At 35.7% G+C, this 144,179-nt stretch overlaps 1 pseudogene; it reads left to right on the forward strand.

Moving 5' to 3' along the window:
* The first annotated feature begins 54,517 nt into the window (after positions 1–54,517).
* On the forward strand, positions 54,518–54,974 carry LOC129471197 (ras-related protein Rap-1b-like; annotated as a pseudogene).
* Positions 54,975–144,179: the final 89,205 nt, after the last annotated feature.

Here is a 144,179-nt window from a genome sequence, read left to right on the forward strand (position 1 = left end):
TGCTTAATTAAATCATCTCAACAGTTATATGAAACAATTATTCTTACCCTACTCTGTAGATTAATTCACTGAACTTCAAGAATATTAAGCCAATGTCTAAAGATCACAGAAATTTCTTTAAGGTAGAGTTTATAATATAAGATAAAGTTTTAAAACCTATGTTGACCATGCGGTAGACATACTACCAAATACAATTTGGGTCAAGTGTTTTGGCAACTGGAGATTACTGAGATGGAAGATATTTTTAACATTTAAGTTGCTTCTAACTATGTGTAACTAAAATAAAATATTTGTGCTTTATGATACAAAGTAGCAAAAATCCCATTTTTTAAACAAACTTACTTTTATAAAATCATTTTATATGGATTTTGGATTTTTTTTTTTTTTACATAGAAGCTTTAATTTTTTTTTTTTTTTTTTTGAGGCGGAGTGTCACTGTTGCCCACGCTGGAGTGCAGTGGCCTGATCTTGCTCACTGCAAGCTCCACCTCCCGGGCTCATGCCATTCTCCTGCCTCAGCCTCCTGAGTAGCTGGGACTACAGGCGCCCGCTACCACACCCAGCTGATTTTGTTTTTGTATTTTTAGTAGAGATGGGGTTTCACCTTGTTAGCCAGGATGGTCTCGATCTCCTGACCTTGTGATCTGCCCACCTCAGTCTCCCAAAGTGCTGGGATTACAGGCGTGAGCCACTGTGCCCAGCCTAAATTTTTTTAAATGACCAGAAAGATGCATTCTTCATCACCACATAATTTAATGCTATGAAAATTTGGGGTTTAACATAAAATGTTCAGCAAGGCATTAATTAGCAAGTTAACCTTGGATAATATTGATAATATTATTATATGTATGTTAGTTATTAATTATTAAGTACTTATTAAGCACTAGTTACTTTCTACAGTTCTTGCATTTAATTTTTAAAATTATACTATGAGATAGAAAATATATCGATTTTCCAATGAGGATACTAAGGCGAAAGCTCAACTAACTTGGTTAAAATCACAAAGTTATAGTTTGATGAACAGAGATATGATTCCCAACTATATTTACTTCTTATTCATAATAAATACATTTTAAGCACAAACTAATATTTCAGCATTAATCCATATCCTGTGGAAGGAGTTATAGTGGTTAGATTCATATTTGTTTTGAGTTGTCTAAAAATACATTTTTCCTTATATATGCTTAATTCATTTTATTCATGCAAATATACCCATACCCTATTTAATAATACTTGTGGAATTATGTCTAATAGTGCCTCTTGTTTGGGTAATATAGAAAACCTAAAACTTTTTACACGTATAGTCATAAAACAACAAAACTTAGTATCCAGAGCGATAAATGTTAAATTACTCATCAAAAGTATATTTTGAAAAATGCACAAATTCTAAGTGTACAACTCAACAAATTTTTCCCAAGTTAATACACTCCTGTGACTGCCACCCAGGTCAAAAAATGAAATACTGCTCTCAAACTGGAATCCTCGCCTCCCTGCCTCCCTTTCAACATCAGTATCTTCACTTAAAATATTTATGGTTAGTTTTGCTTATTCTGGGTCTCTACTTAAATATAACCATTTAGCACTCATTATTTTGTTATGGCTTATTTCACCCAACATTATGTTTGTGAGACCATTCAAGTAGTGCATATTCGTTTAGTTCATTCTCATATACGGTTTTTTAAATATGTGGCAATTCAAGCTCATATTCTACTTTACTTAACCTTTTAGGTTGTGTCCAATTTGGTCCTGCTACAGATAATTTTCTATATGGTAGTACAGTTGAAAAAACAACATTTATAAGACAGTTTATTCTCTACTGCTCTGCTGCATCATCTTTGCATGAATGAAATGTTCACATGAGGCATTTCAGGCTCCCCATTCCATCTGATGGTTCTATTTTTTTTTCATTCCATCTGATGGTTCTATTATTTTTTTAACCTTGTGTGAGTACTACACTGTCATAATAACTTTTCTTTTATATTGTCTTGATATTCAGTAGAATAACTTTATACCTTTTTTCCCTTTCCTTTAAAAGATATGCTATTCTTGGCCTTTGGGTTTCTAATAATTTAGATGTTTGCCAATTTTAATAAAAGTTATGCACACATTTGTTTGGGTGTTCCTTGATTCTATAGACCAATATTAAACAACTGTTATCTCTCCAATGCTAGGTCTTTCAATCTATAGATGTGGCATATTTCCCTATGGGTTTAATTCTTTAAAACAAATGTCCTTGATATTTTATATTTTCAGAAGTCTTTCACATCTTATCCTTATTTACATATTTCTAGGTATTTGATCTTTTAATGCTGTTCCAAATGGATGTGTGTGTGTGTGTGTGTGTGTGTGTGTGTGTGAAAGTGTGTATTCTTGTTTGGTTAGAACCTAGAAATGCAATCAAGATTTTATTCATCTTATATCTAGAAATATTGTAAAACTCATTTATTAGACCTAATGATTAGCTTATAGGATGTTTGGATCAGCTATATATAGAATCATCTAAACTACTCATTATGGCATTTTAATCTTTATTGATACCATTATTGTGTTTTTCTTATTATTCCACTGGCTAGCACCACCAATACAATATCAAGTAGAAATGATGACAGTAGGCTTTCATGTTCATTCCTAATCTTAAAGGAAATGATTTCAGAATTTCATCATGCAGAGTAATGTTTGTTGTAATATTATGCTATCTTTAGAATAGCATTTGCCTGGCATTTCTTGAATAAGGCAATTTTTGTGTGTTGTGCATTTTGTCAGTATATTTAATTTACATTTTGTTTGGATTTTGCAACTATGCTTGTGATAATAAAATAATTTTTAGATGATGTCCTCAGATTTTTACATCAAGGAAATACTGTCCTTAGAAAGACTGTATTGTGAGGAATACTGAGTCTCTTCTCTGAAATAGTTCATGTGGGTTGGCCATTGTTTATTTCTTCTATTTGAAATTGTTACCTACTCTAACACCTTAACCTTAATTTATCTTTGTGGCTTCATTTTCAGGTCAAGATTCTGTTACATTAATATGTAATAGTTCAAATCAGAATATCCCTTTTTTCTTCTGTTATTTTTATTGTTATTTATTCTTATATGAATTTTTACTTTTTAATTTAAAAATTTGTTGGCATTAGTTTTTTGCAAGATTCCTTTTTGATTTTTTAATATATCTCTAATATCCAGTCATATCCCTTATTCGTTATTGATATTATCTATTTCATCTCCAGTCTTTGTCTTTGTCTCTCTCTCCCTCTCTCTTCATTCCTAGAAATTCGTCAATTTTTCCCTGTCTATTCAAAAAAATAACTTTTCTTTTTTTTTTTTTTTTTTTTGAGATGGAGTCTCACTCTGTTGCCCAGGCTGGAGTGCAGTGGCGCGATCTTGGCTCACTGCAAGCTCTGCCTCCCGGGTTCATGCCATTCTCCTGCCTCAGCCTCCGGAGCAGCTGGGACTACAGGCGCCCGCCACCGCACCTGGCCAACTTTTTTGTATTTTTAGTAGAGACGGGGTTTCACCGTGGTCTCGATCTCCTGACCTCGTGATCCACGCACCTCGGCCTCCCAAAGTGCTGGGATTACAGGCGTGAGCCACTGCGCCCGGCCTTCAAAAAAATAACTTTTCTTAAGCATTTCTTTTTATAAATTTGTTGCATTTTTCCTTTTGTTTATTCTCAATTCTTTTGTTGAGTTAAATTTAGTCTCTTTTTTCTACTATTTTGAGATAGATTTCTACATAATCTATTTCCTAGCTTTCTTGTTTTTTAATATATTCATTTCAATCTAACGTAGCTTTAGTTGCACCCCATAATTTGAATATATTATATATTTTTGTACTATTTAGTAGAAAATATTCTCTAATTACCATTATGACTTTTTCCTTGAGCTATGGACTATTTAGAAGAAAGCATTTACATTCTTAAACATATGGTGGTTCTTAAGTTATATTTAGTTATGCCTTTCTATCTTACATTGTTCTGTAATTAGAATAATTATGAAAGATTTAAATCTTTGAACTATGTCAACATTTGCTTACTGGAATAACATATGGTAATATTTTATTAATGTTTCATGAGCACATAAAAAAGATGTGTTTTCTGCAATTGTTGAAGTAGGCTTCTATAGATAAAAATTGTATTGATTTTCATTCAATGTGTTCAAATATTTATATTCCCACACATTTTTGGTATAATTGCCATACCAGCTACTGAAAATGGTATGTTAAGTCTTCCACTATAATTGTAGGTTTTTATATTTATTTATTTTTTGTCAAACTTTGTCTGTTGTGATAGTATGATATTATATGAATACAGATTTAAAACTGTTTTTACTTTCTTGATTAAACAGTTTATTATAATGAAATTTCCCTCTATCTTTACTCTTTTATTTAAATTCAACTGTATCTGATATACCACTCTATCAATTTCCTTTGGTTAATGTCTTAGTTTGTTCAGGAAGCTATAATTAAATATCTTAAGACTGGGTAGTTTATAAACAACAGAAATTTATTTCTTACAGTTGGAGGGTGAAAAGTCCAAGATTAAAGTGCCAGCAGCTTTGGTGTCTGGTGAAGGCTTGTCCTCTGCTTCATAGATAGCATCTTTTGCTGTACTCTTATGTGATGGAAGAGGGGATAGAGCAAGTTTAAGTCTTTTTTATAAGGTCACTAATCAGATTCATGAGAGTGGAGCTCTTATGACTTCAATTCCCAAAGGCACCACCTCTTAACAATATCACATTGGGAATTAGGTCCCTGTATATGAATTTTGGAAGGACACCAACATTCAGACTATAGCAGGTAGTATTTGCAAGGTATTGGACTTTCTGTTTTTACTTTTAAAAGTTATTATTTTATATTATATATTTATCTTAATAAAATAAAATTGATTCTCTTAAGTCTGATAATTAGTCTCTTAATTGAACCATAAATTTCTATTTATTTAATGTAATTTCTGATATTTTAAGGTTTAAATAGACATTTTAATATATTTTATTTATTCTCCTACTTGTATATTTATCTTAAATTTAGGACTTGACCAATTGGATCTAACAGACCTCTACAGAAAATTCCACCCAGCAATTACAGAATACACATTCTTCTCAACTGCATGTAGAACATATTCTAAGATAAAATAGTCATAAATCAAGCCTCAATAAATTCAAAAAAATGAAATCATATCATACCAAGCACAATCTTGAACCACAGTGCAATAAGAATAGAAATCAATACCAGGCCAGGCATGGTGGCTCATGCCTGTAATCCCAGCGCTTTGGGAGGCTGAGATGGGTGGATCACGAGGTCAAGAGATCGAGACCATCCTGGCCAACATGGTGAAACCCCATCTCTACTAAAAATACAAAAACTAGCTGGGTGTGGTGGTGCATGCCTATAATCCCAGCTATTCGGGAGACTGAGGCCAGAGAATCACTTGAACCTGGGAGGCGGGGGTTGCAGTGAGCCGAGATCGTGCCACTGCACTCCAGCCTGGTGACAGAGCGAGACTCAGTCTCAAAAATAAATAAATAAATAAAATCAATACCAAGCTATCTAAAAACTACATGAATACATGGAAGTTAGACAACTTAGTCCTGAGTAACTCCTGGATGAACATCGAAATTAAGGCAGGAATTTAAAAATTCTTTGAAATTAATGAAGAAGAGAGGAAATTTACTAAAATTTCTCAGATACAGCCAAAGCAGTGTTAAGAAGAAAGTTTATAGGCCAGCTTAAATGCCATCATTAAGAATTTATGAAGGTCTTAAATTGATAGTGTAACTTTACACCTAAAGGAAGTAGAAAAAAGAGCAAACCAACCTCAAAGCTAGTAGAAGAAATAAATAAAATTAGATAAGAACTTAGTGATATCGCTATGTAAAATCTGTACAAAAGATCAATAAACCAACAGTTTGTTCTTTGACAAAACTAAATACGGTTGAATAGGCCCATAGCTAGATTAACAAAGAAAAAGAAAGATCCAAATATCTAAATAAGCACAATCAGAATCAACAAAGGTAATATTACAACTGATCCAACAGAAATACAAAAGAATCCCCGCGACTCCTATGAACAACGCTATGCACATAATCTAGGATATTTAGAAGAAAAGGATAAATTTCTGGAAGCACAAAATCTTCCAAAATTGAATCGGGAAGAGAATGAAATCCTGAATAGACTAATATCAACTTCTAAAATTGACTCAGTGATAAAGAACCCACCGACCAACCAAAAAAAAGCCCTGGACCAGATGGATTCACAGTGTTGCATTCTACTAGACTTACAAATAAGAACTGATACCAATTATATTAAACATTTCAAAAAAACAAGTTGAGGAAGAAGGGACTCTTCCTAATTCATTCTATGAAGTTAGCATCAGTCTGATACCAAAATCTGGCAAAGACACAATGAAAAAAGATAATTTCAGACCAATATCTCTCATGAACCTAGACACAAAAATCTGCAACAAAATATCAGCAAAATAAATCCAGTAGCACATCAAGAAGTTAATGCAACACAATCAAGTAAGCAAGTTGGCTGTATTCCTGGGATGCAAGGCTGGTTCAATATATGCAAATCAATAAATGTGATTCACTACATAAACAGGATCAAAAGCAAAAATCATACTATTATTTCAATAAATGCAGAAAACATTTTCGATAAAATTTAACATATCTTTTAGATAAAAACCCTCTAAAGAGTAGGCATTGAAGGAGTATACCTAAAAATAATAAGAGCATTCTATGACAGCCAATGTCATACTGAATTGGCAAAAGCTCAAACCATTTCTCTTGAAAACTGGAACAAGACAAGGATGTCCACTCAATTCACTTCTATTCAACATCGTACTGGAAGTCCTTGATAGAGCAATCAGGCAAGAGAAAAAATTAAAAGGCATCGAAATAGGAAAAGAAGAAGTCAAACTATCTCTTCTTGCTTCTAGGAAATACTAAAGACTTTGTGAAAAGGCTCCTAGAATAGATAAGTTACTTTAGTAAAGTTTAAGAATACAAAATAAATGTACAAAAATCAGTAGCATTTCTATACACCAACAATATTCACACTGAAAGTGCAATCAGTATCACAATTTAACTTACAATAGTCTCAAAGAAAATGAAATATCTAAGAATACAGATAACCAAGGAGGAAGAAAAAGATTTCTACAAGGAAAACTACAAAATGCTGCTGAAAGAAATCAGATATGATACAAATAAATGCAAAATCATTCTATGCTCATGGATAGGAAAAATCAATATTATAAAATGGCCATAATGCCCAAGGCAATTTATAGATTCAGTGTTATTCCCATCAAACTAGTGATGTCATTCTTTACAGAATTACAAAAAGTTATTCTAAAATTCATATGGAATAAAAAATGAGGCTGAATAGCCAAAGCAATCCTAAGCAAAAAGAACAAAGCTGAAGGCTTCACACTACTCAACGTCAAACTATACTATAAAGCCACAGTTATCAAATCAGCATGGTACCAGAACAGACAGATAGACCAATGGAACAAAATAGAAAACTCACTCATAAAGCCACACACCTACAACCTTCTCATCTTTGATGAGGCCAACGAAGACAAGCAATGGGGGAAGGGCTCTGTATTCAATAAACAGTGCTGGAGTAACTGGCTAGCCATATGCAGAAGACTGAAGCTTGACCCCTACCTTTCATGGTATACAAAAATTAACTCTAAATGGATTAAAGATTTAAATGTTAGACCTCAAAGTATACAAATCCTGGAATACAACCTAGAAAATACTCTTCAACATTGGCCTTGGTAAAGAATCTTTGCCTAAGTCCCCAAAAGCAATTGCAAAAAAAAAATAAATAAATAAATAAGAAATAAATAGAGACTTAAACCAAAGAGCTTCTGCACATCAAAAGAAACTGTCAACAGAACAAATGACCTACAGATATTTGAAAACTATGTATCCGAAAAAGGCTAAAAATCTAAAATCTGTAGGAAACTTCAACAAATCCACATGTGAAAAACAATCCCATTAAAAAATGGACAGAGGACATGAACAAACACTTCTTAAAATGGGACATATAAGTGTCCAATGAACATAAGAAAAAATGCTCAGCTTCACTAATCATAAGAGAAATGCAATTCAAAACCACAATAAGATACCATCTCAAACCGTCAGCATGTCTATTATTAAAAAGACAAAAAATAACAGATGTTGGAGAGGCTGCAAAGAAAAGGAAATGCTTATACATTTTTGGCGGGCATGTAAATTAGTTCAATCACTGTGGAAAGCAGTTTGGAGATTTATCAGAGTACTTAAAACAGAATTATCATTCAACCCAGCAATCCCATTACTGAATATATATCTGAAAGAGAATAAATAACTACCCAAAAGACACATGCATTTGCATGTTCACTGCAGCAAAGACATGGAATCAACCCAGTTGCCCATCAATGGTAGATTGGATAAGGAAAATATGGTACATATACACCATGGAATACTATGCAGCCATAAAAAGCCATCAAATCATGCCCTTTGCAAGAACTTGGATGGAGCTGGAGGCCATGATCTTAAGCAAATTAACACAGGAACAGTAAATCAAATACCACATGATGTCACTTATAAGTGGGAGCTAAACATTGAGCACATATTGACATAAATATGGGGACAACAGACACTGTGGACTACTAGAGTAGTGGGAGGTGGGCAAGTGGCTTAGAAAAACTACCTATCAGGTACTGTGGTCATTACCTGGGTGACAGGATCCATCCTCCAAACCTCAGCAACACACAATGTTCCCATGTAACAAATCTGCACATGTACTCCAAGTATCAAAAATAAAAGTTGAAATAAAAATATATATTTTTCATTTCCATTCTAGTCCTTATATAGTTACCTAATCTTTTAGCATTATTTTTGTAGTTACCAGAATAGATTGTATACTGCTGTCTTATCAAAGTCTAATAAAAATATTTATACTTAATCTGAAAATTGCAAGACCTTAGATCACTACCTTTCTCTTTCTCTGAACTTATATATCTTGCTCTCATGTGCTTTAAGTTCTATTACATGTCATTGTCACTGTTTTAAGCAGTTAATCCATTTAGATTTACCAAAATATTTATCTTTTATGTATTATTCATTTTTTCCTAAATGTATTGTCTGATTTTTTTCACGTATAGATCTTTCATATAAATATGTATGTTTATCATATACAGATATATATGTGTATATGTATGTCTTATTTTACATTTATTTTTTGAAACAATTTGCTAAAATTCTAACCTGCAAGTTTCTTCCCTGTTAACATTTTGAATATCATATTCAATCATGTTCATGTCTATCATTTCCTTTGAAAAGTTGTATGTTAATATTGTCATTGAATGCATGGGGCAAATCAAACGGGGTGTTAAAACTAAATCTTCCATTTAGATATAATTACTTATACCAACTCAATTTTAAGATAAGTGTAAAGTTTTTCATTCACCCGTGACAAGTAAAAACATACACATATAAACAAACACACACACACAGACTTTTATAATTCAGCAGCTCTGTGAAATTCAGATTTACAATTAAATAGAAATAAAAATAATTTTACATATATTGCACTTTAAAATATTCTTAAGTGATTCTGTTTCTTGTTAAGATGTAGAGTGATGGTAAGGCCTGTGTTCTCATGGTAGCAAAAAGAAATAAAAATGAATGAAATAAATATTATCCTTTTAAATCAGAAGAGTAGTGGCTTCAAGGTAGCCCAAAGTTCTGAATTCCAGAGAGGAACACATCTTCCATAGGTGAGCACAGAGTAGCAGCTGCTTTCATAGCTGAGGAAAAAAACTATTTTTCTTACAGGTAGTTCAGATAGGTAGTGGAGTATGCAGAAATTGTAGTAAAAATTTGAAATAGCCAGAGAGATTAGAGTACAAAATCTTCAAAAATAAAATAAAATTATTCAATCTAAATTTCCCCCTTCCCTGAATTTGGCTGAAAAAGTAGCAGTGGCTAGAAATCAGAGAGAATTTATGAAGTCTTGATGATTTTCAGAGAGATTCATCCATAGACCCTGATACAATGTTCTATGAGAGCTCTCTAATAACATTCCAGTTCAAATATTTACAAGATTAAAAAGATCAGTCCCAGCAACTATAATGTGAGAGAACAGGATTTGTGCTAGCAATGGGTAAAAGCAATCTAATGAAGGCAGCTCCTAAATGGTAAAATCTGAAGGTTTAGCTCTGCATTGTAGCTGCCACATAAAAGAGAAGGCTTAGGAGTTCAGGAATGCCTATTTTTAGAAGTCATATATTAGTTTCCTTTATACTTTTATTTTATACCCATTTCCAAGAAAAAAAGTAGAAAGTGAGAAATATGGAAAAATGGGAAATTTGATACATAATTAGAAGAAAAAATATTCCACAGAAGCAGACCCACAGATGACCCAGATAGAGGCATTAACTTTTAAACAATGACTATAAAATATCAATTATATTTTAATTCATATTAAATATATGTTATAGCCTCAAGGAGGAAAGCAAACTGGCTGTTTTCACAACTGGTCAATGTGGTACATTTAATGCTTCTTCCCTCAGCAGTAAATTTTCCCTCCTTATCCCATTTTCAATTATATTGCTACAGAAAAGAACAGGGTGAAGACCATTTTGGTAGGGAATAGAACATGAGATAGAAAGTTCCTTTGAAACCAGAAGAAGCAAAATTGCATCTTCCATCACTTTTCAAGTACTGAAGGAGGAAAAGAAGTTGTAGTAGGGCGAGAGAGTCCTAATCTCCAGGATTTGAAAAGGTTGTTCTACAAATGTATGTGTTTGTTTGGAGGAAATACAACTGGGTTAGTGCCCTTCATCACTGGCAGATTTACCACTACGTAGCTCCATGTAGCATGAAGTGGGTACTATTGTGCAGAAAGAGTAAGATAAGGTAGTTTTACTAATTCCCCTTATTTGCAAGTGGTTAAAGTTGATCAAGAAATTCCTAAATGCTGTGAGAAGGGCGCATGGAATTCTAAGGTTAAAGGGGCCATAATGTGAAGGTCCTTTGAATCCAGAAGCAAATTTCTACGCTGCCAGGCTTCAGTAATCAATGTCATCATCTCAAAAGGTTTGCTAAAACGAATCATAACTTGGCAAACATGAATTAAGGGATCAAAACTGATCAGCCATTTTGTATCAGAGAAGAGCAAGAAATTATGAAGTCCCTAACTGATTACAGTTCATCTTTCACTGGCTTCTGTGGAGTTACATAAATCATTCTAGGTAACTAGTGCCCATGCAGAGAAGACTATGGTAGCAATATGGAAAAATCCGAGACTGTTAACTTGAAGAGACCAAGATACCATTAATGGACAATTTTTTAGTTGTTTGTTTGTTTGCTTGTTTTTAACCCACCAATCCATACTTGAGAGTTATGAACAAGACCAATCCAGTTATTGGAAAACCAACAAACAAAACAAGTATACAGCAAAAATGTACCACATTATCACTGCCCATTTGTGAATAGAAAATTTGTGTCAGTAACTTTATAATGTGCTATTCAAACAACTGCAGCAGAATCTTATAAAATAATTTTATTTTTTAATACATGTAGGACTTCCTTTCAAGAAGTAATTGATAGTCTAAAGAGTACAGCTCTAAAATGGCAGTAAGTTGTTTTTGATGTTTAGCAAGTAAGACAAAAATGCAAAAAGAAAAACTATACCTTTAATAAAATCTCTAGTTTTGTCCCAATCTCCTAGTATAAAGTTGAGAATTGGATAAATAGACTTCCAGTGAGTTTGTTTCCATCACATCATCAGGAGAAGGACATTCGTGAAAAACCAAAGCAGACTCTCAGTAATGCAGGGCTCAGGGCAAGGACACATTTTACCCAGGTGTATGGATAGTATCGTCTCTCCAGCAATACAATGCTTCTGTGATAATATTAATGGGCACTGGAGGGTAGAAACATGAAGGTGTTTAAAAAGAAGAATCAGTAGAGTCTTAGCTAGGAATGTGAGACGTATTACACTTACATAACACAGAGTAAAGCCAAAGGCAGAAGAATATTAATTCTGTGAGTTTGCAGCTAGGATGATTCAAGCTTATAAATGCTCCTTATTAGGCCACTGGCAATCCAAAGTTATAAAATTATGTGGCTTTAACATCAAATAGTACACTACTACTAATAACATATTTTCATATGTTCTCACCAACTTACATGAGTCATCACATTTCTGATACTTCTTAGGTGAATTTATCAACATGTGAATTGTTTTTCTATCAAAAGAAAGTATAACCTATGATAAGATACTCTTCTAACAGAAAATATGATAAACTGAATTTTATGTAATCAGTCTTGAGAAAACTGAGACTTATCTCACCCTGCCTTGTTTTCTGCATATATTAAAAATATAATTCATTTTTTAACCTCTCAGATAACTGAGGTATAAAGAGATTCAGTCATTTACTCTAGTTAACAAAGCAAGCCAATAATGTGATTTTTAATCCAAAGTGAGCTTTTCTAATTTTCATAGTTATTTTACCACCAATAAAAATAATCACATTGCAGCCTGCAAGCTCTAGAGAGTCCAGCCGGTCTGAATGAGGAGATGTCCCCCATAATACAGCACAGCTGCTGTACCAAAAGGCAGCCAGGCTACTTCTTTAAGTGGGTCCCTGATCCTGTTCCTCATGACTGGAGGAGTCCTCCCAACAGGGGTCTCCATACACTTCGTACAGGAGTGTTTGGGCCAGCAACAGGTCAGTACCCTCCTGAAATGGAGCTCCTAGAGGAAGGAGCAGGATGCCATCTTTTCTGTTCCACAGACTTCACTGGTGATACCTCCATGTATGAGGAAAAACAAGGCAACCAGCAAACCACAGGAGACTTACGGAAGAATGGCCTGACTGTTAAAAGAGAAACAAACAAATGGAAAATAACAATAATATTAACAAACAAACAAAAAAACACAAAAACTCCATTTAAAGGTCAGCAATCTCGAAGATCAAAGGTATATAAGCCTACGAAGATGAGAAAGAATCAATGCAAAAATGCTGAAAACTAAAAATGCCAGAGTACCTCTTCTCTTCCAAATGACTGTAACACATCTCCAGTAAGGTCAAAGGACTAGACTGAAGCGGAGATGGCAGAACTGGCAGAAGTAGGCTTCAGAAGGTGGGTAATAACGAACTTCACTGAGCTAAAGGAGCATGTTGTAGTCCAAAGCAAAGAAGCTAAGCATCATGATAAAACAATACAGGAGATGATAACCAGAATAGGCAGATTAGAGAGGAGAATAACCAACCAGATGGAATTGAAAAACACAAAATAAGAACATCAAAGGTGATCACAAGTTTCAATAGCAGAACAGGCCAAGTGCAGGAATCTCAGAGCCTGAAGACTATCTTTCTGAAATAAAACAGGCAGACAATAATAGGGAATAAAGAATGAAAAGAAAAAACCTCAGAGAAATTTGGGATTGTGTTTAAAAAAAAAAAAAAAAGGAACTGTGACTGATTGGGGCACCTGAAAGGGACAGGAAGACCAGAACCAAGTTGAAAAACATGCTTAAGGATATCATCCAGGAGACCTTCCTCAACCTATCAAGACAGACCAACATAAATTCAGGAAATCCAGAGAATCCCAGTAAGATATTCTGCAAGAAGATGAACCCTAAGACACATAATCATCAGATTCTCCAAGGTGGAAATAAAAGAAAAAATGGTAGGATCAGCCAAAGGGAAAGGCCAGGTAACCTACAAAGGGAAACCTATTAGACTAACAGTGGACATCTTAGAAGAAACCCTACAAGCCAGAAGAGATTGGCAGCCAATATTCAGCATTCTTAAGAAAAGAATTTCCAACCAAGAAATTCATATCTGGTCAAACTAAGCTTCATAACAGAAGGAGAAATAAGATTATTTTAAGATAAGCAAATGCTGAGGGAATTCGTCATCACCATCCCTACCTTGCAAGAGCTACTGAAGGGATATGGAAACAAAAAGCCATTATGAGCAACTACAAGAACACACTGAAGTTCGCAGACCAGTCACATTACCCAGAAGCCACATAAACCAGCCTGCACAATAACCAGCTAGCATCATGATGGCAGGATCAAAATCACACATCACAACGTTAACCTTAAATGTAAATGGGCTAAATGCTCCAATTAAAAGATAAAATGGCAAGCCAGATAAAGAGCCAAGACTCATCAGTATGCTCTCTTCAAGAGACCCATCTCACATGTAAAGACCCACATAGGCTCAAAATAAAAAGATTGAGGAAAACTTACAAAGCAAATGGAAAACAGAAAAAAGCAGGCATCTTAATCCTAGTTTCTGACAGAATATGCTTTAGAGCAAAAAAAAAAAAAAAAAAAAAAAAAAGACAAAGCAGAGCATTACATAACAGTAAAGGGTTCAGTTTAACAGGAAGAGCTAACTATTCTAAATATATATGCACCCAATACAGAAGCACTCCTGTTTATAAAGCAAGTTCCTAGAGACCTACAAAGAGACTTAGACTTCTATACAATAATATTGGGAGACTTTAACATCCCACTGACAATATTAGACAGATCATAAAGACAGAAAATTAACAAAGATATTCAGGACCTGAACTGAGTTCTGGGTCAAGCGGACCTGATAGATATCTACAGAATTTTCCATTCAAAAACAACAGAATATATATTCTTCACATTGCCACATGGCACTTCCTCTAAAATTGATCTCACAATCAAAAGTAAAACACTCCTCAGCAAATGCAAAAGAACTGAAATCATAAAAAAACAGTCTCTCAGACCACAGCATAATCAAATTAGAACTCAAGATTTAAAAATTCACTCAAAACCACACAACTACATGGAATTTGAGCAACCTGCTCCTGAATGACTCCTGGGTAAATAATGAAAATCAGGCTGAAATTAAGAACTTCTCTGAAACTAATGCACACAAAGACAACATACCAGGATCTCTGTGATCCCGCTAAAGCAGTGTTAAGAGGGAAATTTATGGCACTAAATGCCCACATCCAAAAGCTAGAAAGATCTCAAATTAACAACATAACATCATAACTAAAAGAACTAGAGAACTAAGAGAAAACAAATCCTAAAGCTAGCAGAAAACAAGAAATAGCCAAGATCAGAGTGGAACTAAAGAAGGTAGAGACACACAAAAAAACCTTCAAAAATAAATGAATCCAGGAGATTTTTTTGAAAAAATTAATAAAATTGATCACTAGCTAGACTAATAAAGGAGAAAACAGAAAAAATCAAACAAAATCAGAATCAACAAGGGGGATATCACAACTAACCCACCAGAAATACAAACAACCATAAGAGAATACTATAAATGCCTCTATGCACATGAACTAGAAAATCTAGAAGAAATGGATAAATTCCTGGACACATACACCCTACCAAGACTGAATCAAGAAGACATTGAATCTCTGAATAGACCAATAATGAGTTCTGAAATTAATTAAGGCAGTAATAAATAGTCTAACAACCAGAAAAAGTCCAGGACCAGAAGGATTTACAGCTGAATTCTACCAGAGGTACAAATTAGAGCTGGTACTATTTCTACTGAAAGGATTCCAAACAATTGAAAAGGAAGGACTCCACCCTAATTTATTTTATGAGACCAGCATCATCGTGATACAAAAACCTGGCAGAGAAACAACAACAACAAAAAACTTCAGGCCAATATCCCTGATGAACAACAATGCAAAAATCCTCAATAAAATACTGGCAAACCAAATCCAGCAGCAAGTAAAAAGCTTTTCCACCATGATCATGTTTGGTTTCATCCCCAGCATGCAAGGTTGGTTCAACATACACAAACTGAAAAATTTAATTCAACATATAAACAGAACTAAAGATGAAAACCACATGATTAACTCAAAAGATGCAGAAAAGGCCTTCAATAAAATTCAACATCGCTTCATGTTAAAAACTCTCAATAAACTAGGTATTGAAGAAAAATATCTCAAAATAATAAGAGCCATATATGAAAAACCCACAACCAATATCATAGTGAATAGAAAAAAGCTGAAGCATTCCCCTTGAAAAACAGCACAAGGCAAGGATGCCCTCTCTCACCACTCCTATTTAACATAGTATTGAAAGTTCTAGGAAGTGAAATCAAGTATGAGAAAAAATAAAAGGTATTTAAATAGGAAGAGAGATAGTCAAATTATCTTTATTTGCAGATGGCATGATCCTATACTTAGAAAACCCCATTGTCTCAGCCCAAAAGCATCCTAGGCTGACGAGCAACTTAAGCAACATCTCAGGATACAAAATCAATGTGTAAAAATTGCTATCATTTCTATACATCAACAACAGGCAAACAGCCAAATCATGAATGAAGTTCCATTCACAATTGCTGCAAAGAGAATAAAATACCCAGGAATACAGTTAACAAGAGAAATGAAGGACCTCTTCCAGGAGAACTAAAAACCACTTCTCAAAGAAATCAGAGAGGACACAAACAAATGGAAAAACAGTCCATACTCATTGATAGGAAGAATCAATATCGTGAAAAAGGCTGTGCTGCCAAAAGAAACATATAGATTCAATGCTATTCCCATTAAATTACCATTGATATTCCTCACAGAATTAGAAAAAACTATTTTAAAATTCATATAGAACCAAAAAAGAGCCTGTATAGCCAAGACAATCTTAAGCAAATAGAACAAAGGTGGTGGCATCATGCTACCCAGCTTCAAACTATACTGCAAAGCTACAGTAACCAAAACAGCATGGTACTGGTACAAAAACAGACACATAGACCAGTGGAACAGAATAGAGAACTCAGAAATAAGACCGCACACCTACAACCATCTGCTCTTCAACAAACCTGACAAAAACAAGCAATGGGGAAAGGACTCCCTATTTGATAAATGGTGCTGGGAGCACTGGCTAGCCATATGCAGAAAATTGAAACCAGACCCCTTCTTTACATTTTATACAAAAATTAACTCAACATGGAGTAAAGACTTAAATGTAAAACACAAAACTATAAAAACTCTAGAAAAAGATCTAGGCAATAACTTTCAGGACATAGGCACGGACAAAAATTTCATAATGAAAACGTCAAAAGCAATTGCAACAAAAACAAAACTTGACAAATGGGATCTAATTAAACTAAAGAACTTCTGCACAGCAAAAGAAATTTGTCATCAGAGTGAACAGACAACCTACAGAATGGAAAAAAATTTGCAATGTATCCATCTGACAAAGGTCTAATATCCAGTCTACAAGGAACTTAAACAAATTTACAACAACAAAAAAAAACAAAAACAAACGACTCCATTAAAAAGTGGGCAAAGGACATGAACAGAAACTCCCCAAAAGAAGACACACATGTGGCCAACAAATATATGAAAAAATGCTCAACATCACTGATCATCAGAGAAATACAAATCAAAACCACAATCAGATACTATCTCTCACCAGTTAGAACACCAATTATTAACAAGTCCAAAAACAATAGATCCTGGTGAGATTGCAGAGAAAAGGGAAACTTTTACACTGTTGGGAGTGTAAATTAGTTCAACCATTGTGGAAGACAGTGTGCCAATTCCTCAAAGATCTAGAGGCAGAAATACCATTTGACTGAGCAATCCCATTACTGGGTATATGCCCAAAGGAATATAAATCATTCTATTACAAAGACAAATGCATGCATATGTTCACTGCAGCACCACTCACAACAGCAAAGACATAGAGTCAACCCAAATGCCCATCAATGATAGACAGAATAATAAAAATGTGGTCCATATATACCATGGAATACTGTGAAACCATAAAAGGAAACGAGATCATGTCCTTTGCAGGGACACAGATGGAACTGTGAGCCATTATCCTCGGCAAACTAATGCAGGAACAGAAAACCAAACACCACATGTCACTTGTAAGTGGGAGCTGAACGATGAGAACACATGGACACATGACGGGAAAGGGGGTGGGAGTGGGAGGGAGAGCATCTGGAAGAATAACTAAGGGATGCTGGCCTTAACACGTAGGTGATAAGATAATCTGTGCAGCAAACCACCATGGCACACATTTACGTATGTAACAAACCTGCACATCCTGCATAGGTATCCCAGAACTTAGAATAAAACTTAAGGGAAAAATAAATCTTAAAATAAAGAAAAATAACTTTTTGAGTACAACATATGCTATTTGAGTGACGGGTACACTAAAAGCCCAGACATCACCAGTATACAATTCATCCATGTAACCAAAACCACTTGTATTTCTAAAGCTATTCCAATAAAAACATTTTAAACAAAAAAATAGCAATTTTGGATTCATTTACTATGCATATCATCCCTCTTATGGGCATCAGTATGTACGAATCACATCGTGACTGATTAACCCAGAGGAAATGAACAAAAGACATTTTAATAGATGCTGTATAAAATCTGTTCACTAAAAATTCTATTCACCTTTATAATTTTAGGGTGCCCTACTTGTCCCTGGCTTCCACATTCACATTTAAACTAATTTTGGATTAATGTATTTATAAAAAAAAGGTAAATTAGTTTGTGACATACTTACTGTCACACATTCTTAAAGTCAAATCTATTTTATTCTTTATAGTACAGAAAATTTGATAGTGTCAGAAGTCTAATTGACTTTTATTTATAATTATCTTTTGTACTTGCTATTTTTTAAGATAAAGATAGAAAATATAATCAGGTTGTGAAGACTTAGTAACATGTAGTACGATCAGTAAAATCAGTTAGATACTAAAGCTTAATAAACGTTCAGAGAAAATTCCTATGGAAAATAGAAAGTAACAAATCTAGTAAATTAACTAATCTTTGGTTTCTTGAATATCTAGGGGATTTTCTAATGTCTTTGGTTAAAAGAGTATTCAAAGAAGAACACAGTCACACATCTCTTGCCTTGCTTTATTAGTCACACTGATGGAAAACAAAATATTTAAAGAAATGATTACACATTGTTGACTGGGTGCGGTGGCTCACCACTGTAATCCCAGCACTTCGGTAGGCCGATGCGGGCGAATCACGAGGTCAATAGATCGAGACCATCCTGGCTAACATGGTGAAACTCCGTCTTTACTAAAAATACAAAAAATTAGCCAGGCGTGGTGGCGGGTGCCTGTAGTCCCAGCTACTCGGGAGGCTGAGGCAGGAGAATGGCATGAACCCAGGAGGTGGAGGTTTGAGTGAGCCAAGATCGCGCCACTGCACTCCAGCATGGGCAACAGAGCGAGACTCTGGAGGGGGCAGGAAGAAGAAGAAGGAAGGAAGGAAGGCAGGGGGCAGGGAGGGTGGGAGGGAAGGAAAAAAGAAATTATTACACGTTGAGGCTGATTTTGTGGAGCCCAAAGCTGGAAGATTGATTGCAAATACAAAGATAATCATCAAAATATTCTTTGTCCACAGTAACTTATGGCACTGGGAAAACAAAGTCAAATTGAGTTTAAAAGGTGAATCTGTTATAACAGAATCTTTTCTGTATAGTTAGGTCATTTTATCTATCCAAAGATTGCAAAGTATCATATAAAATAATTTTATTTTTTAAATAATGCAAATTTTTTTTCATAATTATATATTTTTCTTTTTTTTTTTTGAGACGGAGTCTCGCTCTGTCACCCAGTCTGGAGTGCAGTGGCGCAGTCTCGGCTCACTGCAAGCTCCGCCTCCCGGGTTCATGCCATTCTCCTGCCTCAGCCTCTCCGAGTAGCTGGGACTACAGGCGCCCGCCACCACGCCTGGCTAATTTTTTTGTATTTTTAGTAGAGACGGGGTTTCACCATGGTCTCGATCTCCTGACCTCGTGATCCGCCCGCCTCGGCCTCCCAAAGTGCTGGGATTACAAGCGTGAGCCACCGCGCCCGGCCATAATTATATATTTTTCAATGAAAAATTTGTTAGAAATTAGTAATGTAATAAATTACAATATATTTTAGATTTACAGAAAAAATGTGAACATAATCATACACCCAGGTCCTCCTATTATTAACATCTTACTTTATTATAATTTGTTAGAATGAATGGATGCTAATGGTACATTTTGATTAACAAAAGTCAATATTTTATCAAGATAGTCTTAGTTTGTATCTAATTTCCTTCTATTTTCTGTTTCAAGATCCTATTGAAAACACAGTATTGCATTTATTCATCATGTCTCCTTAGTCATCTCTAGGGTGTGACAGTTTTACAGACTTATCTTTGACCACCATTACAGTTTTGAGGAGTACTGGTCATGTATTTGGTAGACTATCCCTTTAACCGTGATTTGTCTGATAGTTTTTTTCAAGATTACACTAAAATTAAGTGTGTGTGTGTATGTGTATGTGTGTGTATATATATATATGTGTGTGTGTATATATACATGTATATATATATGTTGACGAATCACATGGCTAAGGTGGTGCTTATCAGACTTCTTTACAGTAAGTACACGATTTTTTCTTACTCCCACATTTTACCCTTTGGAAGAAAGTCATTTTGCCTAGGTTACTTAAGGAGTGAGAAGTTATGCTGTACTTCCTTGAGGGTGGGACATCTACAGAAGTTATTTGGAATTATTTTGCATAGGAGATGTGTGTATTTTTATTCATTTATTTATTTATACAATCATTTTTATATCAGAATAGAATCATGAATACTTATTTTGCACTTTGGGCAATAAAACAATATTACTATATCTACCTCATTGTTGAAATTTTTGCCGATTTAATTACTGAGAGTCTTACAGTTGGCTCTTATGTGAGTGTTATGTTTATTTTAGAACTTTTTCACTTTCTGGCACCAGAAGGTACTCCAGGCTCATCTTACATATTTCTACCCCAGTCCCCTAATCATTCACTTCTCCTAGGAGCCTAGGTTTCTTTAATTAGAGAATACTGTTATAAATCAAGATCTGGGAACTAGTTGCGCACATCGTTACTGGGGTGCCATTGCTTCTAGTCCCTTTCAAATGAAGTCTATGTATATATACTAACCTATGTGTATGCACATATCTCTAAAGTTTCTATACCTAACCATCTACAGTTGACCCTTGAATAATGTGGGGGTTAGGAATTCTGACAAACCCATGCAGTTGAAAATCCACATTCAACTTTTGACTCCCCCAAATCTTAACTACTGATAACCTACAGTTTTGGAAGCCTTACGGATAGCAGTGGATTAACACATATTTTGTATGCTCTATCCATTATGTACTGTATTCTCACAATAAAGACTAAAGGAGAAGGGGTTGCTCTTGCTGTCTTAGGGGTGGCAGGGGCAGAAGTGGAAAAGGTGGAAGGGAGGCAGAAGAGTTACACTTGGTGTAACTTTTATTTAAAAAAATCTACATGTAAGAGGACCTTCACAGTTCAACCCTGTTGTTCAATGGTTAACCATACTTAATAGTTCAGTTCAATTGCATATGTATAAAGGTAGCAGAATTGTTACCCTGTATCCCCTATGGAAAATAACTTTATCAATACAGTTACTCTTACATATATACAGTTACTCTTACTCTAGTCTTATACACTCTGCTCATTTCTGAAGTTACTTAGGTCACAATCAATTTTCCCCATGCCCTTCAGTGAGGTTGTTTCATACATTACAGTGCTCGGTCACATATTTCATTATATCCTGAAATTCCATAACCTCCTTAACAATGTGTTTAAAACACTTACGTGCATTAAGGGTCAATTTTTATGCTATAAATTTATATAGGACTTAACAAATGCATTGAGTCATATGTTTTCTATTACCATACCATGCAAACAGTATTACTGTCCTAAAATTCACCTTTGTTACACCTATCCAACCCTTTCCCCCGTACCCCAGGAGCTCCCAGAAATCATGAGATTCTTGTCACTACTATAGTTTTACCATTTTTAGAATTTCATATAGTTGGAATCATACAGTATGTAGCGTTTTCAGACTAACACTTTTTCACTTAGAAAGGTACATTTAAGATTCATTCATCTCTTTTCACGGCTTCGCATCTCATTTCTTTTTATCACTGAGTAATATTCCATTGTATGTTTGTACCACAGTGTGTTGCTCCATTTACCTTGAAAGATACCTTGCTTGCTTCCAGTTTCGGTGATTGTAAATAAAGTTGCTACAAAGATTCCTTTGCAATTTTTGTGTAGACATAAAATTTTTAATCAGTTGGTTAAAAACCTAGGGGGGTAAATGTTGTACTGTAATATAAAACTACATTTACTTTGGAACAAAACTGCCATAATCTCAAATAGCTATCTCATTTTGCCTTCCCACCTACATAGAATAAACGTTTATGTTATCCTGCAATCTCATCAGTAACTGAATTGTCAGTATTTGGAATTTTTGCCATTCTAATAGGTATATAATGCTAGCCCATTGGTGTTTTAATTTGCAATTCTCTAATAACAAATTATGTACAGCATCTTTTCATATTTATATTTGCCATCCTATATTGTTTTGGTGAGATATCTGTGCAGGTATTTTCCCTGTTTTTAAAATTTGGCTGTTTTCTTTATATTTTGTGTACATATTTTAGATACAAGGATTTATCAAATATGTTTTTTGCAAGCATTTTCTTCCAGTTTGTGGCTTGTCTTTTGATTCTTTTGGGAGAATCTTTCACAAAGGAGAAATTTTTAATTTTAATAAAGTCCAACTTATCATTTTTTCTTTTATTGATCATTCTTTTGTAGCTTTATCTAAAAACTCCTCATCAAACTCAGCATCACCTAAAATTTTTCTGAGTTTTCTTGTAAAAGATTTATAATTTTCTGACTTGGACTTATGTTTCCTTATTAAACTTAATTTTTTTTCTTTTTTTTTTTGAGATGGAATCTCGCTCTGTCAACCAGGCTGGAGTTCAGTGGAACCATCTCAGCTCACTGCAACCTCTGCTTCCCAGGTTCAAGCGACTCTCCTGCCTCAGCCTCCCAAGTAGCTAGGACTACAGGTGAGTCCCACCATGCCCAGCTAATTTTTTGTATTTTTAGTAGAGATGGAGTTTCACCGTATTAGCTAGGATGGTCTCGATCTCCTGACCTCGTGATCCACCTCCCTCGGCATCCCAAAGTTCTGGGATTACAAGCATGAGCCACCAAGCCCGGCCCAGCTAATTTTTATAAAGGGTAAGTTCTGTGTCATGGTTTTATCCACATGGATGTCCAACTTTTTTAGCACCATATGTTTAAACACCATCATTCCCCATGTCCACATGGAATTGTCTTTTTCCCTTTATCAAAAATCATTTGATTTGATACATGTGGGTCTATTTTTAGACTCTCTGTTCTATCAATCTACATGCCTGTGTCATTTTTCAGGAATATCACACTGTCTTACTTACTACAGCTTTATAGTAAGTCTTGAAATTGGGTAATATTAGAGCTCCATCTTTGTTCTTCTTCAGTATTAAGTATTCTAGATCTGTTGTTTTTCCATATGAATTTTAGATTATATTTGTCAATATTAAGAAAATAGCTTGCTCAGATTTTGAATGAGATTGTACTGAATGTATTAAGTTGGAAGGAATTGACTTATTAACAACACTGAATTTTCTAACCCACATATTCCCCTCACCCCTTCTTCCACCTGACCAACCCTGGTGCTTCCCTTGTGGCTCTATGTGATGTGGCATGCCCTCTCCTCTTACAAATGTGAATAACAAACTTGCTATTCAATAGCAGTCTTTTCCTGAAGTGCAGGATTCACCTAACTGAATTATAAAACCTACATTTAAAACATGAGTAAAGAAATTATGAACCCGTCTAATAATATATCTAAAATTTTATTAGGTGATATTGCTCATAGTTTAAATGTTTTATAAACAAATGTATGTGTACGCACGATCACATATATGTTTTTAAAATGTGTAATAGAAATTGCCTCAAAACTCGGAAAATGTGAAATAATTTACACTGTTTCCTGCACTAACTGAGAGTATGTATTTCCTCACATCGTTGACACTTTAAACATGCTTTTTAAGCATAATTGTAAGCAGAAAATTGTGATTTTAAAAATACTGTTTAAAAATGAACAGTATTGGTTTTAAACATGATTTATTATAATATTTGTCAATATATTAAAGGAAAAGAAGTTTTGTTGTCAATGTACATATTTTGTCAGTTGTGGTACTAAATTTAATAGCATTTAAAATATATATTTCTCTGTAAATTGCATATTTATTTAGCAAACAAATTTAAATTTAAATTTATTTAGCAAATAAATATGCAATTAGTTCTTATGTACTATTCAAGAGTTCTGAGAGGAGTTTTGGCAAGATGGCTGACTAGAGACAGCTGAGAAATGCCTTTTCAATGAAGAGGAACCAAAATATTGAGTAAACTATCAGGCTTTGAACAGATCTTTTGAGGGAAAATACTGAATGTTGATAGAGAGGCAACACAGATACCATGGTTGAAAAGAGAGGAAGCTGAGAAAGGCTGCTTAAAGTCACTGGGCATCAGGACTGGCCCACAGACCCAAAACAGACTTAAAGAAAGGGTGAGTGAAGGAACCCCTGGGTACCACATTTCCACTGCAGATCTCTGGGATCCCATCTACAGGAGTTCCTATGACCTCCAAAGACCTTTGAAGTGGCAGAGGAAGCTGCCTGGGGAACAGTCAGGGACACAGCTTGAAACTGCACAGAGCCCAGAAGGTTTTGCTGTGCTGTAAAGCTTCAGGAAAATTCAGCCATAAGTGCCTATCACATAAGGCTCTCCATCTTGCACTGAGTGGTTGTAGCTCCTGCTGTCTGCAGGGCTGAGAGAAAGCAGAGCTATCACAGCCAGAAGACAAAGGTGCATTTGATCCAATTACCCCCTTGTCTGCTGGCTCCTCCCATGACTGCCTTCCTGGCCACTCCTGAAAGAGGATGCCCACAGCACAGCCTCCACCGCCCTGCCTGAGTATGTTGCTAGTAGCCTGGGAGAAGTTTATACCCCAGCACAGCCAGTGCTTGACGGCAAGGAGCCAGTGGACAAACCCATGGGCTTGGTCCCAATCCCAATTCCCCAGGACTTGAGAACACCACCCAGGAGAGTCAAGCTGAGACCTGTGGCCTAAGCTCAAGCTGGGGAATAGCCCCATACTCAGAGCACAGAGAAGAGGGTGGCATGGGTTCATGTGCTGGCACAGGAGCCGGGCATCCCTTCCTTTGCAAACTGGACTGGGAAGGGTATAGCCTAATAGCCAGCCACGGCTTCTTTACCAGGGAGCCCCCTGGGTTAGAAGATCTGGAATAGCTCAACAATCTGGGCACAGAAGGTATGGGACAAGCCTAGCAGATCAGGCCTTCTTCAGGGCAGATGGAGAAAGACCCACCAGGTTGGGGGACTATGAGCTGGATGGGTCTCAGAGCCATCTGCTGTGCTAAAAGTCCCAGACCTGTGGACAACACGCCAGTTGCATACCTGAAGAGCCACTGCCCTGTCCGGGGATCCTCTGCCCTTGACCTACCACATCACCAGAGCAGCCACAGACATACCCCATAACTTGCTCTGATTCCATCAAGCACAGGGGACTGGTAAGTTGCCAGGGAGTCATGGAACTCTTGACACAGACTGACCCTAAGGGGAGGGGAGCACAGGCTGCCAAATTACTCCTTGGGGCCAAGGAAACATGAGCATGCCACCAACAATTGAAGTGGAAACCACCAAGGCCCAGAAATGGACTTAGAGAGGGAGTCTTCTCTTGCCCCTGCTTTTCCTCTCTAGAGGGCTGCTGCAAGAGACACTGAAATACAAAAGGGTGAACTGGAGCTGAGTAGGAGCCTATCTGCTGGCTCTTACCCTTAAGCACCATTAATGGACCGCAACCTAAATTACACTACCCAATAAAAATACACTGTTTCAACACATGGTGTCTGTGAAACCCACTTCAGGAACTTATCAACAACCAAGGAACCCCTATAGGGCCTTGGTCCTCTGAAAGCACCTAGATATGAAGCCAATTGACAATACATAGCATAAGCCACAGTCAAATCCCCATGGGGAAAAATAATATACAATCAAAAAGCCCAATCCAAATGACAGCAAATTCAAAAGAAAAAGAAGCACCAGCTCCCTCAGATAGGAAGGAATCAGCGCAAGAACTACAGCAATTCAAAAAGCCAGAGCACTTCCTTATCATCAAAGAATCAACTAGCTCCCTAGCAGTGGACTCTAACCAGCTTGAAATGTCTGGAATGACAGGCATGCAATTCAGAATATGGATGACAAAGAAATTCAATGAGATCCAAGAAAAAATTAAAATCCAATCCAATGAAGCCAGAAAAACAATCTAAGATTTGAAAGATGACATAGCTATATTAAGAAAGAACCAAACTGAATTTCTGGAGTTGAAAAATTTGCTACAGGAATTTCAAAATGCATCTGGAAACCTTAACAACAGACCGGACCAAGAAAAGAAAAGAATTTCAAAATCTGAAGACTGTTCCTTTGAATCAACCAAATCAGATAAAAATAAAGAAAAAAAATTAAATGAAAAAATCCTTCGAGAAATATGGGATTATGTAAAGTAGCCAAATCTATAAATAACGCATTGCTCAGAGAGAAGAAAAGAGTAAACGAATTGGAAAATATATTTGAGTATATAATCCATGATAATTTCCACAGTCTTGCTGAGAGGTAAACACACTGATTCAAAAAATTGAAGGAACTCCTGTAAGATATTATACAAGATAATACCCAAGCCATATAGTCATCAGACTTTCCAAGGTCAATGCAGAAGAAAAAATCTTAAAGGAAGCTGAAAAAATAATGGTCATATCACCTATTAGAGGATCCCATCAGACTAACAATGGGCTTTTTAGCAGAAACCTTATAAACCAGAAGAGATAAGGGCTCTATTCTTAGCATCATCAAAGAAAAGAAATTCCAGCCAAAAATTTCATAACCTACCAACTAAGCTTCATAAGTGAAGGAGAAATTAAATCTTTCTCCGATAAGCAAGCACTAAGGAAATTCTCTGCTACTAATCCAGCCTTACAAGAGATGCTTAAGGGAGTTCTAAACATGGAACAAAAGAACAATACCTGCTACCACAAAAACACACATAAGTATATAGCCTACAGACCCTATAGAGAAACTATACAATCAAGAATACAAAGGGACCAGGTAACAACATCATGACAGTAACAAAACCATACATATCAATATTAACCTTGAATGTAAATGGTCAAAGCCCTACACATAAAAGACACAGAGTGGCAAATTGGATTAAAAAACAAGACCCATCCTTCTGCTTTCTTCAAAAAAACCATCTAACATGTAATGAAATCTTTTGGCTCAAAATAAAGGGATGGAGAAAGATTTATCATGCAAATGGTAAACAAAAAAGAGCAGGAGTCACTATTCTTGTGTGAGATAAGACAAACTCTAAGCCAACAACAGTAAAAATGGACAAAGAAGGGCATTACAAAGTGATAAAGGGTTTAATTCAACAAGATTTAGCTATCTTAAATTTATAGTATCCCTGTGACATTGGAGCAACCAGATTCACAAAACAATTACTTCTAGACCTAGGAAAAGACTTAGCCACACAATAACCGAGGGGGATTTCAACACCCCACTTATAGCATTAGACAGATTATGAATGAAAAAAAAAAAACTAACAAGTAATAAATTCTGGACTTCAATTTGACATTTGACCAACTAGACATAACAGACTTCTACAGAACATTCCACCCAAGAACCACAGAATATATGTCCTTTTCATCTGCACATGGAACATACTCTAAGATTAATCACATGGTTGGTCATACAGCAAGTCTCAATAAATTTTAAAAAATTGAAATCATAACAAGTATATTCTCAGACCACAGTGGAATAAAAATTGAAATTAACATCAAACCACACAATTACATGGAAAATAAACAACTTGCTCCTAAATGACCTTTGAGTAAACAACCACATTAAAGCAGAAATCATTTTAAACAAATGAAAATAAAGCCACTACATCCTAAAACCTCTGGAATGAGCTAAATCAGTGTTAAGAGAAAATTTTATACTGCTAAACACCTACATTAAGACAATAGAAAGGTCTCACATTAATCTAATATCACACTTAAAAGAACTATGAAAAACAGGAGCAAACTAATCTTAAACTAGCAGAAAAAAGAAGTAACTAAAATCAGAGCAGAAGTAAACAAAATTGAGACCCCATAAAACCATCCAAAGGATCAATGAAACTAAAAGTTGGTGCTCTGAAAGGGTAACAAGATTGATAAACCACTAGATAGATTAACAAAGAAAATAAGAGAGAAGGTCCAAATGAGCAAAATAAAAAATGACAAAGGAGTCATTACAAGGGATTCCACAGGAATACAAAAGATCCTTAGATCCTATTATGAGCATCTCCGTGCACATAAACTATAAAATCTAGAGCAAGTAGATAAATTCTTGGAAACATGCAACCTCTCGAGATTGAACCAGGACAAATTGAAACCCTGAATAGACCAATAACAAGTTCTGAAATTGAATCTGTAGTAGAAAAACTACCAACCAAAAAACCTTAGACTAGGTGGATCCACATCCAAATTCTACCAGATGTAGAAAGAAGAGCTGCTACCAATCCTATGGAAAGTATTATAAAAAGTCAAGGAAAAGGGACTTCTCTCTAACTCATTCTATGAAAAGAGTATCATCCTGATACCAAAACCTAGCAAAGACACACTTAAAAAAAAACAAACAAAAAAACCCACTATAGACCAATATCTCTAAAGACCAAAGACAGAAAAATTCTCAACAAAATACTAAAAAACTGTATCGGGCAGCACATCAAAAATTTAATTCACCATGATTAAGTAGGCTTTATTCTTGGGATGCAAGGTTGGTTCAACATACACAAATCAATAAATGTGATTCATCAAATAAACAAATTTTTTAAAAAATATCTCAATAGACACAGAAAAAGTATTTGATAAAATCTAACATCCTTTCATGACAAAAGCCCTCAAAAACTAGGTGTCAAATGAGCATACCTCAAAATAATAAGAGTAATCTATGACAAACCCACATCCAGCATTATACTGAATGTGCAAATGCTGGAAGCATTCCTGCTAAGAACTGAAACAAGGCAAGGATGTCCATTTACATTTCTCACCATTTATCACTCACCACTTACTGCTCTCATCCAATATAGTACTAGAGAAGTCCTTGCCAGAGAAATTAGCCAAGAGAAAGAAAGGCATTCAAATAGGAAAAGTGGAAGTCAAATTATCTCCCTGTGCAGACAGTATGATTCTATACCTAGAAATTACTGACAGTCTCATCAAAAGGCTCCATAAATAACTTCAGTAAAACTTCAGGATACAAAATTAATGGACAAAAATCAGCAACACTTCTATATAGGAATAACAGTCAACCCAAGAGCCAGATCAAGAATGGAATCCCATTTACAATAGCCACACACACGAACTAAAATACGTAGGAATGCATATAAACAAGGGGGTGGAAGGTATCTTCAGAGAGAACTTGAAAACACTGCTGAAAGAAATAATAGATGGCACAAACAAATGGAAAAATATTCCATGCTCATGGATTGGAAGAACAGATATCTTTAAAATGTCCATACTGCCCAATGCAATTTTCACAGAATTAAAACAAATATCCTAAAATTCATATGGAACAAAATGAAAAAAAAAAAAAAAAAAACTAAGTAGACAAAGCAATCCTAAGCAAAAAGAACAAAGCCAGAGGCATCACATTGCCCCTATTCAAAGTATATTAGATGGTTACCAAAATAGCATGACACTGGTAGAAAAATAGACACACAGACCTATGAAACAGAATAAAGATCTCAGAAATAAATCCGCACACCTACAACCAACTGTTCTTTGACAAAGTCAACAAAAGCAAGCAATGGAAAAGGGATCCCTATTCAATAAATTGTGCTGGGAAATCTGGCTAACCATATGCAGAAGAATGAAACTGGATACCTACTTCTCACTATATTCAAAATTATCTCAAGATAGATTAAATGCTTAAATGTAAGACCTCAGACTATTAAAAATCCTAGAACAAAACCTAAGAAATATTTTTCTGAACATTGGCCTCAACAAATATAATACAATGAAGTCCTCCAAAGCAATTGCAATGAAAAGAAAAATGTACACTTGGGATCGAATTAAACTAAAGAGCTTCTTAATAGCAAAAGAATCAATCAGCAGGGCATACCAACAACTTACAGAATGGGACAAACTATTTGAAAACTATGCATCCAACACAGGACTAATTATCTAGGATCTGTAAGAAATGTGAACAATCAAACAAGCAAAAACCAAATAACTCCATTATAAAAAGCAGGCAAAGGACATGAGCAGACTCTTCTCAAAAAAAAAAAAAAAAAAAAAAAAAAAAGACAAACAAGTGACTAAGAAACATGAAAAAGGGCCCAACATCACTACTCATCAGAGGAGTGTGACCCAAAATCACAATGAGATACCATCTCACACCAATCAGAATGGCTGTTATTAAACTCAAACACAACAGAAATTGGCGAGGCTGCAGAGAAAGTAAATGCTTAGTCACTGTTGGTGGGAAAGTTTATTAATTCAGCCCCTGTGGAAGGCAGTTTAGAAGTGTTTCAAAGGACTAAAAACAGAACTACCATTTGACTCAGGAATCCCATTACTAGGTAAGTACCAAAAGAAAATTAATCATTCTCCCAATAAGTTACCTACTCTCATATGTTTATTGCAGCACTATTCACAATAGCAAAGGCATGGGAGCAACCTAGGTGCTCATTAAGAGTTAATTGGACAAAGAAAATTTGATACATATACACTATGGAATACTATGTACCCATAAAAAATAATGAAATCATGTCCTTTTCAGTCACATGAATGGAGATGGAAACCATTACTCTAAATGAATTAATGAAGACACAGAAAATCAAATATCACTTGTTCTCTCTTATGAGAGGGAGCTAAACCCTGGATAGATATGGATATAAAAATGGCACCAATAGACACTGGGGACTTCAAAAGTAGGGAGGGAAGGGGGAGAGCAATGGCTGAAAAACTCTATTGGGTACTAGGTTCATCAATAAAAGCCAAAATCTCAGTATCACAAACTGTAGCAAACCTGCACATGTACCCTCAAATCTAAAATTAAAATTTCAAAAAATAGTTCTTATTGATAAAATGTTTAACTATAGTCTAATAAATATTTAGCATGTAAATATCCTCAGATAAAAACTTTTCTTTCAATAGTGTTTATGTGGTCTGTTACAGTAAATAAGTTTTAAAATCTTATCTTCACAAATATATTATTTTCTTTATAATTTTCTGTTTTAGTGTTATGATTACAGAGATCTTCAATATTGAAAACATATGAGTTTCTAACTAATTTTCTATAATTTCATTTTGTTTTGTATTAAAATTTTTTAATTCACTAAGAATTGGCATCCTTGGACATTGCATCTTTTGAATCAAATTTTCACTCAGGCATAGACAATTATGTAAAACAAACTAAGATAAAAATCAACAAACTAATAAACAAATCTCACATTCCACCAGGGCACATGGGTTATGACTTCATGTCCTGCTGATGTAGAAGATACCAAAGTATCTTGGAGGCGGCTGGTGCCTGGAATGATCTCTATGATTAAGCATAATTGTTTTTCTCTGAATTATAAACATTATTTTAATCACTCCTTTTCTTTCTTCACAGTTGATAATTATAATTTATCTGGGCTAGGTCTGTGCTTTATCCTTTTCATTAATTTTATCTGATACATGGTGACCTCTTTGTTATTTCAAACAAAAGCCTTTCCTTAGTTTTGTCCTTTTTTAAATTTTTGACAGAATCTTATGTTTGATTAATTGTATTATTTTGTTCAGATATAATAATTAGCCAAAAATGGTACTCTTCAGATTCTGTTCACCATGGGCTTTGGGGTCAAGCTGACCTGCTTTTAAATCAGACATTTAATAACTGAACTGCCTTTAACAAATCACTTAACATCTCACAACATTAGTATCTACATATACTTCAATTCACACTTCATAGGGAGTTGTGGTAAAAGTAATATGTATTTAAATTTAGTTTATAAATATATTTGAATGTTTACCATAGTACCTGGTATATTTTATTCAGTTGATAAATGGCAGTTAATATGTTTTTGGGCTTCCTTTATGCCCCAGTATATTTCTTTAGAATATTTCCCCACATTGTCTTCTTACCCATATTTTGCATGTATGTGGGTTTAAGTTCATATTTTAGGCTCTGCTAAATGTCTCCTTTGCAGAAAGAACGTTGCTGGCCATCCCACCAAATGAGGGCCCCCTCCTTTTTTCCACCTTACCCTTTTAATTTCTCATTTGGTAGCATATCATAATTTGTAGTCATTTTGTTTATTCTCAAATGCTTTTAAATGCATTGTCACCAAGAATGAAGGCATTATAATAGAAATTTTTTCAATTACTTTTTTCCTCCCTCCCTACCTTCCTTTTCCTCTTGTCTCTTTCTTTCCATTAGTTAATACAATGACAAGGACATAGCAGGTGTTTAATAACTATGCAAATTATTTCATCAGTAATTTTTCCATTTATTCTAAAACTTTCTTATTTTGCTGCACAGTAAATTTTGTTTTTGTCAATTCCTAACACCTTCACTCCTCTAAAGATCTAATTTTTTACCTTGTTTTCATAGCTTCTCTTATTTCAGTCTCTGACTTTTGCATGGCCTCTTTCATCACTTTCATCTCCTTAAAAGGTTAAGATGATGTCAAAAGTATACCCTTTGACCATGAGAATGTAGTATATTTTTATCATTTCTCTTCCTATAGGTTTTATATAGTATAATTATTATCTATTTTATTTATTTAACTTTTTCATAGGTTCTATGCTGCCTTTTGTGGTTATTTACTCACTTTTAAGTGAAATCAAATGTCTCCAGGTCTGAACAAATGGCATACTTGCAGAACTAAACTCTTTCCGTGTCCCCTCACTGCTTATCTGAATGATGTTGAAGCCTTCCTTTGACCTTAACCACAGAGGTATATAATATATCATCTATCTATCTATCTATCTATCTATCTATCTATCTATCTATCTATCATCTATCTATCTGTCTATCTAAACAGTTTAACCTTTCACAGACTAAAGGAGTCTAGGAATATAACTAGCATCAAACACATTCAGTAGAGGACACTCTTTGCCTAATTTTCTCTCTCATTATCCTAGATCTTTCCAAATCTAGGATAACAAATATTAAAATTTTATATTCTATATATTGTCATTTAAACAGAAGTATTTTTTCCTATAAGAATCTTGACAAGCTCATACCATTTGACTCAGCCATCCCATTACTGGGTATATACCCAAAGGATTATAAAACATGCTGCTATAAAGACACATGCACACGTATGTTTATTGCGGCACTATTCACAATAGCAAACACTTGGAACCAACCCAAATGTCCATCAATGATAGACTGGATTAAGAAAATGTGGCACATATACACCATAGAATACTATGCAGCCATAAAAAATGATGAGTTCATGTCCTTTGTAGGGACATGGATGAAGCTGGAAACCATCATTCTCAGCAAACTATCGCAAGGACAAAAAACCAAACACTGCATGTTCTCACTCATAGGTGAGAATTGAACAATGAGAACACCTGGACACAGGAAGGGGAACATCACACACCGGGGCCTGTTGTGGGGTGGGGGGAGGGTGGAAGGATAGCATTAGGAGATATACCTAACGTTAAATGACGAGTTAATGGGTGCAGCACACCAACATGGCACATGTATACATATGTAACAAACCTGCACGTTGTACACATGTACCCTAAAACTTAAAATATAATAAAAAAATAAAATAAAATTAAAAAAGAATCTTGACAAGCTCAGAGCTTGTATCTCTTTTCTGCTGATGATAGTATAAAACAAAGCCAAAAGTTAAGAACAAACATAAAGCCTTACAAAGTTGACAAATACATCTTAGTATTTTTTCAGGTTTGTGACAGTTTCAGGGGATCTGAGCTTCCTTTAGGTGCTATATTACACCATGTAACCCCCTCTGACCCAATCTCCCTTTTGCTTGCACAACCCTCGGTCTTGGAGACTTACCTGTATGAATTACATAAAAGGAATCACCAGCTCTCCAATTCCTATCTGGGTTTCCAGTGGAGAGCCAAAGAAAAGTTAAAACAGAGAAGAGTGAAACTGAAGAATTTTATTTTCCTGAGCCCTCCCTACTGTGCCACCTTGGCTCCTTCAATCTGTATCAGTGGGCCTCAACAATGGATTGTATTAGTCTGTTCTCATGCTGCTAATAAAGACATACCCAAGGCTGTGTAATTTATAAAAGAAAGAGGTTTAATGGACTCACAGTTCTACGTGGCTGGGGAGGCCTCAGAATCATAGTGGAGACCAAAGGGGTAGCAAAGGTACATCTTACATGGTGACAGGCAAGAGAGCTTGTGCACGGGAACTCCCATTTATAAAACCATCAGATCTCATGAGACGTATTAACTTCCAGGAGAACACAATGGGGAAGCCACCCCCATAATTCTATTATCTCCACCTGGCCCCATTCTTGACATGTGGGAATTACTACAATTCAAGGTGAGATTTGGGTGGAGACACAGCCAAATCATGTCAGGACCATCTTCTGAAATCTGGTTAGCCTCTTTCCTTTGCTTGTTCAGACTACAGCTCATCCTGCGACTTATGAATTTTCACTGTTTTAGTGGAGTGATTATTTTATGCATATGGTACTTGCTTAAGTTACTATAATATGCTACTGAACGCCAGCTGGTAAAAATTGGGATATGGTCTGTAACCAGGGTAGACAGGAGTACTTGCATTTCCAACTCCCCCACTCAGATACATCCTCCAATTTGGCACTTTTCGCCTGGCAAAGAGCTCTGAATCTCACCCATTCTCCATCCAATCTGCAGCTAAGGATGTTCATCAAACAACTTACTATATCTCATCCTTAGCCAGAGTGGCTCTTTGCAGGCCGGCTGTCTGTTGCCAAGAACTTTACTAATTCACCACGTTGTTGTACACACAATAGTGAGAAGCTGAAGAATTTACATTTGACGGAGGGACATAGTTAGCTTAGAGATACTTGACAAGGTATCTCCTTCTTATCTGTTTCTAAACTATCACTTGACAGGTGCAACCCTGCTCCAGATCTGTAATGAGGGCAAGGGATTTTCTAAGGAGATTTCAGTTTGGCTGTATCTATAGTTGGCAGAAGAATGTTCCAATGACCTTCACTCCAACCCATTTCCGAAGCTATCATGGTGAAATGTCCACATAAAATATCTATTTTATGGGATAGAAAATTTAAAACTTTACTTTTTAGATGTGATTTAAAATATTTGTTACATTGGTCTTCTGTTTAACATGGCCTCTACTTTAGGTAAGTGTCCACGTATAGTCAATTTTCTTAGTCATTTTGCTAGAAAATTTGGGAGAAATTCAAATTTTCTCATTTAGCTGAGGTTTAGTTCCTGATTTAGGATCTTTCCTACAGGGACTTGTTTGTGCTATGACAGGAAAAAAATATTCAGGGAGAATCCCTGTCACTTGCAGGTGCAATTGTTTTGGCTGAACATAATTTTTCTTCTATTTTTCTAAAAAAAAATTGCTTCTTAAGGATAAAGTATCTCCTAGAGTAGGATTGCTTGTATTTTCTGCGTTAAAAATTACACACTAGACCTCACTGTGCTAGGTTAGAATACGCCAACTTTGATTTAGATAGCACTTATGGATTCCTGAATTATTTCAAACCCCTATTGAGAAGCCAGAGTAAAGACCAGCTACTCACAGTTATGACTCATTTGTTGTAACTTCCATTTCCTGCAGTATCAGAATGATGATCTTTCATTGAAACAAAAGTGGCTTCTATTGGAGGATGCAGAGTTGCCCATAAAATACCTTCACCACTAGCCCACATACCATCAAAATGTTTGCCAACAAATTTTAGAGGTTTTCAAGGGATGTTCTATTAATATTTCACATAACACTGAAATGCTTTTACAAAGATGAGAAGTATGTGTTTGCAATTGAAAAATTATTTCAATATGACACCATTTGTATGTCTGGAAGAAATTCTTGTATGCAGCATTGAGTTTCACCATGTTGTAATTTTCATTCTAGAGAAGTTTCTTTGCTATTTTTTCCCCTTTGGAATATTCAGTGAGTCCCTGAGATGGTGATTTTGAGTGCTATTTTTCTTCTGTCATCTTTTCTGAACGTTCTTGAGCTTGATTGGAGAAATAAGAAGAGATTAGGAAGGAGAAGTCAGATAATCTTCTAGACAAACAGTAGTAACAAACACATGCAAAGACCCCAAAAGTAAATGTTCATGTTAGATAACATGTCCTTTGGTGTGTTCACAGAAACATAATGAAATATTTCAATAACAGCTGCATATTGAATTTAAGAAACTGATAGTAATTGACTAGTTTACTATTCATGTAAAAGCAATTTGCAATATTATAGAATGCTATATACATTTTTTCTAGATTATTTATAAAGTTATACAATTAAAACTTTACTAGCTTTAACATTTATACATGTAGGTAGAAAAACAATCCCTTCAATCTCAGTTGTATTTTTCTAAAATTGTAAATGTTTGTTTTTATAATAATAAGACTTTACAGAATATGCTAGCCAAAGTAATGAAAAAATGTTATTTCATAAATTTGTAGGTAAAAATGTGGTGTGGGCTAACATAACAGAGAGGCCAGATTAACATCTAATATTTGAAAGGCATCTATTGACACATTAGGCAAGCAATGTGTCCACAATTTCCCTCATTCAATCTAATACGAAAACTTAAATTTACCATGTAAAAGGATGTAGCTTTCCCAGTGTAACTGTATTTTTGAAATCTTGTTATTAAATGCTAAAGGGGATTATCTCTTTATAAAGCTCTGATCACTGGCTGAGAACAACTATTTTACCAAAAGAATTTCTAAAATATCATTTTTATTAAATGTTCTGTATGTAATAATCAGGTAATTTGTTTCAATTCCTCAACCTTCTCCATTTATTGACCTCCTCTCCACTGCTCTCTATCACTAGACTCGTAGCGAGATGAAATAATGAAAGATATATTATTTTTCCAAGTGTGCTGCTTGATAAACCACATCACTTGCTTTTGGAACTCATGCTGTTTCCCTCACGAGTTTCATTTAATATATTTTACATACATTCTTAACAGGTGTTGAAAAACCCCATTCTCTGCTTATAAAAAGACCATATTTCACAGCAAGAAATTGGTTGTAAATAGGTTATATTTCACTTGAAGAAATACATATTTAAACTAGTAATTACAATTTATAGTGCTGTCCTTATAAAGCCTAACAGCCCCTTAGCTTCTCTATACCATTCATGCTAATTCTCAGACAGAAGTTTCCAAATGGAAATAAACGCTATAAATCTTTCAAAGTGGTCATGAAGATACATTTTGTGAAACTATAAAAGCCACTAAATTGACAATGATAATATTGTGTGCATGGGCGTATCTTAAAACCATGGATCTATATCATTTAGCAACAGTAACTCAATATGCTACATAAGTGGTGAGTACTCTTCAATTATCCCCATTATCAAGAGGGAGAGACAAAGTGCCGGGAAATTTAAGCAGCTGCTGGGAGTCTAGATGAACAGAACTTGTGAATTTCCTAAATTGTCTGACTAAACTATGTTTGCTGTAAATAAAAATATAGTGTTGAAAGGAATTATTAATTATTGAGAGATGAAAGAAATTGCGAATTACTTGGTGTATGTAGAATCTCCAGACTGGATATCTATGGCATCTTAATTTTAGTCTCAGCCAGTCATATTTCATTATACTATAATGCTATCACCACATTTTATTGCCCCAAAACCTCCATTTTAATGCATATCTTATAATTAATCTTATAATTAAAAAGTTATATTCCACCAATCCTTGCTGTATATAATACATATCTTATCATTAAAAAGTTATATTCCACCAATCCTTGCTGTACCAAAAATTATGTCCAGTTCCTCCTTTCTCCTACATTATACTTCCCTGGTGAAATTCTCATAATAACTTGATTTGTCCAGTAGTATTTACAACATTGTTATATGACTAGGATGACTCTTACATAATTACCTAGCTCTTTGATCTAGAACATTACATATATACACACACACATACATGTATATATATGTGTATATATATATGTATGTACATATATGTAGTGTTCTAGTCAAATATCAAATACATATATATGTATGTGTATATACGTAGTGTTATATATATATGTATATATGTAGTGTTCTATAGTGTTCTATGCACAGTTAAGGAAACTAACTCAAACATACATGAGGCGCGCAGTTCAGGCTCACATACATTATTATATAATTTAGTTGTTTGATTTATTTTCTCCCTTCTGTGTGGAGGAGTATTAACCCTGTAGTTTCCCTGTCAAAAAAGGAAAAGCAACATTACTCTGTATTGCAAACTCAGATGCTTCTTTCATTGCTTTCACAAAGGGGCCAAGTTTTTACCCAACTGACAAGTTTATTTGTATTTGAAAATATAATATATCGAATTAAACAATTCCAGTGACATAGATTTACTTCTGAAATATAGTTAGTTCCATTCAAATGAATGGAACTAACAGTGGGAAAGAAAAAGATGGTTTCTTAAGGAGATGCTGGGCAAGATAAAAGCGTATATTCCTCACTGTGTTTTGGAAACTTAAAAAGAGAAAAGAAAGTCATATTTTGCTGTATGTCCACAATTATAGACTCGCACCATTATAATATTCTAGGAAATATGTGCTATAGAAAGATGAGCCAAATTCCCCACTGTAGAGAACATTTTATTTCTCTAAAAATAATCCAAATCCACTGTTATGGCAAGGTGCTTCCTAATGGGATTTTACTGTAATAATAATTTTAAGTTTTATTCCTAGAGCATAAAAGAAATATACTCATTTACAGGCACTAATAGATTTTTCTAGTGAATACATCAAAATTTTTATTGTTGTTAGTAAAACAGCACTTACTTTAAGAAAAAGGCATTCATTGCCTTATACGGTTTCACCAATCCCTATGCTCTACAATTTGAATTTCTTTCCGTAAAACTCAGATAATTTAAAAGAACATTTCAGAATAATAATAATTACCATACATTCATCCTTACAGCCTTCTACATTTTGTAAATATCATTTTATTCCAGGCTTTTCTTTCTCTTTTTGAAAATTGAAGCTTAGCTTATTGATGAGTAAGCAAAAATCCTGAGCAAATATTTGGCCAGAATAATTGGCTTCAGGGAATTGTTTTATATTTTACTGATACTCCAACAAGTTTACCTTGTGCTGTAGCTGCAAAATAGTTTAATATATAATCATTTGTGATAGAGTATATGCTGCCTGCTGGTTAACTAATCAATGACAAAATTACATAACATACCTCCCATGAGGCATGCATACTTTCTGAGTTTCAGTATAGGTCAATTCATCCAATAAACAGAAAGAGGAGGAGGGGCCCAGATAGCCTACTAGAAGCAGCAGCAATGGGAGGCTCCCACCAAAAAGATCCAAAACAGCGTATGAATGCTGCACTGGCAACCAAGGTATCCAGGTTCTGTCATTAGGACTGACTAGGAGCCAGCGTGACCCCAAGGAGTAGAGGAAAGAGCAATATGGTATGGGAGCCCACCTGAGAGCCATGTGGGGCAGGGGAGCCCTCACCCCCAGCCAAGGGTCATGGTGAGTGAGCGTGCTACCCAGCCTAGGAAACTGCTTTTTCCATGGAACTGTGCAACCCATGCATCGGAAGATCCCACTCAGGAGCCAATGCTCATCAGGGCCTTGGGTCCCAACCATGGAGCCCTGCAGCATGGTTAGAACTTGCCTCTAAGCCTGTTGAGTTCCTGGGGGGAGGGGTAGCCATCACCACTTCTGTGGATGCCTGCCGTGTAAGCCATCTGAGCTCCTTGGTAGAGGGGCAGCAGCCAACACTAGACTGGGGCTCATGCCCTAGAGGGACTGCAGCCCTCTAGTCAAGGGCTCATGAACAGAACTCTGATCTCCCTGGGGCTGAGCACCTAGGGGAATGGGTGACCATAGTCTCCACAGAGCAGCAGACTTAGTCTTTCCTCCTGCTAGCTCTGAGGAATTCTGCTTTCCCCCCAGTGCAGCATACCACCTCCACCAAAGGACAGCCAAAGTGCCTCATTGAATGGGTCCTGCTTCCTGTGCCACCCAACTGGGTGAGTCCCACCAACAGGGATTCTCAGACATCCTATAGAGAAACATTCCTACTGGTATCACGTTGGTGCCTTTCAAGGCCAGAGATCCCAGGGGAAGAAACAGGTGCCCCTCGTTGCTGTTCTCTAGCCTACTTGAGTGACATCTCCAGGCACGGGAACAAACCAGATGAATAGGGCCTGAAGCGAACCCCCAGAAAACTTTAGCAGCCCTACAGAAGAAGGACCTGACTACTGAAAGAAAAACAAACAAACAAACAAACAAACAGAAAGCAACAACAACAGCATCAACAAAAAATTTCCCCACAAAAACTTCATCTAAGGGTCAGCAGCCTCAAAGATTGAGAGTAGACAAACTCATGAAGATGAGAAAGTATCAATGTAAAAACGTTGAAAACCCAAAAGGCCAGAGTGCATTTTCTCCTCCAAATGATCACAGCACCTCTCCAGCAAGGATGCAGAAGGGGATGGAGGATGAGATGAACGAATAGATAGGAGTAGGCCTTAGATAGTGGGTAATAACAAACTCCTCTGAGCTAAAGGAGCATGTTCTAATCCAATGCAAAGAAGCTAAGAACCTTGATAAAGGGCTAGAGGAGCTGCTAACTAGAATAAATTATTTAGAGAGGAACATAAATGACCTGATGGAGCTGACAAATGCAGCACGAGAACTTCCTGAAGCATACACAAGTATTAATAGCCAAAATGATCAAGTGGAAGAAATAATATCAGAGATGGAAGACTATCTTGCTGAAATAAGGCAGGCAGACAAGATTGGAGAAAAAAAGAGTAAAACAGAATGAACAAAACCTCCAAGTAATATGGGACTATGTAAAAAGACTGAACCTATGACTGATTGGAGTACCTGAAAGAGATGGGGAGAATAGAAACAAGTTAGAAGACACACCTCAGAATATTATGCAGGAGAACTTCCAAAACCTAGCAAGACAGGCTAATATTCAAATTCAGGAAATACAGAAAACACCATTAAGATACACCACAAGAAGATCAACCCAAAGACACATGATCATCAGATTCTCCAAGGTCAAAATGAAGGAGAAAATGTTAAGGGCAGCCAGAGAGAAAGGCCAGGTTACGTACAAAGAGAAGCCCAACAGACTAACGGCAGATCTCTAAGCAGAAATCTTACAAGCCAGAAGAGAGTGGCCAATTCACCATTCTTAAAGAAAAGAATTTTTAACTCAGAATTTTATATCCGGCCAAACTAAGCTTCATAAGCAAAAGAGAAATAAAATATTTTTTAGAAAAACAAATACAATGGGAATTCATCACTACCAGGCCTGCCTTTCTAGAAGAAATGGATAAGTTCCTGGACACATACATTCTCCCAAGACTAAACCAGGAAGAAGTTGAAGCCCTGGATAGACCAATAACAAATTCTGAAATTGAGGGAGTAATAAATAGCCTACCAACCAAAAAAAAAAGCCCACTACCAGATGGATTCACAGCTGAATTCTACCAGAACTACAAAGAGGAGCTGGTACCATGCCTTTAGAAACTATTCCAAATAATTGAGAATGACAGACTCCTCCCTAACTCATTTTATTAGGCCAGCATCATGCTGACACCAAAACCTGGCAGAGACACAATAAAAAAATTTCAGGCCAATATCCCTGATAAACATTAATGAGAAAATCTTCAATAAAATACTGGCAAACCAAATCCAGCAGCACATCGAAGAGGTTTTCCAACATGATCAAGTCAGCTTCATCCCTGCAATGCAATGCTGGTTCAACATACACAAATCAATAAACATAATCCATCACATAAACAGAACCAATGACAAAAACGACATGATTATCTCAATAGATGCAGAAAAGATCTTCAATAAAATTCAACATCTCTTCATGTTAAAAACTCTCAATAAACTAGGTATTGATGGAACATACTCAAAATAATAAGCGTTATTTGTGACAACCCACAGTCAATATACTGAATGGGCAAAGGCAGAAAGCATTCCCTTTGAAAACCAGCACAGGAAAAGGATACCTTCTCTCACCACACCACTCATATGCAACATAGTATTGAAAGTTCTGGCCAGGGAAAGCAGTGAAGAGAAAGAAATAAAGTGTATTTAAATAGGAAGAGAGGAAGTCAAGTTGTCTCTTTTTGCACATGACACGATCCTATATTTAGAAAACCCCATTTTCTCAGCCCCAAAATTCCTTAACCTGATAAGAAACTTCAGCAAAGTCTCAGGATACAAAATCAATGTGCAAAAAGCACAAGAATTCCCATACACCAACAATAGACAAGCAGAGAGCCAAATCATGAATGATCTCCCAATTCACAATTGCTACAAAGAGAATAAAATACCTAGGAATACAGCTAACAAGGGACATGAAGGATCTTTTCAAGGAGAACTACAAACCACTGCTCAAGGAAAGAGAGAGGGCAGAAATAAATGGAAGAACATTTCATTCTCATGGATAGGGAGAATCAATATCATGAAAACGGTCATACTGCCCAAAGTAATTTATACATTCAATTCTATTCCCATGAAACTACCATTGACATTATTCACAGAAAAAAACTACTTTAAGATTCATATGGAACCAAAAAAGAGCCCACATAGCCAAGATAATCCTAAGCAAAAAGAACAAAGCTGGAGGCATCACACTACCTGACTTCAAACTATACTACAAGGCTACAGTAACCAAAACAGCATGGTACCGGGACCAAAACAGACATATAGATCAATAGAACATAATAGAGACCTTAGAAGTAAAATCACACATCTACAACCATCTGATTTTCAACAAACCTGACAAAAACAAGCACGGAGAAAGGATTCCTTATTTAATAAATGGTGCTTGGAAAACTGGCTAGCCATATGCAGTAAGCTGAAATGGGACCCCTTCCTTACACCTTATATACAAATTAACTCAAAATAGATTAAAACCCAAAGCCGTAAAAATCCTAGAAGAAAATCTAGGCAATACCATTCAGGACGTAGACATGGGCAAAGATTTTAGGGTGAAATCACCAAAAGCAATTGCAACAGAAGCAAAAATTGGAAAATGAGATCTAGTTAAACTAAAGAGCCTCTGCAATAGGAAAAGAAACTATCATCAAAGCGAAGAGGTGACCTACAGAATGGGAGAATATTTTCACAATCTACCCATCTAACAAAGGCCTAATATCCAGAATCTACAAGGATCCTAAACAAATTTACAAGAAAGAAACAAATAACCCCATTGAAAAATGGGCAAAGAATATGAACAGACATTTCTGAAAAGAAGGCATTTATGTGGCCAACAAACATATGAAAAAAAGCTCAACATCTCTGATCATTAGAGAAATACCAATCAAAACCACAATGAGATACCATGTCACGCCCGTCAGGTGCCGATTATTAAAAAGTCAAGCAATAACAGATGCTCGCGAGGCTGTGGAGAAATAGGAACACTGTTACATTGTTGGTGAGAATGTAAATTAGTTCAACCATTTTGGTAGACAGTGTGGTGATTCCTCAAGGATCTAGAACCAGAAATACCATATGACCCAGCAAATCCATTACTGAGTATATACCCAAAGGATTATAAATTATTCAGTTATAAAGATACATGCATCTGTATGTTTCTTGCAGCACTATTCCCAATAGCAAAGACATGGAACCAACCCAAATGCCCATCAATGATAGATTGGATAAAGGAAATGTGGCACATATACACCATGGAATACTATGCAGCCACAAAAATGAATGAGATCATGTCATTTGCAGGGACATGGATGAAGCTGGAAGCTATCATTCTCAGAAAACTAACACAGGAACAGAAGACCAAACACCACATGTTCTCATTCATAAGTGGGAGATGAACAATGAGAACACATGGACACAGGGAGAGGAACAATAGACACTGTGGCCTGTTGGGGGTGGAAGCAGCAAGGGAAGGGAGAACATCAGGACAAATAGCTAATGCATACAGGGCTTAAAACCTAGGTGATGGGTTGATGGGTGCAGCAAACTACCATGGCACATCTATACCTATGTAGCAAACCTGCATGTTCTGCACATGTATCCTGGAGCTTTAAAAAGTAACAAAGAAAAAAAATAGAGAAAGAAACAAAATAAGTTAGGTTAATTTTCTTGTTTTACATTTACAGGTTGTTACATAAAATTGGCAAAGATGGCTCCTGTGTATTGACCTAAAATGGCTTCATGTTGTTTACTTCTTTACAGCAGCCCAAAGTTTACCAGTACTAAACTCAAACTCTTAAACATCAAATTATTTAACATATAGTCCAAAGAAGCATATTTTTAGTCTGTTAGAGCCTATTTGTATACTCTTCAAAACTGCACCTCATGAATAAGAGTTAGGGAAGGAAGTGGAGAAATACTGCCAAATAGAACTTTCCAGCAATCATCCTCACCCCCACAGGAACACCTAATTGAGCAAATATCCACACAAGAACGTACCTTCATAAGAACCGCCAATTAGGTTAGTAATCACAGTACCTGGTTTCAACATTATATCAAGGACAGAGGCGTTGAAGAAGAAAAGAAAGACAGTCTTAAATTGCCAACACCACCCCTCCTCCATCCTCCAGCAGGTTCAGTGGCTGCAGAATGTGGAGAGAGAACATGTACATTTGGGGAAGTGAAAGCCCAGTAGTTGTGGGACATTACATTGGAACTCAGTGGTTCTCTATTACTGTGGAAAACAACGCTGGACAGAATTCAGCTGGTTCCCATGGAGGGAGCATTTGGACCAGCCCTAGCCAGAAAAGAAGTGTTCATCCTAGCAGTCGGGACCTGAGTCCTGGTAAGCCCCACCACCATGGGCTAAAGCACTCTGAGGTAACAAGAAAACCTGAAAGGCAATCTAGGACACAAGGACTGCAATTCCTGGTGCTGTACTGGGCTAGCATTGGACAAATCATCCAGATGGAAACAAAGAAACATTGGACTTAATCTGCACTACAGACCAAACGGACCCAACAGAAAATTAAAGAACATTTTATACCGCAACTGCAAAATACACATTTTCTTCTCAGCTCATGGATCATTCCCCAGGATAGACCATATGTTGGGCCACAAAACATGTTTTAAAAAATTCAAAAAAATGAAATCATATCAAGTATATTATCTGCCCACAATGGAATAAAACTAGAAATCAATAATAAGAGGACCTTTGAAAGCTACACAAATACATGGAAATTAAACAATATGCTTCTGAGTGTTCAGAGTGTCAATGAAGAAATTAAGAAGAAAGTTGTAACATTTTGAAACAAACGAAAATGGAAGCACATGACATCAAAACTTATGGAATGCAGAAAAAGCAGTACCCAGAGGAAAGTTTAAAACAATAAGCACCTACCTCAAAAAAACTTCAAATAAACAACCTTAACAATGCATATTAAAGAATTAGAAAAGCAAGAACAAACCGAATCCCAAATTGGTAGAAGAAAATAAATTATAAAGATCATAACAGAGGTAAATAAAATTGAAATGAAGAAAAAAATACAAAAAGGAAACCAAAACTTTGTTTTTTGACAAGATAAACAAAATCCACAAACCTTTAGCCAGACTAAGAGAGAAGAACCAAAAAAATAAAATCAGAGATGAAAAAAGAGTCATTAAATCTGACAATGCAGAAATTCAAAGAATCATTAGAGACTACCGTGAGCAATTATATGCCAACAAATTGAAAAAGCTAGAAGAAATAAATAAATTCCTAGACATAACCTACTAAGATTTAACCATTAAGAAATCTAAAACTTGAGCAGACCTATAAAAGGTAATGAGGTCAAAAATGTAATGAAAAGTCTCCCAGCGTAGGAAACCTGGGACTTAACAGCTTCACTGCTGAAATTTACCAAACATTTCAAGAAGAATGAATACCATTCCTACTTAAACTATGGAAGCAAGAATTACTTTCAGACTCACTCTACAAGGTCATTATTATCCTGATACCAAAACCGTAAAAAGACACATCATTAAAAAAAAAAAAAACAACTATTGGCCAATAACTCTGATGAACATTAATGCAAGCATTCTCAACAAAATATTAGTTTGGTGCAAAAGTATTTGTGGTTTTTGCAATTAAAAGCAATGGCAAAACAGCAATTAATTTTGCATCAACCTAATACTAGCAAACCAAATGAACAACACATGAAAAGATCATTCATTACAACCAAGTGGGATTTATCCCAAGGATGCATAGATGGTTCAGCATATGCAAATCAATCAGTGTGGTCCATCATATCAACAGAATGAAGGACAAAATCCACATGACCATTTTGATTGGTATAGGAAAAGCATTTGATAAAATTCAATATTCCTTCATAATATAACTGTAAAAATACTGAGTATAGAAGGAACACTTCAACTCAGTAAAAGCCATATATGACAGACCCACAACTACTATTATACTGAACAGGGAAAAAACTGAAAGTCTTTCCTCTAAGATCTGGAACAAGACAAGGATGCCCACTTCTATCACTACTATTCAATATAGTAATGGATGTCTTAGCTAGAGCAGTCAGACAAGAGAAAGAAATAAAGGACATCCAAATTAGAAAGAAATAAATCAAATTATGCTTTTTGCAGGTGATATAATCTTATATTTGAAAAAAAAACTAAAGACTGCATCAAAAAATGACTAGAACTGACTAAAAATTAAGTTGCAGGATACAAAATCAATGTACACAAATCAGTAGCATTTCTATGTGCCAATAGTAACAACTTGAAAAAGAAATCAAGGAATAATCTCATATACAATGGCTATAAGTAAAATTAAATATCTAGGAATAAACTTAACCAAAGAAGTAAAAGATGTCTACAATGAAATCTATAAAACATTGATGCAAGAAATTGAAGGGGACACAAAAAATGAGAAGCTATTCCATCTTCATAGATTGGAAGAATCAATATTGTTAAAATGTCTATATCACCCAAAGCATTCTGCAGATTCAATACAATGCCTATCAAAATAACAATAACATTCTTCACAGAAATAAAACAAATAATACTAAAATGTATATGGACTACAAAACCCATTCTTAGCAAAAAGAACAAAACTGGAGGAATCGCACCGCCTGACTCCAAATTATACTACACTGCATGGTAATATAACCAAAACAGCATGGTACTCACATAAAAACAGACACACAAACCAACAGAACAGAATAGAGAAATTAGAAATAAATACATACATCTACAATGGCTCATTTTCAAGAAAAGTTCCAAAAACACACACTGAGGAAAAGAGTCTCTTCTATAAGTGATACTGGGAAACTGGATATCTATAGGTACAAGAATAAAACTTGACCTCTATCTCTCACCATATTTTAAAAACCCAAAATGGATTACAGACTTAAGTCTAAGACATCAAACTATGAAACTACTAAAAGAAAACACTGGGGAGACTCTCCAGGACACTAGACTGGGCAAAGATTGCTTAAGTAATAACCCACAAGCACAGGTAACCAAAGCAAAAATGGACAAATGAAATCATATCAAGTAAAAAAGCTCTGCTTAGCAAAGGATACAATCGACGAATTGAAGAGATAACTCACAGAATGGGAGAAAATACAGGCAAACTACTTATCTGACAAGGGATTAATAACCAAAATATATAAGGAGCACAAACAATTCTTGAGGTAAAAATCTAATAATCTGACTGAAAAATGGGCAAAATATGTGAACAGTTATTTCTTAAAAGACACATACAAATGGAAAACAGATATATGAAAAGGTGCTCCACATCACTGATCACCAGAGAAAAGCAAATCAAATCTACAATGAGATATCATCTCACTCCAGTTAAAATGGCTCTTACCTAAAAGACAGGCAATAACTAATGCTGGTGAGGAAGTTGGGGAAAGGGAACCCTCACACACTGTTCATGGGAGTGTAAATTATTACAATCACTATGAAGAAAAGTTTGTAGATTTCTCAAAAGATGAAAAATAGAGCTACTATCTTATATAGCAATCCTGCTGCTAAGTATATATCCAATAGAAAGGAAATCAGCATATAGAAGAGACATTTGCACTCCTCTGTTCATTGCAAAACTATTCACAATAGCGAAGATTTGGAAACAAGGGTCTATTGACAAACGAATAGATAAAGAAGATGTTCCATATGCAATGGAGCACGATTCAGCCATAAAAAAAGTGAGATCCTGTCATTTGCAACAAAATGGATGGAACTGGAGATCATTATGTTAAGTGAAATAAACCGGGCACAGGAAGACAAACTTCTCATGTTCTCACTTATTTGTGGGAGCTAAAAATTTAAACAACTGAACGCATGGGAATAGAAAGTAGGATGACAGTTACCAGAGGTTGAGAAGAATATTGGAGGTGGGGTGTGGTGGAGGAATGGAGTTAATGAGTAGAAAAATTAGAAAGCATGAATATGCTCTAGTATTTGATAGCATATCAATGTGACTATAGTCAATAATAATTTGATTGTACATTTAAAAATAACTAAAAGAGTATAATTGGATTATTTGTAACACAAAGGATAAATGTTTCAGGTGATGAATACCCCATTTACCATGACATGATTATTACATATTGTAGAATAGTCCATATTCATAAAGGATAATTTTTATATTATGCCATTACTTCTTATAGGAACATGATTATTTCTGAATCATAAAAGTCGATAACATATAATATTGAACAGTATGTGAAAACAATTCCAGTTATAAAAATGTAACACCCTAATTGTCTTCTATAAAATCCTTTTATTGACTAAAAAAATTACCAAAGTATTTTTTTTAAATATTCAGAGTTCAGAAAATAAATAGCAAAAACATACAGCTCTTTTCAATCAACAAATTTTTCTCCCACACTCTAAATTATTACAGTCAGTAATGTCCCAAATTTTTTGTACATGTTTACACACAAAGGCACAAAACAATGGAATTATACTTTTCATTATATAGTTATGTACTTTATTTAATCAACATTATAATCGGAGCTTTACCTCATCTCTTTAGTGGTGGTATAATAAGACTATCCCATACATTTTCTAATCTTTCTCTTAACTTGGAATATTTGTTTTATTTTTTTAAGTTATTACCATTTAAAATATCAAATATAATCAGCATTATTAAACATTTATTTTTGTGCACATATGTGAATATATCTAAAGTATAAACTCCTATAAGTGAAAGACTGAGACAAAGAAGGTATATACATTTAATAGTTCTGCCAAATTGCTTTCCAGAAGTGATGCAACCAAGCAACACTGCTGTCCAAAGAATTTGTGAGTGCCTATTTTCATTTTATTCTGGTTAAGAAAGCAGATAGTCTTTAAAATTATTATAATTTGATGGATTTAAAAACTTTGCAATATTGTTTTAATTTTATTGTTTCTCATTATTAGTGATTTTGTGTATCTATTTATGGATTTATTGGACATATACATTTATTCCTTGGAGAGTTACTAATTATCAGTCATTGCCCATTTTTCTATTTACTTGTCTTTTTTCTCCAAATAAAAATAGTAATTATATATATATATATATATGAAAGCATACGTTAATCCAATTACTATGATTTATGTTACAAACTCCTTCTTTCAGTCTATTTCTTGTTTTTAACATTATGTATATTATTATTTTTTGCCTCTGTGTCTGCCATTTATATAAGTGACGAACACATGACTGGGTAGGAAAACAATAGCAAAAACTTACAGCTCTTTTTAATCAACATTCAAATATTTCTCCCACACTCTGAATTATTATACTGATCAATGTCCCACAATTTTTTTGTAAATATTTGATTTATATATGGGGGTGGAAAGAAAAAAACAAACACTGAATGATATTAAGGGAAAAAAATTTTTTAAATGTATCCTTATTCTGTTCTTCACTTACTACACTTAGGTATTTTCATATAATTCTGTTTTTAGTTATTCAATGGTTAATAAGATAATTTTAAACAACTGATTCTATAATCATTTCTTGAGTTATCACAATTGCATGGTACCCATTGATAATTTTTCTTAGTTATCATGCTTTCAATTTTATTCATGTAATTCAATCTGGCTCAAGCGTGGTGTATTTTTATTTTATTTTACGTAACAGTCTTCAGGGTGAATTATTTAAGAAGTCACTTATATCATCAAGAACTCAGTTTCTTTCTAATATGTTCTGCCATCTGCAGAACTAATTTTATCTTTACAGGTAGCAAATTGGTTACTTGAGTTCTAGGCTTCAGAAAGCTCACACGAAATCCAGAGGAATAATAATGTGTTCTCTTGGGGTTAAACTATGCTCACAGGCACTCAACAATCTTCCTTTCACTACACATTGGCTGAGATTAAGTTGCATGTTCATTCTTGAGCTAGTTAATTACTGGGAAGAATAATTAGTTTGCACTTTAATCCAGGCTTCTGCTGGAGATGAGAAAGTTGTCAATTTCTTCTGAGATACACAGCTTTGAGGGAAATGTTAATACATTGACAGTATTGATAGTTGATTAGGAAGCAAAATAATGGGAATGGGACATATTGATAGCCAGCATCATTATAGATTCTAATATAACATGAGGGAATAGCATACTTGCACTTTCTCTCCTTCTACTGATATTTTTTTAATTTCTAAAACATTTTAAATGGAAACTTTTTAGACAAAGTTGCCAATTAGTTTTACCCAACTTCTCTTAATGATCACATCTTTCATAACCATAGTATAATGAGCAAAACCAGGAAAGTAACATTAGTACGATACTGTTAACTAAACTGAGACCTTTAGTATTGCTGGTTATATTTTGTAGTTTGTTTCCTACATATTTTAAATATGAGACATTAATTCTTTTTATTATTTTAAGAACCTCAGACTGAATCTTGATCCTTCATATGTAAAAAAAGGAAATTAATGTCTTTACTCTAAAACTTACTTTTTCTACTTCAAAAGCTTCCTTCACTACCAACTTCTGTCAGTATTACTTTAGGTTTACATGATTTATAATACACTGAACTTTACTTGTAAGTCTTTTTTTATTTTTTGTGGAAGAGAAACATTGCTACATGAGCAATGTTAATTTCAAAATTTATAACAACTCTACAGTTGTGAGTTTCTTGGGCAATATTTAGTTAGAAATTAGATTTTAAAGAAAAAGTCAATTTTATGTGTATTAGTTAGAAAAGTTTACTCCATTCAGCTTTCCCAATTAATGATCAATAAAGTAGTTAATTAGGACAATTTGGACCGGATGTCTGTATCCTTCCTGCAGCATTAAATTAAACTTATTTGTAGGTTTTCTTTCTTTCTTTTTTTTTTTGGATACAATAATCTGCCTTTTACAACTACTTGCTAAATTTTCAGGTACCTCTTACCATATCTGATATCTAATAACTGGTTTTCTTTAGTATTTATTTGGGTTCACTCTTCTCTCTTTAAATCATTTTTAATGAGTGTTGGGTCATTTCATTCATTCTCAGGAATTCATTCATTGTCTACTTGTTGACTCCAAAAATCGTTTTCAAATACATCTTTCTTCTGAGCCCCATCTTGTACATATTCAGTACTTTACATTTATTTTAAGCCTCACATATTCAAAATTGAACTATTTACTGCTTCAATAAAAATGATTTTATTTTCCTATACCACATAAACATTTCTATCCGAATAAATTTTTGACTTCTAAATTATTTCACCTATTCAATTGAGCAAAAATTTATAAATTCTGCCAATTTTACCTCCAAAATATATACTGACTTGTTGAGTTTTCTCCATCTTAATAGGCATATGCCTAGTTCAGGCCAGAAATATCTCCCCTTCCACCAAAGCACATCTCATAATTATGTGGTGATATGCCAGCGGTCATCCTACAGAACACTCACCTCCTCTCAATATTCTCCACAGTGTAATCATCATGATTTGCTTAAAATATAAATCAGATCCTGACTGTTGAAAAACAATTATCCACGGGTTCCTTGCATTTCTGCATGTCTTGCAAACGGAAGCAGTTATCTATATTTGCTCTAGATTATTTTTTGAAGGATGTTTGTAGAGCAAAGATATAATTTTCGAAGATAATGTATCTCGTGATAGACCCAAGTGTAAGCATGTTTACTGTCCTTTATAATGAAGATCACATCTTTTCCTGGAGAAAGGGCAGGCTGTCCATTACAAAAGATTCATGTTCTGTAAGTTCAGAGTCCTTCTCCTGCAACAGCACCTATTCATTGCCTGTCCCAGTGTCCATCTGGGCCCATCTGTGTTGCTGATGTGGGACTTGGAAATAAGAAGAACTGGAACAAATATGTAGATCCTTATGCTGCTTGCAATGCTGTGAATGACAATGGCCTTTGTCTCTGGTTTAACAGTCTCAAGTCTTCTACCAGCATTCCTAATTCTGTCAGGCTAACTTATAATCTTGCAAGTAAAGTCAAGTCTCCAACTAGTTGTATTTCTTAATAGTCAGCCTCTCGCATGTGCACGTGCATTAGTATTTTACTATAATACATTAAAGAAAATCTGGCGTCTTTGTAGAACCTGATGTTCTGCAGGATCCATATATATCATTCTCATTTGGTATAGTGCCACTCTCTGATTTACTTACTACAATTTAGCCATTCCAGCCTTTCTTCAGTTTCTGAAATATGTCAAGGTTTTTCTTACTTCATGGCTTTCCCTACACACTCTTATCCTAATATGACTCTCCTTCTTAACCTTTAAGAATCTGTCTCCTCAATTCTCCAAAAGAAAGTCTGTCTTAACCAACCTCTCACTCCTTCATCCTCACACCCAGACCATTTTTCACTATCAGTTACTTGGTTTCTTTCTTCCTAGTTCTCACCACAGTGTGATATCTGACTAGTTATTTGTTTTGTCTGTTTTCCCACTAAGTTTTATGTCTAAATCTCAGCACAGAGTTGGAATACAGTAGGTTTTCATTATGTACTTGTCATACCTAAGGTGGTTGTGTATGTATGATTTTCTATGTCAATCTTGTGTGGGAAAAATAAACATTTATTTGTACACTTAATAGATTTCGAGATATACTGGAAATCTGTTATAAACTAGAAAAGAACCATTGTGTCCTAAAATCCACAACATGTAATCAATAAATTTACCTTAACTCTATATCTATGTAGTAGTTATTCTAGTGTTAAAACATGAAGTGAAAAATAAACATCTCTTTTCATTGATTGAAGTTATATCTATATGAGCACTTCACTGAAGACAAAGTAGAGAATGGACTAGAGTTTTGGAAAAATTTCGAATATAGTTGGGATCAGACAAAATAATCAACTATGTGTCTTTGGCTTTCTGAAATTGTACTTTTCTTTCTACGTGATTTAATTTCAAATTAATATTTGGGTTTGCTGAGTTTTCTAACAGTTTTGAAACTGAAAAGTCAATTGTCTCAGTTTAGAGCTATACTTAAAGCAATAATTGAAACCCTTGACTTAGTCACAGATGCAACATATATTATTCAGTTGGTGGTGGGAGGTGCGTGTATACTTCTGCTGTAAATGGGGCTCTTAAAGATGGTCATTTGACAGAGTGTGTGAAGTGCAACCTTAGAGTGGGCATCTCAGATTATCCCAGTGACAATAGTTCCTAAACTGCTAGTAAAACTGTATCTAACAGGATAAAAAACGCAGGTCACTGGTAATTGCAGAAAGGGCAACTTGGCTTCTCTTATTGACAGAAATACAGTTTTTCAAGTTAAACTGATCGATGCAAAGAATTCTGTGAGTTACATGAACAGCAATATTTCAAAAGGAGTGACAATTGCTTTAAAACTGCCATCATTGCTGAAATATCTTAAACACAGCACTTACTATCTCAGTCTTATATGGGGCCCATTCACCCAAATGACGATAAGTCTACTCTGGATTAAAGACTTACCTGAGTCTGAGTAGGGGCCCTGGGGCATATATTAGGGAATCTTGAACAAAGAGGTAGAAAGTGTTAATGTTATTTTGTTGTTTGTTTTAACTTAAAGGGAACTAAATATGATAAACACTTTTCATGGCTTTATCAGTCTCTGATTTTTACAGTTTTAGGCAGAGAAAAATCTCAATGGCAGAATGCAAAAATGAGAAAGATATTACTAATAGATAAGAAAGATATATGAATACCGAAATTATATCTCAAATTATATCTCACTACAGAGATACAATTTAATCAAAGGTAGGAAGAAATGAAAACAAAGTAGAAACAAACATTTCTTTCTTTTCATATCCATTACAATTTTCTTAAGAAATCTTGAGACTTACAGAGCCAAGTGTGTAAACCAGCCAGAGGGACTGCAGTGGCAGGACCATGGTGGCGCCATCAAGAGGGAGTGCAGGGTAAAACTGGCTGCGGGGACCCAGTGACTGGATGGGAGGCATTAGGTTTTCACAAGTTTGTATCATGCATGAGTATAAGCTAGTCATTCTTGGCTCAGGAGGTGTTGGAAAGTCTGCTCTGCCTTTACAATTTGTCCAAGGAAATTATGTTGAAAATTATGATCCTACGATAGAAGACTCGTACAGAAAGCAACTTGAAATAGATGCACAACAGTGTATGCTTGAAATCTTGGATACCACAAAAACAGAAAAATCTTCAGCAATGAGGGATTTGTACATGCAAAATAAACAAGGCTTTGCATTAGTTTATTTCATCATAGCACAGTCCACATTTAATGATTTTCAAGATCTAAGAGAAAAGATTCTTCAAGTTAAAGACATTGATGATGTTCCAATGATTCTGGTCGGTAATAATTGTGACTTGGAAGATGAAAGAGTTGTAGAAAAGGAACAAGTTCAAAATCTAGCAAGACAGTGGGCCAACACTGCATTCTTATAATCTTCTTCAAAATTACAAGTAAATGTTAATTAGCTATTTTATTACCTAGAGCAACAAATTAACAGAAAAACTCTAGTGCCTGGAAGGCTTACAAAAAGTCATGTCAGCTGGTTTAATATACTAAATGCCTTGTAGCTCTGAGCTAAGTCTGAAGAACTGTTGCCCGATTCAACAGTGCATTCCAACTTTGTTAAACCTACCAACATCTTAGAGTTTCCTATTGTGGTGTCCCTTAAGAGATGGATGAAAGCTCCTATATCAGTTTGCAAATTCCTATCATTTTTCAGTATCACAAGTTAGATTTTTACTCATATAATTGTCCTAAGTATGCAGCTGGTAAAATCAGATCTATATCAAATATTATGCTAAGAGACATTCCTCATCCACCAATGTGGTAAATGTATGAAAATGGTGTGCTGCATCCTTTAACATGTCCCGTACTCTGTATTGAAGAGTACAATAATGTAAATCCTAAAAAACACCACTACTTTAGCATAATAAAAGAAAGTCCAAAGAGCTCCCATAAAGACTACTCCAGATAACTTCCTTCTTTGATGCTTATAGCTTATTGTAATTTTCAAAAATAAATTCAAGGTCTTTATCATTGTGTTGTCCAAAATAAGCACTTTGATTAACATAGATATAAAGTTTGATATTTTTTAAAAAAACTGTGGAGTCAGTAATCTTGTCTTTAAAATATGGTAGTCCCATCAGTATAATGTCTTAGATTAAAGATGTTGCCTTTCATATCTGTTGGGAAGGAAATGTAGAGACTTTTCGAATCTCTTACTATATGTTTGCTTTTTTGTTTACCTAGTGAACAATGTTTATACTTTTACGGACAGTAGGGGTCTACAACAAGAAGTGTATATTTTCAAGCAATTATTTAATGATTTCACATTTTTTGTAAATCATTTCAGGCTTCTGCAGCTATAGATTCTCATTGTGAAACCCTTGTTTGCTCATGCATAAGTGTATTTTCAATACCAAATATACAGGTTTAGTATTTTTGCCTGTTAGTGATTGTATCCCATATGTAATGTTTTGGTCGATACATTAAATCAAGCTTGTTCAACTCATGGCCCATAGGCCGCACGCAGCCCAGGATGGCTTTGAATGCAGCCAAACACAAATTTATAAATCTTCTTAAAACATTATGAGAATGTTTGTGATGTTTTTATTTTTTTTTTTTTATTATTTTTTCTAGCTCACCAGCTATTGCTAGTGTTATTGTATTTGATGTATGGCCCAAGACAGTGTTTCTTTTTGTCATGTGGCCCAGGGAAGCCAAAAGATTGGACACCCCTGTGTTAAATGATATATAAGTACTATGGATGCAAATGTGGGAAGTAATTTTATCATGTGTAAATGATCTCAAGGTCCAACTTGTGTAAATGTTGCTGCTTTATTTACAATGCCTTGTTACTTTGTATGCATTAGCTTTTCGATGTAAAGACTGTGTCTCTGTCTATCAGGGAGCCACCATATTTAAATTGACTAACCTAATGTTACAACTACTTTGAAGTGGCTAAATATAAACCAAAATCCTTAATGAAAGTGGTACCATGTTGTATAACTTATCATCAGTAGTTCAATAAATTTGGATTGCCACGTGAGGGTTTGGATTATTTTTTTTTTAAAAGGAGAGAGATTTTAAGATTTATTTATCTCTTTTACCATAGGAAGGAATAATCATTGTAGACCTATTCAGAAACACGTGTCTATGTGTGTGTGTATTCACTCACGTAAGTCAGTGGCAGAGACCAAAGAATGAGTGGTTGATACAATATGAGTTGATTCAGTCATTCTTTAGCATCTATGCCTAGAAAAATCACAACTGTCAAGAGCATTGGCTAATTGGAAGTGCAGGAAAGGACAAACTCTTCTAGGGAAAACTTAGGAGTCTAGTTAGATATTCCTTCTTATTTTTTTCCTAGGGATAATCCTAACTGCAAAATTTAAAAACAAGATATATATTTTCCCATTTTCTATGTTAGTCTCATTAATAAGAGTGGCACACTTCTTCCATAGAAAGGAAACTGTATGTTTCAGTGAGAATATTCTCTTACAGTGAGAATTAAGCTATTAAAAGCAATTTGGTAGATCTATTTATGTGTTTCTGCTGATTTTTTCATACCTGAGTGTAGTTGTAGAGGAAGCCCAACTACGGTTGCCAAATAAAATAGAGGATGATCAGTTAAATTTGAATTTCACAGAAATAGCAAAGAAATTTTAGCATAACTGTGTCCCAAATATTACATGAAATATAATAATGCTTGAAAAAATAAATGTTGTTTATCTGAAGTTTAATTTTACCTGGAATCCCTGATTCCATTGCTAAATCTTAAAAGCCCAGATCTAGGGCACTAAGAGCCTACCATGACGTAATCAATTGTGCAGTGAGGGAGAAGGAAATAATTTAATGTCAGAGTGATCAGGTTATATTGAACAACTTCTCAAATTTAACTTTGATGAGTCTAGAGTAGAGGGATCTTCAACTGAGATTTTATAAAAATCTATTCTTGGCTCATAGAAATATTATTAACCAGGTATATTTCTAATAAAGAATTTCACTTCAGTAAGTATGTATAGTAACTGCCAATACATTTATAGTTCTATTTATCTATCTATAAGAACTCATACCTTTCTTGCTAACACAAAAAGTAGGAAAGTTTCCTTCACATGAAACTATAGTGTTTTTTGGACTAGGTTATTTGAGCCTTATAAAGAAACTTTGTAATTTAGTTGGTTTTCATTTGGATGATTTTACAATTTTTTAGAAAAGTGAAGAATGCATCAAGATATGGTATCTTACTGAGTTTTTTTTCGTCATTTCAATTGGTGTTTGGAAGATGGTACTATTTGGCTCTGTTGAGCACTATGTATTCTTTCTGCTCTGATTATAAACTTTAATCTCTTATGATTAGACTGAAAAGACAGTAACAGCCTCAGGTTTATCTTTTAAGTTGTCTAGTTTAAACAACTTTTCAAAGATTTCTTTTGATGAATGTATTATTCACAAAGTAAGATAAATGTGAATGCTTAATAAATGGATTCAATGATTAATAAATCAACTAGTGAATATATTAACAGTCTGTTTTAAATCAATGGTAGTATGAAGTGTTTACTATTTATAAATAAGGAGTATTTGTAATTCTTATCTGTAAAACTTCCATGTGCCAAGAACTCTTCTAGACATTGAAGATACAACAAAGAAAGGAACAGAAAATTGTCTGCCTTTGTGGAGGCTATCTTTTAAAGTGAGTGTCAGACTATGAATAATATAGATGGATAAAATAAATAAGTAAAATGCACAGTATATCAGTGGGAGAGAAGTGCAATAAGAGAAGACACAAATCAAAGAAGGAAGATAAGGAATGTAGGGAGAAGTGAGTATTCAGTTTTCAATTGAAGAGGGAATGACTCACTGAAAAGATGACAAATGAACTAAGACTTGCAAAGTGTGAAGCAACATTTGGGCAGAAAGAACAGTATGTGCAAATTTCTATGGTGCAAGAATGCCTGGAGTGTCCTAGGGACAAAAAAGGAGGCCAATGAGGTTAAAATAGAGTAAGTTTGATGAGAGTCTTTAAAGTCATTGGAAGAGAAAAAAACATGCTGCTTATTGTACAAGGCATAAGTTGAATTACCTACATGGATATTAGAAACACCAAGAAAGATAATATCAGTGCTAATGGAGAAATACAGTCACCAAGAAACTTAAAGATCCTAGGAATACCAGAAAGTGCTTAAGGATTGTTAGATGACTTCAAGATAACGGGTAGTATTTTAATGATATTTTACTCAACTTCAGACCTAGTGGTCTCTAAAGTATTGGTTACAAAACAACCAACATTTCTGCAAGCTGGACAGGACAGGCAATTTTTACTTGGAAGAGGAATGTAGGAGAACTTTCTCAAAAGACATAAAATACTCAGGGGATTTTAATGGTTCTGGCAGGCAGAGTAGAAAGTTTCAGGTGCTCAAAAGAGGTGAGGGATGGAACAGACAAGGCAGTGTGGTAAGGGATTCTGGGTATGACGAAAGGATTGAAGTCTTGTATTTTCTTATGAAGATGAACGAATGATCAGAAACAGAGGCAAAGTGTGTAATGGTATTTGTGCTGATAGAACCAAGGCAGATAATTGCGATTGCAAAGCTGTTAATGTGAGGGAAATATTAGGGTATCACCAGAATCTTAGAGAGTTCCAGGGCTCCTCCTGGATGTGTGCTGTAGGGAGAATAAAGGCCAGCAAAGAAGTGGCCTCTGAGGCTGCCAACAGACATCTCTAGAGGTGAATCAGAACCGATAACACAGTCTCCCATGTTGAACACTTAAGTTTTTTATTCAACACTTATTGTAGAAACTAAAATTTGTGTTTCTTGGCATTCACTTTGAGGATTATGAATCTATTAACATATTACGTTATTTTTAAAAATTAATAGATACCTTAATATATCTACCTTGGAATAATACAGTAGAGGAAGAGTACACTATTTTAGTTAGCCACAAGAAAGTAGATGTAAGAAATATTTCTGCATGTGTGCATGTGTCTGTGTCTGTGTGTTTGTGCATCTGTGCGTATGTGTATATACAAATACATACTAATACCATTTCCATTTATATGTATGTTTATTTATGGGGAGATTATATATATATATATATATATAATATATATATATATAATACAATATGCAGAAGGGTAAAAATATACCAGAAAGCCCCACAGAAAGAAATGTCTTTTCATCAAAACTTAGAACTCTGTCTATTGACTCTTTGGTTAAATCCAACCTTGATTATATTCAGAACAAATATAATTTTCAAAGATAAATTCTAGAGATTTAATTGCCACTGTTTCCTCTTACTACAATGGCTACACACAAGTGGATTATATTTTATTTTTCCCTTGTTTGAACAAACTTATCTTGAGAAGTCATTAAAACAAGCTTGATACATCATGCTAAACTGTAACATCAAGGAGATTTTATGCAGGTATTATTATATTTGCATAATGGATTCTCTTTAAATTGGTTGCAGAAACATTTATTACCTAGGGCTTCTATTATAGCAAAGTATAATGTACCACACTAAAAACATTGATCCCCATCTGGTTTAGAGATTGCCAAATGGTATAATGATATGTGTGCTCTAGAAGATTTAGAAAGGATATTATATGGCTTGAAAGACACTTTGCTTTATAGGTTTCAGCAGGAACATGATTGCTAGAACTTACTTATAAGGTCCTAATCTTGTTTATAACTTACTGGGAAATACATTTTTTCTTAACCTTTATGTTTCAAAAGAAATATCTACATGCTACCTTAGTGGCCTTTAAGAGCAGCTAGGGATTTTCCTATTAGTAGTTTAAGAAAAGAAGGAATATAGCAATTATGCTGCATGTCTTATTTCATGGGCATACTGTGTGACCCCAGGCAATATAGTAAATGTTATTATTCAAAAGAAAGTCATGTGAGCAGAAGACTTTTAAAAAAACCATGGACATATGTTTGTGGTAAAGCTAAACAATAAATAAATTGCCTATGAATAAGCACAGTTCATGCAAATACATAAGTAGGTAATTTGGTTACACATCAAATTCTAAGAAGCTCCTTCTAGCCAACTGAAACTAATTTTCACCCAGTGACTTTAAGTCAAGGAAGTCAATTTATTTTAAGGCTTTGCTGAGAAGATACTGATTCCTTATTTTTTTAAACTAAAACAAAAAAGGAAATTGACCTTCATTTTTTCCATTTCACATTGTGAATTCTCCCTCTTCACATATTCTATCAAATCTTCTTTCAGAGGAATAGATGTCTCCTCCCTGCTCCTTCCTTCACACCTTTTTCATCCATGATTCACAGATCTATAGTACCCAACTATGTGTCAGAGTTAAAATATAACCTCTCAGACCTCAAGAATCTCTGAGCAAAGGACTAGTAATCATTTCCATTTACATATCCTGCTAGATCATCAAAGCTGACTGCACGAGGTCCATTCTCTTACCTGTTTCCTTCACCAACTGATCAAAATTAGATTATTTTACTCATTCTTTTACTTATATGACTACATCTCCATATTATTGTTCCAGAAAGATAAGCCTAAAATCTTAATCTTTGACTCTTCACTGTTCTCTTACACTAAATTAGTTATCAAGTTAATTCAAGATTACTGACATAGTATTAGTTTAAAACTTTCACATCACATTATTAACTTTTCATTGCCATTGCATTGCTTTAGGTTCTCAGAACTTATAACCACTTATCTTAAATATATCATAATTTCTTAACTGGTAGGTATAATCTCATACTCTTCAAGTTGGTAACTGTCTTATACAACATATCTAGCTGCTTTCTACTGCTTCATAACTACACTTACCTGCTTATTTCCCATTGTTTATTTTCTATATTCTACATTATCTACCTTCGTCTGGCAGTAAGGCTCTTCAAAAATCTGATTTTCTTTCACTTTTTCTAGTTCTATCTAACAATATTTCTTTACTTATCTTCAGCATTGATGTGACGTTAGATTACTCACACTGGGATTAGACACCATTGCTATTTTCTGTGTATTCCTTTGCCTTATTGACTCTTTAATGGAATACCTTAAGAAAACTACACATTCTATAAGGCCCAAATTAAAGATTACTTCTTAAATACAGCCATTCCTGAACAATCTCCTGAAAATTTTTCCCTTATTCAACCTCTTTTTGTAGCATTTGTTATACACTAGGTGGCTCAGTAAGAGGAAAACTGTGTACCTCCTTTTACATTCCAGACATGATGGTACTCTCTGTGGACACACCAACAATATTCAAACATTACTTGCTTACAAGGAGCAAATATTTATTCCTAATTTTTAGGTTGTTTTGGGGAAAGAACTTTACAATTCTAACATTTTGTAAATTATATGCCTTTATTAAGTACCAAATTAAAAAGTGGTAAATTAATTATGGATTTTCTTAAATCTATGTGTGTTTTATCTTTGTTTTATGACAAATTAGCTGAATTTAAAAATGATTCATACACAGTCAGACCCTAGAAAATCCAACCATGTCCAAACAATAAACTATATTTTCAATTGAATAAAAAATAAAACTTTGGTAAGGAGGCAAGACATTGATTTTGATTCTTACTTTTATTTTTAAATGAATATTATTTACTTATAATTTGTAAATAAATAATTTTATAGGTAAAACACTCTGATTTTCTTTAAAAATCTAAAAATGTATTAAATTGGAGGCAGGGACAGCATTGTAAGTTTTAAAATTAGAATAAAATATAATCTATTTTCAGGGGAAAATACAACTAAGGTAAAATTGGACTAATAATGCACAAACAGCCCCAATTAAACTTTTTTCCTACATTAACCTTTAAAACATTCATTTCTCTAGATTTCGTTTTTCTAAATGTACTTTTTTTACTGCCAGTCAAAAAAATTTTTATGAGGACTTCCCAGGTTATCCTTTTTTTGTTTTTTTAATATAAGAAGGAGTTCTGCAGAGTCCTAGCCCATAAAGTTCCAATTTTAAAAATGTAGACTAAGAATCTCAAATAAAAAATACAGCAGTAAAAATGTTATTAATTTATAGATGGTTGACATTTCATTTCTATTTTCATGGCAGCAATGAAGATAATATTTAAAGAACTACTCAATGTGACTGAGCTCTATGATGAATACACTTATTCATTTTCATGCATATTTCAATCAGCATGAGGCCGTCAGTCATCTGCAACTTAATACAGACCAGTAGCTTGCAATAAACTAATGCAGAGAACAACACAGTAGACAGTGAACACTTTAAAACACCAAATAACATTTGAAAGGAAATGACGTAGAGAATTGTCACGTTAACAATAACATGAGGAAGAAAACAATCTAAGGAGAAATGTAAACACACTAATATACCAGGGGATATTCAACAACTGCTTTGTCTTTTAGAGCAATGGCCAATTTTAAGTGCCAGAAAAGACTCACAATTCTTTACAAAAGGACGAAAGATGTGTAATAAGAAATGGAGAAGCCAAGAGAGATATTATTAATAATAGTTTCTTGATCTCAAAAAAATAGAAAGTTTTAGAGTCATATTTCCAAATAAGAAAAGGGAGCTATATGCTAAATCCAACTGTCTGATTAACCCCTTCCCACTCCAGGATATTTCCTAAATTTTAAAATTGTACAAATAAGGAGGCCAAGAAATCAATCAAAATGGTGATAAAAATCCAGGCAGATAGTATGGCAGTCTTGAAATGCTGGGAAGACAATAAAGAATATTAGATTAGGGTCCAGGGATTCTGTGGGTGTGTGGGTGGGTGGGTGTCTTCATGAAATACCCCAAGGATCCAAGTACAAACCATCTTTCAATCAGTTCATACCCTAATTAATGTTTCAGTTCACATTCTTCATTCATCTTTTTTAAGGCAATTTTTTTTCACTCAGTTTTAAGTTCAGAGTAAGGGAGGAAGGTACAAAAATTTCCTACATAGTTATTCCTCAAAGACCTAGAGGCAGAAATACCATTTGACTCAGCAATCCCACTACTGGGTATAAACCCAAAGGAATATAAATCATTCTATTATAAAGATACATGCACACATATGTTCATTGCAGCACTATTTACAATAGCAAAGGCATGGAATCAACCCAGATGCTCATTAACAGTAGACTGAATAAAGAAAATATGGCACATATAGACTATGGAATACTATACAGCCATAAAAAGGAAGGAGGTCATGTCCTTTTCAAGGACAGGATAGAGCTGGAAGCCATTATTCTTAGCAAACTAATGCAGGAACAGAAAACCAAACACCACATGTTCTTGTAAGTAGGAGCTGAATGATGAGAACACATGTTCGCATGTGGGAGAAGAACACACACTTGGGCCTCTCAGGGTGGGAGCAGGGGGAGGGAGAGCATCAGAAAAAATAGCTAAGGGATTCTGGGCTTAATACCTAGGTGATGAGTTGACCTGCATAACAAACCACCATGGGACACATTTATCTACGTAACAAACCTGCACATCCTGCACATGTAGCCCAGAACTTAAAAGTTGAAGGAAAAAAAATTTTCTATATACTCCCAGTCCCCACATGTGCATAGCCTACCCTATTATCAACACTTGTAAGAAGAAAGTGTGAACTTACTCTGTAGGTGGATAATATCACACATATAACATTTACAATTTTTTAAACACAATGTCAAACACTTAAGAAAAAATTATCAGGCATAGAAAAATGCAGAATACATTTTAAAAGGAAAAACTGCATGTGATATAGATATTAGAGCTATGTAGAGAAAAAATATGGAGAAAAGAAATAACAAAAATTCTGTCAGACACCAGAATCTATATTAAATAAAACAGAAATCTTAAAACTAACAAATAATATATTAACTGAAATTTAAAACTGAACAGATGAATATAACAGAATATTACACACACAGCAAGAAAGAGTAGCTTAATAAATTGTAAATTGAATTAATATAAAATTTTTGCCATGTTCAGTGGCTCAGGCCTTTAATCTCAGTACTTTGATGGGCCAAGGTGGGAGGATTACCTGAGCCCAGGAGTTTGAGACTAGCCTGGGCAACATAGCGAGGTCCTGTGCAATCCTGTCTCTACAATTTTTTTTTTTTTTTTTAATTAGCCAGGCAAGGTGGTGCACACCTGTGGTCCCAGCTACTTGGGAAGATTGATCGCTTTAGGACAGTAGGTCAAGGCGGCAGTGAGCTGTGTTAATTCCTCTACACTCTAGACTGGGTGACAGAGTGAGGCCCTATCTCAAAAAAGAAATTACGTGTGTGTGTGGTGGTGGTGGGGGGTTTATAATTGTATCATATTCTAACTAGAAAGCAGAGAGAAAAATGGTAAAACACATCTAAAAATACTATTAGAAATCTAGATTTAAAGAGTTCATATCATTAGGTCAGCCTCACCCACGTGTCCTCCTAATCATAGTGTCAATTGATTTGGAACTTTAAGTAAAGCAGAATATTCTTTATCGTGTGGATGGCCTCATCAAATTAGTTGAAAGTCGTAAGAGAAAAGACTGAGGTTTCTTGAAGACAAAGCAATTCTGCTTGAGTACTACAACATAGAAACCCTGCTTGAGTTTCCAGCCTGCCATTCTTTGCTGTAGTTTTCAGACTCTATAGTGCAACATCAACTCTTTCCTGAATCTCCCACATGTCAACTTGCCCTGCATACTTCAAATTTACTAATACTCACAATTGGGTGACTCAATTACTGAAAACAAATCTCTTGGCTTATAGATATGTTTATTTACATTTACGTTTATATATCCTATTGGTTCCATTTTTCTGGAGAATCTAAATTAATACAAAAGTCAAAAGTTATTACTAAAATAGTATTTTAGAAGATGCAAATAAAATGGAATGTTCCAAGTAAAAAAGTTTACTAAAATGGAAACAAAATATAAAAAAGAAGTTTGCAGTTGTCTTCTATCTACTTTAGAAATTGGGTCTATACTCAAAACTATCTGCTGAAGAGAATTTTTGAATGTATTTGGTTTCACTAGCAATTTCTTTCAAAATTTTAAGTGTGAAATACTTAATGACTGCTTCCATAGGGTTATAATATGACCTATACAGTTTTAACCTAATAATGGGTATTGTTTGAATCTGCTAAGTTTGTGGTCGTGTGTTATGCAGCAATTAAAAGCTAATATGTCATGCAAAATGTATACAGTCAGCTCTCTGTATTTGTGGGTTCCGCATTCATGGATTCAATCAACTGTGAATAAAAAATATTTTTTAAGGTAACAATACAACAATAAAATAAAAAATGAATAGAGTATAACAGCTATTTACAATAACTATTTATATAGCATTTCCATTTTATTAGCATAAGTTATCTAGAGATGATTTAAGGTATATGGGAGGAAATGTACAGATTATATGTAAATACTGTGCCATTTTATATAAGGGACTTGAGCATCTTTGGATTTTGGTATCCACAGGAGGTTCTCAAGCCAATCCCCCATTGATATTGAGGAAGAACTATATTGTTATTCTAAGGAAAGCAGAAATAGAACAGAATTTCTGTAGAAAAAAAAATACTATAGCAAGCATCAAACTTAGTGCTAAAATATTTTCCAATGAGATCAGTACTGGAAGAAGAATGCTATCACCAGTGGTCCCCAGCCTTTTTGGCATGAGGGACCGGTTTCATGGAAGACAATTTTCCACAGATGTGGAGAGGGAGTATGGTTTCAGGATGAAACTATTCCACGTCAGATCATCAGGCGTTAGATTCTCATAAGGAGCATGCAACCTAGATCCCTCATATGCGCAGTTCACAATGTGGTTTGCACTCCTATGGGAATCTAATGCTGCCACTGATCTGATAGGAGGCAGAGCTCAGGTGGTAATGTTCACTGGCTCAAGGCTCACCTCCTGCTGTGCGACCCACTTCTTAATGGGCCAAAGACTGGTACCGATAGCTTTGTGCGATCTACAAGTGATAAACATACATTTTCAATGGCTAAGCAATTCCACCTCTAGATATTTACCTAAGAGAAATGTGTACACTATTCACCAAAGGCATATATAAGGATTCTTTTAGCAGCAGTTTACATAAAAATCCCACTAAAAAGAAAAAAGTTTATCAAATTTACAATGGGTTTGTACTTTTATAAATTCATAAAATGTAATACTATACCACTATGAACATAAATGAACTTGCTATATGCACTGCAATGAATAAATACCAAAAAAAGTAATTTTTAGCAAAACTCCAGCCACAAATAATGCATATTGTATAATTTAGTTGTTACATGGTTGTAGGGCATAAGTTATTAAAAATGAGGATATTATTACCTTTTGAGAATAACAGTGAGTAGGAAGGAGAAGGAAGGCTTCTGAAATTAGGGTAATGTGATTTTTTTGTGTATTGATTACACTAATTGGGTTCCATTTGTGAAAAGGATATATACCTGTAATTTGTGCACTCACTTATATTTATCTTCTTAAACAAATACATGAAAAACATAATTAGAACTGTAAATTATTTTTAAGTTATTTTATGCTTTTATAATATGAATATTTTGAAAGGAAGTTTGTGTTTATTTAATAAAATATAACAAAGCATAATTTAGAATGTGAAAAACAAAAATCCAACAATTAATGGTATTTTACATTACTAAAAGTTAACTAAATTTAAATTACTGTTTAAACATTAAGAATCACAGTATTTATAAAGTGAGGACATGAGAACTAGTTATGGGGTGATGAAAATCTTCTTTATCTTACTGGAAATAAGAGTTACATGAGTATGATTATTACAAATTCATCAAATTATCCACTTCAGAGTTTTTTATTGTCTATTTGTAAATGCTACTTAAAAAGGACGGTAAACAAAAAATTGAACTCCAGTTGGTAGGTCTGCTACTTTCAGGAGCTGATCATAATCTATAGACACAAATTACATAAATATGACTTTTGACAACCCAAAAGATTAAACTCAAAGAATACAATTCTAAAAAACATAATTTTGAAAAATATTCAAAACTTCCTTTACAGTTTTAAAAGAGGACTTATTTGAGAAACATATAAAAATATAAAACCATGATAGAACCCTTCATAGGCTATTTCAAACAATAAAATTGGCAATAGTAACATACCTATTTTTAAAAGCATAAACATTTAGGTATACTAATGACAGTCAGACAGATGTAAGTTATGAGCAGACAAGCTGAATTCATAAAAATAGGTCAAAAACACCATATATAAATGAATTTCACTATGGTTGATAATTGTGTGCACCCAGCTTTATAACTGCAGTCCTCAGAAATACTGCAACAGACAACAAGTCTTTTGAGGAGTTAGATTAAAAAACCCACAAAGGGTCACCAATGTATATGCAGTCATCCAAAGAGCCAAGATATCAGAAAATTTTATCTTTCACAAATGCAGACGAACAGAAAGTATCCAGGTCCCTTGGACCTGGCTGAATACCACTTTTTCTAACCCATGGAGCCACCCTGCCCTGACAGCTAGCAAGAGGACAAAACTCACAGAACAAACACCACCGCCCCTCTGTCAGCAGGAAGCAGTTATAGAAGACTGACCTTTATCCATTTTCCCAAAGAATTAGGGTCTTGGACTGTTGAAGGAGGAAATGTCGGAGTAGATAGTTACGAAGTCATGAGCAGGGCAGGAGAAGGCCTCCAGCCCCAACCAGCAGGGTCAGAAAACCATCAGGTGATGGTCGGGGAGTTGTTAAACTGTCTCTCTAAATTAATCATTTGTTGCAGCTGGTAGCAGGCAAAGGCCGGCTCCCTGTAGATAGAAAACACCTGAATCTGCTGCTCAGTAGTTTCCCATTAAGATTTCAGGAGTTGGGCAAGTGGCATCAAGCATGCACAATAAGAGGTAAAATGGCAGAGAAGTTTAACTGGTATATGACCTTCTCTAGGAACACCTGACTGGTAGGAGAAAAACACCTCAAACAACTTCAGGAAACACACTGTGTATGCGGCCCCTCCCGAGTGTTGACAAGCCACTGCACAGGTGGACAGCCTAAGCCAAGGGAAGAATTGGGGGAGAAGAGACACAAGACCCGGAACAATGCCAACATATAAAACCCCAAGTCAAAAGTCAAACCACATGCTTGAATCTCTCAAGTTGCTCACTTGGCCCTTTTCTGAGTGTACTATACTTCCTTTTGTTCCTGCCCTAAACTTTTTAATAAACTTTCACTCCTATTCTAAAACTTGCCTCGGTCTCTTCCTCTGCCTAATGCCCGTTGGTCAAATCTTTCTTCTGAAGAGATAAGAATTGAGATTGGCTGGGCACGGTGGCTCACGCCTGTAATCCCAGCACTTTGCGAGGCCAAGGTGGGTGCATCACGAGGTCAGGAGTTCAAGACCAGCCTGGCCAAGATGGTGAAACACAGTCTCTACTAAAAATACAAAAATCACTCGGGTACATGATAGGCGCCTGTGATTCCAGCTACTCCAGAAGCTGAGGCAGGAGAATCACTTGAACCCAGGGTGTGGGGGGGTGATGCTGAGGTTTCAGTGAGCTGAGATCACACCACTGCACTCCAGCCTGGGTGAGAGAGTGAGACTCCGTCTCAAAAAAAGAAAAACTTGAGGTTGCTGAAGACCTGTACAAATTTGCCACTGCTAACAAGAGGATATCTCTTCATTTATTGGAGAAATTTCAACGTTTTTACATACATGCACAGTGCTTACACACAAAATCAATGTTTTGGTAATGCAATCTCATGGAGTCAAATTTCTGATGTCAAAGCCAGGAGAAGAAAAGTCTATCACAGTCTGAGAGAGAGAGAGAGAGAACGAGAGAGAGAGAGAGAGAGAGAGAGAGAGGTGGTGTGGGGGAGGGGCGGGGACGGGAGGAGAGGAGAGGAGACCAACGTGCCTCCTGTATTTGTTCTTTTGGATACCTTGGCTGATGGAATGGTGCCTGCCAACGCTGAGGGCAGATCTTCTCCAAATAGTCCACTCAGACCCACACACCATTCTCCTCTGAAAAACACCCTTATAGACATACCCCAAATTATGCTTTTCCAGATTTCTAGGTATTCATTAATCCAGTGACATTGGCACCTAAAATTACGTCCACAAGTCCACTCCTTGTCAACTTGGCCTCCATATACATCTTAAATCACACTTAATTTCAAAATATGGATGATAACAAGGTAGCAGTTCCACTTAACATGATGCAACTAATATGGTGTAACTATCCTACATACAATAGAAAACATATTAATGCTTTTCCCAGAATTTGGCTTTCAGGATTTAAATATTCTGGATTTTAATCTTTTGTGATTGTGACTTGGGATTTAGATTTTGGGGAATTGATTACCAGCGATTTTGATCTTTTGCCATCTCAACATCTAAGATTATAATGCTCAGGATTGTGTTTTAGGATTATTATCCAACTCTACCTTTTTCAGTGCTCTGAGGTAGTAATTTTGAGTCTCTTATTATTATATTTTAGGTTTAACTAATGAATAAATATATTTACAATCAGGGAGTCAGGGCTCATTTGAAAAAAAAGCTGAAAACAAATAAAAGGAAGAAGATTAAAGTACACCTTGTGGTGTTTGATTATATTGGGAAAGGGAGGCAGAAGAGAGGAGAGGGAGACAGAATAGGGAGAGAAAGAGGGAAAGGTAGACTAAATGTCTAAATACAGGAAATAAGTATACCTTTAAAATCTATATTTCTTAGCTCTGTCTACTGTAAAGACTCTAAGGCAATGGTATTCAAATAGCAAAGAACAACTGTAGTATTCAGATCTTACGATGAAAATCTCCTATTCTACTCAAAGTAACCAATGCTCCTATGATAGAAGGAGAAGGGAAAGTAGATGATTGTGCCTGCACATGGTCACAGAATAATAGAGACAAATCAAAAGGAAGTAGTTGCTGTCTTAAAGGGGCTCTCACAGGTGAAACCTGGAGAAATTTGAACATGAAAATAAAGATAATAATGAGTTATAATGTACTAAATAACATAAGACATTGTGATTTCATGCTGGTATTAATAAAGAATAAATAAATACACACATGCAGTAAAAGGAAAAGCCCTTTCTTACATTCAAATGACAACTTAAAAATATAGATTAAATGATGGAGTTAGGAAATTATTAATTGATACTTAAATTAATAACAATTTTATTTTAAAAAAGATATCCACATAAGCTTAAAGAAGTTTGCCCCAAAATATGTCATAGTTGTGAAAGGAAATATGATAGATGTATAGTGAAGAGACCTAAAGGACACTACCTTACCAAGTGATCAGAGTTAACATCAAAATCTGAGGATAACGCAATAGTACATTCGTAGTATTCCTCCCTAAAGTGCGTAACTTGAATCATATCTTCAGAAAGCATTCAAGAAACATAAAATGGATAACATCCTATTCTTCAAAATACCCAGGTAAAGTACAATTTAAAAAGAAAAGAAGGTCGAAAAGCTTGCAAATTAAAAGTACTAAGGAGATACAGCAACTAAATGCAATGAGTGATTCTCCATTGGATCCTGGACCAAAGAAAGAATAAAACCTGTAAAGGACATTATTGAGACAATTGAAAAGATTTTGTTATGGACTCTAGATAACATTTGACAAATACTAATCTTTTTACTTTGATAATTGTACTGTGGTTTTATAAAATAATGTCTTTGTTCTTGTTTTTAAGAATCTGCACACTGTAGTTCTTAGGGTTGAGCAGCATGTTGTGTCCAATGTACTCTCCAATGTAAGATGTATTTTCATGTCTAATTGTGTCTATCTCTTTATGATTATCTTTTGAGAGTCATCTGAATTTCCTGGAGTAAACCCTGAGGAGCTACAAAAGAACACCTTATTACAAACCGAAGAGAAATTGGCTATAGCTATGTAATTGATCCAATGCACAGATGATGCTAACCTTTAACAGAGACCTATTGAATTGAATATAGAATGCTTTCTGCATTGGTTCACTCAGCTGTGCATTGTAACCTTAAATCTGCACAAGAAAATATGTACATAAAAACTTACCTTGAAGTATTCTGTGCATAGGCAGTTCAGACTGAGCCTATATTTATGTCTTTATATCCATATACTTGACATATTATTTATATTAGAGTATGCCACCTGAGTACTGTATTGACTACACACTGAAGCTTAAAACAGTATATAGCTGTTTAAAAAACAACCCATCTGAGTAAGGGGAGGCAATTACCATTATTGCCTGCCAGTTACGTAAGTTAAATCCCCATGTATAAATATGTTCTCAAGAGAAGATGACAGATTGCCTCTTTGTTAAATTAAGAAGGTTCAGAGAATGCCATTTTGTAAAACATGGCCCTGCTGTTTCTACACCGGCTCTACTACTCATATTTGTAATCAGACTCAAGTACACAAGTGGACAGAGCTTGCCTGGATTCATAGCCCTATTTCATATCTAGAGGTTTTCTTATGATGGATTTGTATTGTCTGCAAGCCCATATGGTGGCATATGGAGATAGTGTACAAAAAAATTAAACAGGCACATAAGTTACAAATCGATGACTAAGCTACTTTATCTTTCTATTGGCAAAATCAAAGCACTGAACACATTGCAAGGGAATAAAGATGACTGGTGATATTTTTGAATTTTTTTTCTCTTAGCTAGTATGAAACAATAATGTGATGAGTATGGGTGGAGAAGTATAATAACATTATGTCCCATATTATCTAGTGTGGGTATGTCTATAAGCATTGAAATAAAGACTTTTTAAATAAAATAGCTTTAAAAACAATGTAAATTATCTAAACTACACTATTACCATTATTGACCAATAACAAGGAAAATGACATTTTACAATTGGTTAGAACCTTGTTTACCTTCTATCAACAAATTATATTTAAGTGTAGATAATGTTAAGCTTTGTTTCTGTGTTTTACAATTTATATCCATTGTAATGGCACTCAACTACTGAATTGATTAAAACTTCATTGCACTTCTAAAAGCACACTTTTTGAGACTAATTGTGTAACTGTGCAAGCTCTGGAAGGAGTTTTTCTTTTCCTTTTGCCTAAGAACTACCTGAGTTATTAAAAATGCACAAAACAATACAATACCACTGGCTAAAGATACTTTAAGCAAAATATATTTAAAAATCTACATTATATGAAAGAGAAAACTAAGTGCAAGTAGTTTATATTGTGATCCTGATACCTTGCCTATAGTAATTTATTTTTTATAGAAGTAAAGTCTTAATAATTTTGAAGTCTAGCTATACATTTGGCACTAGTCTGGTAAGTTTGAGAAACATAAAAAGGAAAGCCTTGTCTTTATTCTTAGGCACTATATCTAGTAGGGAAAATGAGGTGTAAATGATGATATAGTTAGGTTACATTATATGATTAAACCACATTTCAAAAAAATAAAAAAGTAGCTAGTGCCATTGACTCATCGTTAAACTAACTGTATATTTAGAAGTAATTTTAGAAATTTGGAAGATGGTAACAAAGCTGTGTAATGACCTAATCTGAAAAGTATTCATGCTAAATAACAGTGGACCTAAAGTGCTAGAAGAATTTGAATAGACAGAAAGATAACAGGCTAGTAACTAAAGTCAAAGTGACTTAAAATTCTAAATAACACTTTAAGAATAATGGAAATAAACTGTGAAATATTTGTTCAAGTTGTGTTTTTTAAGGTTATTTATTTTAAGGGTCAGTAGATGAGGTAAGAATCAAGTAAACTTCTTTTTTAGTATATTTGGCCACTAAAGACAAAAATTAAAATAGCTACATAAGTTATAAATCAATGTAACTTCGGTCATGAAAAACAAAACCAGTAAATTGAAATTATGTCCCTCCCCTTTTCCTTATGGTAAAAGGTTCTTAGCTATAATTTTCTTGGTAGGAAGTAAGGGGGGAAAAGAGTCATTGGATAATTTAGGAAGAATAATTTTTCTTGAAAAATGAGAATTTGGCATTTTGTAGGCTTTATGTGCATCCTGAAGAACACGAATGTTTTATAACAGCATTGCTGTACCTTGAACAAATTGTATGTGACTCAGTCGAGATCTATATAAAAATTATCTGTGGAATCACACTCTATATAACTTATGACTACACGATGCTTTATAAACACCATCAGTTATAAATACCATTATACTAATGTTAAGAAGTTATGGTTCACAACAACCATACCTGCTGTGGCTTTAATGGTATAAATTCTGAGATACAAGGATTTTTAGGAGTTTTAAATAGAAAAATCTCAATTTCAAAATGCCTTCTACACCAATGGCTTTGATACTGTAAATAATTTTAATTGATATATTTTAATGGCATATTTAAATTAATCTGTTCCCTATTGTTCTGAATTCTAAAACTTATGAATCTCAATCTTAGGTAAATTAGGTAAGCAAAAAGATTTACTGTATTTAGTACTTGTATCCATAAATTTGCAAGGAACACTGATGAATATATTAAAATATTCAATTCACTTTCAGTAGAAAAGTATAGTACTTGTCCTGTAGTACTCAGGGTATATTTAATAGGAATGCAATTGTGTGTTTGTTTCAGTAGATTATTGATTTGGTGAGGTAGAGACTGAATTAGTGATGTTCAAAACATATTTTAGAGCCTACCATAGTACCTTACTTGCTGGATGTGCCTGATAAATATTTACCAAATAAAATGTTTGTGAAGTCGACTAGGAAAGAAATGAGGAAGGAAAATAAAATTATCAGAGCTATTTATGAATAGAAGATGCTGCTTTGTGGGACATCAAATTATCTCCAACAGAAAATATTCAAGCATAGATACAATAAATAATGTAAAAGAGAAGCATTAAGGTAATCAGGATTTGACTTAGTATTAGTGTTTTTCCAATTCTGTTTTTTACTCTCTGATAGAGTGGTGTAATTAAAACCTCATAATAGGCTGAGTGTGGTGGCTCACAACTTTAACCCCAGCACTTTGATAGGTCAAGGCAGGCAGATGACTGGAGGTCAGGAGTTTGAGACCAGCCTGGCCAACATGATGAAACTCCGCCTCTACTAAAAATACAAAAATTAGTGTGCATGGTGGTGCACGCCTGTAATCCCAGTTACTTGGGAGACTGAGGCAGGAGAATCACTTGAACCTAGGAGGCAGAAGTTTCAGTGAGCCATGATCGTGCCACTGCATTCCAGCCTGGGCAACAGAGCAAGACCTTGTCTCAAAAAAACAAAAAACAAAGAACTCATAATAAAGTTTTATTCACATTTTGCATGTGTGTGTTACTGTTTGTGTGTGTGTGTGTGTGTGTGTGTTTTAAACTTGGTGCATGACATGACAGAAACTTATTTCAAACTATCTAGAAAATGAGAGATGTGAAATGTGTTAGCTCATGTAAGTAAAACAATAAAGGATGAGTTTAGTCTTTGTCAATATAGTTAGAGAAGTGTTACCAGTAAAAATTTTTTCTTTAGATTTAATGGCATTTGGATTATTATCAATATATTTTTGTCTGATCATTTCTTATACTCCAGGTTATTGAATGTGAAGTATGTATATACGTTTGTGACTGTCATTAATTGACCAGCTTCTGCTGTTTCCAATATATGTCAGGCTTCATACGGTATCTAATTAGACATTTAGCAACTGAGTCAGGTCTGTGATGTTATCATTTTCCATATGAGGAATAAGATTATCAGAGAGTTAACTTACCCTAAGCCACACAGGTAAAGAGGTTAAAACCTGTGTCTAATAGGCATGGGCAAGGACTTCATGTCTAAAACAACAAAAGTAATGGCAACAAAAGCCAAAACTGACAAATGGCATCTAATCAAACTAAGGAGCTTCTGCACAGCAAAAGAAACTACCATCAGAGTGAACAGGCAACCTACACAATGGGAGAAAATTTTTGCAATCTACTCATCTGACAAAGGGCTAATATCCAGAATCTACAAAGAACTCAAACAAATTTACAAGAAAAAAACAAACAACCCCATCAACAAGTGGGCAAAGGATATGAACAGACACTTCTCAAAAGAAGACATTTATGCACCCAACAGACACATGAAAAAATGCTCATCATCACTGGACATCAGAGAAATGCAAAGCAAAACCACAATGAGATACCATCTCACACCAGTTAGAATGGCGATCATTAAAAAGTCAGGAAACAACAGGTGCTGGAGAGGATGTGGAGAAATAGGAATACTTTTACACTGTTGGTGGGACTGTAAACTAGTCCAGCCATTGTGGAAGACAGTGTGGTGATTCCTCAGGGATCTAGAACTAGAAATACCATTCGACTCAGCCATCCCATTACTGGGTATATACCCAAAGGATTATAAATCATGCTGCTATAAAGGCACATGCACACTTAACGTTTATTGTGGCACCATTCACAATAGCAGAGACTTGGATGGAACCCAAATGTCCATCAATGATAGACTGGATTAAGAAAATGTGGCACATATACACCACGGAATACTATGTAGCTATAAAAAAGGATGAGTTCATGTCCTTTGTAGGGACATGGATGAAGCAGGAAACCATCATTCTCAGCAAACTATCGCAAGAACAAAAAACCGAACACCGCATGTTCTCACTCATAGGTGGGAATTGAACAATGAGAACACATGGACACAGGAAGGGGAATGTCACACACTGGAGCCTGTTGTGGGGTGGGGAAAGTGGGGAGGGAAACCACTGGGAGATATACCTAATGTAAATGACAAGTTAATGGGTGCAGCACACCAACATGGCACATGTATACATATGTAACAAACCTGCACGTTGTGCACATGTACCCTAGAACTTAAAGTATAATAAAAAATAAAATAAAATAAAAACCTGTGTCTACACTTATTAGTATATTTACATACACTTTATTGCCTACCTCATGATAAGTGTTTGTAATTTGATTAATTGAATTTTAAAAATGCTAAAACTTCTTTGTGTTCTTGAATTATCACAATAAACACATGCATATATTCTCTGTAAATGGCAAAAGTATGAGAAAAGAAAGGCTTTTATTTCCTTGTCAATTCACTCGGGCATTTTAAAACCTACTTAGGTATTATCACCTTTCAAAATCACTATTTTCTTTTCAGTGATATTTCCTTGCTTCTATCCTCTACACATATTTGTTTGAGTATAGTCCTTGGCTTAGAAATCAAAAAGAAAAAGCAAACAATTTTATCTATCTATCTTCCTTACTGTAGAAAGTTTAAGGAGTTAAAGCAAATTAGATTGCCAGTACTACATTTTCTTGAAAAACTTAAGTAGAATTCAAAATGCACTCTAGGAATTTCGTTTCCTTAAAAAAATGCATTTTTGAATTTAACATTATTTCTACTTTCTTTTTCTTTTGTCATCTGATCACTGCAAATATTTTTGACAAGTAGCAAATAAGCAAATAACTTTTTCTACCAAAAGTCAACAAAAAACCAACCAAATATGTACAAACACTCTATGAACTAACCAAATAAGTATCCTGTAAATAACTCAAAAAGAAGCTTCAAATGATTTGCTGGGACAGAAAAGACAATACTAGGAAGCAAACTTTCTAAATTGTTGAAGAAAGATACATGCCTAGCACATATCTTCATTGTTCTCAAGCTATGCTGAAGTTCTGATCTCTCAGAATTAACTTTGGTGTGCTTCTCTTGTATAATGTTGCGGGGTTGCTCTAGAACAGGAGATCTCTGTGCAAATAAACTGATAAGGAGCAACAAAAGAAACCTCAGAAACATTCAGAGATAGAGTAGCTAGCCCCTCTGATGCTCTTTTTTATTCTCTTCTCAATATAATCAGTGTTCTTGCAGAGCAAGCGTTGCTATTGACACTAGTCACATTTGTTTTAATTTTTCTTCCATAAAGTCAAAGTGAGTGTGTTCCTGAATCTTATGTAATTTTCTCTGGATTTAAATGGCATGACTTAACTCTCTGTTCCAAATCTCATTGACAGTGTTTTTACAACTTACATTTATTAAATAATTGTTTATTATAAGTACTTTTCCTAGAGTTTTTTATGCAGCAGCTCATTTAAAATTTACCAATCTAGTCTGTGACCCAAGTCCCTTTATTTTATCCACTTAAAACTATCTACCTAATTATTTTAATATATGTAGCATGTTAGAACATTTAAATGGGAGAAAAGGAGATCCCTGAAGCCTTCTTTAACATGAAGACGCCATATGTTGTGTGATTCCATCATTGACTTTTGCTTTATTTTCTCAAAAGTCTGATAATTTGTATTCTAGACAAATGACCTATAAACTGGATGAACATTATTACTATTTTCATAACGTGCGAGAGAAATTGTTCAAAATCTGTACCTGAGCTGGACAAGGGTATTTCATACAAAGAGTAAGATTATGGGAGAAAAAGAGTGGCGCTAGCGCTTCTTAACCTCAGAGAAACTATAAAGAGGAGAAAATATAAGCCGCATGGTTTTTGCCAAAGTTGCCAATGAGAACTATGCAATAAATTCTCAAAAGAAATCCTACACATACCTTAACCTTCCAGCTGTGACTGCAAAGCAGCAATGTGGTTCTCTTCTATTTATTTTTGAAAAAAAAAAAAAAGAAAAAGATAAAAAAAAAAACTGACGACTGTATCTCCCAATGTTGTTTCAGGTACTTTATTATACTATGCCGTCAATTGTGATTAAAAATTTCTTAGCTATTTGTTAGATATCCTATGCTTATATGCATAACATTAGAGATTTTAGGCCAGAAGTAGTGATATTTTGGAAAGAGGAGCTATTGAAGAGGGCAGCCAATACTATCTAATAGTATGATATCTCATTCACCTGTGAGAACATCAGTGACTAAAATAAATCTAAGAATCAAGGTATTTTTGGAAGCGTGGCTGACTTGAATTTCATAAAATTTGATATTTTTAATTCTCCAAAATGCAAAGATTACATATTTTTAGTAATTAAGGGGCGGTTTGTGCACATAAAATCCAAGAAAAAATATTATTTCATATTCTACAAATCTATAATTGGTTTTTAATTTTTTGCTACTGAAATGTATATGTTCCCTGAAGTTTGGGATTTAAATAATGGAGAGTTCACTAGATGACACAGAGATAGTGAAGGGGCAAACTTGTAGGATAAAGATTATTTTTTCTTTCTTTTTCTTTTTTACAGTTATATAAATTTGAGAAATAAAACATGATGTTTTGATATACATATACATAGTGAAATGATGACTACAGTCAAGTAAATTAACCAGGTTATCTTTTTAGATAATTAAGTGTATAACCAAATATTGATCCTCATCTATATTAAAACAATATTTGACACATATTTTAGGAAACTCAAATTTTACACTTGGCCCAAAATTTTAACTGCAAATTTAAAAATTAATGTTAATATTTAGACTGTTTTTTTTTACCTTGGTAAAATGTGTATTAACTTATTTAATCTCGATAGCAACCCAGTCAATACTATAATTAGTATCGTCAGCACCATATTTACCAATATAAAAATTGAGTAACAGAGAGGTTATGTAATTTCCCTAAGATTGTGCAGCCGATATATGACAAAACAGATATGAACCAGAGCAGTGTGAATCCCAGATTTGTAGCTCAAACCCCTGTATTACACTAAAGGGTAGTTATGTGAACAGATGAGAAAACTGATGCTCACCTAAGTTCTTTGTGCATTTTTTAATACAAAGTAGTATAGGTGTTAATGGATACTGAAAGGGTTAAAAGTCTTGGTACTAACTGTGCATCCAGAAGTTAACAGAACATATTATAATGTCTCTTTAAGTAAAGTTCACAAAAACAGAAGAAATAAATTACTAAAGTCTTGCTTTATCACCACTATGTGGAAGCCAAGGCTTTTTCAAATCTATTTCTCTAGTTAAGAAAGGTTAAAAAGGCAACTCAAGTGTTCACATGCTCTAGTGAAGGCTGACCTTAAATATAAGGCATGCTCACACTTTCTATTTTGTCATTTCCAAGGCACCTCTCATAGAATGACTAGAGCAGCAAGTTTTTGAAAGGCGATGGTACCTATCAGCCAGGAGCTCAACTTAAACATTTTTGCTGGGTGTACATAAATTTGAAGCAACTTTTGACTGTTTTATAACATTTTACTCTATGTTTCAAAATATATAGAAGGTAACAAACTAAAAAAAAAAAAAAGTTTACATAAGGAAATAATGATATGGGGGCTGGGTGCGGTAGCTCATGCCTGTAATCCCAGCACTTTGGGAGGCCAAGGCGGGCGCATCACCTGGGGTCAGGAGTTTGAGACCAGCCTGGCCAACATGGTGAAACCCCGTCTCTACTAAAAACACAAGTTAGCCGGGTGCGGTGGTGGGTGCCTGTAATCCCAGCTAGTCAGGAGGCTCAGGCAGGGGAATTGCTCAAACCCAGGAGGCGGAGGTTACAGTGAGCTGAGATCGCACCATTGCACTCCAGCCTGAGTGAGAGAGCGAAACTCTGTCTCAAAAAAATAAAAAATAAAAAAAGATACGAATTATTAGGCATGCTAAAAGTGTTGGATTTTCTTGGATCTTCGGCCTCCATTCAATATTTATTTGACAAAAGCTAATTTGCTGTGTATTGAAACATAGGGGAAAAAGTTTCTTTGCTGGAATCCCAGAACAGTTTGGGTGATGGATGCTCAGAGATGGGTATTTAAAAGGCAAGCTCACAGCAGTGAATTGCTGTACCCAGTTATATGATGAGTAGCACCTTGTCAGCTTTTCCTGATAGAAATTGACATGAACTGAGGAAGATGACAACTTTCCTAAGTCTGAGGTCTCTGAAGTGTGTCTGTTAAACAGACTGCTTCTGTAATAGATTAAAAAAGACATCCAATAGTCAGAGAGCAGAGCTAACTGTGAAGAAATAGAAGGGCCTTGGCTCCTTATCCCCCTTGAGAGATGAGCCATTTAACCTACTCCCTGATGCAGAAATCTTGATACTTATGAGGTTTCTCAGGAAAGAGTTTTGAATTGTTCTGTATCCTGCACCAGGGCCGATCTTTATGATACAAAGAAACCAAGAGGGTGGTTGATCCTAACTAATTTAAATGCAGCTTGTGACTGGTAACAGTTTCCAACATGAAAAGATTGCAGTATAATAGCCATCTAATCGTTCATTTTATGACACCTATCTGCCCAAATCTGCTTCTGTTTGTACGTTTCCTAGTTGGGTGTTTTCTTTTCCCTAATCATAATCTAACTTCATCCTGAGCAGGCACTGCGTGCTGACTCGTTTTATTCTGACTACTTCCAATGTGCTGACTAAAATGCTTGCTAATAAAACAGTCCCTTATCTCAATAGCTTACTGTGGGCCCCAATAATTGTCCTTGGAATCTATCCCTAATAAGTTATTAAGTCTCAAATAAGCTAGAGAAATCAATGTTGTCTGACCTTCCTTGTGGTGGAAATAAGAGAGCTAGTTTAGAGATATCAATCAAGTTGCCCAAAGCTGTGTAATGTATCATATTTGTTTATGCATATCCTGCATTGATCTAAAAAAGATTTATGGCAGTTTAAAACAATGCCTGACACACAGCAGAAGTGAAAAGAAAACAGGTAAACAAGAAGAACAATAATAGACAAGAGATAAATAGGTATATAAAAAGAGATAACTTCAGTGAAATCATATACATATTCTAGAAGTGGAATATTAATTTATCTCTAAATTTTTAGCAGCAAACTGAACAGGAAGTTCAAATCAGTAATATACTTTTAGAATGTTTAATAATAAAATCACACAAATTACTCATGGAAAAACAATTATTACTGGAATTATAACATATCTATATTTCTCCAAATACTTTCATGATGAGGACCTTGAGGTAATTCGTAAACATGTTCTTACAGTAGGCAACGATGATCTTATAATGTCTCAGTACAATCCAATGATATGATACCAAAGCACAAGTGAGTAAACATTTATATGAAGACTGATAAGAAAACTAACTGCCTAACATTTTGCTGGTGTCATCTATTTGACGAATGATTTGATATTCTTCAATACTCTTTTATATGGATAAACTTTATAAGTTTCAGCCAATTCTTCATTATTAATTTTGTCTTTAGCTGAAATTTTTATATCTCTTGAGTAGGATTACATTCAAATTTGTATTGCCTAGAATATGCACTGAATCTGTTTTTCAATTAGTCTACTTTTTCTATGGTGATACATTAATATTATTTTGTGACCATTTTTCTTCCCTTCACACTTTTACCATGAGTTACTTTGGACATAGAATCTTCCCTGTCTATCTTAGGCTGTTTTGTACATCTATAATAGAATACCTGAGACTGGGGTAATTTAGAATAGACAGAAATTTATTCACTCACATTTCTGGAGGCTTGAAAGTCCAATAACAAGGATTCAGCATCTGTAGAGGGCCTTCTTATTGCATCATCACATAGTGGAAGGAGAGAGAGTAAGAGAGAGAGAACAGAACTTGTTCTTTAATAATGGTGCCAAACACACCCATGAGAGTAGAGCCCTCATGGGCTAAACACTTCTAAAAAATCTCACCTCTTAATCTGCTAAAATGGCAATTACATTTTAACATGAGTTTTGGAGGGGATAAACATTTAAATTATAATACTACCCAACTGAATATGAGTTTGTACCTAATACTCATTCTGTCCAATAAAACGTGATCAGAGACGATGAACCTCTAACCAGAGGCCTGTATTATTAGTCTTACCCTCTTTTGTTCCACCACACACCCTGAGAAGAACATGTCCCAGGTTCTTCCTTTAACCTAGGTTCTGAAATAAGAAACATGTAGAAGTGATCTGATCTCAAGCCTCACCAAATTCTCAAACCTGTTAGTGAACTATGTATAGTTGTAAGCTACTAAAATATGGGGATTATTTATTCTTCTATATCATCATGGCAATACCTAGAAAAGTTATTAAACATAGAGTATTATGTTTAAATATTGATAAAATAAAAACTTCAGCCAAATTAAATTTAAAGGACTTTAGTTGAGTAATGAATGATTCACAAATCAAGCAGCCCTCAGAATCACAGCAGATTCACAGAGACTCCAGCACAGCCACGTGGTGGAAGATTTATATACAGAAAAAGGGGAACTGATGTGCAGAAATCAGAAGTGAGGTAGAGAATGACCAGATTGGTCACAGCTCAGTGTTTGCCTTTTTTGAATGCAGTCTGAACACTCAGCAGTGTATGAGTGGTTGAAGTCTGGCTGCTGGGATTGGCCAAGACTTAGCTATTGTCACAGGCACATACTCTTAAGTTAGATTTTCAGTCTTGTCTACCTATTAATCTAGGTTGCAGTTCATCCACAAGGACTCAAATATGGAAGTATGGAGCCCATCTCAGACCATATTTAGTTCACTGTATGTTACAGGAAGTCAGGGACCCCGAATGGAGGGACAGACTGGAGCTGCAGCAGAGGAACATAAATTGTGAAGATTTCATCTTAATATGGGCATTTATCAGTTCCAAAATAATACTTTTATAATTTCTTATGCCTGTCTTTAATCTCCTAATCCTGTTATCTCCGTAAGCTGAGGATGTACATCACCTCAGGACCACTGTGATAATTGTGTTAACTGTACAAATTGATTGTAAAACATGTGTGTTTGAACAATGTGAAATCAGCATACCTTGAAAAAGAACAGAATAACAATGATTTTTAGGGAACAAGGGAAGACAACCATAAGGTCTGACTGCCTGCAGGGTCGGGCAAAAAGAGCCATATTTTTCTTCTTACAGAGACACTATAAATGTACATGCAAGTAGGAAAGATATCACTAAATTATTTTCCTAGCAAGAAATATTATTATTAATACCCTGGGAAAGGAATGCATTCCTGGGGGGAGGTCTATAAACAGCCGCTCTGGGAATGTCTGTCTTGTGCAGTTGAGATAAGGACTGAGATAAGCCCTGGTCTCCTGCAGAACCCACAGGCTTACTAGGCTTGGGAAAACTCCACCCTGGTAAATTTATGGTCAGACCAGTTATCTGCTCTCGAACCCTGTTCTCTGTTGTTTAAGATGTTTATCAAGACAATATGTGCACTGATGAACATACACCCTTATCAGTGGTTCTGCTTTTGCCCTTTGTCCTCTTCCCTCAGAAGCATGTGATCTTTGTTAGACCCTTATTAGTGGTTCTGCCTTTTGCTCTTTGAAGCATGTGATCTTTGTACCTACTCCCTGTTTTTACACCCCCTCCCCTTTTGAAACCCTTAATAAAAACTTGCTGGTCTGAGACTCGGGTGGGCTTCATGACCTACCAATGTTATGTCATCCCTGGCAGCCCAGCTGTAAAATTCCTCTCTTTGTACTGTCTCTCTTTATTTCTCAGCCAGCAAACACTTATGAAAAACATAAAGAACCTATGTTGAAATATTGGGGATGGGTTCCCCCAATAGCTTTAATAATATGGATATTAAAAGTGATAATATTTACATCATATTTTCCTTAAAAATGTTGGAGCATGTTATTAAAGTTTCAGAATGAAGAACTGTAGGGAGACCCCCTGAAACCATTGCTATGGAATAAAATATGAAATGCTGTACTGTACTTCTACATGCAGATGTTATGTTAAAGAATTACTTCATCCCCATGTGACCATCTCACCTCATAATCAAATGACCCTAAATCCCTCGCTAACCTACCCCCACCCCCACTAAACTTAATAATAAATGCTGGTATATCCAGTGCATTGTTGGCACCGTGGGACCAGAAGGCGGTGACCCCTCTGGACCCAGCTTTCACTATCTTGTGTGTGTCTATTATTTCTTGACCTGCTGATCTGCCTGGGAACAAAGAGAGAGCCCTGTTGCATTGTGGGCTGCTGGCCAGATCCCGCAATAAAGAACCATCCAGATTCAGTTCAGATTTGAGCTGAGGGAAAACATGGTGAGACCAACAATGAGTTTTAGAATAATTTATAATTGTCCCAGCCTACATTTTATTTCAGGATGTTGCCTTTCTAACCGCTGTTAAAAATAACTAGGACAGCTGAGATGGACCTCTCTTGGGGTTAGCTCTCTACACGAAAACAGCCAGTCTTGTCTGGGAGTCTTTATAGGTAGTATCCCAGATATCACGACTTTGCACTTTTTGTAGTTGATTCTTCCAATATATATATTTGATTTAACTGAGGCAAAATGTGGAAAAAAAGTATTGAGAAATGAAATGGCTGAAGATGAATTACATGTGGTAGATTGGTAAGCCTTTCTTTTATTTCAATCAATTGAGAGTCTCATCACCTTTCTGATAGTTCCACGTTCACGTCCCTTTTCTATTTTTATTTAATCTAGTTGGGTAAAGTTGCAAATACTTGCAAAGTAATGCAATAGCTTTTGTGGGAAGGTTATTTTTTCTGACAAATGGAACTAGAATTTGTGTTTTACAGATTAGTTCCTTACACTGAATGTGTCCAGAGTGACTATAGTCTCATTTATATCACTGCTAAGCCATATTGCTTTTTAAATTATAAATTACCATTGTAAACAGCAAAATTTACTCTTGAACGTAAAATGCTCTACATATTATTTTTTATATAATATCACTTAAAAGGAGAATATGATTTTAAAAACCCTGCTATATAGGCCTTTGTTATTAATATCAGGGAATCATGCCCAGGTTGGTTGTCTCAATAACTAAGTTGATTGATTTCTTTAGCCATAAAGAAAAACAAATTTTATATTTTCATATGTTTCAGTGGCAAGGACCACTATTGATCCTCATGTTGATACCATCCATTCAAACAAGCAGTCAAACTATCACTAGTCTTCTATTTGGCTCCAGGCAAAGGAATTAACAGCTTGTGGCAAAGCTAAATTAGGCCCAATTATTACTCACCTGACCTAATTTGCCATCAGACGTCTGAGAAGTCATCTGAATTACCAAATAGAGATGTAGCCACTATATACACATGAGTCCCATGGATAATTTATTTCTAATGAAACTCATTTGGAGAAGAGAAATGCACTGATTGTGATACAATAATCAAAAGGAGGGATATCATCTACGTCAAATGTCCTGAAGGAAGATGTTAGGGTAATATAATGGTATTTATTCATTATTCTACTCATTTCCTTTTTTTTTTCTCAAAGTAGTTCTTTCTGTAAGTTAAAAAGAGCCCTTAATTTTATTGTTAAAGGTCTGAGCTTCAATTTGCTCACTTGATAAGGTGAGCTAATTGATAAATCCATTCATCTGTCATTTTTTGCCCCATAGGAGTCATTTATTTGAAATGATAACTAGGTGCAAGACATTCTTCTTGATTTTTTAGTTTCTAGTTGGTTAAGAAAATCCACATTTATGCATATAGGTGATTTTGGGAGTACAGCAGCACCAGGATTTTTAATGTCTTCTAAGAGGAGAGCAGAGTGATCTGGGCAACTAAAAGTAATCAATGGGGCATCATTTCCATCCAGCCTGAGCCAAAGGAGATCCCACACTGGCATATGCTTAGAATAAAAGGTATTCAAGGGACAGCTGAACAAATGGAAGGTGATTCAAAAATATTCTTTCTTATTTATTGAATAATTCTTATTCATTGGTAGAAAAACATATTCTGAATCACAGGAGCTTTCAAGTTGTGCTGAAGAATGAGAGTGTAAACAGAATATAGAAAATAACAAACTTCAACTCTCAAAGTAACTATTACACAAGACGATGATAAAAAGGATTAAAAGGAAAAGATCAGTTATAATTGCAAATATTTCATCAGATCACTGAGAGAGTTAGGAAAGCACATTGCTGTTAAAGGGAAAAATAAACAACTCTTCTTACACCTTGTCTTTTATTCTGCTTGAGAGCTAGCTAGCTATAGATCCATATCCTGTAGCAAAGGAGCAGCTTCTAATCTGCTCTTACAAAGCTGTCTAATTAGCTGGTACAATTGTAGCAGCAGGTCTGTCAGGGGCAGGCAATGGTGGGAAATCAGTACTATCTCTTGCAGAATTTGTGACTTTTTATAACAAGCACTTGACTTGATCCTCTCAATTGTATCCTTTCAATTTGATACTTTATACATATTTTTAAAGGGCTGGTAACTCTGTGACACATTTAAACCATCATCAATCATATCTAATTTAGGATGATTTAAAGTTCTCAGAGTAGGTATCAATGAAAAATGAGTGGTAAAGATGCATGAGGTCATTTCAATAACATAGAGGTGTGTAAGGCAATAACTCTAATTGGACAAATAGAAATTTCACAGAGAAGAGTGTATGAAGAATTGACATTGTTCCTTAGCCAGTGACAGCCATTCCTGACAAGCCCAGTAACTCAGGAGACCAGAAAGTGGACCCATTTATTTGCGTGAAGGAGATCACGAGTCCACTTACCTATTTCTTTATCCATCTTCTTCAAACAAATAACACAAAGCTACATAGGACAAAATCAAGTCTTATATATTTAGTCCTAATACTACAAAGCTAATAGCAATGTATGCATCTATGTGTGGAGCTTATACTACGCATCTGAATTGCTGTCAAGCAATTAATAAGATATAAATAACATCATATTTAATACAAAAAGTCTATAAGCCCCATTTTATAGACAAAGATACTATGGCACAGAAAAGCCAAATATATTTTATAAGGATATAGGTCCAATATAAGCAACATAAGTCTGGGCAGCCTAGTAATGGGCGTATACTATAAGTTTTTATATGGTCTTATTAAAAAGACAAAAAAAAATCTGAATAAGAAAAATATCAGCTTATAGTGAATAAATAAGTACATTTCAAATATTTTAGGAAGGGAATGTATTTATTTGACAAAACAATCATGAGTTTTGAAATTATATGCAAATTAAGACAGTCTTATAATATGCTTAACATTTATTGTTATTCATACACTATACAGATTTATTTCTGTCTTCCTATAAGATGGATGAAAATTTTCAGCAATGTAATTTTGGCTCTGAATCACTCTCAGAAAATGGACCAGCAGTTCCCTTGATTTGATCTACCCAGCAGGCCAGGACAGAAGGACTTCCGTCACCACCTGTCATTGAGTACATTAACATTGTCAACCTCCACATCCAATTACATGCTAGCTGTGTGGTCAAAACACTCTGGGCCTTCCTTGTCTCCATTGTCTTCTTTCAGAAGTGTGTACAAGATCGTTTGTCTCCGGATGCTGGAGGTGGCCTGCTGGGCTAACCTAAGAACAGAAAAATAACGTGACCTAGCCCAGTGCTGGAGACTGCCTTGGTGTTATTATTATCGTTGTTTCTTAAAACTTGAAATCCTATGTCTTGATAAATACATATAAATTTTTTAATAAAGTAATTTTTCCTTGGCAACTGAGACGCTAATGCTCTGAGATATCATTTCCCATTTAGAATCAGCAACACAGTATAGAGATTTTTATCCTGCAGCAAGATCATCTCACAAGCATTTATATTCCTTCTCCACCTAACTCCAACATTGTATCTTACCACCGAGATTGGATTAAGAGTTTCTTCTGATAAAATTTCAGCTTCGATTTTTAAAAATAATATTGATATCTGCAAAGTATGTGCCACTATTAACAGAAAAGTCTCAGAACTAGGAAAAAAGAAACAATTACTTTCCCACATATTAGTGCATGTGTATGTGTGTATGTATACACATATATATAAATAACATACACCAAAGATATGGCCAAAGGATATAAAAGTTGTTAGTCAGTTGTTTAACAGTACACTGGTTTAATTTTTTATTTTTTCTTTTATTTTGTTGTTTATGACATGCTACTTTTATCCTTTTTGTATCTTACCATTTATTTGCTAATGTTACATATCCTTGCAGAGAGTGGAAACATGAATAGAGAATTTGCAGGAAACATTACTAAACCTCATAAAAGGCCAGGTGTGGTGGCTCACACCTGTAATCCCAGCACTTTGGAAGGCTGAAGTGGGTGGATCACGAGGTCAGGAGTTTGAGTCCAGCCTGACCAATGTGGTGAAACCCCGTCCCTACTATAAAAAAGTACAAAAATTAGGATGGTGTGGTGGCATGCGCCTGTAATCCCAGCTACTCAGGAGACTGAGGCAGGAGAATCACTTGAACCCGGGAGGCGGAGGCTGCAGTGAGCTGAGATGGCGCCACTGCACTTCAGCCTGGGTGACAGAGCAAGACTCCATCTCAATTAAAAAAAAAAAAACTTATAAAAGCAACGCATAAATTCTGGAACTTACTTTTCTTTTGTACTCCATCTTGTCATTTCATTCAGAAGGGATAAGTGTAATTTTAAAATGTTTTAAAATAAGAATTTTTTGAGTAATGTTTCTAATTTAATTAAATAGAAACACAGTCAATGAAATAGAAATGATTAGTGGTAGAAGTAAACATAATCATGAAGTTTTATCTTTACTTTGCTTCCACTTATGGAGTTTTGAAAACTTCTAAAATAAAACCCACAAAACAGGAGAGTAAAATAATTAAGCGCCTGAGAGAAGGAACAGAATTCCTATATTCTAATCTCAGATGCAACTTTTTTCTTTTTATTTTTTTAGATGGAGTCTCACTCTGTCAACAAGCTGGAGTGCAGTGGCACAATATCTCAGCTCACTGCAACCTCTGCCTCTGGGGTTCAAGCGATTCTCCTGCCTCAGCCTCCTGAGTAGCTGGGACTACAGGCACATGCCACCACACCCAGCTAATTTTTGTATTTTTAGTACAGACAGGGTTTCACCATGTTGGCCAGGATAGTCTCAGTCTCTTGACCTCATGATCTGCCCTCCTTGGCCTCCCAAAGTGCTGGGATTACAGGCATGAGTCACTGTGCCCGGCCTCAGATATAACTCATTAGTGACAGTAGTCAAGTTACCCAAATTTTTCTACGTTATTCTTCTCACTTGTAGGATGAGTGTAATGATAGTCTTTCACAACTTTGTCATGAAGATTAGCATGTAGTTTATCATTAACATCATTATCTGTTAAGCACTTAAAGCAGTATATAGCACATTGTAAATGCTATAGAAGTTAAATAAAACATACCACTTCCAATAAAATCAGCTAGATTAACCATTGAGTCTAATCATATTCTATTGTGAGATAAAGAAGAAAACTGATCATTAGAAATAACAATATAATTAAAATATCTTTACTTTTATATCTATCAGTTAAATTTAATTGTAGTCATGTACCAAAAACACAAACACAACAGTTAGAAAATCAGGTATTGAGAAAGAAAGGGATGTGAATGATATATGGTAGATCTTCCTACATGGCTTTAACGACATATAATAGTTCGTTTCTTTATGAAAATGTAATCAAATATGGCCAAAAATACTAGATTTTGTTAAAAGGCATAGTGGGAATATGACTATTGTATTTATCTATACTGTATATATGTTTAAAATATTTAATAAAAAATTAAGATGACTTAAGGCTCACACATGCTTAATTTCAATCCTGTCTTTGCCAATTACAAACTCTACGACTTTGGGCAAGTCATTTATTCTCTCTGTACTTCACTTTCTTCTTATTTCTATGTTCGAATAAACCTTGAGATAATTCAGAGCAAAATGAGGTATCCCTGATTTAACTGTCAATATATAAATATTGTAGCTAAAATTAAAGAGGAGAGGGTCACCAAATATTTAAATTTTCTTATTAAGTGCACAATTGAAGAATGGCAATATGAAGAATTTCCACTATTAGTGACAGAATGGCTTAGGGATTGTTTCTGGAATTCATGCCTAACATATAGTCAAAGAGGAAGAAGGCAAACTTAATAAAATCCAAATAAAATATTACAAAATTACTAGTAGTTTTGCCTTGAACAATTTGCCATAAAACACTACACCTATAAATTATGAAAAGTAATAACTCTAAAATTGAATAATAAGTGCACATTACTTACAGCAATAAATTCTCACTCAAAATCCCTCACAAAAGCAGTTTCTTTATGTGTAATAAAGAGGAGAAAAAAATTCAGAAGCAAATAGTGTACAATAAAAGTTCAAAATAAAAGTCAATTTAATAATTTTTTTAAAAAAATCCTTTTATAACTCGATCCTTTAAGAAATTTTGTGATTGCATAAGACAGAGTAGGGTTGTATGGATCTTATATAATCAAGTATATCAATGATTCCAACTCTGGTTGTTCATTACAACAAACTATGAAGATTTTATTTTTTAGAATGCTGACTAAAGATATGAAATGCAAGTACTCCTTAGAAAGAAGAGCCAAAATTACGAGTGAATAATCATGGCTCAGGTGGAGTACTGAGGGGAGAGTGATAAAGCCTATTGGTTCAGAATTCATGTAAAGAAGAAAGAAGCTGGGGCACAGAACAAGAAGAAATTTGGAGTTTGGCAGAGCTCAACTCCTGAGGAATTTAGAGTCCCATGGAAAATATCAGTGGGGCTATTTTTGGCTTCTCTCATCCTTGCATCAGACTGCTGGTTTCTTAACTTTCATAGAGCACTTTAGCCCTTGCGAGCCCAAGCACTGGTGTGGGTGGCAATATGGGAAATGCTTGTGGGCAGAGCACTGGGCAGCCAGCTCACGCAGTGTCTGTCACCCTCGCCACAGACCCCAGCTGAGCTGGCCAGTACCATATTTGTTGTATGCCCATTATGGGCCACTGTTCTGTCCAGAAAGTCTTAACCCTTGTGTCTCTACATCACTGGATCCCCTGCCAACATAACTGAGCCCCATTCAGATGGCAGCAGCTAAAGAGGGCTGGTGGTACACAGGGGAGCTGTGAGATTTCCAGAGATCTAGCCCTCAGGGTGGGCTGCTCTTAGGAGTAAGGAGAGTGAAGCATGTAAAAGCACCCCTAGGGACAAAGGAAACCAGAGAATACACTCTACTGTGCCTGAGAGCTCCAGGCTTGCGAGTTGAAGGTGACTGTGCCCTTTCAAGTGGAAATGCAGGTAGGTGCTGGGCTCTATAGGGGAGGAATAAGGTTCTACCCCAGAGATGAGGTGACACCAGTGCCCAGAACAGATGTGAAAAGGGTGACTTCTCCTTCCCTGTCCCCCACTGCTGTGTATGCCGCTGTGGCTATTCCCATGGGTTGCTGGCATGGGTGTGCCAGTGGATGGCCATTTCAGAATATTAGGGTGGCTGCAACCCAACTGTCAGTGTGCCCACCAGGCCCAGATTGCATAGAAGGCACAGCTCTTCCCCCTTTCTATATAGAGTGGTAGCATTCCTGCAGCAGAGATCAGGTGACTGGCAAAGCCATCTGTTTTGCGGTGAGGTAAGAAGTTACCTACCCTCCAAGGCCATTTGGAGGAAGAGTCACAAGAAAGTTGTTTTCTGTGGCCCTCAGCTACATTGCAGCTTGGAGATAGTGACAGTGCCTATCTGAGTTAGAAATCATGAGCCCTGGAGCAGTGGTGTGATAGAGAGGCAGATTACATTCCTGCCTGCCTAAGATATGAAGCTAGTGCAGCTCCTTCCCTCTGACACCACGCACAGAAAACTCATTTCACCACAAGCTCCCCCTGCCACTTTCATTAGGGCTGCTGCTTATGCTTGTCATTGGGGTTCCCAAGGGCAAGCTTAGCAGTCCAGTGCCATCCAGTTTTGTTCCCAACACTGGGGCTTAGGAGCAAACTCAGGGCACCAGGCTTTCCACAGGCCGGTCTACCATCCAGGACCACTGAAAACTCCTCCCAGCTGACAAAGATCACATACCCATCAGCTTCTGCCACATCCAACTCTTACTCATAAATGCTCTACTGGCTGGGAAGCTGAACTGCACAATGCGGTACATAAGAGGCTAACAGAAGTACACAGTCCTGTGGAACAACATAAACTACCTGAGCTCTCCCTAACCGTGGTCCTGCAGGAAATAATAATCTCATCATACGCTCAGCACATTGCCACTACAACTGATATTTGAGAGAGCCATCACACAAAGGCTATCTATAACCAAGAAACTCATGCAGAGTCTTGGCTCCCTGAAAGTGCCTAGAATCAAAGCCAAATAACTATACAGAGCATGTATTACAGTCACACACTCAAGGAAGCAAAAATAATTTTAAAGAAAGTCCCATCCAAACAAAGGCACATTCAAAAATAAAAAAAAAAAAGGTACTTTCTAAAGAAGAGAAAGAACAAGTGTAATAAATCTGGTGGTATTAAATAACAGAGTTTTTAAGAAACCCCCCCCATAAAAGGTCACACTAGCTCTCAAGAAATGGATTCTAACCAAATCGAAAATTCTGAAATGACAGATAAAAAATTCAAAAAACCAACTTGTCAGGAAACTCAATGAGATTCAAGAGAAAGTTGAATATCAGCACAAAAACATCAGAAAAATAATTCAGGATGTGAATGAAAAATTTACTGAAGAGATAGAAATTTTTAAAAAAGAAACAACTAGAAATCAAAAAATACTGAAGGAATTACAAAATACAGTTAAAAGCTTTAAGATACTGTAGAACAAGCAGAAAAAAGATTTCAGAGCTTAAAGAGTGGTCCTTTGAGTTAATCCAACCATACAAAATGATAAAAGAATTTAAAAAGATAAACAAAGGCATCAAAAACTACAGGATTACGCAAAGTGACCAAATCTATTAGTTATAGGCATTTCTGAGAGACAGAAAAAGTAAAAGATATGGAAACCTACTTAAGGAAGAAATTTAAAAAAAACCCTTCCTGGTCTTTGCAGAAAATCAGATATTTGGATACAAGAAGCTCAGAGAACAATGGCAGATAGTCCAATGGACAGTCTGCAGAGTCTGATGACTATATGCCTTGATGTGCAAGGAGAACATCATCAAGGCATATTGTCACCAGACTATTCAAAGTCGATATTAAAGAAAAAATTTTAAAAGCAGCAAGGGAGAAGCATCTAATCACCTGTAAATGAAATCCCATCAGACTAGTAGCAGACTCCTCAACAGAAACCTTAAAAGCCAGAAATATTGGAGTTCTATTTTCAGTATCTTAAAAAAATTACAAGCCCAAATTTTATATCCTGCTAAACTAAGCTTCATAAATGAAAATTAAATAAAATCTTTCCTGGACAAGCAAATGCTATAAAATTGGTCACCACTAGACCAATTGTACAAGATATGCTCAAAGGAGTTATAAATATCTAAACAACAAAAATATCTAAACAAAAGGCAATATGTGCCATCATAAAAGAACACAAAAATATGAAACTCAAAGATGCTATGAAGCAATTACATAACTGAGACTACAGAGTAACTAGATAACAGTTAACACCATATCAGAAACAAAACCTCAAATATCAATTTTACCCTTGAATATAAATAAATTAAATATATACTAAAAGATACGGACTAGCAGAATGGGTTAAAAATTTTTAAAAAGATCTGGCCAGGCACAGTGGCTAATGCCTATAATCCCAGCAATCTTGGAGACTGAGGAAGGTAGATTGCTTGAGGCCAGGAATTAGAGACCAGCCTAGCCAACATAGCAAAACCCCATTTCTACTAAAAAAAAAAAATAGAAAAATTAGCTGAGCAGAGTGGCACGTGCCTTTAGTCCCAGTTACTCAAGAGGCTGAGAGACAAGAATCGCTTGAACCTGGGAGACAGCTCCAGCCTGGGCAACATAGTAAGACTCTGTCTCAATAAGAGAGAGAAAGAAAGAAGGAAAGAAGGAGAGAAAGAGAGGGAGAGAAAGAAGGAGAGAAAGAGAGGGAGAGAAAGAAAGAGAGAAAGAAAGAAAGAAAGAAAGAAAGAAAGAAAGAAAGAAAGAAAGAAAGAAAGAGGAAGGAAGGAAGGAAGGAAGGAAGGAAGGAAGGAGAAATGAGTGAAGGTAAGGGAGAAAGAGAGAAAGAAAGAGAGAGAAAGGAGAGAAGGGAAGGGAAGGGGAAGGGAGAAAGGAAAGAACAAAAGAACGAAAGAAAGGAAGAAGAGGAAGAAGAAGAAAGAAAGAGAGAAAGAAAGAGGAAAGAAGGAAGGAAGGAATGAAGAAGGAAGGAAGGAAGGAGAAAGGAGTGAAGGGAAGGGAGAAAGAAAGAGAGAGAGAGAGAAAGGAGGGAAGGGAAGGGGAAAGGAAAAGGGAAAGAACAAACCAAAGAAAGAAAGAAAGAAAGAAAGAAAGAAAGAAAGAAAGAAAGAAAGGAAGAAGAAGAAAGAGAGCAAGAAAGAAAGAAAGAAAGAAAGAAGAGAGGGAGAAAGGGAAAGAAGGAAGGAAGGGGAATGATGGAAGGGAAAAGAAGGAAGGAAGGAAGGAAAGAAAGAGAGAGAGAGGGAGGGAGGGAGGAAGGAAGGGAAGGGAGGAAGGAAGGAAGGGAAGGGAGAAAGAAAGAAAGAGGAAAGAAGGAAGGACAGAAAGACAGAAAGAAAAAAAGAAAAAAGAAAGAAGAAAGAAGAGAGGGAGGGAAGGAAGGAAAGAAGGAAGGAAAGACAGATGAAAGAAAGAAAGAAAGAGGGGGGAGGGAGGGAGGGAATGAATGAAGGAAGGAAGGAGAGCAGGAAAGAAAGAAAGAGAGAAAGAAAGAGAAACATGAAAGAAAGAAAGAAAGAAAGAAAGAAAGAAAGAAAGAAAGAAAGAAAGAAAGAAAGGAGGGAGGAAGGAAGGAAGGAAGGAAGGAAGGAAGGAAGAAGGAAATAAAGAAAAAGAAGAAAGAAAGAAAGAGAAAGAGAAAGAAAGAAAAGAAAAGAAAAAAAGAAAAGAAAGAAAGGGAGGAAGAGGAAACAAGGAAAGATCTAATGATATGTTGCTTATATGAAACCCACTTAGGGGCTAATTGCATTTACAGACTAAAAGTAAGGGGGTAGAAAATGTATTCCTCACAAGTAGAAACCAAAAATGAGAAGAAATAGCTACACTTATGTGAGATAAAACAGATTTAACAACATTAAAAAAAGACAAAGAAAGTCACTATAAAATGATATAGGGAACAATTCACCAAGCATATATTAAAATAATTCCAAATATATTTACATGCTACACTGAAACACCTAGATTCATAAAACATATATTATTAGACCTAAGAAAATAAACAGACAACAGTACCATAGTACTGGGAGACTTCAACACCCCACTGACAGAACTAGACAGATCATGATGAGAACTAGACAAATATAAACTGTGTAGGTAACTTGGACAATAGATCAGATGGACCTAATAGACCTTTGAAGAACATTCTATCCAACAACTGAAGAATATGCATTTTCCTTATCTGTACATGGACCATTCTCCAAAATAGGTCATATGCATGGTCACAAAGCAAGTCTCAATAAATTTAAAATAATAGAAATTATAACAAGTATTTTCTTGGACCACAGTGGAATAAAACCAGAAATGAATACCAAGAATAAATCAATAGAAATACATACCAAGAAGTATGCAAATACAAGAAAATTAAACGACCTGCTCCTTGATGATCTTTGAGTAAATTATAAACTTAGGCAGAAATTAAGACTTTTTCTGAAATGAATGAAAATAGAGACACAACATACCAAAACCTCTATGATACAGCAAAAGCAGTGCTGATATGGTTTGTCTGTGTCCCCACCCAAATCTCATCTTGAATTGTAGCTCCCATAATTCCCATGTATAACGGGAGGGACCCAGTGGGAGGTAATTGAATAATGGGGGCATGTCTTTCCCATGCTGTTCTCATGATAGTAAGTCTCATGAGATCTGACGGTTTTATAAGGGCCTTTTCCCCCTTTTGCTCAGCACTTCTCCTTGCTGTCACCATTTGAAGAAGAGTGTGTTTCCTTCCTCTACTGCCATGCTTGTAAGTTTCCTGAGGCCTCCCCAGCCATGTGGAAGTGTGAGTTAATTAAAACTTTTTCCTGTATAAATTACTGAATCTCAGGAATGTCTTTATGGCAGCATGAGAATGGACTAATACATGTGCTAAAAGAGAATTTTACAGTGTTAAATGCTTACATCGAAAAGAAAGACATCAAATTAACAACATAACATTCTACCACAAGGAACTTTAAAAACACAATGCACAAAAAAAAACAAAATTAGCAGAAGAAAAGAAATAATAAAGATCAAAGAAAAACTAAATGATTTTGAGAACAAAAAAATAAAAACATACAAAGAACAATAAAAAAAAAACTTGGTCCTTTGAAAAGAAGAAAATAGACTGCTGTGCAGATTAACCAAGAAAAAAAGAGATTAATATAAGAACAATCAGAAATGAAAAAGGAAATATTACAATTGATAACATAGTAATACAAGATTATCACAGACTACTATGATCTTCTCTATGCATAGAAACTAGAAAATCTAAAAGGAAGTGGATAAATTTTTGGCATTATACAACCTCCCAAATTTGAAATCTTGAACAGACCAATAATAAATTATGAAATTGAATCAATAATAAAAATTCTGCCAAACAGACCAGCCCCGTACCAAACAGATTCACAGTTGAATTCTACCATACATACTAAGAAAAACTGGGACCAATCCTATTGAAACAGTTACCAAAAATCAAGGAGGAGAGAATCCTCTCTAACTCACTCTCCAAAACAAGTATCACATTGATACCAAAGCCAGGCAAGGGCATAACAACAAAAGGAGAAATCTTCAGGCCAATACCCTTGATGAACATAGATGCAAAAATCTTCAACAAAATACTAGTAACCCGTATTCAGCAGCATATCAAAAAAATAATTCAACACAATCAAATAGGCTTTCTTCCTGGGATGCAAGTTTGGATCAACATACACAATATACACAAATCAATAAATTGTAACTTACCACATAAACTGAATTAGAAACAAAACCCATATGTTTATCTTTATAAATAAAAGTATTTGATAAAATGTAAAATATATTTGTGATAAAAACATTCCACAAAGTAGGCTTCAAAGGCTCATACCTTATTTTTTTCATAAATAAGAGCCATTTATGACAAACCCACAGCTAGCATCATGCTGAATGGGAAAAAGCTGGAAGCATTTCCCCCTAGGAACTGGAATAAGACAAGGAAGCCCACCCTCACTTCTATTCAACATAGTGCTGGAAGTCCTAGCTAGAGCATTTAAGCAAGACAAAGAAATAAAAGGCATCCCAACTGGAAAAGAGGAAGTCAAAATATCTGTTTGCTAATAATACAGTCTTATACCTAGAAAACTCTCAAGATTCCACCAAAAGTCTAGATTTAATAAATGACTTGAGAAAAGTTTCAGGATACAATATCAATGTACAAAAATTAGCAGCTTTTCTTTCTAAAAAACTTTTACTTTACATTCAGGGATACATGCACAGGTTTGTTCCAAAGGCAAATTGTGTCACAAGGTTTTTGAGTACAAAATATTTTGTCACAAAGGTAATAACCATAACATCTAATATGTAGTATTTCTGATTTTCTCCCTCTTTATACCTCTTTCACCTTCAAGTAAGCCCCAGTGTCTGTTTCTCCCCTCTTTCTATGTAGTTCTTGTTGTTTAGCTCCCACTTATAAGCGAGAACGTGCAGTATTTGTTTTTCTGTTCCTGTGTTAGTTTCCTCAGAAAAATGGCCCCTACATCCATCCATGTTGCTGCAAAAGACATAATCTCATCTTTCTTTTGGCTGTGTAGAATTCTAGGTTATATGTACAACATTTTCTTTATTTAATCTATTATTGATGGGCATTTAGGTTGATTCCATGTCTTTGCAATTGTGAATAGTGCTGCAATAAACATACATATGCATGTATAGATCGAATTATATTTCTTTGGGTATATACACAATAATTGGATTACTAGGCTGAATAGTAATTCTGTTTTAAGTTCTTTGAGAAACTGCCACACTGCTTTCTGCAATGGCTTTACTATTTTACATTCACATCAGTTTATAAATATTACCTTTTCTGTACAATCTCACTAGCATATGTTATTTTTGACTTTTTAATAATGGCCATTCTGACTGGTATGATATGGTGTCTCCTTGTGGTTTTGATTTGCATTTCTCTAATGATTAGTGATATTGAGAATTTTTTCATATTCTTGTTGATCATATGTATGTCTTCTTTTGATGTCTGTCCATGTCTTTTGCTCACCTTATTTGTTTTGTGAGCACACCCAGGCCGGAGTGCTGAGGCGTGATCTCAGGTCACTGCAACCTCCTCCTTCTGGGTTCAAGTGATTCTCCTGCCTCAGCCTCCCAAATAGCTGGGATTATAGGCACCCATCACCATGCCCAGCTAATTTTTCTGTTTTTAGTAGATACAGCGTTTCACTGTGTTGGCCAGGTTGGTCTCAAACTCCTGACCTCATGATCCACCTGACTTGGCCTCCCAAAGTGCTGGGATTACAAGCATGAACCACCACGCCCAGCCCCTTTGCCCACTTTTTAATGGGTTGCTTTTTGCATGTAAATTTGTTTAAGTTTCTTATAGATTCTGCATTTTAGACCTTCGTCAAATGCATAGTTTGAAAACATTTTCTCCCATTCTTTAGGTTCTTTTTACTTTGTTGATAGTTTCCCTCCCTGTGCAGAAGCTCTTCAGTTTAATTAGGTCCCATTTGTCAATTTTTGTTTTTGTTGTAATTGCTTTTGATGTTTTTGTCATAAAATATTTGCCAGGTCCTATGTCCAGAATGGTATTTCCTAGGCTATCTTCCAGGTTTTTACAGTTTTAGGTTTTATATTTAAGTGTTTAATCCACCTTGAGTTGATTTTTGTATGTGGTGTAAGGGGTCCGCTTTCAGTCTTCTTCATATGGCTAGCCTGTTTTCCTAGCACCATTTATTGAATAGAAATGAGAATAATGTATATTCTATTGTTTGGAGGTAGAGAGCCCTGTAGCTGTCTATTAGCTTCATTTGGTAGGTGTTGAGTCCAGGTCTTCAATATCTTTGTTAATTTTCTATCTAATACTGTCAATGGGGTGTTGACGTCTCCCACTGTTATTATGTGGAAACTTAAGTATCTGCATAGCTCTGTAAGAATTTGCTTTATCAGTCTAGGTGCTCCTGTGTTGGGTGCTTATATATTTAGGGTAGTTAGGTGTTATTTTTGAAGTGAACCCATTACCATTATATAATGTCCTTCTTTGACTTTTTAAAAATCTTTGTTGGTTTAAAGTTTGTTTTGTCAAAAATTAGGATTATCAACCCCTGCTTTTTTCTGTTTTCCATTTGCTTGGTAGATTTGTCTGTATTCCTTTATTTTGAACCCATGGGCATCATTGCATGTGGGATACATGTCTTGAAGACAGGATACCACTGGGTCTTGCTGCTTTATCCAGCTTGCCACTCTGTGTCTTTTAATTGGGGCATGTAGCCTGTTTATATTCAAGGTTAGTAGTGATATGTGCAAATTTGATCCTGTTGTCATGTTGTTAGCTGGTTAATATGCAGACTTTTTTGTGTGGCTGCTTTATATTGTCAATGGTGTGTGTACATAAGTGTGTTTTTGGATTGGCTGGTAATGGTCTTGCCCTTCTCTAGTTATTGCTCCTTTCAGTACCTTTTATAAGGCAGGTCTAATGTTAATAAACTCCCTCAATTTGTCTGAAAAGGATCTTATTTGTCCTGCACTCATGAGTCTTAATTTGTCTGAATATAAAATTCTTAGTTGAAAATTCTTTTCTAAGAGTTGAGAACGCTGATAATAGGCCCCCATTCCCTTCTGGCTTGTTTCTGCTAAAATGTCTATCGTTAGCCTGATGGCGTTCCTTTTGTAGGTGACCTGCCCCTTCTCTCTAGCTGCCTTTAAAGTTTTTTGTTTTTTGTTTCACTTCAACCTCGGAGAAACTGATGATTATGTGTCTTAGAGATAGCCTTCTTGTGCAGTATCTTGCAAGGGTTCTCTGCATTTCCAGAACTTGAATGCTGGCCTCTCTAGCAAGGTACTAATAGACAACATCCTGAAATACGTTTTACAAGTTGCTTGCTTTCTTCCCATCTTTTTCAGCAATGCCAATGAATCATAGGTGCGGTCTCTTTACATAATCCCATATTTCTCAGAAGTTTTGTTTGTTCTTTTTTGTTTTTTGTCTGACTTTTTAGTTCTGAGAGCCAGTCTTCAAGATCTGAGATTTCTCCTTAGTGTGGTCTATTCTGCTGTTATTACTTGTGATTGCATTATGCAATTCTTGTAGTGTGTTATTCAGCTCTGTCACATCTGTTTGGTTCTTTTTTATAATGTCCATTTTCTCTATCAGCTTCAGTGTCATTTTATTATAATCCTTAGATTCCTTGGATTGGGTTTCCACTTCCTCCTGAATCTCAGTGATCTTTATTCCTATCTGTATTATGAGTTCTATTTCTGTAATTTCCATCATTTTAGCCTGGTTAGTCACCCTTGCTGGGGAATAGTATGGTCGTATGGGAAAAAGAAGACACTGGCTTTTTGAGTTGCCAGATTTCTTGCACTAGTTCTTTCTCATCTGTTGTTCCATTACTTGTGGCATAATTTGAGTGCAGTCAGTAAACTTCTTTTCCGAATGTTTTCAGAGGACCAGAGCTTTGTGCAGGGTATTTGCTTGTAGCTGAATTCTGGTCTTTGGTTTCACAGGGATGTATATCAGTCAAGTATTTTTGGTGTTTACATTTGGTCTGTGATCCAGTAGATGGCGCTTACGCGTACTGACCAGTAGGTAGGCTCTTGCTCAGCCATGTGGGTCCAGTGTATTTCCTCTCAATTGCAGCTGTGCTACCCTCTCACTGCTCTGAAATGTGGATTCCTCTCCCACTGGAGTGCTGGCTGCATATATCAGCTTGACACTCCCGGGCTGCATACTGCAGCTCTAGGGTGAGCTCAGGCTTTATGTTCTCACCCCAGCTTGAAGACAATAGGGGAAGGGATCTTGGCAGTGATTGTGGTAGATGACCTTTTACTTGTTTCTTGGGGTTCCACCCCAGAGAGATGCAGAATCACTATTAGTCAGTACAATCGACCAGGGTGGAGTGGCTGTGCTGTGGGCTTAAGCCAAGGGGGGTCTTGCCTGGTGATAAACAGGTGGGGCAGAGATGTCATAGGGGAGACAAAGTGGCCTCTTCTCCTGAAGGAAACTACAGCTTGCTGGAGGTGTAGTTAAAGCACTCAGGTTGTTTTTCACTTCCTAAGTCTGAGAGCAGAAAGGGCAGTACTGTACAGTGACAGTGAAAGAAGGGCTTTTGGTTATCTCTGGGTGCTTCACCTTAGAAAAATGTGGAGCCACTGCTACTGGGCATGTTCAACCAAAATGTGGGGCACTACACAGCTAGCCCAAGCTAGGGGTTCCACTTGGTGAAGAACTAGGGGTTGAGGACTCAAAGGGAGGAGGAAACGCTGGGTTCCTCTCCATATGGGGACTGTGGTGTGCTGGTAGGACAAGTGAAGCCCTCAGGCTCTTTGTTTCTTCTGTTTCTTCTCCAGACTGAAGGCAGCAGGGGCAAACCCACTGCTGTTGTTGTGGCAGAGGGGCTGCTGGTTGCTTCTGGGAACTCCTCTCCAGGGAAACACAGAGCCACTACCAGTGAGTATGCTCACTAGGGGTGGGGCAACTGTTCTGCAGTCCCAAGCCAGGGGCCCTTCCTGGTAAAGAGTACGGGTGGGAGCTCACAGGGAAGAGAGACTGGGCTTCTCTTTGCATGTTGGCTGCAATGAGATGGAGGTGCCAGTGTAGCGTCCAGACCCTTTTTCCCTTCCCCAGCTCAAGTGTAGTTAGTGCAATACCACTGCAACTGCAATGGAAGAGGGCCTGTGGGTTGTCTCTGGGATTTCCTCCTCAGAGAAATGCAGAGCTGCCTCTGACTGAAATGTTCAACTGGGGGCAGGGTGGTTGTCTTGGAATCTTAGGCCAAGAGGGTCCACCCACTGAGAAGTGGGAACGAGGACGTGCATGGAAAACAGTCTGACCAGTTTTCCACGGGGCAACTGCACTGTGCTAGGGATCTGCACCAGAACCTAGTCACCACTCACATTTCAGAGCTTGAGGGCAACAGCAGTGAGGGCTAAGAGGCAGCAAAAATGGTGGCCTGCCTCTCCCTCTGGGGGCTCCATCCCAGAGAATGGCAAAGCTGCTGAAAGCACGAGAGCCCAAGTGCAGCTGGTGTGGCCATGCTAGGGTCCCATGACAGTGGGCTTTATCCTACAAGGTGCAGTGGAGTCGAGACCTGCAGTCCATTGCTACTCAGATGCATGGATTCAGCCCCTTTCCTGGGGGCATGTGAGGGAATCTGACCTCCCCCATTGCCAGAGATTCAACTTTTTTTTTTTGAGATGGAGTCTGGCTGTGTCGCCCAGGCTGGAGTGCAGTGGTGCAATCTCAGCTCACTGCAAGCTCTGCCTCCCGGGTTCACACCATTCTCCTGCCTCAGCCTCCTGAGTAGCTGGGACTACAGGTGCCCGCCACCATGCCTGGCTAATTTTTTTGTATTTTTAGTAGAGACGGGGTTTCACCGTGTTAGCCAGGATGATCTCAATCTCCCGACCTCGTGATCCACCCACCTCGGCCTCCCAAAGTGTTGAGATTACAGGCGTGAGCTACTGCGCCCGGCCAAGATTCAACTGTTAATGCTGGGATGCCTGGGGATTCAAGGCTTCTGGGACTCTGTGCACATCTGAAAGTACACTATGTGTGTACTATATAGTGCCCTACATAGCCCTCCTTGTCAGTCTAAATGCTCCAGGAGATCTCCTGAGCCCAGGGTGGCAAAGGTCTGTGGCAGAAATGTGGGTACCCAGGGACTCACCATTTCCTTATGGTGTTGGGACCTCCCCATCTCCATCTCACTACCAGGTGAGCAATTGTCCTGTCTCTCTCCTCTCCATTCTCCATGTGTCAGATTGTTTTTTTGATGAATCCCAATGTGGCTACCTGAATGTTCCATTTGAAGAGGTATTACTTACTCACCATTTCTCCCTCTCTCAGTGAGAGTGGTGCACACTAGCTGCTTCTAGCAAGCCCTCTTGGGCCAGTAGCAGTTCTATACACCAATAACAATAAGGCTGAGGAATACATAAAAAACTCAATCCCATTTGAAATAGCTATAAGAAAATACCTAGAAATACATTTAAACAAGGAGGTGAAATAACTACCAGGAGAAGTAAAAAACAATGATGGAAGAGATTATGGATGCCACAAAGAGTGCATCTCATGCTCATGGATTAGAAGAATCAATGTCTTTAAAATAACCACACTGCCCAAAGCAATCCACAGTTTCAATGCAATTTCTATCAAATTACTAAAGTTATTTTAAACAGACTTAAAAAATTATCTAAAATTCATATGGAACCAAAAAAGAGCCCAACTAGCCATTCAAAGGAAAACAAACAAACCTGAAGGCATCACATTCTCTGACTTCAAATTATAGTACCAGTCTATACTAACCAAAGCAGCATGGTACTGGTATAACAGCAGACACATAGATAAACAGAACAGATTAGAGAATCCAGAAGCAAAGCCGTCTACGTACAACCAACTAATTTTTGACAAAGTCAATAAAAATAAACAATGGGGAAAGGTCATCCTATTTAATAAATGGTGCTGGGAGAACTGGATAGCCATATGCAAAATAATGAAATTGGACCCTTATCTCTCACTGTATTAGTCAGGTTTCTCCAGAGGGACAGATTATACACACACACACACACACACACACATTATATATATACATCGTATAGATATACACATTCAGGGGAGTTTTAACTCACACAATCACAAAGTCTCACAATAGGCTGTCTGCAGGCTGAGGAACAAGGAAAGCCAGTCCAAATTCTAAAGAGTCCAATGTTTGAGGGCAGGAAGCATCCAGCACGGTAGAAAAATGTAGGCTGGGAGGCTAGGCCAGTCTTGCCTTTTCATGTTTTTCTGCCTGCTTTATATTTGCTTGCAGCTGATTAGACTGTGCCCACCAGATTAAGGGTGGGTCAGCCTTCCCCAGCCCACTCATTCACATGTTAATCTCCTTTGGCAACACCATCACAGACACACTCGTGAAGAATACTTTGCATCCTTCAATCCAATCAAGTTGACACTCAGTATTAATCATCACACTCACATATAAAAAATTAACTCAAGATTGATTATAGACTTAAATGTAAGATCTGAAATTATACAAATCCTAGAAGAATACCTAGGAAAAACTCCTGTGGACATTTACATAGACAAAAATAATTATGACTATCTCCTCAGAAGCAAATGCAATAATAACAAAAATATACAAATAGGATTTAATTAAACTAAAAATCTTCTGCACAGCAAAAGAAATAATTAACAAGGTAAACAGACCATCTATAGAATGGGAGAAAATATTTTCAAACCATGCATTCAACAAAGGGTTAATACCCAGAATCTACAAGAATTCCAAATAACTGAACAAGAGAAAAACAAATAACCTTATTAAAAAGTGGTGGGCAAAGGACAGAAACAGATATTTTTCAAAAAAGACATATGAGTGACCAACAAACATGAAGAAATTCTCCACATACCTCATCATCAGAGAAATGCAAAATAAAACTGCAGTGAGACACCATCCTATACTGGCCTGAATGGCTATTATTAAGTCAAAAAACAACAGATGTTGGTGAGGCACAGAGAAAAAGGAATGTTTTTACACTGTTGGTGATAAAGTAAATTAGCACAACCTATGTGGAAAACAATAAGGAGATTTCTCAAAGAGCTAAAAATAGAGCTGCCATTCAATTCAGCAATCCCTCTACTGGATATCTACCTAAAGCAAAATAAATCATTGTGTCAAAAAAACACCTGCACTCACATATTTACACAGCAATATTCACAGTAGCAGAGTCATGGAATCAGCCTATGTGTCCATTGATTGGTGATTGAATAAATAAAATGTAATACATATATATCATGGAATATTAGGTAGAGGCTTAATTTCTCTGTAATATTTCACTGTTTGTCATCTGAATTGGCAAGTTCCTTTCCAGTCAACAAATACTAAATACAAACTATGTTTAAGGCAAGTATGTCAAGGATCATATAAATAAAAGCTAACCTAAGTCTGCCCTTGAATACTTTGTCTCTTAAGTGTATGAAACCAGCGCACATTATTTATTTTTTAAATATAATGTATATTAAAATATTTTTAATCCTAAAAACTATTATTCAAAGGAGGAAATCACATGGTATGACTGACTATAGTTGTCCTTATGTAAAATAGAGCCAACCTATGTTCGTGCATTGGGTTCCCAGCCCTGGTAATGCTCACAAGGCAATGGTATTTACTGCTGCCTTTTAATTTACATAAAATGTAAAGGAAATAAAATTAAACAGTTTGTTAATGCCTTTACCAAAGAACACAAGGCAGCAAGTATATTACCTTCCTCTTTTACAAAATCAATAATCTTTCTGTAAGTACATTTTACAGTTGTATAAAAAATCTTGTGAAACATGTAAGCACAAAAGCTAAGCCACTTGACCTTTACTTGGAGAAACAAAGGAAGGGGTTAAGATAAGGCTCCAAGTAACTTTTCCACTGGTAAAGTTGTCCAAATTAAAGCACCTTGCACCGACACATAGCATAGTGTGTCAGAAGATCTAAATGTCCTTACACATCACCTGATGTTTTTGTCTACTTTTGTAGCAAATGGTATGACAAAATATATGTCTTTGCTACTCTATATATTGTAAGAGCATACTGTATTCATACTTGTCTGTCATATTTTGCATCTTAATTTCTATTCTTTCTCTTTAAGTCAGGAAGATGTCTCTAACAGAGTCAAAATAAAACTCATTTAGAATTGGCCTGAAAAGTTATTCCCAAATTTAACTTAAATAGTGAATTCAAAGAACTTTATAACTGATCACATATAACTCTTTCACAAAACTAAATTATTGTAACTTCATTCCTCAAATTAAGTTAAATGAAAAAAATATATATTAGAAAACTCTGGGCAAGAAGTCAATGACTTTGGTATATCTTGCTTCCTGATTTAATCAGTTACTTTTTCCATGACCGCAGGAAAGTATTTCGAGTGCTGATTCCCTTTTTCCTTATCTTGAAAATATGATAAAAGGGATTATTGGATTGTTTGTGTCACACACAAGCAAGATGTCTAAGTATGTTGTTTACAAAGAAGACATAGTGGCAATGAATAAATTCATGGACTCTAGAAATTGAGGGAAGTAAGAGAGATATTGTAAAGGCGTTAAAATGACACAAATTTTAAAAGATTATTCTCCAAACAAATTTATTTTAATCAAAATATTTTATTTTCTAACCTATAATTCTAATAATAAACAATAAGCAATATTTGGCCCTGTACCATGTGTGTGTGTGTGTGTGTGTGTGTGTGTATGTGTGTGTGTGTGTGTGTGTGTGTTTAATATTTAGGCTTAATTTAGAGACAGAATATTTAAACACTCTTTCTTAGTTAAGTGACTTGAAAAATGGACCCTGATACAACCCCTTGGGGGGATATTGTTTATGTGGGACCTGATCCAAGGAAGAGCAAATAAGGAAGTAGGAAAAGCGAGGCAGTGAAAGGAGAAAATATAATTATGGGTGAATTAATGCAAAGGTCACTTTTGTGACCACCTATAAATTTAATTCCACTGGAGACCCTTGAAGGAATAGTGCAGAACACATTTCAGACTTGTTTCCTCGAGGGTAAATTTTTTGGGTAATATATCCACTAATGTCTACCTTTTACTGATTACACGTTGACCATGGAGATGTGAAAACTCAGCACTTCCATACTCTCTTCTTTGTGGTCTGAAGGACCCTCTATGGATCTGGAGAACACTCCCAGGCAGGGAAGCAGAGTGCAGGCTCTTGAGGAAGGAAGCCTTCAGCATACACATAAAAATTCCACTGCAGCTATAAAGAGCTTCCAGATGGGCAGAAAGGATACACATATTGCTGGGAAACCACAGCATATGTTGTACAATTAAATGGAGAGCTGTATTTGCACTCTAATAATGAAAGTTAATGCAAGTATTATAAATTATGAGAATATAAAAATATAATTATATAATTTAGACATGGGAGAAAAGAAGAGGAAAATAATTTATAACAATAAAAATGAATTTAAAATAACTAAAATACAGAATAAAAAAATTGGGAGTTGGTTAGGTGGGAAAAAAAGGTAGAAGGCAATGTATGTGCCCCATATTCTGTGCTTTTTCACTCTGGACTATCAGTACTTGTTTCTATAGTTGATGCATCCATAAATAGAGACATAAATGAATTATTTATCCTTATCATAGTAATTAAGAGAAGAATTAAACTTGGAAATTTTAAACATGATTTCCTCTAGAGAGGTGGAGTAGAATTGAGAATTGTGAGCTGACAAGACAATTTCTTACTGTTTTATATAATTCTTTTCTAAACTTATGCATTTACATTGGATTGATTTTGTTTTTTCAGAAAATTAAACTGCTGGGCATAGTGAGAGAAGTGAAGAGTATGAGATCACAGTGCATGATGATGACATAGTTTAGGCTTTAATATGGTCTCATGATTTTATAATACTAGGCCTTGTGTATGTCATAAAGGTCATAGTCACTATTTCAAATATTTTCAGGTAAAAATAATTTAAATTATTCTTGAATTGTTATTTTATAGAATATATTTGATATCAAAGAGTCAACATAATTTAATTCATAAGCTTTGATTTCCTTCTGTTTTTACATCAATCATTTTAGGCTGAAAGTATTATTGTTTCAAACATTAGATGGATCTATCATACTGAAATTGGGACAGAAAACCAATTCTGTTTAAAGGTAAGAGCTATTTACCTTGGTGACACTGACACAATAATAAAATGGAAGGCAGTTGTCCCAATAATGACTCTTGATAAAACTTTATGTACAGTTTCCCAATAGGGTACATTTTATACTGTAGAATTCTTACAGAAAGAAAGGGCATTGAAGAGGCTGAGAACAGAGCAGCACTGTTGGAATTTGTACTGACCACGTGCTAGAAAATTACACACAATAGGATTTAAATGGCTCATAGAAATTCTTCTGCTTCTTTCAAACCTGCAATGTTATTGTTTTTCTCTTGTGCAGTGGTGGCAGAAACACTATGTTTTTTAAAGTTATTGAGCAGATATTTATTTTAAAAATAAAATGTCATCTATGGTAGTAGTTGAAGACACTGAAATATTTTGATATTCTAAGTGATGGTTGAAACTAAGTAATTTCCTAAGTAACTTAAGAAAAGTCAATCCTTAAATTGACATTGTCATTATTTAAATGCTGAAAATATTTCTTGATAACGTCCCCTTTTATAAACAGTCAAAAAAATAGAAGCTATGAGGAATGGAAATCTATCCTTTCTCCCTCTCTCATGCACCTCTATGATGTTCTTAGGTAAGGAGTCACTTCATTTTTTAATTTTAAAATTATTAAGAAGTTAACACAAGCATGCAGTTTTAAAAATATTAAGTGTTTCAGAAAAGTAAAATAATGAAATGTAATAGTATCCAATTCTACCACCGACAACCCCACCTGTAACCCACAATCTAAATTTATAAATTGTTTATTAACTCTACTACTTGAAGTTTGATAATTCATTTAATTAACTTTATATCTACATTTATTCTGCAATCCTCTCCCAATATTTTCTTAGTCATAAACTTTTTTCAGCTTTTTTAGTCTTTCTAATTCTAAAATTTGTTTAAATCTCCATTTTCCTATCTAACCATTGTAAATTCATTACTCTAAACCTTGATTATCTACAAAAGGACACAGTTTCCACTCTTACTACTTTCTTGTTCAATCTTCCCTGCCCCTAATTTTATCTGGTGTCCATTATATTTAACAATTATCATAGCCAAGATATTGACATGTATGTGTATAATTAGTTTATCTATACAATTAATCTATGCTTTAACTATAATTTAATTTAAAAATCAATATAATATGGTGACATAACAAGAAATATGTATTTGACCTTCCTCTCTGGTTCTTGGCACAGAGCTTCTAAAATCCTTGTAACCTCAGGAGTGTCAAGATTGATAGGAGTGTAATTTTATATTCATAACAAGCCCCTTTTAATCACACCTGAGTTGCTGTCTGGAAGTTCCTAGATGACTTCAGGATGGGACTGGTTGACAGAAAAAGGAATCATGTGATTAGAGGTTTGGAAATTTCAGCTCCATTCATGGGGGACTTCAGGGAGAACAGAAATGCTGGGAGTTGCATTTATCACCAAAAGCCAATAATTTAACCAATCATGCCTAATTATATAGTGCCTACATAAAAACCCTAAATGAAGAGATTCAGAGAGCTTTCACATTGGTGAAAGCATCCATGGGCTGGGAGAATGGCCCTATCTCTCTGGGACAGAAGCTCCTGCCTTCAGGACCTTTCCAGACCTCTCCCTATCCACCTCTTCATCTGGGTATTCATCTGTATGCTTTACAATATCCTTGATTTTAAACCATTCAATGTAAGCAAATTCTTCTTCTGCCTTTTATCAGCTGTTCTAATAAATTGTGAAACATAAGGAGGGTGTCATGAAACCCCCAATGATGTGTAGCCAATTGGTCAAAAGTATGGATGGCCTGGACTTGTAATGGGCATGTGAAGCAGGAGCAGTCTTGTGAGACTGAGCCTTTATCCTGTGGGTTGTTACATGAACTCTGGATAGTTTGCATCAGAATTGAATTGAGTCTAGTTGGTTTCCAGTGAGTTCCAGTAGTGGATGTTAATATGAAACAACACCACACATTTGGTATAAGAACTTTTGTGAGTAGAAATGTATCATAGTAATAGTAGTTTGTCTCAAAAGTACGATTTGCTAGACTGGCTTTGAATCAAGGAAATGTGGTTTGGGAAGATAAATAATAAAAAGGCAGAAGATGATAGTTGGTTCCTGGATGAATACCTAGTGACCCATGATATAAAACTGTAGCTGTACTGCAATCTGTTACTAAAAATAAAAATTATTGATTGAACTTAGAAGTGCTGGTAGACCTGGTTTTCAAGTAGTTGGTTCATGGGATTTGTAAGAAAATGTAAAAAAATAAGAAACATGTTAAACATAAAATCTCTTTGTAATTGTTACCTGTAATAGTTAAGATGAATGATGCTAAAACAAGCTCAGATTTTGACCAGTCTAAACTTAAACCACTGGCATCAAAGTTGACCACAAAGGAATAAATTCTGCCTAGACAACAGAAAATACCTCTAAGACCTCTAGTCACCAATAAGACAATCAAGGTGGTGGTGGTGGGTGGGGGGATGAAGAAACTACCAAAACAAGGAGAGAAGAGTGTAAAAAATGCATCATTTTATAAACTAATATCATCAGCTTCTTTTTTGAAAGGAAAATTTATTAATGAAATTTTTATTAAAATAAATCGTGATAGACTAATTTAAGGGCAATGTGTGTAAGCCCATTTCTGTTGCTGTAACTGAATACCTGAGAATGGGTAATCTACTAAAAAACTAAAAATTCTTAAAGTTCTGGTGCTGGGAAATCCAGCATCTAGAAGCTGCATCTGGTGAGGACCTTCATGCTAGTGAGGACTCTCTGTGGAACCCCAAGGCAGTACAGGGAATCACAGAGTAAAGATGATAAAGGTGAGAGCTTAGATCTTTCCTCTTTTTTTTTATACAGCCACCTGCCCTAGTCCCACTCCCATCACAGTCCATTAATTCAGTCACTTATTAATCTATTAATCAATGAATGGATTAATCTATTCATGAGAAATGAGCCCTGAGTGCCCAATTACCTCTTAAAGGCTCACTTCCCAATATTGTTACATTGGGGATTAAGTTTCAATATAAGTTTTGATGGAGCCAAACATTTAAAGCATTGCACAATGTTTTTGGGTTTTAATGCTGCAGAGTAGAAGAGCGTGCTTGGGTTGATAAAGATCCTGTAGCTAGAGAAAATGATATTTGTGTACTGTTTAGCCTATGACTTATTTTGTTGAGTATTATGCTTACAAAATTTGTTGAAGAGAGGCGACCAAGATGGCCAAGTAGAAGCAGCTACAGTCCACAACACTCACAAAAAAGAACAAAAGGGTCGAGTGGATACAGCACCTTCACCAAAATATCCAGGTACTTGTGTTGGGACTGATCAGGGAAGCAACTCAACCTATGGAGAATGAAGAAAAGCAGAGCAGGATGACAGCCCACCCAAGAGTGACACAGAGCCAAGGGAACACCCACTCCCAGCCAAGGAAAGTGGTAAGTAAATGAGCGACCCTGGGAAACCACACTTCTTCCATGGATCTTCACAATCCTCAGATCAGGAGGTCCCCTTTTGAGCCTACACCACCAGGGCCTTGAGTCTGATACACAGAGCTGTATGAGGTCACGGCAGAGCATCTGCTCAGGCATGCAGAGATACCCAGGAGCTTTACATACTCCTGGGATCCCTAACAAAGGTGACTGCAACTCAGGTAAGGTGGGACATCTGTACATACCCTTAGGAAGGGTGCCAAATCCAGGGAGCCAATCAGCATAGATCTGAGGTCCCCACGTCCATGGCACCTCACAAGATAAGACCCACAGGCTTGGAATTCCAACCAGCCACTGGCAACAAGTGGAACCTGCCTGAGGCAGGACAGAGCCCCCAAGGGGGGGAGGGTGGGCCACCATCTTTGATGTTTGGTCCACTCTGTCGTTCCAGTCTGTGGCCTTTGGAGAGTCTAAATGGTCCGGACAAGGAAGGGTCCCCCCAGCACAGCAAAGCTGCTTTACCAGAACATAACCAGACTGCTTCTTTAAGCGGGACCCTATTCCATTCCTCCTGACTGCATAGGACCTCCAGGCCAGGGCCTCCAGCCATCCTCGCCTGCTCATATTCTATAGACAGAACTCTGATCTCTTCCTGGGACAGAGTATCTGGCAGAGGGGAGGGTCACCACCTTGCTTGTTTGGATGACGAAGCTGTTTTAGCCTGTAGATTTGGAGAGTCCAAGCTGATCAGGGCAGAGGTGGTTCCTCAGCATGACATGGCTGTTTTGTTGAGGCACGGCCAGACTGCTTCTTTAAGTAGGACTCAGATCCTTTCCTCTTTGCTGGATGGATCCTTTCAGCCAGGGCTTCTGGCTACCACAGCCCATATTCTATGGCCAATGGTTCTAATTTTTCCCTGGGATGGAGTGGTAAGGGGGTAGGGTGAGCCATCACCTTGGCTGCTTAGGGGTCTCAGCCAGTCCAGTCTACAGGCTTTTGGAAGCCCAAACCAATCAGGGGCTGAAGGACTCCCCAACAAAGCACAGCTCCTCTACCAAAAAGCAGCCAGAATGCTTCTTTAAGCAGGACCTTAATCCCATTCTTTCTTACTGAATGAGACCTCCCAACAGGGGTCTCCAGACACCTCCTATGGGCACATTCAGGCTGGCAAACGTAAGTACTCCCTGAGATGGAGCTTCCAGAGGAAGGGGCAGGCTGCCATTTTGCTGTTTCACAGGCCTCACTGGTGATACCTCCAAGTACTAGAAAAACTGAGGCAACTAGAGTCTGGAGTAGACCCCAGGAAACTGCAGCATTCCTACAGAAGAGTGGACAGAATGTTAAAAGAACAAGAAACAGGCCGGGCACAGTGGCTCATGCCTGTAATTCCAGCTTTTTGGGAGGCTATGGCTGGTGGATCACGAAGTCAAGAGATCAAGACCATCCTGGCCAACACGGTGAAACCCCGTCTCTAATAAAAATACAAAAAATTAGATGGGCATGGTGGCGCGCACCTGTAGTCACAGCTACTCAGGAGGCTGAGGTAGGAGAATCACTTGAACCCGGGAGGCGGAGGTTGCAGTGAGCTGAAATCACACGACTGCACTCCAACATGGTGACAGAGCAAGACTCCATCAAAAAAAAAAAAAAAGAAAAAAGAAAAAGAAACAAACAAACAGAAAACAACAACAACCAAAATATAACACGAAACCCCATCCAAAGGTTATCAATCTTGAAAATAGAAGGTAGATAAGCACACAAACATGAGAAAAAAATCAGTTCAAAAACACTGAAAACTCAAAAGCCATAGTGCCCACTTTCCTCCTAATGATCACAACACCTCTCTAGCAAGGGTTCCAAACAGCACTGAGGCTGAAACGGTTGAAGTGACAAAAATGGGCTTCAGAATGCAGATAAAAAGGACTTTGCTGAGCTAAAGAAGCATATTGTAACCCAATACAAGGAAGCTAAGAATCATAATTTAAAAATGTAGAAGCTGACAGCCAAAATGGTGAGTATACAGAGGAGCATAACTGGCCTGATAGAGGTGAAAAACACACTACAGGAACTTCACAATGCAATTTCACGTATGAATAGCAGAATATACAAAGTGGAGGAATCTCAGAGCTTGAAGACTGTCTTTCTGAAATAAGACAAGCAGACAAGGATAGAGAAAAAAGAATAAAAGGGAATGAAAAAAACCTCTGAGAAATATGGGATTATGTTAAGAGACTGAATCTACAACTGATTGGGGTATCTGAAAGAGATGGGGAGAATGGAATCAATTTGGAATCTCCAGGATATCATCCAGGAGAACTTTCCCAACCTAGCAAGACAGGCCAATATCCAATTTCAGGAAATTCAGAGAACCTCAGTAAGATACTCCATGAGAAGATCATCCCCAAGACACATAATCATCAAATTTCCAAGGTCAAAATGAAGGAAAAAATTTTAAGAGCAGCCAGAGAGAAAAGCCACGTCACCTACAAAGGGAAACTCATCAAACTAACCACGGACCTCTCCGTGGAAAATCTATAAGCCTGAGGAGACTGGAGGGCAACATTCAGCATTGTTAAAGAAAATAATTTACAACCAAGAATTTCATATCTGGCCAAATTAAGCTCCATAAGTAAAGGAGAAATAAGAACCTCTTAAGACAAGCAAATTCTGAGGGAATTTGTTAGCACCAAACCTTCTTACAAGGGCTCCATAAGAAAGCACTACGTATGGAAAGCAAAACCGTTACCAGCCACTACAAAAACACACTGAAGTACACAGACAAGTGACATTATGAAGCAACCACATAAACAAGTCTGCAAAATCACCAGCTAACATCATGATGACAGGATAAAATCCACACTTAACGATACTAACCTTAAATGTAAATGGGCAAAATGCCCCAAATAAAAGACACAGAATGGCAAGTTGGATAAAGAACCAAGATCCATCAGTATGCTTTCAACAGACTCATATCATGTGCAAAGACACAAAGAGATTCAAAATAAAAGGATGAAGAAAAATTTACCAAGCCAATGGAAAACAGAAAAAGCAAAAAAGCAGGTTGCAATCTTAATTTCTGACAAAGTAGACTTTTAATCAACAAGAATCCAAAAAGACAAAGAAGGGTATTAAATATTGGTATAGGGTTCAATTCCACAAGAAGAACTAACTATTCTAAATATATATGCACCCAACACAGGAGCACCTGGTTGGATAAAACAAGTTCTTAGAGACCTTCAAAGATACTTAGACTCCCAAACAATAATAGTAGGAGACTTTACCACCCCACTGAAAATAGTAGACAGATAATTGAGACAGAAAATTAACAGCTATTCAGGACCTGAACTAAGCTTTGGATCAAGAAGACCTGATAGATATCTGTAGAAGTCTCCACTCCAAAACAACAGAATATATATTATTCTTATCACCACATGGTACATATTCTAAAGTTGATGACATTATCAAAATTAAAAACCCCTCAGCAAATGCAAAAGACCTGAAATCATAACAAAGTCTTTTGGACCACATTGCAATCAAATTAGAAATCAAGACTACATGGAAATTGGACAAGCTGCTCCTGAACAACTCTTGCGTAAATAATGAAATTAAGGCAGAAATCAAGAAGTTTTTTGAAACTAATGAGGTCAAAGTTACAACATACCAAAATCATGGGATGCAGCTAAAACAGTGCTAAGAGGAAAATTTATGGCACTAAATGTCCACATCAAAAAGCTAGAAAGATCTCAAATGAACAACATAAGATCACAACTAAAAGAGCTAGAGAAACAAAAGCAAACAAACCTCAAGCCTAGCAGCATACAAAAAATAACTAACGTCAGAGCTGAACTGAAGGAGATTGACACACAAAAAAACCTTCAAAGGAATAAATAAATCCAGGAGCTTTTTAAAAAATAATAATAATAAAATAGACAACTAGCTAGACTAATGAAGAAAAGAGAGACGATAACAAATATATACAATCAAAAATAAGTGAAATATTATCACTGACCCCACAGAAATACAAACAACCAGCAGAGAATAGTATACACACCTCTATGCACATAAACTAGGAAATCTAGAAGAAATGGATACATTTCTGGAAACATAGACCATCATAAGACTGAACCAGGAAGAAACCTAATCCCTGAATAGACAAATAATGAGTTCTGAAATTGAGGCAGTAATATATAGCCTACCAACACAGCTGAATACTACCAGAGATACAAAGAAAATCTGAGTCCATTCCTACTGAAACTATTCCAAAAAATTGAAAAGGAGGGATTTCTGCGTCACTCATTCTATGAGGCCAGCATCATCCAGGTACAAAAACCTGGCAGAGATACAACAGCAAAAGAAAACTTTAGGCAATTCCCTTGATGAACATTAGTGCAAAAATCCTTCACAAATTACTGGCAAACCGAATCCAGTAACACATCAAAAAGCTTATCCAACAGGATCAAGTAGAGACTTCAACCCCAGGATGCAAAGTTGGTTCAACATACACAAATCAATAAATGTGATTCATCACATAAACAGAACTAAAGACAAAAACCACTTGATTAGCTTAATAAATTCAGAAGAGGCTTTAGATAAAATTTGATATCCCTTCTTGTTAAAAACTCAGTTAACTAGGTATTGAAGAAACATATCTCACAATAATAAGAGCCATATATGATAAACCCACAACCACAGCCAATATCATACTGAATGGGCAAAAGCTGGAAGCATTCCCTGTGAAAACAGGCAGAAGACAAAGATGACCTATCTTACCACTCCTATTCAACATATTATTCGAAGTTCAGGCCAGGGCAATCAGGCAAGAGAAAGAAATAAAGCATATTTAAATAGGAAGAAAGGAAGTCAAATTATCCCTGTTTGAAGATGGCATGGTCCTATATTTAGAAAACCCCATTGTTTCAGCCCCAAAATTTTTAAGCTAATAAACAACTTCAGCAAAGTCTCAGGATACAAAATCAGTGTGCAAAAATCACAAGCATTACTATACACCAACAACAGGCAAGCTGACAGCCAAATCACAAGTGAATTATCATTCATGATTGCTCCTGAAAGAATAAAATACCTAGGAGTACAGCTAATGACGGAAGTCAAGGAACTCTTCAAGGAGTACTAGAAACCACTACTCAAACAAATCAGAGATGACACAAACAAATGGAAAAACATTCCATGCTCATGGATAGGAAGAATCAACATTGTGAAAATGGACATACTACCCAAAGCAAGTTATAGATTCAATGCTATTCCCATTAAACTCCCATTGACATCCTTCACAGAATTAGAAAAAACTATTTTAAAATTCATATGCAATCAAAGAGCCTGAATAGCCCAGGAAATCATAAGCAAAAAGAGCAAAGCTGAAGGCATCATGCCAGCTGACTTCAAACTATACTACAGTGCTACAGTAACCAAAATACCAGGTACTGGAACAAGAACAGACACACAGACCAATGGAACAGAATAAAGAATACAGAAATAAGACTGCACATCTGCAACTATCTGATCTTTGAGAGATCAAAACAAGCAGCGGCAAAAGGATTTTCTATTTAATAATTGGTGCTGGGAGAACTGACTAGCCATATGCAGGATTTTGAAACTGGACCCCTTCCTTACACCATATACAAAAATCAATTCAAGATGAATTAAAGACTTAAATATAAAACCCGAAGGTATAAAAACCCCAGAAGAAAGCCTAGTCAATACCATTCAGGACATAGGCATGGGCAAATATTTCATAATGAAAATACCAAACGAAGTTGCAACAAAAGCAAAAATTGGCAAATGGGATCTAACTAAACTAAAGAGCTTCTGAACAGCAAAATAAACTATCATCAGAGTGAACAGACAACCTACAGAATGGGAGAAAATTTTTGCAGTCTATCTATCTGACAAAGGTCTAACATCCAGAATCTATAAGGAGCTTTTAACAAATTTACAAGGAAAAAAAAATCCTGATAAGATTTGGCTGTCTCTCCACCCAAATCTCATCTTGAATTGTAGCTCCCATAATTCTCTTGTGTTGTGGAAGAGACACAATGGGAGATAATTGAATCATGGGGGCAGTTTCTCCCATATTGTTCTTGTGGTAGTGAATAAGTCTCTTAAGATCTGATGGTTTTATAAGGGGAAGCCCCTTTTGCTTGGTTGCCATTCTCTTCTCTTGTCTGCCACCATGTGATTCATGCCTTTCACCTTCCACCCTGATTGTGAGGCCCCCACCCCAGCCACGTGGAACTGTGAGTCCATTAAACCTCTTTCTTTTGTATATTGCCCAGTCTCGGGTATGTCTTCATCAGTAGCGTGAGAACTGAGTAATACACAACCCCACTAAAATGTGGGCAAAGAAGATGAACAGATACTTCTTAAAAGAAGGCATACATGTGGCGAAAAAACCTGAAAAAAACCTCAACATCACTGATCATTAAAGAAATGCAAATCAAAACCACAGTGAGATACCATCTCCTGCCAGCCAGAATGGTGATTATTAAAAAGTCAAAAAGCAACAGATACTGGTGAGGTTGTAAAGAAAAAGAAACACTTTTACACTGTTGGTGGGAGGGTAAATTACTTCAGCCATTGTGGAAGACAGTGTGGTGATTCCTCGAAGACTTAGAACCAGAAATACCATTTGACCCAGCAATCCCATTACTGGGCACATACCCAAAGGAATATAAGCCATTCTGTTATAAAGATGAGTGCACACATATGTTCATTGCAACACCATTTATAGTAGCAAAGAAATGGAATCAACCTAAATGCCCATAAATGATAGACTGAATAAAGAAAAGGTGGTACATATATACTATGGAATACTATACAGTCATAAAAAGGAATGAGATCATGTCCTTTGCAAGGACATGGGTGGAGTTGGAAGCCATTATCCCCAGCAGGAACAGAAAACCAAACACTGCATGTTCTCACTTATATGTGGGAGCTGAATTATAAGAACACATGGACAAATGGGAGGAAACACACACTGAGGTGTGTCAGAAAGTGATTGGGTCGGGGAGGGAAATCATCAGGAATAAAACGTAATGGATATGGGGCTTAATATCTATGTAACGGGTTGATCTGTGCAACAAACCACCACAGCATAAGTTTGCCTATGCAACAAACTTGCACATCCTGCACATGTACCCCTGAACTTTAAATCAAAGTTGAAGAAAAGAAAGAAAGAAAAAAAGAAACTGACCAGGTTGAATGGCAGCCTGAAAATCTAAGAGGCATTGCTCTGAGAGACGTTTTGTTCTTATGACATGTTGATAAACTATTAATGGCTAAATGGAACTTTAGTAATGTGCCAGTATCTTTTGACTCTTTTCTTTTTCAAGCTACATCTACTACAAAGGATAGCATTTAGGAAGGAAATTATTAAACCTGCTTCCTACTGGGATTTCTTTTCTTTTTAGAGACCCCCCATGAATCTTTCAAAATCCTCTTATGAAAATATTGGCATTTTCTAGTGTGTACTTCAAAACTTTTTAGTCTCTACCCATTCCCCAATTCCAAAGCTGCTTCCACATATTTAGGTATTTGTTAAGAGCAGTATCCCACTTATTGGTACCAATTTCTGTCTTAGTTCTGGCTGTCCAAGCAATTACCATACACTGGGTGGCTTAAACAATAGAAAATTATTTCTCACAGTTCTGGAGGCTGCAGAGTCCTATATCAAGGTGCTGACTGATTCAGCTCCTGATGAGAAAACTTTTTATATATGGCCATCTTTTTATTGTATCTTCACATGGTATAGAGCATAGAGAGAGAGAAAGCAAGCTCTTTTGTTTCTCTTCTTATAAGAGCATTAATCCCATTCATGAGGGATCCATCTTCCTCATCTAGTTACTTCCCAGAGGTCTTACTTCCAAATACCATCACACTGGGGGTCAGGCTTCAACATATGAATTTATGTTTTTTAAATTTTTTTATTATATTTAAGTTCTAGGGTACATGTGCACAACGTGCAGGTTTGTTATATATGTATACATGTCCCATGTTGGTGTGCTGCACCCAGTAACTTGTCATTTACATTAGGTATATCTCCTAATGCTATCCCTCCCTCCTCCCCCCACCCCACAACAGGCCCCGGTGTGTGACGTTCCCCTTCCTGTGTCCAGGTGTTCTCATTGTTCAATTCCCACCTATAAGTGAGAACATGCAGTGTTTGGTTTTTTGTCCTTGCGATAGTTTGCTGAGAATGATGGTTTCCAGGTTCATCCATGTCCCTACAAAGGACATAAACTCATCATTTTTATGGCTGCATAGTATTCCATGTTGTATATGTGCCACATTTTCTTAATCCAGTCTATTATTGTTGGACATTTGGGTTGGTTCCAAGTCTTTGCTATTGTGAATAGTGCCACAATAAACATACGTGTGCATGTGTCTTTATAGCAACATGATTTATGATCTTTTGGGTATATACCCAGTAATGGGATGGATGGGTCAAATGGTATTTCTAGTTCTAGATCCTTGAGGAATCACCACACTGTCTCCCACAATGATTGAACTCGTTTACAGTCCCACCAAAACTGTAAAAGTGTTCCTATTTCCCCACATCCTCTCCAGCACCTGTTGTTTCCTGACTTTTTAATGATCGCCGTTCTAACTGGTGTGAGATGATATCTCATTGTGGTTTTGATTTACATTTCTCTGATGGACAGTGATGATGAGCATTTTTTCATCTGTCTGTTGGCTGCATACATGTCTTCTTTTGAGAAGTGTCTGTTCATATCCTTCACCCACTTTTTGATGGTTTTTTTTTTTCTTGTAAATTTGTTTGAGTTCTTTGTAGATTCTGGATATTAGCCCTTTGTCAGATGAGTAGATTGCAAAAATTTTCTCCCATTCTGTTGGTTGCCTGTTCACTCTGATGGTAGTTTCTTTTGCTGTGCAGAAGCTCTTTAGTTTAATTAGATCTCATTTGTCAATTTTGGCTTTTGTTGCCATTGCTTTTGGTGTTTTAGACATGAAATCCTCGCCCATGCCTATGTCCTGAATGGTATTGCCTGGGTTTTCTTCTAGGGTTTTTATGGTTTGGGGTCTAACATTTAAGTCTTTAATCCACCTTGAATTAATTTTTGTATAAGGTGTAAGGAAGGGATCCAGTTTCAGCTTTCTACATATGGCTAGCCAGTTTTCCCAGCACTATTTGTTAAACAGGGAATCTTTTCCCCATTGCTTGTTTTTGTGAGGTTTGTCAAAATCAGATAGTTGTAGATGTGTGGTATTATTTCTGAGGGCTCTGTTCTGTTCCATTGGTCTATATCTCTGGTTTGGTACCAGTACCATGCTGTTTTGGTTACTGTAGCCTTGTAGAATAGTTTGAAGTCAGGTAGCATGATGCCTCCAGCTTTGTTCTTTTGGCTTAGGATTGACTTGGCAATGCGGGCTCCTTTTTGGTTCCATATGAACTTTAAAGTAGTTTTTTCCAATTCTGTGAAGAAAGTCATTGGTAGCTTGATGGGGATAGCATTGAATCTATAAATTACCTTGGGTGGTATGGCCATTTTCACAATATTGATTCTTCCTATCCATGAGCATGGAATGTTCTTCCATTTGTTTGTGTCCTCTTTTATTTCATTGAACAGTGGTTTGTAGTTCTCCTTGAAGAGGTCCTTCACATCCCTTGTAAGTTGGATTCCTAGGTATTTTATTCCCTTTGAAGCAATTGTGAATGGGAGTTCACTCATGATTTGGCTCTCTGTTTGTCTGTTATTGGTGTATAAGAATGCTTGTGATTTTTCCAAACGGATTCACAGCCAAATTCTACCGGAGATACAAGGAGGAGCTGGTACCATTCCTTCTGAATCTATTCCAATCAATAGAAAAAGAGGGAATCCTCCCTAACTCATTTTATGAGGCCAGCATCATCCTGATACCAAAGCCTGGCAGAGACACAACAAAGAAAGAGAATTTTAGACCAATATCCCTGATGAACATTGATGCAAAAATCCTCAGTAAAATACTGGCAAACCGAATACAGCATATATCAAAAAGCTTATCCACCATGATCAAGTGGGCTTCATCCCTGGGATGCAAGGCTGGTTCAACATATGAAAATCAATAAACGTAATCCAGCATATAAACAGAACCAAAGACAAAAACCACATGATTATTTCAATAGATGCAGAAAAGGTCTTTGACAAAATTCAACAATGCTTCATGTTAAAAACTCTCAATAAATTAGGTATTGGTGGGACGTATCTCAAAATAATAAGAGCTATTTATGACAAATCCTCAGCCAATATCATACTGAATGGGCAAAAACTGGAAGCATTCCCTTTGAAAACTGGCACAAGACAGGGATGCCCTCTCTCCCCACTCCTATTCAACATAGTGTTGGAAGTTCTGGCCAGGGCAATCAGGCAGGAGAAAGAAATAAAGGGCATTCAATTAGGAAAAGAGGAAGTCAAATTGTCCCTGTTCGCAGATGACATGATTGTATATCTAGAAAACCCTATCATCTCAGCCCAAAATCTCCTTAAGCTGATAGGCAACTTCAGCAAAGTCTCAGGATACAACATATGAATTTAGAATGCAGGGACACAGACATTCAGTCTATAGCACTTGGTAATTTAGCTATATTTGTAAATGGAAGTCTAAATTAGGTAGATAAATATAGAATTGAGATTCCCCTGTCCTTATATACATCTATTTCCTAAACTGGTCCCCCCTTTAGGAATAGAACTAAATAACCATGTGGAGGTTACGTCAATTGGCAACACCAGGATGTGTAGAGAAAGAGCAGAGAAATAAATTGGACATGAAAATGTAGTCCTTCAATTAGCTACCCATAATTGTTTTCCATAATTCTATGGTCTACAAGGATTATGCAGGCTTGACATAATCTGGGGTCAAGGTCAAGGTAATCAGTCAGTATTTAAAGTATTAAATTATTTTATTAATTGTATTAATTAAAAAATATTTATTTCCTAAATGTATTCATAACTAATGGATATTTTATCAGTTAATTTATTTTTTTTTCAGAGAACACATATGAAAAAATGATAGTGCTACATAATCAATTTTTAGAAAGCCACTTCTATACTCATTTATATTTATACTAAGTCTTTACTCAGAGCTTAGAGCTTTTTTCCTAGGGAAGAATACTAATTTATCACTATTCTAAAAATTTGCATTATTATTGCTTTATTATTCTTCCACCTTTTTTCCTAGGTCCTTTTTTAGCAGATACATTGTTTAATTAGAAGGAATTGGAAAGAAACAAATACTTAGTCAAACTGTAGTACTATACTCCTCCAATAACTTTTCAAGTTATTTTGATATTTTTAGGCCTAGAGAATTGTACTCTTTCACTAAATTGTGCAGTAAAGGGCAGAGAGATTCAAGATTTGAAAGGGAAGAGGCAGAGAAAGACCAGTTATAAAAAGAATTTGGATATTGGGGTTATTACTTTAATGGGTGGCTAGCAGATAAAGAGAAAACAGAAAATAGTTTATCCCTTCAAAATATCTTCAAAGTGATCATAAAATACATACAATATTGTTTTATTTATAGAGTGCCACACAGTTACATGTAGGTTTACCTGTACAATGAATACAGTCATGTAGAGGATATAATTCCATGGAAAAATGCTGTGTTGAAATTAAATTCTTCAAGTGTTTTATTTCTTGCACTATTTAAAAAAATTACTGAGGATTCCAATTTATTGGCTATTTTCTATTTTTGCCTTCACTTTTGTCTTATGTAGACAACTATATTCTAAGTTCTCACAGATTTTTAGTTAATTCTTCAATTTCTGCTTTTAAAACTCTTGAGTAAGTCATCGTCATATAATTGTTTGATCCCATGAACATGACATTTTCTTCCTCATCGATGTCTGCAAACACAAAATATGGTTCCTTTTTTTTTAAATCACAGTATGTGCCAATACATGTTTATTGTTCAGACCTAATTGAACTTATTTTTGTGGGGCTTCAGTCTATGTTATTAAAGAATATTATTACCAATTAGTGTTATCTTCTTTCCCTTTTGAGGTCATTGAGAAAATTTGAGTAAACCCTGTGTGAGTCTGATGTGACAGTACTGTATACCATACCACAGTGGAGCTTTCTGTTGCCCTGAAGTAAATGGAGAGCCTTGATGAACTTATAGAAAGGAGAAACATTCCTTTTCTTAATATTAGACAAATAACTCCATAGAGTGAAATACATATGGAAATAGAGTATAAAGAGGCAAAACTTGAAGCAGAAAACCCAAAGTGGGGCCTTTTGTAATGGGAGCTTACGGAACTAGAGGACTGTAATAAAGGTGACACTTTTCATGCAAATGTGGCTGCAAGTTTCTAACAAAAAGAGACTGCTAAAAAGGGAAGCACTTTGCCTTTATGGGGATTAGGAAACCTGTCATGAAGCTACTTTTTCTTAGTAAAATCACTCTTTATATTTAATTACACAGTTGACAGGGTGGTTTTGAGGATGTGAATACTGATGTACCCCTTCAAACTTCAATTTTGTTCCAGGATTCTATTCTCCCCTGTAGATTTCTTGGGATGATATTCTAGTTGGAAGGATACAGACCTGGATATTGTATGAGGGGTATAAACTTTCAGTTAACAATGGTGACTTTCTGTTATCTATTCAATGTCTCACCTATTGAATAGCACTAATGCTATCTGGAGAAGGGACCTCAGTTTACACAATGAGGTAGATTGGGCTAAAGGCAGTTTCATTCTACTGAGCAGTTTAAAAATGGCCCTGGGATACAGACGACCAATACTGTAACGGGTATAGTTATAGCTTCTCAGAAAGCCATTACTCACTCTTAAAATGGGCATTATGAAGTCAGATTCTTTCCATTGCATATGATAAAGGAAACCTGTGTGCTATAGAATGAATGTCTGTGTCCTCTCAAATTTGTATGTTCAAATCCAAATCCTCAAAGTGATGATATTAGGAAGCAAAGCCTTTGGGAGGTGATTGGGTCATGAGGGTGGAGCCCTCATGAATGGGATTAGTGCCCTCATATAGGAAGCTCCAGGGACTTGTCTCACTTCTTTTCACCGTGTGAAGAAATAGTAAAAAGGAACTCTATATGAACCAGAAGGGAGGCCCTTTCTAGACACTGAGTTGACTGATGCGTTTATCTTGGGCTTCAAGAGAAAGCCTTCAGAACTAAGAAATAAATGTTTGCTGTTTAAGTCACCAAGCCTATGCGTATTCTGTTACAGAAGCCCAAATAAACCAAGATGGTGTAGTACTGATTCTGTGGGCAGCCTTTTTATGCACAAGAAAATGAGTGTTCTAATCTATGAAAGGCAGATAAATGATAAGTGAAGCACCTCTCTTCTTAATGATCTGATGGAGCCACTGCTGAAACAACTCATCCTACAGGGTAGATCCTACATCTTTAGGCTAATGTGCCTTTATTTATCTGGGTCTTAGAATAGGCTTTCTTTTGAATACAATCAAAACATCCTAACTGTATTATAACTTTAACTGAAACTTTGCTTATCTAAGTCCCTGTTTAGGTCTTATGGCCCAAAGTTATGCTTTTGTACAGAAAAAGAATGCATGATAAGCCATTGTCAACAACCTGGCAATTGGGATCATCAATCCAAACATTAAATCTCTCCTGAATTGATCATAAAATAAAACCGATTTAACAAGTGTACAAGAAGTAGCACTTAAAAATAAAATTTACACATGTGAGTGTATGGCATATAATCTGTAAATATGCACCTGGTATCTGGGGACTTAATATAGTTTTAACAGAATTAAGGCCTCCTTAAAAGTGTCTTATTTTAAAACTACTAGAAATTGTGAAAGAAAAAATTGCCAAGTTCAAGACCTGAGCATTTTAAATTAGTCCTCCAATCAAAACTCAGTGTCTGTCCAAATCTGCCATATAAGTCTGTTCCAGCAGCCTTAGTAATTTTCTTAGTAAATGGCATTGTTAATGTATTTTGAAGTAATTTATTTAGCCCCGATTGTGTAACATTTTTTATAGCTAAAATATAGTAATGTGAAACAACACATTATCCATTTCATGCTGGGTAAAGTATTGAAAAGAAAACCATACAATCTATCTCACACATAATTTTATCCATCAGTCCTTTTTGGAAAGCAACAATGGGAAATGCATGCCCTGAATCTCTGTTTACAGAAACTTTTTTTTGCAGTGTAGTTTTCAATATCACAGAATTTACACTGTAAAAAAACCTGTTTCTTGGTGTTAGATTTCAGCTTCGTGTGGTTCCACATTCACCTATCTTCACTCTTTATCAGTCATCTTCAAAATGATAGTCATGGGTAGCATGTTTCCTAAGATATTTTCCTACATTTCTTAATGTATTTGACTATTCATAATTCTGGGAACAATTTTGATTATTTCTGAAAGCTCAAACTATTTCTAATTATCTCACTCACATTTGATGGTCAGCATGACCAGTGGTCATAAAAAGTACTTTCTGAATCATTCAGTAGTGTTCAGCTGCATTTGAGAAATCCTCCTAATGGCAGTGGCATACATGAAAAAGGAGGAAGCTGGATTCGATTTTGACATTGTAACTTCTCTAAATCCAACAGGACAGTCATTCCTGGTCTTTCTGTCAATTCTGAACAAATTTGTTTGGCGCCAAAATCAGTACTGCTTTTCTAATCAAGAAGCAATTGGAACATTCCGTCTTGCAGAGAGACACATCATTGACAATGAAAACACTAGCTTAGAAGGAAATGAATCAACTTTAGGAATGAAGGAACTCAATTGGATTTGCCTCAAGCCATTAAGCTTTTATGAAAGTCAGTCACTAGATTTTAGAACATTAAGCCACCCTGAATTTATACATGTAAGAAAGAGCATTAAATTACTATATTCAAATGCTATTTGTTTATAAATGGCATATAGTTAGAATTACTTGGCAATCTTGCCAAACACTATACTAAATAAATTTTATTTTCTACAAAAATATGATGCAGGATTTCTCTCAGGCAATTTGTCTGGCTTGCAGCAGGAGACGCCCTGTCTACTTGGCCTGCCAGGATGCATATAGCTTGCACTCCAGCCTGCGGCTCCTGCAGCCACTGTGACTGCTAACCCAGCACCTGGCAGGAGGGTGTGTGGGAGCAAGCAAGTGCAGGGTCTGGCTGGCTGTTCCAAATGCATGCACAAGGGTGGCTCTGTGCAGGGCTTGTGACTTGACTAGGTGTGCCTCACTGAGGGGAACATGGTGGTGCCCAGGCAGAGATGCCTATGACCCCAAAGCCCCAGAAAGGGTGTTACAACATGCTAGTTAACTTTTTAGTCTTGCCTCTGCAGCCCAACAGACAGCTGCATGTTAACAGCTTGGTTCAGCCCCTGGCCCCACTCTGGCCTATAGCTCTGGGACTGGCTCAAGTCTGCCATTGCTTCCTGTAGTGTGGGGCGGCTGCCCTCCACTGGCAGATGGCAGAGAGCAACAGTATTATAGCTTTCTGAGTACCTGTGTTTGGTAGGTCCTGAATTTTTGTCCTGCATTCAAGAAGAATGAGGTCATGCTGACAACTGAAGGGTGATGAGGGTGGAGAATTTTATTGAGCAATGAAACAGCTCTCAGTGGAGAGGGGACAGAAAGGTGGTCTCCCATCTGAAGATGAGTCATCTCCCCGCCGTGTGTCTGAGTCTGGGGTTTTTATAGGCACAGGATCGGGCAGGGGCAAGCCGTTGGTAGTACAGGAAAAGGCAACATTTGACGGGTTAAAAATTATTATTCAGAAAGAATCAATATTGGAAAGGGCAGGCAAACAAGAACAGAAGTTCTCACTCTGGGTCATGGCTTTCATCCAGAATCAGCAGGCTGTTTTTGGCTTGAAGGAGGGGTTTCACCAGGTATGCGCTCCTATCTGCGTGGGCATTTGTATGGCTCCTGTCACTATCAAATATAGATAATATCTACTTTACATGACCTTTCACATATGTTCACACGTATCTCAGTCTGGAGATGAATATCAATGATACTAAACATTTTCACATTGTGATTTAGATCGATATTTCCGATTAATAAAATTATTTTTTGTCTTTTTTGAAAAGCTGCACTTTCAGTTCACTCTTTTCGAACAAAAAACAAAATTATCTAGGTATTAGGGATAGTTTAGCTTAATAATAAAATAGATTTATTTATTTTTACCAAAGGAGCATATTAATTTTGAAGATCAGATTGACTCATATAAATAGTGGAATAAACAATTTATTTTAAATTTGTTTTGCCTTCAACAATTATATATGCAAAAGGGTTTTCCTTGAAAAGAATGAAGAACTGAGAGGAAACATGTGAAATTATAAATACATATTATCCTCAATATGGAATATCAGAAAAAACATCGATTACGCCTACAATGCCAATATAAGCCAAGGAAACTGGTAATCATACCACTGTATTCTTGAAAATAAGCTTTGAAATTGACCAGTGGTTGAGTGCATTGATTGGCTGTATGTGTGAACACACACAGGTTTGTGTGCGCATGTGTGTTTTAACTGATTACAAGAGATTTCAGATAAATAATGTGGTACTTTGTGTATTATAACAGCTGTCAACAAATTATTACTCAACCCTCAGTGACAAAGGCCCCAACTGTAATATGGTGAGCAAGGTGCTGAACTGCTATAAAAGATATCCCAGAAAAAGAAAGTATTTTATCTTCCAATGTCTAGATTTAATTTGTTGATTGGCACTCATCTCATACTCAGCTAACTAGCCGCTAGCTGGTGGCCTCTTTTTTTAAATCGTGAAACATTATATTGTGAAAAAGTAATCTTATAAAAGAAGATGTAAATATAGTTATAAGAATAATCCTTTAAATATTTTTTTCTAAATATAATAATAAGTATTTAGGTCATGTTCATTGTATGCTACTAGATATTTAAAAGTTGATGGATATGCTCCTCATGTCACTGAATGATTACTTTCAAAGGTAAAAATACACTTTAAAAATAAATATAGAATATTAATTTTCTAGTCTGGCACGTAAGGAGCTTGGCAGTAATTACTTAGTTCTAACAACAAGTAAAAAGCTGAACAAACAGAAAAATCAACAATTCTTCTTAGAACCATCAGAGAAGTGAGCTCACAGGGCAAACCACTGCCCTTAAAATTGGAAAGGCAAACAGGCACATACCGCAAAACACAACTTAGAGCAGAAACACCTGAGCAGAAACCAGTACCAAGGAGGAAAACCTAAGCAAAATAGATAAATGGGGAGGGGAAAATAACCATTTTGAAATACATCTAAGCATTCTGCTCTTCTTAACAAGGCCTGCCTTCAAGAAAAACTACTTCACTCGGGCCTAATCTAATGGGATTTTATGAGATTCTAACTGACCTAGGGAAAGGAGAGCACTTAAGTCTTGCTGATTTTAGCCTTCAACGTGGAAGAAGGAAAATGCATAACCCCGTCACACTCTAGCTATGCTGAACCACCCAAGGGGAGGAGGGGGAATGAAAATCACTTGGAATCTTTATAGTCCAGGAACAAAGGCTCACTAAAACACTGAGACCTAATTATGGGACTAAAGAATGCTTTCCCTCTCCCCACAACTTACCACATTACCAAAGGCCTATTTACCCCAGGTCCTTTCATCAAGTATATGATGTCTAGCTATAAGAAAGAAAATTACAAGATTCACTAAAAGATAAAAAGCACAGGTTGAAGAAACTCAGCAAACATCAGAACTAGACCCAGATACGGCAAAAATGTTGGAATTATGAGATCAGTAATTATAAATATATATGACATTAATTTGTTAGGGATTTAATGGAAAAAGTAGGCAATGTGCAAGAACAGATGAGTAATATAAGCAGCAAGAAGGAAATTCTAAGAAAGAATAAAAAAGAAATGCTAGAAATCAAAAACACTGTAATAGAAATAAAGGATGTCTTTGATAGGTTTATTAGTAGAGTAGACATGACTGAGGAAAAAAAAAATCTTTGAGCTTTTCAATAGAAAGTCCAATTTAGAACGGGTTTATCAGGATGTAACCTGAGAAACATCTGTATTAAAAAAATATGCATTCTAGGAAAAAAAAAAACAGATGTTAAATGTAAAGCTAGTGCATATACCTATTTGGTGAGTTTGCAGAACAGCAAAGTTGTTAATGTCATTGGAAGAAGGGAACTGAAGAAAATGATAGTGAAGGGAGGGTATATAGCACTTGTAGACCCTCATGAGTCAATTTAAGAACTCAGCTTTTACTCTCAGTGAAATGTGGAGCCTTTGGGAGCTTGAAAAAGAGAAGTGGTCAAGCTTCCCCATGGTTCCAGTATCAGAATCAACATTTAAGAAACAAAATTGGAACCAATAAGGCCAATTATTGCAATAATCCTGGTGCAGTAAATTGGTGTTTTAAATCATGTGTTAGTTGTGGTGGTAGTATGAAGTAATTTGAATCCAGATATATTTTGTAGATAAAGCTGAGTTATTGGATGTTGAGTGTCATATGAAGAGAAAAAGTAAAAGATGACTCCAAGAAATTTTGGCTAAGGAACTGTGAAATACTTTTGTCAGTTCCAGGAATAGAAAAATTGTAAAAGTAACATGATTCTTGGTGGGAATCAGTTCAACTACAAGTGCTAATTTTGTGAAACCTATTAGATATCCAAGTAGCTATGTTAAATAGGTGTGTGATATATGTCTACAGTTTCAGATAGAGGTCTTGTCTGAAGATGAGATCACTAAAAGTATAGATTAGAAACAAAAGAATATGAAAAGTCAGGGGATTGAATCCTGATTCACTCAAATATTTACAAGTTTGGAAAACAAGAAATCAGCAAATGATGCTAGACTGGATCATGAGTTAAGTAGTTATAAACCAAGAGAGTGATGTCTCAGAACCCAAATAAAGAAAGTATTCCAAGAAGAAATGAATAATCAAGTGTATGAAATGCTGCTAACTGCCAAAAATAAGAAGTGAATGAGAACTAGAAATTATCCATAGAGTTAAATAAAAAAGAGACTATTGGTTACTTAGGGTGTTTTCAGCACAGTGATCACAATGAAAGCTTCTTTGGAGCATCTTTAAAGAAAAGGGCAGGAAAGAAATTGGAAGCAACTACTTTGGAAATTTATGCTTCAAAATAAAGCAGAAATATAGTTTAGTAGGTGAAGGTAGTTATTGGATTGAAGGGGCATTTTGAAAATGTGAGATATGATGACATGTTTATATTGATGAAAATTAGTAAAGAGGGAAATATTGATGATGCTGGGGATGATAATATAGAATTAAAAGGAGTGGATGAGTTCTGGTGTAAAATTGAAGGAGTCAGTCTTACATCAAAGCATAAAAATTTGCAAAAACATAATATGAAGCTGAAAAGCAGAATATGTGGGAATCGAAAGATGTGTTGGGAGGGATAAGCAGAACTCCTTTTTCGGTTTTCTACTATTTTTTTCAATAAAACAAGGATCAAGCTTATCAGGAAGGAATGAAGAGGAGAGAAAACATTTTGGGAATTTGAGGTAATTTAAACTACTAGACTACCTTGGCTTCTGTCCTATGCAGTTTATCTCTGAATACACAGATAATAAACTATTTTCCAGTTTCTAAAATGTCTATAATAATCTTTTCAGCAAGACAAAAATGTGTGGGTTTTCGTTTCCCAGATTATTAATAATGTTTATAACTTGCTAATTTAATTTTTGAGGTTGGATAAATATAGTTCAAGACTTTGTTTCTCCTAATAGCATTTAAACACTCTTAAAGAGATTGATTAGAGATACTGGTGCTAGTACTTTAGGAACCAATTTTCCACCTTTTTTAAAATTTTGTATTTTCGGCCTGGCGCGGTGGCTCACACCTGGTAATCCCAGCACTTTGGGAGGCCGAGGCGGGCAGATCACGAGGTCAGGAGATCAAGATCATCCTGGCTAACATGGTGAAACCCTGTCTCTACTAAAAATGCAAAAAATTAGCCAGGCGTAGTGGTGGGCGCCTGTAGTTCCAGCTACTCAGGAGGCTGAGGCAGGAGAATGGCGTGAACCCGGGAGGTGGAGCTTGCAGTGAGTCAAGATCGTGCCACTGCACTCCAGCCTAGATAACCCAGCAAAACCCAGTCTCTAAAAATAAATATGTAACTAAAAAAATTTAAAAAATAAAAATAAATAAATTTAAACAAAATATTTATCACAAATCTTGGTCACTTTGTCACTCAAAACTGTTTTTGTTTTTTTTTTTTTTTTTTGATTGTTTTGTTTTAGGTCATTGTTGCTATTCACCTGGATCAAAGCCAAAAAAACAAAACAATGGGCTAAATGACAAGCAGAGCTGAAGTCAGACTGTCTGAGTTCTGTTGTCATCTTAGAGGATACAGATGACTTTAATAATATTTAATTCCTTTGCCAGGCCTAGCCAGCATTTGGAAAATATGATGGGTATACTGTGTTATTTAAATTTAATTTCAGCTGGCAGCTCTGCTGTGCCATCTTATTAACTAGAGAACTACTTAGCAATATAAATCTCAGTAATGTCACTGATAGACACACCCACTTCCTTTACTTCACTGCTTGATGGGCAAGGAGCAATAGTTAGTGAGAATCATATGTATGATTAATAAACTAGGAAGAGCTTAAAATAGCTACTGCTCTATACCACATGGGCTCCCATACATTAAGTAAAAAGGCAAAAGAAATGCCCTGATGAGAGAGGTCACATTTTTTAAAACAACTGGAGGAAGTGATAAAGTCCTATTATGTATGAATCTCCAGGAAATCCATTCTGTGTCAGAAGAGAAGAAGGCTTACTAACTTGAGACTGTTAGAAATGCGCAGTCAGAATTTTCTTAATGAGCCATGGAAGGAAGGTCAGAATATAACTACAAAGGAAAAAATGTGATTAAAAAAACAGGCAGAAAGAAAAGAAGAGTCAACAATTCCTCTTGATTCAACTTAGTATCTTGATTTTATTCTCTCTTGTCACTAAGAGTAATCAGTTCACTGAACTCTCATCTTTTACTCTGTCTCCTATAGGCTTGGCTTAACATACAATGAGGAAGCAGCCCAGACACAGCTTATATGGCTGGGCCCCAAACCACATGAAACCACCACCACCACAGCCCTTGCTTTTGTGTTTTATGAACCTTTATACATATACACACACATATATCACATATAAATGATATATATCATATATATGGCATATGTGTGTATATATTCTTTTTTCTTCTCCATCTTCAGTTCAAGAAAAACCTGTCTTCCTCTCATCAAAGCAATGCATCAATATGAAAGAACAGAATTGCAACTTGAACAAATTGCAACAATCAGATAAATAGTGAAAAACTAAATATTAGAAGAGAAAAGGGAAAGTGTTGATATAGGAGTTAAGAAGAAATTAGTTAGGCAGATAATAAGGGTATGAGATACCTCAATAAGGCTTTTCTTTTTAATAAAAAGCAACCGGCAAAACATTTCTTATCTAACAGAAAGCGTCTTGAAAAATCAGACCTGCAAGCATCGATATGCAAATACCAGCGGCTGAAAGCCAGGTCCACCCAATATGGAATCTCCCACACTCTTTTCCTCATCCCCAAGTGTGCCAGGTGTCATGGCAGCCTCCAGATAAAACCACATGTACAAGTATCATGGCCACCACCAGGTGGAGGCTGCATTTTCATAATAAAAGACTATGGTGGGAGGGGCAGTCTTTTCACAGGCTATGTGAATGGCACACCTGGTCAAACCAATCCCCTGGGCCCTATGTAAGTCGATCATCGCCTCCTCAAGTCTGTACAAACGGATTGTATTTCCCGTAGTTCAGAGACCCTCTTTGATCGCTTTCTCAAATGAGGAAGCTTTTTTTCTCTTCTTTTTCCATTAAACTTTCTGCTCCTGAACCCACTCCTCATGTGTGTCCCTGTCCTGAAATCTTTCTCTACTGAAACCGAGAGCCAGGGTATATACCCCAGTAAATGGAGCCATTTCAGTGTTAGTTATATAGATACAACATCAAGTAAAATTGTATTTTATAATTATGATATTTTTAAAAGAGAAAATTATAATTTAACTTTAGTATTGTAGGGATCACATATTTTCATTAAAATTTCCATGTACTTTGGAAAGAACTGAGCTATTACACTAGATAGAAAACAGTAAAACATGTACTTTTTAAAAAGTATACGAGAAAGAAAGTCTTGAGGTTAAGCTGAAAATTTTTCTAGAACTATGAAGAATTAGAAGCAATTATAAGTTAAATAGGCCACAAAAGGTGTGAGTTTTCAAACTACATGAACAATAAGATTCAATTTAAAGTAACTTGGCTTTGTTCTTCTGCTACCTAGTTTTTGAGAACACAAAGAAATCTTAATTTTTATGTAATTTCCAAATTTAAAAATAAATTGCTAAAAGTTGCTTACGAAACTTTAAAAATCACTTTTTTGGCAGCATATGTTTAAGGAACTTACTATGTGATTAAGCCTTTCAGAATATGCTTTATTTCAACAACACTCTAGGAAACTGTGGCCATTTGTCCAAAAAGACACAATAATAAGAATAGTTTACTTAAGAATATAATTCAAGCACCTCAGCATTCCTAAGTATAAATATCTACTTTTCTGCTTAGAAAATATTAGTAAAATATTATTTTAAAAAAAGCAAAATCTTTTTAGACTTGTTTAAATAACTATTGTTTACCCAATACTTAACCAGTTCTGTTAAATATCTGATTTAGTTAAATTGGACTACTCTTGTCCTTCAGGTTATATATTGATACATGTGAGAATTTAATCTGTGTTACTGTCTTATTCTGTTAGATAAGACAATTTTTTATAGTTTAAAATGACCCCTTTTTATGATTTCTCACTTTGCAATCTCAGTCATTATCAACTCTTTTTATCTTTTTTTCTACATTTAATTGGAAATAGCAAAGTAATCATATTTCTACTTCTCAAATTCTTCAAATTATATTTTTATGTTTAAAGGAAAAACAAAAATGAAAGATAATCTAAAACAAAATATTTTAAAACATAGACACATCAGTCAGTATTTCCCTTTTCTTCTCTCCTCCTGAATATCCTGAAAATACAGCAAGGAGAAATAAAACAAATCAAACTTATTTTTAATTCTAGAAAACAAACAATCTTCAGATTGCACACCTTTGTTTGATAAACCAAAACATTATGCTAAAAGGGCACACCAAAAACCAGGGAAAAAATGAGAACATTCAAGAATGAATGTCAGGTGATAAAAATTTTCCTAAGGAAATCAAGGCAAGATGAATGGCATGAACACTGAATAATAAATTGTAGAATGTATGAAAGGACAAAATTACAAAAAAAATAGTTTAAAGATTTTGATTGACTTTATTGCAATTCTAAAACCAGGCAACAATTCATTCTATAAAATAGAAAGTATTCAGATGAGCTGAGCAGAGGGGGTGGGCATTATAGAGAGAGAAGAGCTGAAGAAAGCTGAGACAGAGAACACAAAGTATATTAGTCATTTCAAAGTTATTTTTCTTGTAAGGCAAGGAGAGGGAGACAGAATAATAGAAAAATAACTGATAGATTAACATCAGATTACCTCAGGCTATTTCTTCTGTGTAAGAATTAAGGCAGAGGAAATGTCATTGTCATGTCCTTTGAAGATATTAAACTGACTTGATGGGAAATTGACTATTATCTCTTTCTTCTGATTTCTCCAAGATCAGACAGCAAGGTACCTTGAGTTTGGTGACACGGAACTTTAGCATGAGTGACTCCATTTTTATTTTTAGTTTCATTTACTGAGGCCTAGTGCAGAAACTTAGTCCAAAACAATGACCTCTTATAATTTTTATTTAACAATTAATAGAATGAAATATTTAAATATAAGGGAATTAGTAGTGGATAATGGGATGTAAGCATGCTACTAGTTCAACTGGCACAAAATTGGAGGTAAAGTGACAGGTGGCGGGAAATATATCTGAGTAGATTTCTTGATTGCATTGTAATAGTTGAGTGCCAAAGCATAACATTAAGCTAGAGCAAAAGAAGTAGTAGAATAATTAGCATTTTTTAGCAGACCAACATTTATCACAAAAATATAATATTATTGGCAAATATGGTATGTTAGACAAAAGAGAAGGGAATTAGAGAAAAGGAAATGTGCTAATTTTGCCACTGATTTAAAGAGAAAATTTTAAAACTATATGAGACTAAGAACTCTTACAGTTATTAGAGTAATCATTACGACAAAACGGGTACCCTTCCAAATATCTGAACAACACATATGCAAACAGCAAGGAAACCAGACTTTTAAAAAACTATAAAAAAGATTTTTTAAAATGACAGAACTTAAAGCAAATATATGACACCTAGGGGGATTTCAAGTCCTATTAAAAATGATTTTAATGTTAAATCACAAACAAAATCCAACTGTAATTGCATTTAAGAATAAATCTAATTCAAAGAAATATTAAAAGTGTGATATTAAAGAAAAAAGCAAAATTTATACAATAATATTCTACCAAAGTAGAAATCAATACCAAGGCATCGAATAAGTAAAGATGGGCACCTCAAAATGCTAAAGGGTTTAATTCATAAAATGAAGTTATAAGAGTTGTGAATATTTATACACAAATTAGCCTAGCAACAACAATCATAAAATACAAATTGTACGAGATGCTAGGAGTAATACATAGGATGTATTATAGAGACAGATTTATCTTTCTCAAGCCATGACTAATACAATGATAAAATAAACAAACCCTAATATGTAAGACATAAACGAGATCATTAATAAAGATAATTGATGTTTACATAAACCATCAAATCTACTTACTTGTATCCACTATACTTCTGGATCAAGTACAGATTTGTCATCATAAAGTGCACAAATTTTGTATCCTATGTATTTTTTTACCTAACTATTTGAATGTTTTTCTTTTGTTTTTTATTACTTTTTCTTTTTCAACATTTTATTTTTGAATCCAACTCCTACTTTAAATTCTTCCACCCCAATGTACACCTAATTAAGTTATATCAAGGTTTTGGCTGTAACTTCTCAGTGATCATCCCACAGTATAATTATGCAGGGTGATGCAAGGATAATTTTGCCAATGTGTAATTCTTTTATGACCTCTTTCATAACCTTTGAGACTGCCTTATTTCTAACTACATTAGGTTCAGATTTCTCAACATGCCTTACGTGTTTCTCCAAAATTTATGATGAAACCTCATTTCTAGCTTCATCCTATAATACTCTGTCATATTTACTCTATTCACTTCTAATCTTTTGTTGCTTTCTGAATGTTTCACTCAGTTTCTGGGCTTTTTGCTTCCTCTTATGTTTCCCATTTACTATGAATTTTCTTTTCTTCTTTTCCATAGCTAATCCACCCAGTACTGTGCATTTATTGATACTCGGCAAAACTAGAATGTTTTGAGAACAACATATTATATATTCTTCAAATTTGTATAGTAAGTGTAATAAGACACAATCCATTTATGTTAGTAAAGAATGGAGATAATAATATCTTAGGAGAGTAAAACTCTTTCTGTCTTTCTTCCATCCCACATCTCACTCCTCCACACTGTTACTCTCATCCAACTCTATGGGTTGCACTCAGAGTTTCTTAGTATTTTTTTTTTAGACTAAGGGAGATATTGTTTATACTCTAGGAGACAGAATCTTGTAGCTTAGACTAGGCTGGTGTTTATGTGGGAGTAATGGAGAAATGTACCTAATAGATTTGAGAGAAATTTAGGATTTCACATTGACATACATTAGTTGTGGATAAGATCTGGTAGTTCTTCAATCCTCACTTGTTCTACACCCATATTTCCATCATATTTCTAACACAACCTTTATTAAAGAGATGGTTATTACAAACCTCCATTTTACCTCCTTCCTAGTTTACAATTCATTTTAGCTTTCATTAAAATCACCAATGACTTTATTGTAAAATTCAATGGTTATTGACTTTAGTAATTTTGTTCACACTATCACTCTTGAAACACTTGCAGTGAATATGAATACCAATTTAAAAATTTTTATGTGCAATAATATGACTTTATTTACTTCCTATTAATGACAACTTTACTTAATGTATTTCTAGACCTCACTTCCCCATACCAGTGGGAAAACAGTAATAACCACTGTTACTACTTATAAAGTTCCCAACTCTCTTGAATTATGACATAGTTTTTGTGACCTTCTGCAATGACAAGATATTTGAGACATGGGGGAAAAGGTGCTCCAATTATTACTTGATAGCAATTCTTATGAGTTGCCTTTGTGATGGCCCTAGTTCTTGTCTAAAGGACTTTCCCAAGTCTGGTGTCTCTCGTATTTTCCTATCTCAGTTGTACTGCTATGTGTGTTACCATGTGGTGGGTTGCAATATGTACCTGGGATCTTATTACCTCTACTTGGATACCATAAAAGGCAATTTGGAAATCCCTGCCCAATTATTTCTACTCTCTGGTCCCTTTCTTTCTTTTGCAACATATGAAAAGACCTTGAATATGAAGGTCAAATATTTCTCCCTTTATGCCTTCTTTAGAAATTATTTTCTATGCCCACAGATTCCTACTTTCACCTCCTTTGTAACCCATCCCTTATTCTGCATTCCACCCCACTTCAGAAAAAAAAAAAAAAAAGTACTTTGGCTTTTGAAGGACAAAAGGCAAAATGACATGCTATATACTGTTTATTTTAATCTGCTTCATACCTCCCTGGGGCTATGAATGCAGGATTAGATATATATTTAAGTTAAGAGGAAGAGAGAAAGGTAGGACAATTGGTGAAAGTAAAAAAAAAAAAAAAGCTGTTATTATTTCACCACATTTTTCTCCTACTTATTTTGGATTCCTGGGAAGGTTTGTTTTTGTTTCTTAATGGGTGTATTCATTTCCTTATGCTTCACGTGATTGTTTTGATATACTTCTCACTTTTAGGTACACTTTTATCTGCATACCACAGTTCTTCCTCTTATATTTCATTTTATTTTATCTTATTCCTTTCTTAACCACTATAAATACACATTATTATATGAGTAATGTCTTTCTTTCAAATTTGTATTTAATGCAAACTTTCATGTTATATGTGTGTATCCATGAAAAACACATGATATTTAAATGCTCTTTAAAATAGATGCAAGAATTTGTACTCCTAACAGAAACACTTTGATGCACCATGTTATAACACATTATTGTCAGTCCTTCTTAATTTTGCTAATATTTTGGATGTAAAGTGTTATAGTTGCCAGAATTATAAAGATGGCTCTACTTACAAGTGTCCTATGTTATTCAATCAAACACCAATCTAGGTATAGCTGTGAACCAACTTTACGGATAAAATTGGGGTTGCTAAATAGCTGACTTTGACCAGGCACAGTGGCTCATGCCTAGTGTAACCATGCTAGTGTAATCCTAGAATTTTGGAAAACCAAGGCAGACAGATCACTTGAGCTCAGGAGTTTGAGACCAGCTTGGGCAACATGGCAAAACTTTGTGTTAACAAAAAATTTAAAAGTTAGCTGGGTATGGCGTGGTACTACAGGTGCTGGGCATGGTGGTGCACAAAGCCACCAGCTACTCCAAGGACTGACATGGGAAAATCACCTGAGCCTGGTAGGTTGAGGCTGCAGTGAGCAGTGATCATGTCACTGCACCAGCCCAGGTAACAGAGTGAGACTTTTTCTTAAAATCAAATCAAATAAAATAAAAATAATAAATCAATAAATATATAAATTAATAGCTGTCCTTAAAATAGAGACATTATCCTGGACTATCTTGCTGGAGTCAAGATAATCACATGAGCTCTTAATATCAGAATAGGAAGACATAAGTTTGAGTCTGAGAGGTAGAGAGGCAGAGGAGAAAGATGAAGAAGGAAGGTGGGAAAAATTCAAAGCATGGGAGAGACTTGACCTGCCATTGCTGGCTTTGAATATCGAGTAAGGGGATTAGAAGTCAAGAAAAGTATGTGGCTTCTTGAAGCTAAAAGTTGCCCCGTTCCACAGCTAGAAAGGAAAGTAGAATCTCAATTCTACAGTCATAAGTAACTGACTTCACCCAATAATCTGAATGAGCTTGGAGGTAGGTGCTTCCTGAGCCTCATATTAAGACCCCAGCCTGCCAACACATTTCTGCCATGTGAAACGCAGAACAGAGAAGCCAGTTGAGCTAATCCAAAAATTCTGACTTACAGAACTGTGAGATTTTTTTAACTATGAAGTTTGTGGCAATTTATTATAACAGAAATTAAAAAGCAGTATAATTTCATTATTGGCTTAGTTTGTATTTTCTAATTTCTGAGGTTATGCATATATCGCATTATTAGTCATTTATATTTTCACCTCTATAGATTGTGCTTCACAGATGTTGCCCATTGAGATTTTCTGCCTTTATCATATAGATTTATAAGAATGTCCTATATACATTTTAAAATATTATTTATGAATTAGGAATATTAAAAAATAGTTTGCCACCTGTTTGTAAAGTTTGTCTATTGTGCCCTTCGTTAAACAGAATGTTTTAAGCTTTATGAATTCAAGCCCATCATTTACTTCTTAATTATGTGTTCTTTTGTTTTTTTTTTTTTTTAGACAGCGTTTCACTCTTGTCACCCATGCTGGAGTGCAATGGTGCAATCTCGGCTCACTGCAACCACTGCCTCCCAGGTTCAAGCAATTCTCCTGTCTCGGCCTCCCAAGTTGCTGGGATTATAGGCGCCCACCACCATGCTCATCTAATTTTTTGTATTTTTAGTGGAGACAGGGTTTCACCATGCTGGCCAGGCGAGCCTCGAACTCCTGACCTCAGGTGATCCACCCTCTTCGGCCTTCCAAAGTGCTGGGATTACAGGTGTCAGCCACTGTGCCCGGCTGCTTTTGGAAACTTGTTTTAAAATTTTTTCATCAGTCAAATGTTATGAAGAGATGCACTTCTATTATTCATATTGATACTATATTTTACTTTTCGTATTTAAGTTCTTAATCTACCTTCAGTTTGTCTCTTGTATAAAGCTGTACTCTATTTTTTACCCTAAATTTGAGTCAGTTCTCTTAAGCACTTTTTTTTTTAACTAAATAATATCTCTAATGCTTTGCAACGTCTCTATAGCAATGGTTCGCAAACTTTAGCATGGATCAGAATCACCAGGAATACTTGTGTATTATTCATGGTTCAATTACAGAAGCAGGGATTTATTGCAGGAACTTGACCTTACATAATTGTGGAAGTTGGCTAAGCACTCTGTGAGACTGTTTTCTCGGTGTCTGCGGCTGAAACTTGAAGTTCGCAGGGCAGACAATCTGAAAGGAAGTTTTATGAGTTTTATGTCAAGTTGGAGAGAGCAAGAACAAGCTACCTACCTCAAATACAAACTGGAGATCATGAAAAGGGACTAACCCCACGAGGTGAGCCAGTAGGTCGGTGTCGAGGTGTGTGATCTGCAAAATGGGTACTGTTTCAATCCCCCCTGGAAATCTCATACAAGAGTCTGTGTTATAGTCCTCCCCAATTATAAATTTACAGGAAAGAGATTCTGGGAAATTAGTTCAACCTATTCAAGTTTACGTATTAAAAAGACACCACAGCTTATTAAACATAGATTGTTGGAGTGCAACATCCGTTTCAGATTTACCATTTCTGGGTCTTTGCATATGTAAGTTCCCAGGAGATGTTGATGCTGTTGGTCTATGAACCACATATTGAGAATCGGGTGTATAACTAGTATACGTATATAACTACTGTAACAAGTCCCAGGTATGCCAATAATCTGTTAATTAAATTAATATGCCATGATAACATGTTTTATTCTTGGTTACTCTATTGCAAAACTACCTTAAATACTCATAAGGTAGGTGGTGGGACTTGACTACAGAGGCAGGTCTCTGACACCAGATGAAATTGAGGAATAGCTAAAACAGGGAAGTTGTAGAAGAAGCAGCCTTCCTTAAGACATGCCCACAAATGGGCCATGTCAGTTTACCATTGCCATGGCAACACTCAGAAGTTACTGCTTTTTTCCACGGCCACAATCCAATGACTCAAAAGTTTCCACCATTTTTCTAGAAATTTCTGCGTAATGCATCCCTTAATTTGCATTTGGTTAAAAGTGGGTATGACTGTAGAACTTCCTCTGAGTTGCCATTTTGGACACACTGCCTCTGGGGTATCCCTTTTCCATGAGGAGCAGTAGCTCTGCTGCTGCTGTATGCTGCTGCTTCAATAAAAGTTGCTGATTCACACCACCCTTGAATTCTTTCCTGGGTGAAGCCACAAACCACCCCCGGCTAAGCCCCAATCTGGGAGCTCACCTGCTCTGCATCATTCAGAATACATATATTCACCTGTATTTCAGGATTACCATGTCAACCATTGCTGATTTTTTTTAATTAGGATACATTAATACTAAAGAAATATTTCTCTATTCAGCTCTTCTTTTAAATAGTAGAGCCTACATTTTTAAATAATAGTTTTATGTATTACTTGTTATATAATTCCTACATAGGTCTATTGCTATTAAGAATATTATATTTTCTAATATTTTTATTGCTATTAATTGATGCTGATTTTTTAATGTTAATGTTGTATTTATCATATTGCTTATTTCAAGATTCCAGCAGTTTTGTTCCTTTTTAATTTTAGCTCTTCTACTAATAGTGCAATTTCAGATTGTGGTTTTAATTTGCATTTTCTAAACATCTAAATTCATTTTTCTTACATATAGATACTCTTTTTTAAAAAAATTGCCTATTTAGGTTTTTGGACCACTTTCTGTTTTCTTGACTGCTTCTGTTTTAAACTTTGGTTTGTAGTTTTTTTTATATATAGTCATTTTTTATGAACATGTCTACAATTTTCTATTGCCATGTGGCTTGCATTTTTACTTTTATTAAAGTCTTGTCATGATTAGTTCTTACGCTTAAAACAAGCCAATATATTTTTTCTATTATGATTACAATTTTTATGTCCTGTTTAGTAAATCTTTGCCTCTCGTGTGTTCACAAAACTGTTCTTCTATAGTTTCCTCTATTGCTTTATTTAGAGTTTTTGCTTTAAAGAAGTGCTATAGTCAGAGTTTACAGATATTCAGACATCATGTTTCATTAGTACTAACATTGCTGTGAATTGAAATGAGAGAGAGTTTCTCATACTATAATATTTTTGTATGTGTGTGACAAACACTATTTCATATGATATATTGTTATTCTTTATATGCAGGTAAATTCACTTAAAATATTTTATTTAGAATTCTTACATTTATGTCTACAAATAAAATGACCATAATTGTATTTTCTGGTACTTTATTTTTCAAGTATTGTGATCAAAATTATACTAACTTCGTATATGTTGTTCAGCAGTTTTCTTTCTGTTTTTATTTCCAGGAAATGTAAAATAGAGTTAATCTATCCTAAATGTTTAGTAGAACTTGACTATAAAACTGACTTTCTGTGGGTAATTTTTTAAATGTAATTTCAAATATTTTAATGAGTCATTTTCTATTTATTATTTTTAATTCACATTGGACTGATATCAGAATATTATTTTTTCCCATTTTTCAGGATTATTTAGGTTTCTAAATATATTAGCATAGTATTTTCTATAAATTTAATAATTTAATGATGTTTTCTTTTTTCTATATTTTCTTCATTATTTTTGTCTTGTTGATTTTTTTTTTCTGATTTCCTTTTCACATTTTTCCCACGTACTCTGCATTACTCTCTGATGCAGTGGTTTAAATCCACTGTTCTTATGCTGGTCAGCCCACAAACCTGAGTACTGGGTAGTATCACCTTTTCCTAATAAGGACATTTAATCTTTCAATGATTTTCTTTTATTTTGCCTCACCATTCTTTTCTCTCTCTTATATTATTTTCTTTTGAAGGGACACCTGCTGGATTAGTTTGTGTTGATGGCACAAAAAGAGCCATAACCAGAAATACTTGTAGGATATATTGTATTTAAATAAGCTCCCTGATTTCAACAAGGATAGAAGGAATCTGGAGTTGTAAAAGCCACAGAGTGACATTTAACTAATACTGATACAATGAGAGAAGTTCCCCAATAAGTAGTCAGAGAAAACAGTAATGTTCACTAGGCTTTAACTTAGATGTATTTCAGAGATGCTTAGTGATTTAGGGGTTCCATTTCCAAAACTGTTGAGCACATTGCTATTTTCTTATTAAAAAATATAAAAAATAAAGGGACTGTAACATTTGATTTGTTGAGTTATTAAAATAGAGATGCATGAAACATGGAAGCCAAAACCTACGAAAATTGCTGAGTAATGTAACTCAGTAATTATATAACTGAGTTATGTAAAATTTGATTATGTAAACTCCAGAAACTTTATGGTGATTCACTGAAAGACCCATTCTATGAGACAATGCCTGTTCAAATTATTTATATTTTGAAGAAAATGTGGTATTTGAGTTACTGCTCTGGTCATTTTATTCAGTAATTGAAAGAAAGCCTGCATTTTTTAGTGGAGACCAGAGGCAAGGGGATTCTGCAGCTTTTCAGGCACTCACCACCAGCAGACACAGCGGGGATCCAAGTAAGTAGGACACACTGACATCCAAGTTGCGGAAAGAAATTTGCGGCAGTCTGAAGAGGAGAATCTTATTTTTGCCGAAGATTTAGAAGCAGAGGCCGGGCGCGGTGGCTCACGCTTGTAATCCCAGCACTTTGGGAGGCCCAGGCCGGCGGATCACGAGGTCAGGAGATAGAGACCACGGTGAAACCCCGTCTCTACTAAAAATACAAAAAAATTAGCCGGGCCTGGTGGCGGGCGCCTGTAGTCCCAGCTACTCGGAGAGGCTGAGGCAGGAGAATGGCGTGAACCCGGGAGGCGGAGCTTGCAGTGAGCCGAGATCGCGCCAC

The sequence above is a fragment of the Symphalangus syndactylus genome, chromosome 21, assembly GCF_028878055.3.
Source record: "Symphalangus syndactylus isolate Jambi chromosome 21, NHGRI_mSymSyn1-v2.1_pri, whole genome shotgun sequence".
Taxonomy (NCBI): Eukaryota; Metazoa; Chordata; class Mammalia; order Primates; family Hylobatidae; genus Symphalangus; species Symphalangus syndactylus.